This window comes from Bubalus kerabau, chromosome 1, assembly GCF_029407905.1.
Source record: "Bubalus kerabau isolate K-KA32 ecotype Philippines breed swamp buffalo chromosome 1, PCC_UOA_SB_1v2, whole genome shotgun sequence".
NCBI classification, from domain to species: Eukaryota; Metazoa; Chordata; class Mammalia; order Artiodactyla; family Bovidae; genus Bubalus; species Bubalus kerabau.
Window position 1 is genome coordinate 47,719,162 of NC_073624.1, and position 110,896 is coordinate 47,830,057.

The 110,896-nt window shown below is 48.1% G+C and overlaps 3 protein-coding genes and 3 pseudogenes across 4 annotated transcripts; 5 read left to right on the forward strand and 1 right to left on the reverse strand.

Annotated features, from left to right (window-relative positions):
• Positions 1-14,176, forward strand: part of LOC129643558 (apolipoprotein L3-like) — a 14,364-nt pseudogene extending 188 nt beyond the window's left edge.
• Positions 14,177-31,848: 17,672 nt separating this feature from the next.
• On the forward strand, positions 31,849-35,057 carry LOC129643609 (apolipoprotein L3-like). The gene is given in 3 exon segments (XM_055568420.1): positions 31,849-32,072; positions 34,578-34,786; positions 34,789-35,057. Coding segments are annotated over 3 exon segments (702 nt in total).
• A 2,783-nt stretch (positions 35,058-37,840) lies between these two features.
• On the forward strand, positions 37,841-52,577 carry LOC129641475 (apolipoprotein L3-like). Its single transcript, XM_055566192.1, has 4 exons — positions 37,841-37,943; positions 43,187-43,293; positions 48,630-48,750; positions 51,629-52,577. The coding sequence occupies exons 2-4, from the start codon at positions 43,263-43,265 to the stop codon at positions 52,515-52,517; spliced, it is 1,041 nt and encodes a 346-aa protein (XP_055422167.1). The 5' UTR covers positions 37,841-37,943; positions 43,187-43,262; the 3' UTR covers positions 52,518-52,577.
• LOC129641209 (zeta-crystallin-like) lies at positions 47,264-48,210 on the reverse strand (annotated as a pseudogene).
• Positions 52,578-61,232: 8,655 nt separating the features above from the next.
• On the forward strand, positions 61,233-76,593 carry LOC129647228 (apolipoprotein L3-like). 2 transcript variants are annotated; one of them, XM_055574414.1, is made up of 5 exons: positions 61,233-61,342; positions 68,263-68,303; positions 68,485-68,590; positions 70,374-70,494; positions 73,457-76,593. In XM_055574414.1, the coding sequence occupies exons 3-5, from the start codon at positions 68,560-68,562 to the stop codon at positions 74,307-74,309; spliced, it is 1,005 nt and encodes a 334-aa protein (XP_055430389.1). In that variant the 5' UTR covers positions 61,233-61,342; positions 68,263-68,303; positions 68,485-68,559; the 3' UTR covers positions 74,310-76,593. The 2 variants fall into 2 exon arrangements, with proteins under 2 accessions (XP_055430389.1, XP_055430395.1); XM_055574420.1 differs by having other exon boundaries at positions 61,267-61,342; positions 68,219-68,303.
• Positions 76,594-86,576: 9,983 nt separating this feature from the next.
• On the forward strand, positions 86,577-90,906 carry LOC129643653 (apolipoprotein L3-like; annotated as a pseudogene).
• The last annotated feature ends 19,990 nt before the right edge of the window (positions 90,907-110,896 follow it).

Sequence of the window (110,896 nt, forward strand, 5' to 3'; positions counted from 1 at the left end):
GGTGGTGGCTGCAGCGTTCCTTGGCTGTGGATGCACCCCTCCATTCTGCCCCCGTTTCAGCTGGATCTTGTTCACACTCAGCCAGAGGAAGACTCCTGGGTAAGCAGGGTGGGTAGGACCCCCGCCCATCTCCCCATCCACAGGACGACTGTCTGAGAAATCCTTGATTGTCATGAGTTGACAAAAGAAGGGAAATGGAAGCTCAGAGACGTGAGAACATGGCCCGAAAGCCAGAGCCTAGATGTGGAAGCAGGTGTTTCTGACGGCTTCTTCCCACCCCCGGGACCCATAAACAGTGCAGAGGGAGGTAGATGCCTGCTCAGGTGGTCTCAGCTTAGGATGTGGACCCTTGAGACATGAGCAGTGACCCCAGAAGGAAGGTGTATGTTGTGGGTGCTCAGTCCTTTGGGAAATTTCAAGAAAGCTGAGAGGATGGAGGAGGGCAGGGGAGCTAGAGTCCTTCCTCCTTGTGACCTGGCCGCCTTGAGTCTGCCCCTGGGTGCTGTGCAGGGGCTGATGAGGTAAACGGTTTCTTTTGAGATACAAGGAATCAGGTTTCATCACCCACGCTGTCCTGAGTGCCTGCTCAGTGCCAGGTCCTGGGGAAAAATGAAGGCCTGAGAGAGGAAGGACAGGAGACCAAGTGGGGAGATGCAGGCTCTGCTGTGCAACGCCCACATGATGATACAGGGTTTATGATCTTAAGACAAGAAGCCAAACTGTTGCAGGAAGGAGGACCCCTTCCAGGGCCCGAAACTGGGCTCTTTGCTAACACTCGGAAATGAATTGTCTGAGGAGACACGTGTGCTGACAAAGCAAGAGATTTTATTAGGAAAGGGCACCCGGGTTGAGAGCAGTAGGGTAAGGGAACCCAGGAGAACTGCTCTGCCACATGGCTCACAGTCTCAGCTTTTATGGTGATGGGATTAGTTTCTGGGTGGTCTTTGGCCAATCATTCTAATTCAGAATCTTTCCTGGTGGTGCACACGTCGCTCAGCCAAGATGGATGCTAGCGAGAGGGATTCTGGGAAGTGGACGGACATGCGGTGTCTCCTTTAGACCTTTCCCGAGCTCTTCCGGTTGGTGGTGGCTTATTAGTTCCGTATTCCTTATAAGGATCTCCTGTTACAAAACAACTCATGCAAAAAGTTACTATGGTGCCTGACCAGGGTGGGCGGTTTCAATCAGTGTGCTTCCCCTAACAAAACTGTAGATACATCAGTATAACAAGAGGGGCATGAGATTATATCTATGTGTTTATAAAGGTAGAGGCAATCCTAGAAATTCTGGGTTATTAAAATCACATTCCACTCCCCTCCCTTACATACCCATGTCAGAAGGTCTGGACTTGGCCCCACTCTGTCCACGGAGAGCTGTGTGACCCTGGGCAAGTTGCCTCCCCAGGAATTGTTTGTTCACATCTCTTACCCATTTGTGAAAAACGGCATTCAGTCTTTTCAAGTGGATTTTAGGCTCTCTCTGTGTTGGGAATGTTCATCTTTGTCTACTATAAATATTGCAAACAGTATCTTCCAGTCTCTCATTCTTTTCTGACTTCGTTTGTGGCATCCTTTTGAAATATTTAGTTTTCAAGAGGTCAAATAAAATCAGACCTTCCCTATGGCTCTGGCAATTGTGTCTTGTTGAGAATGGTTTCCCCAACTCAAAATTATTTTTAACATTTTTTATAGTATGTTTCTAGTTCTTTTTCTTCTCCATTTTCATTTCGATCCTTTGGAATTGATTGACTGGTTGATTAGAATCTTTTTGTTTCTTCCTCTTTCTCTTTGTCCCCCCTTCCTTTTATTCCTTCTCCTTCTCCTCATTCAAGCAGGACATGTTTAAGTGATACTTTTCTCAGTCAAAGAGTAGCACACCCATTTCTGCGCTTTCAAAAGTGCCTCCACGGCAGTCAGAAAATGACTCCACGCTTTTCCCCTCAAAGTCCCAGGCAGCAGTTTGGGAGCAGAGAGCAAGACGCTAGAGGAAGCTGGGCCCCACACCCAGAACAGACCTAAACTGGACATCCTATGGAAGGGGAGGTTTAGGCATGTCCTGCTCAAGTCTTCAAGTCTCAGGATAGTATATCAGATTTTAGGTAAGCCTCATGTTTTTCCACAGTTCTCTCTTCCTCTTTCTCCTCTTATAAACATATCATGGCTGTGGTAAGGAGACATGAAAAAATGCAGGTGTTTCCTGCTACCTGAGAGTACAGTGTTCATACAAAAGCTTTCTTAAACCAAGATGGTGGACAGCATAGACCATGTAGGTCTCACATCTTCTTTTACTGGCAGAGGGTGATCTTCTGGAAAAGCGTGGGATGCCCATAAATGGAAATGCTCAGAAATCTGATGGCACTCTCTATCAGAAAGAGCTTTTATGAAGACAGACAGGAAAATAAATGGAATTACTAACTGTAGGTAAAAGAGGTGTAGTGCTATGTCTTCGAGAATCTGGTTGATTCATGCCCCAGTAACAGGTCCCACACCTCGTATTTTAGCCAGGCTGTGCCCAGGAGGGTGGAGGGAGCCCCAGAAGCCCTGGAGCAGGAGGATCAACAGAGAAGAGACAGAGCCCCCGCCCGGTGCTGGGAGCTGCAGAAACTCCACACAAACAGACCCACGGGCAGGAAAGTGCAAGATTCCAAGGGAGACTGGAAGGGAATTAGAGGAAAACAGCAGGTGGAGGAAGCTTTTGAGATGGGCCTCCAGGGACAAGTAACATTTCACCTGGTGAGGCAGGTGGGGAAAGTCCTTGGAGGGGTAGCCTGAGCGAAGGCCTGGAGGCTGGGAGGAATCAGAGTCCAGGCAGCTGGGAGTCCTCCAGGCCCCTGGTCCAGGCCCCGTGGAGTCAGGAGGATGTGGAAGACAGGAGTAGGAGCATCAGGAGGGCCTGGCGATGGGCTAAAGAGTTTGAATCTGACACTGCCTTTACCCCTGCTGTCCCTGCCCATAGAATATGAGCTGTACCACGTGGAGGGAGAGGTTTGGTAGAATCTCTGTCTGCCCACATGGAGGGAAGGTCTCTGTGTCTGGTCATGCAGTTGGGCAGGGACAGCTTCTCTAGGGTCCTCCCCTCTCCCACTGGCAGCCTTTCCAGGAAGTGACCCATCAGAGGCTAACAGAGGAGGACATCCAGATATTAATCCAGCAGAAGGGAGAACCGTCCAGCATCCACACCCAGCTAAGGCCCCAGACAAGGGTCAGGACCAGGACAAGAATGGCAGGGAAGGACGGAAGAATAAGTCAAGGGTCATGATGCATTTAGAAGTGTTTGGCATCATCCAGGATCAGCCCTTTCTGCCCAAGCTCTCCTCCTCTCTCTGCCTTGGCTCTTGGTCCTTGTGTTTCCCAATTTCAATTGGCTGCCCTGGCTCCTGGGGTCCTACAGCTTCGAGGCAGAGAAGGAGGCAGGGGACCAGGCAGCTCTCCTCTCCCACGTGCCTGGAGATGGGACTGTCTGTGTAAATTCTCTCCCATCCACACAGTCAGTGCCCACAGCCTCTGTCACCAAGCATACTCCCTGGTAATCAAGCTGATGGTTACTATTCTTGAGCAGAACCCTGGGCATTGCAGAGGGAAGGTGATAGAAAGATTCTAGGATCAGGGCTCAGGTTAGGGGGTTTGGGGGAAACTCTAAGGAAGTTGGGCCACTCTAGACTGGGTGCTGTACAGAATGGCAGGGGCAGTTTTACCAACAATTGCCTCAGTAATTCTATCTACTGAGAGGGGACACCAGAACAAAGATAAAGGTGCAATTGGTAAATAAAAAGCAGTCATAATTTTCAGCCAAGGGAGGGAGCATGAACTCTGGGTTCCTGTCGCCTCCATCCCTGCTTTTCACTTATTATTATTGTTAGCAGCAAAGTGAGAAGAAGCTGGGTATGGGATCTTGAGCCCAGAGAGTGGGGTGGGATCCAGTTCTCCATGAAGAAGTTTTCTGACCTTGGGCAAATCACAGAACATTTATGCTTCAGCTTTTTTAGCTGTAAACGGGGATACAGTGGTACACACCTCCTGGTTATCAGAACAATATGGATTATAATTTATAAAGTCTTAGAGTAACTACCAGTGCAGAGCAAAATCAGAAATACAAGCCACTCTCACGAGTAGCTGTTACTATAACTATAAGGACCTTTACTATCATTTCAGTCAGGTCTCAGCAAGAATACTTAAATAAATAAGTGCTCTTTTTCCTTCTTAAAATACTGCCTAAGTGTAATTAATACGCTTTCTTTTCTCATCTCCCAACACAAGGTAGTCACAACCGGAATCAAAAGAAGTTCTCTCTATATAAAGATCTGCTATTTAAAAAAATAACAGAGAACTGGCAAGACAAAGGATGGACACCATCACATATGATATGTGTGAATGTAAATTTGTACAGTTTCTTTGCATAACAAAGTAGCCTAAGTATGAAAAAATGTTATGTGTTGATACCGTTGGATCCAGTCATTTACTTCTAGAAATAGCTTAATGAAAGAATCTCAAATGGAGGCAAAGTTTTATGCAAGAAGAGTGGTCTTTGCACTACTATTTACATAAAGAATTAAAAACAGCCTGAAGTCCAACAATCAGGAGTGGACAGCAAAGATGACATCATTCGGGTCCTCAGCTGACCAGGGCAGGGCTGCAGGGATTGGAGTGGGGCTGGTGGGACTCCAGAAAAAAGGTTTGTGGGATAAAGGCTATTGCAGAAGCGAGGAAGATGTGGGCCGTGGGAGCTACAGCACCAGGGACTTTATCAAGGCAGAGACTCGAGCACAGGGTGCATGACATCATTTTGCAATAAAAAGTCATTTTCCGATTAACATACATCCAAAAATGGACATTTTTTGTACATTAAAGCAAGTAGAGCATAGTCATCACAAACCTGGAATTTGGATCAGAAAGACTTGGGTTCAAGGCCAGGCTCCACCAGAATGTGAAAACTTGGACTGACCTAACTTTACGTATCAGGAGCCTGCAGGTCATAGACAGTGGATCAATATCACCTATAACCAATTAGTAACACAAGCATTCCAAACCTCATGTAATTTCCAGAGGATTCCCTTCCTACCTGTTCTTCTGTCTCTGCTTTTATTGCTCCTATAACTTCGCAGATGGCTGTCTCCTGTCTGATTGTCCTCTCCTTGTACCCCAACAGGAGAGCAGAACTCTGACTGGGGAGGACGGTGGGAAGATGAGTAACTTTCCTTAACACGTGATCTGCAGAGCCCAGGGGACAGAGAACCACGCTGGGTTAAGTCCCCGGTGGCACTAGGCTGTCCCAGGGGAAACCACCCAAGACCTCACCCCTCACTGCCTCCTCAGCCACTGCTTATGCGCAATCAAGCCCACAATCTCTTTTCTCTTCCCCAAGAGTGAAACGACACCTCCTTCCAGCCTGACACAGACGGGTGAGCTGAAGGGAGATCTCTGAGACCCTACTGCTGCCACCATGAGCTCACAATATCCCTGGTACTTCTCAGGTAGTCAGCCACCTCGGCTCTGGCAGGTTCCTACTTGTGACCCAGAATTGAGGGTGGTGGCTCCAGGCCAAATCAACCTGCCCAGTAATCAAGAACCAAGAAAGGCGTGGATAAGCATCCCCCAGAGAGGCCATGGGGAGTCCCCTAACACTTGGTGGTCTGTCCCCACAGCCTCTTTCCTGGTCCTCTCCTCAGGCAGCCACAGACAAGATGCTAACTTCCTCCCCCAGTCTCCTGACCCCCAGCTAATGATTCAGTGAGGCAGGGCAGCCCATGATGGGGGGCGGGCACAGCAGAGCAAGTCCCCGAGGCCAGGCAGGACAGAGAGAGGAGGTCCCCTGGAGCTTCTCCTGCCCTCTCCCTTGGTCCAAGCCTCCTTCTGCTCCTAGACCCTGGGGTGTCAACACAGAGGCTGTTTCCTCCACCTCTCGCCATGCTGCCCACCCAGCTGCTCTGTGAGGTTAGTGGACTCTAAACTGAACCCCAATATGGCCTTTGCTGCCTCCCACACCTGTGTGACCTGGAGCACCTTAACTGTCCTAACCTGTAAAATGAGGAGAATATTTCCCTATGTTGTGAAGAGGACCAAATATAATGTGTGTCCGTGGCCTGGGCCAGGGCCTGCCACATAGTAGGTCCTGCCTAGTGCCGTGCTGTCCCCTCTACCTGGAATGTGTTAGTTCCAAGTAGAAACCTCTCCCGTTCTCTAGAATCCCCTCTCTCCTGTGCTGTGCTAGGGCACCTGCCCAGTGCTCCCATATATAAACACCTGATTACCAGGTGACTGCCTCAGGCAGGTACGAGTTCTATTGTTCTCAAATGCCCATGCAGACACCCAGTTCAGTTCAGTCGCTCAGTCGTGTCCGACTCTTTAAGACCCCATGAATTGCAGCACGCCATGCCTCCTTGTCCATCACCAACTCCTGGAGTTCACCCAAACTCATGTCCATCGAGTCGGTGATGCCATCCAGCCATCTCATCCTCTGTCATCCCCTTCTCCTTCTGCCCCCAATCCCTCCCAGCATCAAGGTCTTTTCTAATGAGTCAACTCTTCACATGAGGTGGCCAAAGTACTGGAGTTTCAGCTTCAGCATCAGTCCTTCCATGAACACCCAGGACTGATCTCCTTTAGGATGGACTGTTTGGATCTCCCTGCAGTACAAGGGACTCTCAAGAGTCTTCTCCAATACCACAGTTCAAAAGCATCAATTCTTCGGCGCTCAGCTCTCTTCACAGTCCAACCCTCACATCCATACATAACCACTGGAAAAACCATAGTCTTGACTAGACAGACCTTTGTTGGCAAACTAATGTCTCTGCTTTTTAATATGCCGTCTAGGTTGGTCATAACTTTCCTTCCAAGGAGTAAGCGTCTTTTAATTTCATGGCTACCATCACCATCTGCACTGTTTGGAGCCCCAAAAAATAAAGCCTGACACTGTGTCCACTGTTTCCCCATCTAACCCCATGAAGTGATGGGACCAGATACCATGATCTTCATTTTCTGAATGTTGAGCTTTAAGCCAATTTTTCACTCTCCTCTTTCACTTTCATCAAGAGGCTCTTTAGTTCCTCTTCACTTTCTGCCATAAGGGTGGTGTCATCTACATATCTGAGGTTGTCGCTATTTCTCCTGGCAACTTGATTCCAGCTTGTGCTTCTTCCAGCCCCACATTTCTCATGATGTACTCTGCATATAAGTTAAATAAGCAGAGTGACAATATACAGCCTTGACGTACTCCTTTTCCTATTTGGTACCAGTCTGTTGTTCCATGTCCAGTTCTAACTCTTGCTTCCTGACCTGCATATAGGTTTCTCAAGAGGCAGGTCAGGTGGTCTGGTATTCCAATCTCTTTTTTGAATTTTCCACAGTTTCTTGTGATCCACACAGTCAAAGGCTTTGGCATAGTCAATAAAGCAGAAATAGATGCTTTTCTGGACCTCTCTTGCTTTTTCCATGATCCAGTGGATGTTGGCAATTTGATCTCTGGTTCTGCCTTTTGTAAAACCAGCTTGGACATCAGGAAGTTCACGGTTCACCTATTGCTGAAGCCTGGCTTGGAGAATTTTGAGCATTACTTTACTAGCGTGTGAGATGAGTGCAATTGTGCAGTAGTTTGAGTATTCTTTGGCATTGCCTTTCTTTGGAATGGAATGAAAACTGACCTTTCCCAGTCCTGTGGCCACTGCTGAGTTTTCCAAATTTGTTGGCATGTTGAGTGCAGCACTTTCACAGCCTCATCTTTCAGGATTTGAAATAGCTCAACTGGAATTCCATCACCTCCACTTGCTTTGTTCGTAGTGATGCTTTCTAAGGCCCACTTGACTTCACATTCCAGGATGTCTGGCTCTAGGTGAGTGATCACACCATCGTGATTATCTGGGTCGTGAAGATCCTTTTTTTGTACAGTTCTTCTGTGTGTTCCCGCCACCTCTTCCTAATATCTTTTTCTTCTGTTAGGTCCATACCATTTCTGTCCTTTATCGAGCCCATCTTTGCATGAAATATTCCCTTGGTAGCTCTAATTTTCTTGAAGAAATCTCTAGTGTTTCCCATTCTGTTGTTTTCCTCTATTTCTTTGCACTGATCACTGAGAAAGGCTTTCTTATCTCTCCTTTCTATTCTTTGGAACTCTGCATTCAGATGCTTATATCTTTCCTTTTCTCCTTTGCTTTTCACTTCTCTTCTTTTCATAGCTATTTGTAAGGCCTCCTCAGACATCCATTTTGCTTTTTTGCATTTCTTTTCCATGCGGATGATCTTGATCCCTGTCTCCTGCACAATGTCATAAACCTCCACCCATAGTTCATCAGGCACTCTGTCTAAGATCTAGTCCCTTAAATCCCACTATACACTTCCACTGTATAGTCATTAGGGATTTGATTTAGGCCATACCTGATTGGTCTAGTGGTTTTCCTTACTTTCTTCAATTTAAGTCTGAATTTGGCAATAAGGAGTTCATGATCTGAGCCATAGTCAGCTCCCAGGCTTGTTTTTGCTGACTGTACAAAGCTTCTCCATCTTTGGCTACAGAGAATATAATCAATCTGATTTTGGTGTTGACCATCTGGTGATGTCCATGTGTAGAGTTTTCTCTTGTGTTGTTGGAAGAGGGTGTTTGCTATGGCCAGTGTGTTCTCTTAGCAAAACTCTATTAGCTTTTACCCTGCTTCATTCTGTACTTCAACACCAAATTTTCCTGTTACTCCAGGTATTTCTTGACTTCCTAGTTTTGCATTCTAGTCCCGTCTAATGAAAAGGGCATCTCTTTTGGGTGTTAGTTCTAAAAGGTCTTGTAGGTCTTCATAGAACCGTTCAACTTCAGCCTCTTCCAGCTTTACGGGTTGGGGCATAGACTTGGGATTACCGTGATATTGAATGGTTTGCCTTGGAAACCAACAGAGATCATTCTGTCGTTTTTGAGATTGCATCCAAGTACTGCATTTTGGACTCTTTTGTTGACCATGATGGCTACTCCATTTCTGCTCAGGGATTCCTACCCGCAGTAGTAGATATAATGGTCATCTGAGTTAAATTCACCCATTCCAGTCCATCTTAGTTCACTGATTCCTAAAGTCTTGACATTCACTCTGCCATCTCCTGTTTGACCACTTCCAATTTGCCTTGATTCATGGACCTAACATTCCAGGTTCCTATGCAATATTACTCTTTACAGCATCGGACCTCGCGTCTATCACCAGTCACCTCCACAACTGGGTATTGTTTTTGCTTTAGCTCCGTCCCTTCATTCTTTCTTGAGTTATTTCTCCATTGATCTCTAGTAGCATATTGGGTACCTACTGACCTGGGGAGTTCCTCTTTCAGGATCCTATCATTTTGCCTTTTCATACTGTTCATGGGGTTCTCAAGGCAAGAATACTGATGTGGTTTGCCATTCCCTTCTCCAGTGGACCACCACATTCTGTCAGACCTCTTCACTATGACCCATCCGTCTTGAGTGGCCCCACACAGCATGGCTTAGTTTCATTGAGTTAGACAAGGCTGTGGTCCGTGTGATCAGATTGGCTATTTTTCTGTGATTATTGTTTCAGTGTGTCTGCCCTCTGATGCCCTCTCACAATACCTACCGTCTTACTGGCTTTCTCTTACCTTGGACTGGGGGTATCTCTTCACGGCTGCTCCAGCAAAGCGCAGCCGCTGCTCCTTACCTTGGACGAGTTGCCCCTCCTGACCTTGAACATGGAGTAGCTCCTCTTGGCCCTCCTGCCGCGCAGCCGCCACTCCTTGGATGTAGGGTTGCTCCTCTCGGGCCCCTGACCTCGGACATGGGGTAGCTCCTCTCCACCGCTCCTGCAACGTCGCAGCCTGGCATTCTCAATCACCGCCCCTGACCTTGGGCGTGGGGTACCATCTCTCTGCCGCGCTTCCTGCGTGGTCCGTCACAGCAGCCCCACTTCCGGAGTGGGTAGCCTTTCCCTTCTCCAGGGGATCTTCCCAACCCAGGGATTGAACCCAGGTCCCCCACAGTGCTGACAGATTCTTTACAAGCTGAGACACAAGGGAAGCCCTAAGTAAGTGTTAGTTGCTCAGTCGTGTCTGACACTTTGCGACCCCATGGACTGCAGCCCACCAGCCTCCTCTGTCCATGAGATTTTCCAGGCAAGGATACTGGAGTGGGTTGCCAGTTCCTTCTCCAGGGGATCTTGACAACCCAGGGATCGAACCCAGGTCTTCTGCACTGCAGGCAGATTCTTTTCCAACTGAGCTACAAGGGAAGCCCACAGACACCCAGGTGCTCAGTTATTTCCTCCACCCACAACACCCTAATCAGTCAACACGCAGATCTAGTGCTGTGAGTTCCCTCCACGTGAGCCCTGTTCATTTCTCCTTTAGTGATACATGAGAAAAAGAAAATCAAAGGACACTTAATACTTCAGGGAATGATAGAGGAAGAGATCTGACATCTCTTCATTTAATAAGGACACTGATATTACTGAATTAAGGCCCCACACTTAAGGCCTCATTTCACCTAATTACTGCCTTAAAGCCCCCTATTTTCTAATACAGTCATTGCAGAGTGGGAGTGTCTGGGCGTTAACTTATGAATTGGGGCTGGTGCATACAGTCCACCTGAGACCCCAGATAAATCCATCAACAGCATGCCAGATGAATGCTGCTCAGAAAGGTGAACTTTAACCACTTATACTCGATACCGTTTACATCATACCATAGTTTATTCAAATCTTCAATTTTGATTTTTCTGTCTAGGGAGCCAAAGCTTTTATAAGGATGTCACTGAGTATTTCCAGGGGAGTGTGAGATGGGAACAACTGCAATTCCTGCTCAGTGAAGACAAACCCTGGGAGAATTTTGTGACCGAGGCTGATTTGTCCAGGTTACCATGCAGGTACACCAGGAATGTCACCAACATGCCCCAGGAAGATTTTCCCAGGCTACTTTCCTCCAGGAAGATCCTATGGTTGGGGGCGAGGATGTTCCTTCTCAAGATCCTATTTGGAATATTTCCTCCATGTTATTTACTGTCATTGATGACGTTGGGTTGAGAAGAGACAAAACTGGCGAGGAAGGGCAGGTTATATGACCTTGGACAAGTTACTGAACTACTCTCTGCTTCATCATCTGTTCAGTTTTATTGTGAGGACTCTGAGATCATGCATACAAGTTCTTTTCATGATTGCTGACACAGAATAGCTGCTAAATCAATCCTAATTTTAAAATAAGCTTGTTGGGAAGAATCAGGGATCTTCTTCCTGGAGATGAGAACCAAGAAGGACTTCCTTTGGGTCAAGTCAGAAAATCCTGATCCAAACATCATTTTGTGTTCCTGGGATTCTGACTAGAATTCTTTCATTCCCCATCTTAGGAATTATACGAACACTGCAGGTTCCTGCTGTCCAATAAGGCAGAGAGGCTGGAGGGGAACTGGCTGGACCTGGTGGGATCCTGGATCTAGCCCTGCCCAACTCTGGGCCTGTGGGCTTCAGACTTTGAGTCTCAAATTTGTTATGTATTATGTGTCCAGTGGGAATAGCAATTCAATCTGATGGATTGTAGTGATGGCCTCAGAGTGAACTGCAGAGTCAGTGGTGGGGAACCAAGTGTAGTCATCTTGTCCAAAGAACCAGGGAGGCCTGGACCAGGATCAGACCTAGGGGTCAGGGTGGAGCAGAGGGTCCAGGTTGGAGGACTAGTAGGCAGGCTTGGGCAGCAGGCCAGGACTAGAGTAAAGAGAGTGGGCCCCAAGGACACAGAACTGAAGGGGCTATGACCCTAGCAGAGGTCCTGGGAGTAGGAGAGGGAACATTTTTTCCCTTCCTGATGGGATCCTCTCAAGCTGGGCTAGAAGGCCCTGGATGACCCTGCCCTCCATACCCTGCCTGGGACCTGGATTATCACTCCATCTGGGACCCTCTTCTAGTCTACATGGAGCCGCCCTGTCATGGGAAGGCCGTGTGGCTCAATGAGCCCTCCAGGGTCATAGTAAGTGGCTGTGATTGTGTGTCATTTGAGCGATTCTGAGGAGCCTCACTCATCCCCACCAAAGAGGAAAACACTTCCTCCACCAGCTGTGCAACTGCCGGTCTCTTCAGGCTCAGCCGTTCAGATGGGTGTTTCCTCAAGTCTCTTGACTCTTTAGAGGTTCCATAAAGTTGCACACAGCCTTGGGGTGCAGGCTCATGAAGCTGTCACAAATTAACATGTGACCCCTGAGAGGTCAGGGGTGCTCGGCGCTGGGTCAGGAGTCAGTGAGGTGGGCTGGAGGGCCCACAAAGAACAGGGCTCACAGCACATCTCCTGCTTCCCAGTCAATATGGGCAGTGGACAGACCCAGTGTCTTTCTGCTGAGAAGGCCAAGGGTATCAGGCTTGGGTGAGAGCAGAATCCAGGCAAAATGATCGTTAAGGGTCCTTCTAGCTGAGTTTTGATTAAAAAGAAATAAAATTCTAGGCACACAGTTAGCCAATCTGAAAAGTATGAGGGCACAGTCCCAGGACTGTCCTTACATTTCCCATCACGGGCAAATTTGGGGGATCCCACAACCACCCTCAGGTTCTAGAACTCCACTGAATGATGCACAGACTAATTTAAAGCTTCAGGATCCCAGTTATGGTTTATTACAGGGAAGGATGCAGTTCCCCATCAGCCACAGGGCAGATCTGGGCAGATTTCACACACGAAGCTTCCATTGTCCCCAGGATGCATTACTGTCCTGGATCCAGTGTGGCAGGACACATGGAGCACTGCCTGCCAGGGATGCTCACCCTATTTAACAACAAATTACCCTGACCCATTATCCCCAGCCCCTCCAAGAGTTCAGACCAATGCCCTAGAGCCCAGCTCCTCCAGAGGTCAGAACTGATACCATGTGACCCAGAGGCCCATCACATGTCAACACATCAGAATGTCCAGTGGCCAAAGTCCCAGGCAGACGAGGACATTCTTATTAGCCAGAATATTCTTGGGGCCTAGGGACCACATCCTAGCAGCCAAGAGCAAAAAACAAGAGGACTCCTCACTATACACTAAGGTCCTTGAATGAAGGGTTTTCTGCTCTAATCCCAATGAATTCTCTTTGTTTATCTGTGAAGTTCCCATTTTACACACATTCTGGAAGTGATGGTATTGGTCTGCCTTTGAGGTGTCTTTATCAAATATCTCTCTTAAGTTAAAGGTGTCCTAAGATGACTTTTGCTTATTTATTCCATGATTGAATAAGTACATGGAGCACTAACAAGATCCAAATGAGGGTTTGAGGTTGGAAAAATTTTTACATTAGTAAAATTCTTGTGATTTATAATAAAATCTCTGTGGTTTATGCAGGATAGAGCTTGTTGAGCCTGTTTTATAGACCAGCAAACTGTCTTTCTAAGGCTTTAATATTCATTGTTACAGGATAGAGGCTGATGTACTCCGTGAATATCTGACCAAGGTGCAAACAGTCATGGCCAGGAAGGACCAAGACAGACTCCAAAAATACCAGCAGAAAAAGGAGAGGTTTTTGAAGGAGTTTCCTCAGGTAAAACAGGAGCTGAAGGAGAACATAAAAAAGCTCCGTGAGCTCACAGACAATGTTGACAAGGTGCACAGGGACTGCACCATCTCCAATGTGGTAGCTTCCTCCACCAGCATTGTGTCTGGCACCCTGAGCATCCTTGGGCTGGTTCTGGCACCCTTTATGGTAGGCCTCAGTCTGGGACTCTCAGCCACTGGAATAGGGCTGGGAGCAGCATCTGATGTAACAGGTATTTCCACCATGGTGGTGGAAAATGTAAAACTGTCATCAGCAGAAACCCAGGCCAGTCAACTTAACACAGCCGAAATAAAATCCTATGTAAATGATCTCTACCAAGTTAAAGATTTGGGGAAGCATATTCGTGCCATCAGGGTGGCCAGAGGCAACCCTCAAATACTACCCACTGTTCAGCACTGCGTAACCACCGGGCAATTCGTTGTCCAAACTGCCCAGTGAGTGAGTACACGTTTCAAAGGCACAGCTCTGGCAGCAACTAGAGAAGCCCGCATCGGGAATGGAGTTCTGTCAGGTTTATTCATGGGGCTGGACATGTACTCCCTGGTGAAAGACGCACAGGACTTGCAGGAGGGGGCAAAGACAGCATCGGCTGAGAACATGAGGCAGAAAGCCCAGGAGCTGGAGAAGAACTTGGAGAAGCTCACCTGGATCTATGAGAGTCTGCAATAGGGCCCGACTGGGCCACCCCTAGAGCAATGCAGGGACCAGGGACGCGTGCAGGGTCAAGGAGAGAAAGCACTTATTTTGGACTGAAGAAGACACTGAGGGCAGAATAAGGGAGAGACAGGGAGACTAGCAATGAGAGGCCAGGAATAGGGGAGCTTTGAAAATGGGAGAAAGCCAAAGAGTTAGGATTGTAGAGATCCAGTACAAGTAGCAGGGGCTCCTCTATCACCCTCCCCATGGTCCGATATTCCAGCAAGAAGGGTTTCCCCTGGTGATGGTGTCTAGCCCTACTTCTCCAGCATCAACTCACCTTTGAACTCAGCAGGGAGTGACTTGTTTGTTTCCTTGTTTCATTAAAGTTTAGTTGATTTACAATATTGTATTAGCTTCAGGTGTATAGCAAAGTGATTCCATTATAAATGTATCTATGTACATATTTAGAAGAAATGGCAAGAATACACAGAAGAACTTTACAAAAAAGATCTTCACGACCCAGATAATCACGATGGTGTAATCACTCACCTAGAGCCAGACATCCTGGAATGTGAAATCAAGTGGGCCTTAGAAAGCATCACTACGAACAAAGCTAGTGGAGGTGATAGAATTCCAGTTGAGCTATTCCAAATCCTGAAAGATGATGCTGTGAAAGTGCTGCACTCAATATGCCAGCACATTTGGAAAACTCAGCAGTGGCCACAGGACTGGGAAAGGTCAGCTTTCATTCCAATCCCAAAGAAAGGCAACACCAAAGAATGCTCAAACTACCGCACAATTGCACTCATCTCACACACGACTCAAGTAATGCTCAAAATTTTCCAAGCCAGGCTTCAGCAATACATGAACCATGAACTTCCAGATGTTCAAGCTGGTTTTAGAAAAGGCAGAGGAACCAGAGACCAAATTGCCAACATCTGCTGGATCATGGAAAAGGCAAAAGAGTTCCAGAAGAGCATCTATTTCTGCTTTATTGACTATGCCAAAGCCTTTGACTGTGTGGATCACAATAAACTGTGGAAAATTCTTCAAGAGATGAGAATACCAGACCACCTGATCTGCCTCTTGAGAAATTTGTATGCAGGTCAGGAAGCAAGAGTTAGAACTGGACATGGAACAACAGACTGGTTCCAAATAGGAAAAGGAGTACATCAAGGCTGTATATTGTCACCCTGTTTATTTAACTTATATGCAGAGTACATCATGAGAAACGCTGGACTGGAAGAAGCACAAGCTGCAATCAAGATTGCCAGAAGAAATATGAATAACCTCAGATATGCAGATGACACCACCCTTATGGCAGAAAGTGAAGAGGAACTAAAAAGCCTCTTGATGAAAGTGAAAGTGGAGAGTGAAAAAGTTGGCTTAAAGCTCAACATTCAGAAAATGAAGATCATGGCATCTGGTCCCATCACTTCATGGGAAATAGATGGGGAAACAGTGGACACAGTGTCAGACTTTATTTTTCTGGGCTCCAAAATTACTACAGATGGTGACTGCAGCCATGAAATTAAAAGACGCTTACTCCTTGGAAGGAAAGTTATTACCAACCTAGATAGCATATTCAAAAGCAGAGACATTATTTTGCCCACAAAGGTTCATTTAGTCAAGGCTATGGTTTTTCCTGTGGTCATATATGGATGTGAGAGTTGGACTGTGAAGAAGGCTGAGCGCCGAAGAATTGATGCTTTTGAACTGTGGTGTTGGAGAAGACTCTTGAGAGTCCCTTGGTCTGCAAGGAGATCCAACCAGTCCATTCTGAAAGAGATCAGCCCTGGGATTGCTTTGGAAGGAATGATGCTAAAACTGAAACTCCAGTACTTTGGCCACCTCATGTGAAGAGTTGACTCATTGGAAAAGACTCTGATGCTGGGAGGGATTGGGAGCAAGAGGAGAAGGGGAGGACAGAGGATAAGATGGCTGGATGGCATCACTGACTCGATGGATGTGAGTCTGAGTGAACTCCAGGAGTTGGTGATGGACAGGGATGCCTGGCGTGCTGTGATTCATGGGGTCACAAAGAGTCAGACATGACTGAGCGACTTATCTGATCTGATCTGATGTACATATTTATCCTTTTGAAATTTTTTATAAGTTCTTCAGTGCAGTTCAGTTAGTCGTTCAGTCATGTCCGAATCTTTGCAACCCCATGGACTGGACTGCAGCACGCCAGGCCTCCCTGTCCATCACCAACTCCTGGAGTTTACCCAAACTCACGTCCATTGAGCCGGTGATGCCATCCAACCAGTTCATCCTCTGTCGTCCCGTTCTCCTTCCATCTTCAATCTTTCCCAGCATCAGGGTCTTTTCAAATGAGTCAGCTGTTCGCATCAGCTGGCCAAAGTATTGGAGTTTCAGCTTCAGCATCAGTCCTTCCAATGAATATTCACGACTGATTTCCTTTAGGATGGACTGGTTGGATCTCCTTGCTGTCCAAGGGACTCTCAAGAGTCTTCTCTAATACCACAGTTCAAAAGCATCACTTCTTCAGTGCTCAGCCTTCTTTATGGTCCAACTCTCACATCCATACATGACTAATGGGAAAATCATAGCTTTGACTGTAGCGGAATTTGTCAGCAAAGTGATGGCTCTGCTTTTGAATATGCTATCTAGGTTGGTCATAACTTTTCTTCCAAGAAGCAAATGTCTTTTAATTTCATGGCTGCGGTCACCATCTATAGTGATTTTGGAGCCCAAGAAAATGAAGTCTGGCACTGCTTCCGTTTTATCCCCATCAAGGAGATCTGCAGGATGCCAAATTCTCTCCCCACTCACGCAAGACGGACAGATGTGGACACAGCAGAGTGGGTCCCAGAGTCTCTGTGAAGGAAGAGTTCAGGCAGCTTTCCCCCTGAGGTGGGGCTCTTCCAGAAGGGAGTTGACACTTGATGCCAGTTGCAGAGGGTCCCTGTTGGCCCCGCCAGACTCAGCTCCCTGTGGCCCCTAGGGACTTGGGCCTTCAGCTCAGTTCTTTGGACAAGCGGTAATTGATGTTTATGACTCATCTTGAGCTAACAGGGAGCATTTATGGAAGGAAAGTACATTTTTTAGACTACTGGAAGGTTGAAGGATTTCTCTTCCTCTGAGGAAATGGCATAGTCCAGAAAACAGACTGACCTGCCAGTTTCCCCATTTGGGGGCAAGTCTGAACCTTAGTTTTCCCAGGTGCCATTAGGATAGTAAATGCTTCCATTGCAGGGCTGTGGTAGCTTGCACGATGTTGAGTGTGAAAGTGTTTTACAGACTGTAAAGCGTTCAGGTGCTGCTATGTTTTCCCACAAAGGTTCAGATTTTTAACAATTTGTTTCAATTTTTGAAAATTGTCAAATTTACCATTTTACCCACTTCTAAGTGTACAGTTCAGTGGTATTAAGGACACTCACGTCATTGTACAACCAGCATCACCATCCATCCACAGAATGTTTTACATCAAAAATAAAACTCTGTTGCAATTATATACTAATACCTCATTCTCCCTCCTCTCCACCCCTGGCAAGCACCAGTGTACCCCTGATCTTTATGAATTTGCCTCCTCTCAGGACCTCATGTGAATGGAATCATACAATATTGATGTATGTATACAATATTGTAACGGGATTTTTTTCTTTCTTTTTTACTTCCTGTGGTAAAATATACACAGCATACAATTGACCACTTAACCGTTTTCAAGTGTACAGGTGAGTGGTATCGAATACATTCGTCTATTCTGCAGCCATCACCACCGTGCCTCTCCACATTCTTTCTTCCTGAAACCTGAGACTCCGCTGGACCGCAGCTCCCCTCCCCCCCCCCCCCCCACAGCCCCTGACGACCACCACCCTGCTTTCTGTCTTTATCAATTTGCCTATTCTGCAACCTAATAAAAACAGAAAATACAATAAGTTTTTGGTAACTGTTTTATTTCACTGAACACAATGTCTTCAAGGCGCATCCAGGCTGTAGCATGAGTCTGAATTTTCTTCCTTTTAAAATAATTTTTAAAAAAAAGAACTTTCTTCCTCTTTTAAGTGAGTATTAGTCTGTGGTATGTATAGACAGGATTTTTCTTATATTATTTTCCTTTCTTCCACACTGTGGCTATTGTGATGAGAGCAGCCTGGCAGTGAGTGGCCGAGACCAGTTCCCCTGAGGTCACCTGTGCTGTCAGCCTGGAGGGGATCCCTTGTGCTCTGCCCCCTGGTGTCCACATCCAACAGCAACTCTGATGACTTTAAAGCCTTCGGGTCACATGCTCAGTCTGAAGCTCCCTACTCACTCCCACTGATCCTATACAAAGGGAGGAGGACAGGCAGGTGGGTCGCTGCAGCCATCCTGGGGCACTTCTCTTGTGATATTGGGGTCAAGTGGAGCCCAATTTTATCGTCATTGAATCTTTAGGATCTCCAAATGGGGTGGTCTCAGCTCACGTCCCTGGATTTAAGTCTTGCTGAATCCTCACCTTGATTTGAGTCTGCAGTTCCCATGGTGGCTCTCCCGGGAGCTTGTGTTATTGAGTCCATGATGGTCTGGCATCTATTAGGCATTCTCAGCAGAGGACCTTCATGACAACTGGACACAACTCCTCTGGATTAGCTGAGTTCTGCATCTCAGGGTGGTTTTGCTTACATTCCAGTAAACTCATGCTAGTGGAAGAGAGAAGAATCAGGAGGAAGGAGTTTACTGGGGAAAAAATGATTCAAAGAAAAAAAAAATAAGGAACTTTAAACAAGGAGTGGCGTTTACAATAGGCGGTGACAACCTTGGTTTGAATCTTGGCTCCTCCCCTGAGTTGCTGGAAGAAAGCCCCCTCCTTGCCCCTGCCATCAGTTACCTTACTGCAAAAATCAGGTCAGATTCCTGGTCTGCGTTCCAGGGTAATTGTCAGACCAAACTGTAGAGTGTGGTCCTCATGGAGTAACACCCATCACTCCTCTGTCCCTCCCTCTAAGAAGGGGAAGGTGACCATGATGACTGGGGCCATTTTCTGGGATGAAGCACCCCTGATGGAAGGGCAGGTGGGCCTCCGTGGGGAGGTCCAGCCTCACTGCTGCCTCTTGTGGTGGGGGCAAAAAAGAAAAGTCCACCAGGACTCTCAGGATGTAGGACCTTTTCTTCTGTTTCTTCATCTGAAAAATGGAGCCGACACTTCCTAGAGCTGATGTGAGAGTACAACAGGAAAAGTATGGACAGAGCCTGCACAGAGGGTGGCTAATGCTCAGCCCTCCATACACTGTGGCTCTTTGCTCAGGAACCAAACAGAAAAGAAGACTGGTTTTCTGTTGTTGACTTTTGAGTTCCAGATCACCAGCCTTCCTGTAAAGGTCCTCTATTGTGACAAAAGAAACTGTGCAACTAGAAATAATCCAGGGTAGAAAATAGCAGCATGCTCTCAGCCCTTCCCACAAACTTGGCATTCATCCAAATGACCTTGACCACCAAGGCTGGGCCTCCTCAGGCGAGTTGCTGGGACCTGAAGGCACTAGTTCTGTGCCTGTCAGCAGGGCCACGTCCAGAAGGACTTGATCAAAAGGAGTTGGGTGGGGCGTGGACACAGAGGCTGAGGGGTGGCCTTAGGCCCCTCTCCCAAGTACCAAGGGAGCAGAGCAGGGACAGGGGACTCTGCCGGGGAGGTCCTGGAGGGCTTCTCAGAGGAGGTGATGCCAGACTTTGGCTTTACAGGGTGAGTATGATTTCTCCGGGTTCAATGCAGCAGGTGTCCTGGCAGAAGGACCTGCATGAACAAACCCTAGAAGCCACGTGGACGTGACCCTCAGCAGCAGCAGTATGACCAGTGTGTGGTGAGGAGCTGGTGTGTTCTGGAACATACCACGTGCTGGTGGTATGAGGTGAATAATGCAGGCAGGCTGGTGAGTGGGTGGGGGGAGGGGGGCTGAGGGGGTGGAAAGACAGCCAAGGGTGGGGGAGTTGTTGGCCAAGGGACTCACGGTGTGTTGCTGGCAGGTCTCTTTCAAGGAGCCGAGACAGGGTGGGCTGTGTCAGAAGGACGTGAGATGTCAGGGCTGGGGTTGTTTCTCTAAGGGGGCAGCAGAAGGGGGGAAATAGGTCTGGGCGGGGCCTGGTGCGCAGGGTGTTGGTAACTTAAGCCTCTCAGAAGTGAGGGTTTCATTTCCCCTTTTGGTTCTCTGAATATATCTGGGACTAGAAGGTGTGGGTGGTTTATTGCAGAGACACACAAAAGGCGGCTGCATCTGCAGAGCTGAGAACAGCTGGATCTTGTTCACACTCAGTCAGAGGCAGACTCCTGGGTAAGTAGAGGAGGTAGGACCCCTGCCCATCTCCCCATCCTCAGGACCACTGTCTGAGAAAACCTTGATTGTCACTAGTTGACAAAAGAAAGGAAATGGAAGCTCAGAGACGTGAGACCATGGCCCGAAGGACAGAGCCTGGATGTGGAAGCAGATGTTTCTGATGGCTTCCTCCCACCACCGGGACCCCTGAACAGTGAAGAGGGAGGTAGACGCCTGCACAGGTGGTCTCTGCTTGAAATGTGGACCCGTGAGACATGAGCAGCAACCCCAGAAGGAAGGTTTATGTTGTGGGTGCTCAATCCTTTGGGAAATTAATAGAAAGCTGAGGGGATGGAGGAGGGCAGGGGGGCTAGAGTCCTTCCTCCTTGTGGCCTGGCCACCTTGAGTCTGCCCCTGGGTGCTGTGTGGGGGCTAATGGGGACAAACGGTTTCCTTTGAGATACAAGGAATCAGGTTTCATCACCCACCCTGTCCTGAGTGCCTGCTCAGTGCCAGGTCCTGGGGAAAAACGAAGGCCTGAGAGAGGAAGGACAGTAGACCAAGTGAGGAGACACAACCTTGCTGTGCAATGTCCACTTGACGATACAGGTTTTACAATCTTACAACAAGAAGACAAACTGTAGATTCATCCGTATAAAAAGAGGGACATGAGATTAGATCTATGTGTTTATAACAGTAGAGACATTATTAGAAATTTCTGGGTTATTAAAATCACATTCCACTTCCCTCCCTTACATACCCATGTCAGAAGGTCTGGACTTGGCCCAACTCTGTCCATGGAGAGCTGTGTGACCCTGGGCAAGTTGCCTCCCCAGGAATTGTTTGTTCACATCTCTTACCCATTTGTGAAAAACAGCATTCAGTCTTTTCATGTGGATATTAGGCTCTCTCTTTGTTGGGAATGTTCATTTTTGTCTACTATAAATGTTGCAGCGTCTTCCGGTCTCTCATTCTTTTCTGACTTGGTTTATGGCATCCTTTTGAAATATTTAGTTTTCAAGAGGTCAAATAAATCAGACCTTCCTTATGGCTGCAGCGATTGTGTCTTGATGAGAATGGTTGGTCCAACTCAAAATTATTTTTAACATTTTTTTCTAATATGTTTCTAATTCTTTTTCTTCTCCATTTTCATTTAGATCCTTTGGAATTGATTGACTGTTTGATTAGAATCTTTTTGTTTCTTCCTCTTTCTCTTCATCCCCCATTCCTTTTTTTCCTTCTCCTTCTCCTCATTCAAGCAGGACATGTTTAAGTGGTACCTTTCTCAGTCAAAGAGTAGCACACCCATTTCTCGGCTTCCAAAAGTGCCTCCATTGCAGTCAGGAAATGACTCCACGCTTTTCCCCTCAAAGTCCCAGGCAGCAGTTTGGGAGCAGAGAGAGAGAAGCTGGAGGAAGCTGGTCCCCATACCCAGACCAGACCTGAACTGGACATCCTGTGGGAGGGGAGGTTTAGGCATGTCCTGCTCAAGTCTTCAGGTCTCAAGATAGTATATCAGATTTTAGGTAAGCCTCATGTTTTTCCACAGTTCTCTCTTCCTCTTTCTCCTCTTATAAACATATCATGGCTGGAGTAAGGAGACATGAAAAAATGCGGGTGTTTCCTGCTACCTGAGAGTACAGTGTTCATATAGAAACTTTCTTAAACCAAGATGGTGGAGAGCACAGAACATGTAGGTATCACATCCCCTATTACTGGCAGAGGGTCATCTTCTGGTAAAGTGTGGGATGCCCATATATGGAAACTCTCAGAAATCTGATGGCACTCTCTATCAGAAAGAGCTTTTATGAAGACAGACAAGGAAAACAAATGCAATTACTCAACTGTAGGTAAAAAAGGTGTAGTGCTATGTCTTTGAGAATCTGGTTGATTCATGCCCCGGTAACAGGTCCTACACCTCATATTTTAGCCAGGCTGTGCCCAGGAGGGTGGAGGGAGCCTCAGAAGCCCTGGAGCAGGAGGAGCAGCAGAGAAGAGACAGAGCCCCCGCCCGGTGCTGGGAGCTGCAGAAACTCCACACAAACAGACCCACAGGCAGGAAAGTGCAAGATTCCAAGGGAGACTAGAAGGGAATTAGAGGAAGATAGCAAGTGGAGGAAGCTTCTGAGATGGGCCTCCAGGAACAAGTAACATTTCACCTGGTGAGGCAGGTGGGGAAAGGCCTTGGAGGGGCATCCTGAGCAAAGGCCTGGAGGCTGGGAGGGAATCAGAGTCCCCCCAGCTGGGAGTCTTCCAAGCCCCTGGTCCATGCCCTGTGGAGTCAGGAGGGTGAGGAAGACAGGAGTAGGATCATCGGGAGGGCCTGGTGATGGGCTAAGGACTTTGAATTTGACACTGAGAAAGTAGGGAAAACCACTAGACTATTCAGGTATGACCTAAATCAAATCCCTTATGGTTATACAGTTGGAGTGAGAAATAGATTTAAGGGCCTAGATCTGATAGATAGAGTGCCTGATGAACTGTGGAATGAGGTTCATGACATTGTACAGAAGACAGGGATCAAGACCATCCCCATGGAAAAGAAATGTAAAAAAGTGAAATGACTGTCTGGGGAGGCCTTACAAATAGCTGTGAAAAGAAGAGAAGCAAAAAGCAAAGGAGAAAAGGAAAGATATAAGCATCTGAATGCAGAGTTCCAAAGAATAGAAAGGAGAGATAAGAAAGCCTTCTTCACTAATCAATGCAAAGAAATAGAGGAAAACAACAGAATGGGAAAGACTAGAGATCTCTTCAAGAAAATCAGAGATACCAAAGGAACATTTCATGCAAAGATGGGCTTGATAAAGGACAGAAATGGTATGGACCTAACAGAAGCAGAAGATATTAAGAAGAGATGGCAAGAATACACAGAAGAACTGTACAAAACAGATCTTCACGACCCAGATAATCACGATGATGTGATCACTCACCTAGAGCCAGACATCCTGGAATGTGAAGTCAAGTGGGCCTTAGAAAGCATCACTACGAACAAAGCTAGTGGAGGTGATGGAATTCCACTTGAGCTATTTCAAATCCTGAAAGATGATGCTGTGAAAGTGCTGCACTCAATATGCCAGCACATTTGGAAAACTCAGCAGTGGCCACAGGACTGGGAAAGGTCAGTTTTCATTCCAATCTCAAAGAAAGGCAATGCCAAAGAATGCTCAAACTACCGCACAATTGTACTCATCTCACATGTTAGTAAAGTAATGCTCAAAATTCTCCAAGCCAGGCTTCAGCAATAGGTGAACCGTGAACTTCCAGATGTTTAAGCTGGTTTTAGAAAAGGCAGAGGAACCAGAGACCAAATTGCCAACATCTGCTGGATCATGGAAAAGGCAAAAGAGTTCCAGAGAAGCATCTATTTCTGCTTTATTGACTATGCCAAAGCCTTTGACTGCGTGGATCACAAGAAACTGTGGAAAATTCTGAAAGAGATGGGAATACCAGACCACCTGATCTGCCTCTTGAGAAACTTGTATGCAGGTCTGGAAGCAAGAGTTAGAACTGGACATGGAACAACAGACTGGTTCCAAATAGTAAAAAGAGTACGTCGGGTTGTATATTGTCACCCTGCTTATTTAACTTATCTGCAGAGTACATCATGAGAAACTCTGGACTGGAAGAAACACAAGCTGCAATCAAGATTGCCAGGAGAAATATCAATAACCTCAGATATGCAGATGACACCACCCTTATGGCAAAAAGTGAAGAGGAACTAAAAAGCCTCTTGATGAAAGTGAAAGTGGAGAGTGAAAAAGTTGGCTTAAAGCTCAACATTCAGAAAATGAAGATCATGGCATCCGGTCCCATCACTTCATGGGAAATAGATGGGGAAACAGTGGAAACAGTGTCAGACTTTATTTTGGGGGGCTCGCTCCAAAATCACTGCAGATGGTGACTGCAGCCCTGATATTAAAAGACGCTTACTCCTTGGAAGGAAAGTTATGACCATCCTAGATAGCATATTCAAAAGCAGAGACATTTCTTTGCCAACAAAGTTTCGTCTAATCAAGGCTATGGTTTTTCCTGTGGTCATGTATGGATGTGAGAGTTGGACTGTGAAGAAGGCTGAGCGGGGAAGAGTTGATGCTTTTGAACTGTGGTGTTGGAGAAGACTCTTGAGAGTCCCTTGGACTGCAAGGAGATCCAGCCAGTGCATTCTGAAGATCAGCCCTGGGATTTCTTTGGAAGGAATGATGCTAAAGCTGGAACTCCAGTACTTTGGCCACCTCATGGGAAGAGTTGACTCATTGGAAAAGACTCTGATGCTGGGAGGGATTGGGGGCAAGAGGAGAAGGGGACGACAGAGGATGAGATGGCTGGATGGCATCACTGACTCGATGGACGTGAGTCTGAGTGAACTCCGGGAGTTGGTGATGACAGGGAGGCCTGGCATGCTGTGATTCATGGGGTCACAAAGAGTCAGACACGACTTAGTGGCTGAACTGAACTGATCTGATCTTACCCCTCCTGTCTCTGCCCATAGAGTATGAGCTGTACCATGTGGAGGAAGAGGTTTGGTAGTATCTCTGTCTGCCCACATGAAAGGAATGTCTCTGTGTCTGGTCATGCAGTTGGGCAGGGACAGGCTCTAGGGTTCTCCCCTCTCACACTGGCAGCCTTTCCAGAAAGTGACCAATCAGAGGCTAACAGAGGAGGACACCCAGATATTAATCCAGCAGAAGGGAGAACCATCCAGCATCCATACCCAGCTAAGGCCCCAGACAAGGGTCAGGACCAAGACAAGAATTGCAGGCAAGGAAGGAAGGATGAGGTGGAGGGTCCAAATGCATTTTCAAGTGTTTGGAATCATCCAGGATCAGCCCTTTCTGCCCACACCCTCCTCCTGTCTCTGCCTTGGCTCTTGGTCCTTGTGTTTCCCAATTTCAATTGGCTGCCCTGGCTCCTGGGGTCCTGCAGCTTCGAGGCAGAGAAGGAGGCAGGGGACCAGCCAGCTCTCCTCTCCCACATGTCTGGAGACGGGCCTGTCTGTGTAAATTCTCTCCCATCCACACAGTCAGTGCCCACAGCCTTGGTCACCAGGCATACTCCCTGGTAATCAAGCTGATGGCTACTATTCTTGAGGGAACCCTGGGCATTGCAGATGGAAGGTGATAGAAAGATTCTAGGATCGGGGCTCAGGTTAGGGGGTTTGGGGGATACTCTAAGGAAGTTGGGCCACTCTAGACTGGGTGCTGTAGAGAATGGCAGGAGTGGTTTTACCAATGATTGTCTCAGTAACATTATCTACTCAGTAACTCTATCTACTGAGAGGGGAGACCAGAGCAAGGATAAAGGTGCAATTGGTAAATAAAAAGCAGTCATAATTTTCAGCCAAGGGACAGATGTGAAGACTCTGGGTTCCCTTCACCGCCATCCTTGTTTTCTATATATTATTATTATCAGAAAAGTGAGAAGAAGCCTGGTATGGGATCTTGAGTCCAGAGAATGGGCTGGGATCCAGTTCTCCATGAACAAGGTTTCTGACCTTGGGCAAATCACAGAACATCTATGCTTCAGCTTCCTTAGCTGTAAACGGGGATACAGTGGTACAAATCTCCTGGTTATCAGAACAATATGGATTATAATTTATAAAATCTTAGGGTAACTACCAGTGCAGAGCAAAATCAGAAATACAAGCCACACTCACGAGTAGCTGTTACTGTAACTATAAGGACCTTTACTATCACTTCAGTCAGGTCTCAGCAAGAGTACTTAAATAAGTACTCTTTTGCCTTCTTAAAATACTGCCTAAGGGTAATTAACATGCTTTCTTTTCTCATCTCCCAACACAAGACAGTCACATCCAGAACCAAAGGAAGTTCTCTCTATATAAAGATCTGCTATTTAAAAAAATAGCAGAGAACTGGCAAGACAAAGGATGGACACTATCACATATGATATGTGTGAATGTAAATTTGTACAGTTTCTTTGCATAACAAAGTAGCTTAAGTATGACAAAATGTTAGGTGTTGATACCCTTGGATCCAGTCATTCTACTTCTAGAAATAGCTTAATGAAAGAATCTTCAGTTCAGTTCAGTCGCTCAGTCGTGTCCGACTCTTTGCAACCCCATGAATCGCAGCACACCAGGCCTCCAAGTCCATCACCAACTCCCGGAGTTCACTCAGACTCACGTCCATCGAGTCAGTGATGCCATCCAGCCATCTCATCCTCTGTCGTCCCCTTCTTCTCCTACCCCAATCCCTCCCAGCATCAGAGTCTTTTCCAATGAGACAACTCTTCGTGTGACGTGGTCAAAGTACTGGAATTTCAGCTTTAGCATCAGACCTTCCAAAGAAATCCCATGGCTGATCTTCTTCAGAATGGACTGGTTGGATCTCCCTGCAGTCCAAGGGACTCTCAAGAGTCTTCTCCAGCACCACAGTTCAAAAGCATCAATTCTTCCCTGCTCAGCCTTCTTTACAGTCCAACTCTCACATCCATACATGACCATAGGAAAACCATAGCCTTGACTAGATGGACCTTTGTTGGCAAAGTAGTGTCTCTGCTTTTGAATATGCTATCTAGGATGGTCATAACTTTCCTTCCAAGGAGTAAGCGTCTTTTAATATCAGGGCTGCAGTCACCATCTGCAGTGATTTTGGAGTCCCCCAAAATAAAGTCTGACACTGTTTCCACTGTTTCCCCATCTATTTCCCATGAAGTGATGGGACCAGATGCCATGATCTTCGTTTTCTGAATGTTGAGCTTTAAGCCAACTTTTTCACTCTCCACTTTCACTTTCATCAAGAGGCTTTTTAGTTCCTCTTCACTTTCTGCCATAAGGGTGGTGTCATCTACATATCTGAGGTTATTGATATTTCTCCCAGCAATCTTGATTGCAGCTTGTGTTTCTTCCAGCCCAGCATTTCTCATGATGTACTCTGCATATAAGTTAAATAAACAGGGTGACAATATACAGTCTTGACATACTCCTTTTCGTATTTGGAACCAGTCTGTTGTTCCATGTCCAGTTCTAACTCTTGCTTCCTGACCTGAATACAGGTTTCTCAAGAGGCAGATCAGGTGGTCTGGTATTCCCATCTCTTGAAGAATTTTCCACAGTTTATTGTGATCCACACAGTCAAAGGCTTTGGCATAGTCAATAAAGCAGAAATAGATGTTTTTCTGGAACTCTCTTGCTTTTTCCATGATCCAGCGGATGTTGGCATTTTGATCTCTGGTTCCTCTGCCTTTTGTAAAAGCAGCTTGAATATCAGGAAGTTCAAGGTTCACCTACTGTTGAAGCCTGGCTTGGAGAATTTGGAGCATTACTTTACTAGCGTGTGAGATGAGTGCAATTGTGCGGTAGTTTGAGCATTCTTTGGCATTGCCTTTCTTTGGGATTGGAATGAAAACTGACCTTTCCTAGTCCTGTGGCCACTGCTGAGTTTTCCAAATGTGCTGGCATATTGAGTGCAGCACTTTCACAGCATCATCTTTCAGGATTTGGAATAGTTCAGCTGGAATTCCATCTCCTCCACTAGCTTTGTTCGTAGTGATGCTTTCTAAGGCCCACTTGACTTCACATTCCAGGATGTCTGGCTCTAGGTGAGTGATCACATCATCGTGATTATCTGGGTCGTGAAGATCTTTTTTGTACAGTTCATCTGTGTATTCTTGCCATCTCTTCTTAATATCTTCTGCTTCTGTTAGGTCCATACCATTTCTGTCCTTTATCAAGCCCATCTTTGCATGAAATATTTCCTTGGTATCTCTGATTTTCTTGAAGAGATCTCTAGTCTTTCCCATTCTGTTGTTTTCCTCTATTTCTTTGCATTGATTACTGAAGAAGGCTTTCTTATCTCTTCTTGCTATTCTTTGGAACTCTGCATTCAGATGCTTATATCTTTCCTTTTCTCCTTTGCTTTTTGCTTCTCTTCTTTTCACAGCTATTTGTAAGGCCTCCCCAGACAGTCATTTCGCTTTTTTGCATTTCTTTTCCATGGGGATGGTCTTGATCCCTGTCTCCTGTACAGTGTCACGAACTTCAGTCCATAGTTCATCAGGCACTCTATCTATCAGATCTAGGCCCTTAAATCTATTTCTCACTCCAACTGTATAACCATAAGGGATTTGTTTTAGGTCATACCTGAATGGTCTAGTGGTTTTCCCTACTTTCTTCAATTTCAGTCTGAATTTGGCAATAAGGAGTTCATGATCTGAGCCACAGTCAGCCCCTGGTCTTGTTTTTGCTGACTGTATAGAGCTTCTCCAAATTTGGCTGTAGAGAATATAATCAATCTGATTTTGGTGCTGACCATCTGGTCATGTCCATGTGTAGAGTCTCTCTTGTGTTGTTGGAAGAGGGTGTTTGCTATGACCAGTGCATTTTCTTGGCAAAACTCTATTAGTCTTTGCCCTGCTTCATTCTGTATTCCAAGGCTAAATTTATCTGTTACTCCAGGTGTTTCTTGACTTCCTACTGTTGCATTCCAGTCCCCTATAATAAAAAGGACATCTTTTTTGGGTGTTAGTTCTAAAAGGTCTTGTAGGTCTTCATGCTGCTAAGTCACTTCAGTCGTGTCCGACTCTGTGCGACTCCATAGACGGCAGCCCACCAGGCCCCGCCGTCCCTAGGATTCTCCAGGCAAGAACACTGGGGTGGGTTGCCATTTCCTTCTCCAATGCATGAAAGTGAAAAGTGAAAGGGAAGTTGCTCAGTCATGTCCGACTCTTCGCGACCCCATGGACTGCAGTCTTCCCGGCTCCTCCATCCATGGGATTTGCCAGGCAAGAGTACTGGAGTGGGGTGCCATTGCCTTCTTCAGTAGGTCTTCATAGAACCGTTCAACTTCAGCTTCTTCAGCGTTACTGGTTGGGGCATAGACTTGGATTACTGTGATATTGAATGGTTTGCCTTGGAAACGAACAGAGATATTCTGTCGTTTTTGAGATTGCATCCAAGTACTGCATTTCGGACTCTTTTGTTGACCATGATGGCTACTCCATTTCTTCTGAGGGATTCCTGCCCACAGTAGTAAATATAATGGTCATCTGAGTTAAAATTCACCCATTCCAGTCCATTTTAGTTAGCTGATTCCTAGAATGTCAAAATTCACTCTTGCCATCTCTTCTTTGACCACTTCCAATTTGCCTTGATTCATGGACCTGATATTCCAGGTTCCTATGCAATATTGCTCTATCACCAGTCACATCCACAGCCAGGTGTTCTTTTTGCTTTGGCTCCATCCTTTCATTCTTTCTGGAGTTATTTCTCCACTGATCTCCAATAGCATATTGGGCACCTACTGACCTGGGGAGGTCCTCTTTCAGTATCCTAGCATTTTGCCTTTTCATAAAGTTTTATGCAAGAAGAGTGTTCTTTGCACTACTATTTACATAAAGAATTAAAAACAGCCTGAAGTCCAACAATCAGGAGTGGACAGCAAAGATGACACCATTTGGGTCCTCAGCTGACCAGGGCAGGGCTGCAGGGATTGGAGAGGGGCTGGTGGGACTCCAGAAAAAAGGTTTGTGGGATAAAGGCTATTGCAGAAGCGAGGAAGATGTGGGCCGTGGGAGCTACAGCACCGGGGACTTTATCAAGGCAGAGACTCGAGCACAGGGTGCATGACATCATTTTGCAATAAACAGAGAGACATTTTTTGTACGTTAAAGCAAGTAGAGCATAGTCATCACAAACCTGGAATTTGGATCAGAAAGACTTGGGTTCAAGGCTGGGCTCCAGCAGAAATGTGAAAACTTGGACTGACCTAAGTTTAGGTGAGTTTCAGGAGCCTGCACGTCATAGACAGTGGATCAATACCACCTATAACCAATTAGTAACGCAAGCATTCCCAACCTCATGTAATTTCCAAAGGATTCCCTTTCTACCTGTTTTTCTGTCTCTGGTTTTATTGCTCCTATAACTTCACAGATGGCTCTCTCCTGTCTAATTATCCTGTCTTGTACCCCAACAGGAGAGTAGAACTCTGACTGGGGAGGATGGCGGGAAGATGAGTAACTTTTCTTAACAAGTGATCTACAGAGCCCAGGGGACAGAGAACCACGCTGGGTTAAATCCATGGTGGCACTGGTGGCTGTCCAGGGGAAACCACCCAGGACCTCACCCCTCACGGCTCCCTCAGCCACTGCTCACGTGCAATCAAGCCCACAGTCTGTTTTCTCTTCCCCAAGGGTGAAACAACAACTTCTTCCAGCCTGACACAGACGGGTGAGCTGAAGGGAGATCTCTGAGACCCTGCTGCTGCCACCATGAGCTCACAATATCCCTCTTACTTCTCAGGTAGTCAGCCACCTCGGCTCTGGCAGGTTCCTACTTGTGACCCAGAATTGAGGGTGGTGGCTCCAGGCCAAATCAACCTGCCCAGTAATCAAGAACCAAGAAAGGCGTGGATAAGCATCCCCCAGAGAGGCCATAGGGAGTCCCCTAACACTTGGTGGTCTGTCCCCACAGCCTCTTTCCTGGTCCTCTCCTCAGGGAGCCACAGACAAGATGCTAACTTCCTCCCCCTGCCTCCTGACCCCCTGCTGATGACTCAGAAGTGAGGCAGGGCAGCCCATGATGGGGGGCCAGCACAGCAGAGCAAGTCCCCAAGGCCAGGCAGGACAGGGAGAGGAGGTCCCCTGCAGCTTCTCCTGCCCTCTCCCTTGGTCCAAGCCTCCTTCTGCTCCCAGACCCTGGGGTGTCAACACAGAGACTGTTTCCTCCACCTCTCGCTCCATTGCCCACCCAGCTGCTCTGTGAGGGTCAGCGGACTCTAAACTGAACCCCAATCTGGCCTTTGCTGCCTACCACACCTGTGTGACCTGGAGCACCTTACCTGTCCTAACCTGTAAAATGCGAAGAATATTTCCCTATGTTGTGATGAGGACCAAATATAATGTGTGTCTGTGGCCTGGGCCAGGGCCTGCCACATAGTAGGTCCTGCCTAGTGCCGTGCTGTCCCCTCTACCTGGAATGTGTTAGTTCCAAGTAGAAACCTCTCCCATTCTCTAGAATCCCCTCTCTCCTGTGCTGTGCTAGGGCACCTGCCTAGTGCTCCCATATATAAACACCTGATTACCAGGTGACTGCCTCAGGCAGGTACGAGTTCTATTCTTCTCAAACGCCCATGCAGACACCCAGGTGCTCGGTTGTTTCCTCCACCCACAACACCCCGGTCAGACAATACACAGGTCTAGTGCTGTGGGTTCCCTCCATGTGAGCCCTGTTCATTTCTCCCTTAGTGACGCATGAGAAAAAGAAAACCTAAGGACACTTAATACTTCAGGGAAGAGAGAGAGGAAGAGATCTGACGTCTCTTCATTTAATATGGACACTGATATTACTGAATTAAGGCCCCACACTTAAGGCCTCATTTCACCTAATTACTGCCTAAAGCCCCCAATCTTCTAATGCAGTCATTGCAGAGTGGGTGTGTCTGGGCGTTAACTTATGAATTGGGGCTGGTGCATACAGTCCACCTGAGACCCCAGATAAATCCATCAACAGCATGCCAGATGAATGCTGCTCAGAAAGGTAAACTTTAACCACTTATACTCGATACCATTTACATCACACCATAGTTTATTCGAATCTTCAATTTTTATTTTCCTGTCTAGAGAGCCAAAGCTTTATAAGGATGTCTTTGAGTATGTCCAGAAGAGTCTGAGTTTGGAAGAACTGCAATTCCTGCTCACTGAAGACAAACCCTGGGAGAAATTTGTGACCGAGGCCGATTTGTCCAGGTAACCGTGCAGGTACATCAGGAATGTCACCAACATGCCCCTAGGAAGATTTTCCCAGGCTAGTTTCCTCCAGGCAGGATCCAAGGATGTTCCTCCTCAAGGTCCTATGTGGAATGTTTCCTCCGTGTTATTTGTTGGCATTGAATGACGTTGGGTTGAGAAGAGCGGAAACCTACAAGGAAGGGCAGGTTATATGACCTTGGACGAGTTACTGAACTACTCTCTGCTTCATCATCTGTTCAGTTTTACTGTGAGTATTCTGAGATCATGCATGCAAGCGCTTTTCATGATTGCTGACACAGAGTAGGTGCTCAATCAATCTTAATTTTAAAATAAGCTTGTTGGGAAGAATCAGGGACCTTCTTCCTAGAGACGAGAACCAAGAGGACTTCGTTTGGGTCAAGTCAGAAAATCCTGACCCAAACATCATTTTGTGTTTCTGGGGATTCCGACTAGAATTCTTTCATTCTCCATCTTAGGAATTATACGAACACTGCAGGTTCCTGCTGGCCAATAAGGCAGAAAGGCCGGAGGGGAACTGATTGGACCTGGTGGGATCCTGGATCTAGCCCTGTCTAACTCTGAGCCTGTGGGTTTAAGATTCTGGGTCTCAGATTTGTTATTTGTTAAGTGTCCAGTGGGAATAGTAATTCAATCTGATGGATTGTAGTGACGGCCTCAGAATGAACTGCAGAGTCAGTGGTGGGGAACCAAGTGTAGTCATCTTGTCCAAAGAACCAGGGAGGCCTAGACCAGGGTCAGACCTAGGGGTCAGGGTGGAGCAGAGGGTCTAGGTTGGAGGACTAGTAGGCAGGCTTGGGCAGCAGGCAAGGACTAGAGTGAGGAGAGTAGGCCCAAAGGACACAGAACTGAAGGGGCTGTGACCCTAGCAGAGGTCCTGGGAGTGGGAGAGAGAACATTTCTTCCCTTCCTGACAGGATCCCCTCAAGCTGGGCTAGAGGGCCCTCGGTGACCGTGTCCTTCATAACCTGCCTGGGACCTGGAATCTCCCTCCATCTGGGACCCTCTTCTAGTCTACATGGAGCCGCCCTGACAGTGGGAAGGCCATGTGGCTCAGTGAGCCCTCCAGGGTCATAGTAAGTGGCTTGGATTGTGTGTCATTTGAGGGATTCTGAGAAGGCTCATGCATCCCCACCAAAGAGGAAAACACTTCCTCCACCAGCTGTGCAAGCACCGGTCTCTTCAGGCTCAGCCCTTCAGATGGGTGTTTCCTCAAGTCTCTTGACTCTTTAGAGGTTCCATAAAGTTGCACACAGCCTTGGGCTGCAGGCTCATGAAGCTGTCACAAATTAACATGTAACCCTTGAAATGTCAGGGGCCCTGGGTGCTGGGTCAGGAATCAGTGAGGTGGACTGGAAGGCCCACAAGGAACAGGGCTCACAGCACATCTCCTGCTTCCAAGGCAATATGGGCAGTGGACAGACCCAGTGTCCTTCTGCTGAGAAGGCCAAGGGTATCAAGCTTGGGTGAGAGCAGATGCCAGACAAAATGATCATTAAGGATCCCTTTAGCTGAGTTTTGATTTAAAAAAAATAAAATTCTAGGCACACAGTTAGCCAATCTGAAAAGTATGAGGGCACAGTCCCAGGACTGTCCTTACATTTCCCTCAAGGGAAAATTTAGGGGATCCCACAACCACCCTCAGGTTCTAGAAGTCCATAGAAGGATACACAGACTCACTTAAAGCTTCAGGATCCCAGTTATGATTTATTACAGGGAAGGGGGCAGTTTCCCATCAGCCACAGGGCAGATCTGGGCAGGTTTCACACACGAAGCTTCCATTGTCCCCAGGATGCATTACTGTCCTAGATCTAGTGTGGCAGGACACATGGACCACTGTCCACCAGGGTGCTCACCCTATTTAACAACAAATTACCCTGACCCGTCATCTCCAGCCCCTCCCAGAGCTCAGACTATTGTCCTAGAGCCCAGCTCCTCCAGAGGTCAGAACTGATTCCACGTGACCCAGAGGCCCATCACATGTCAACTCATCAGACTGTCCAGTGGCCAAAGTCCCAGGCAGACGAGGACATTCTTATCAGCCAGAATATTCTTGGGGCCTAGTGACCACATCCTAGCAGCCAAGAGCAAAGTACAAGAGGACTCCTCACTATACACTAAGGTCCTTGAATGAAGGGTTTTCTGCTCTAATCCCAATGAATTCTCTTTGTTTATCTGGGAAGTTCCCATTTTACACACATTCTGGAAGTGATTGTATTGGTCTGCCTTAAGAGAGATATCAAATATCTCTCTTAATTTAAAGGTCTCCTAAGATGATCTTTGCTTATTTATTACATGTCTGAATAAGTACATGGAGCACTAGCAATATCCAAATGAGGGTTTAAGTTTGGAAACATTTTTACATTAGTATAAGTCTTGTGATTTACAATAAAATCTCTGTGGTTTACGCAGGATAGAGTTTGTTGAGCCTGTTTCATAGACAAGCAAACTGTCTTTCTAAGGCTTTAATGTTCATTGTTACAGGGAAGAGGCAGATGTACTCCATGAATATCTGATCAAGCTGCAAACAGACTTGTCCAGGGACGACCAAGACAGGGTCCAAAAATACCAGCAGGAAAAGGAGAGGTTTTTGAAGGAGTTTCCTCAGGTAAAACAGGAGCTGAAGGAGAACATCAAAAAGCTCCGTGAGCTCGCCGACAATGTTGACAAGGTTCACAGGGACTACACCATCTCCAGGCATCTGGTGCCCTGAGCATCCTTGGCGTGGTTCTGGCACCCTTTACAGTAGGCCTCAGTCTGGGACTCTCAGCCACTGGAATAGGGCTGGGAGCAGCAGCTGCTGTAACAGGTAATTCCACCATGGTGGTAGAAGGTGTAAACCTGTACTCCCTGGTGAAAAATGCACAGGACGTGCAGGAGAGGGCAAAGACAGCATCGGCTGAGAACATGAGGCAGAAAGCCCGGGAGCTGGAGAAGGAGTTGGAGAAGCTCACCTGGATCTAGGAGAGTCTGCAATAGGGCCCGACTGGGCCACCCCTAGAGCAGTGCAGGGACCAGGGACGCGTGCAGGGTCAAGGGGAGAAAGCACTTATTTTGGACTGAAGAAGACACTGAGGGCAGAATAAGGGAGAGACAGGGAGACTAGCAATGAGAGGCCAGGAATAGGGGAGCTTTGAAAATGGGAGAAAGCCAAAGAGTTAGGGTTGTAGAGATCCAGCACAAGTAGCAGGGGCTCCTCTATCACCCTCCCCAGGGTCTGATACTCCAGCAAGAAGGGTTTCCCCTGGTGATGGTGTCTAGCCCTACTTCTCCAGCATCAACTCACCTTTGAACTCAGTAGGGAATGACTTGTTTGTTTCCAAGTTTTATTAAAGTATAGTTGATTTGCAATATTGTATTAGCTTCAGGTGTATGGCAAAGTGATTCCATTAAACATGTATCTATGTACATATTTATCCTTTTGAAATTTTTTATAAGTTCTTCAGTGCAGTTCAGTTAATCGTTCAGTCATGTCTGAATCTTTGCGACCCCATGAACTGCAGCACGCCAGGCCTCCCTGTCCATCACCAACTCCCGGAGTTTACCCAAACTCATGTCCATTGAGCCAGTGATGCCATCCAACCAGTTCATCCTCTGTCGTCCCCTTCTCCTTCCATCTTCAATTTTTCCCAGCATCAGGGTCTTTTCAAATGAGTCAGCTCTTCACATCAGGTGGCCAAAATATTGGAGTTTCAGCTTCAGCATCAGTCCTTCCAATGAATATTCACAACTGATTTCCTTTAGGATGGACTGGTTGGATCTCCTTGCTGTCCAAGGGACTCTCAAGATTCTTCTCAAATACCACAGTTCAAAAGCATCAATTCTTCAGCACTCAGCTTTCTTCACAGTCCAACTCTCACATCCATACATGACTACTGGAAAAACCATAGCCTTAACTAGATGGATCTTTGTTGGCAAAGTAATATCTCCGCTTTTGAATATGATATCTAGATTGGTGAATCTTTAGGATCTCCAAATGGGGTGGTCTCAGCTCACGTCCCTGGATTTAAGTCTTGCTGAATCCTCACCTTGATTTGAGTCTGCAGTTCCCATGGTGGCTTTCTCATGAGCTTGTGTTTATTGAGTCCATGATGGTCTGGCGTCAATTAGGTATTCTCAGCAGAGGACCTTCATGAGAACTGGACACAGTTCCTCTGGATTAGCTGAGTTCTGTATCTCACCGTGGTTTTGCTTTATGTCCAGATAAACTCATGATAGTGGAAAAGAGAAGAATCAGGAGGAGGTAGTTTACTGGGGAAAAAATGATTTAAAGAAAAAAAAAAAAAGGAACTTTAAACAAGGAGTAGCGTTTACAATAGGCAGTGACAACCTTGGTTTGAATCTTGGCTCCTCCCCTGAGTTGCTGGAAGAAAGCCCCCTCCTCGCCCCTGCCGTCAGCTACCTTACTGCAAAAATCAGGTCAGATTCCTGGTCTGCCTTCCAGGGTAATTGTCAGACCAAACTGTAGAGTGTGGTCCTCATGGAGTAACACCCATCACTCCTCTGTCCCTCCCTCTAAGAAGGGGAAGGTGACCATGATGACTGGGGCCATTTTCTGGGATGAAGCACCCCTGATGGAAGGGCAGGTGGGCCTCCATGGGGGGATCCAGCCCCACTGCTGCCCCTTGTGGTGGGAGAAAAAAGAAAAGTCCACCAGGACTCTCAGGCTGTAGGACCTTTTCTTCTGTTTCTTCATCTGAAAAATGGAGCCGACACTTCCTAGAGCTGATGTGAGAGAAAAACAGGAAAGGTATGGACAGAGCCTGCACAGAGGGTGGCTAATGCTCAGCCCTCCATACACTGTGGCTCTTTGCTCAGGAACCAAACAGAAAAGAAGACTGGTTTTCTGTTGTTGATTTTTGAGTCACCAGATCACCAGCCTTCCTGTAAAGGTCCTCCATTGTGACAAAAGAAACTGTGCAACTAGAAATAATCCAGGGTAGAAAATAGCAGCATGCTCTCAGCCCTTCCCACAGACTTGGCCTCCATCCAAATGACCTTGACCACCAAGGCTGGGCCTCCTCAGGTGAGTTGCTGGGACCTGAAGGCACTAGTTCTGTGCCTGTCAGCAGGGCCAAGTCTAGAAGGACTTGATCAAAAGGAGTTGGGTGGGGCGTGGACAGAGAGGCTGAGGGGTGGCCTTAGGCCCCTCTCCCAGGTACCAAGGGAGCAGAGCAGGGACAGGGGTCTCTGCAGGGGAGGTCCTGGAGGGCTTCTCAGAAGAGGTGATGCCAGACTTTGGCTTTACAGGGTGAGTATGATTTCTCCGGGTTCAATGCAGCAGGTGTCCCTGGCAGAAGGACCTGCATGAACAAACCCTAGAAGCCCCGTGGATGTGACCCTAGGCAGCAGCAATATGACCAGTGTGTGGTGGGGAGTTGGTGTGTTCTAGAACATGCCACGTGCTGGTGGCATAAGGTGAATAAAGCAGGCAGGCTGGTGAGTGGGTTGCGGAGGGGGCGGGGAGGGGAGGGCCGAGGGTTGGAAAGTCAGCCATGGGGTGGGGGAGTGTTTGGCCAAGGGACTCACGGTGTGTTGGTGGCAGGTCTCCTTCAAGGAGCCGAGGCAGGGTGGGCTGTGTCAGAAGGACTTGGGATGTCAGGGCTGGGGTTGTTTCTCTAAGAGGGCAGCAGGAGGGGGGAAATAGGTCTGGGCCGGGCCCGGTGCGCAGGATGTTGGTAACTTGAGCCACTCAGAAGTGAGGGTTTCACTTCCTCTTTTGCTTCTCCGAATATATCTGGGACCAGAAGGTGTGGAAGGTTTATTGCAGAGACACACAAAAGGCGGCTGCATCTGCAGAGCTGAGAACAGCTGGATCTTGTTCACACTCAGTCAGAGGCAGACTCCTGGGTAAGTAGAGGAGGTAGGACCCCCGCCCATCTCCCCATCCTCAGGACCACTGTCTGAGAAAACCTTGATTGTCACTAGTTGACAAAAGAAAGGAAATGGAAGCTCAGAGAAGTGAGACCATGGCCCGAAGGACAGAGCCTGGATGTGGAAGCAGATGTTTCTGATGGCTTCCTCCCACCGCCGGGACCCCTGAACAGTGAAGAGGGAGGTAGACGCCTGCACAGGTGGTCTCTGCTTGGAATGTGGACCCGTGAGACATGAGCAGCAACCCCAGAAGGAAGGTTTATGTTGTGGGTGCTCAATCCTTTGGGAAATTAATAGAAAGCTGAGGGGATGGAGGAGGGCAGGGGGGCTAGAGTCCTTCCTCCTTGTGGCCTGGCCACCTTGAGTCTGCCCCTGGGTGCCGTGCGGGGGCTGATGGGGGCAAACGGTTTCTTTTGGGATACAAGGAATCAGGTTTCATCACCCACACCGTCCTGAGTGCCTGCTCAGTGCCAGGTCCTGGGAAAAATGAAGACCTGAGAGAGGAAGGACAGGAGACCAAGTGGGGAGACGCAGGCCCTGCTGTGCAATGCCCACATGATGATACAGGGTTTATGATCTTAAGACAAGAAGCCAAACTGTTGCAGGAAGGAGGACCCCTACAAGGGCCCGAAACTGGACTCTTATCTAATACTCACAAATGAATTGTCCAAGGAGACACATGTGCTGACAAAGTAAGAGATTTTATTGGGAAAAGGAACCCAGGTGGAGAGCAGTACGATAAGGGAACCCAGGAGAACTGCTCTGCCACGTGGCTCACAGTCTCGGCTTTTATGGTGATGGGATTAGTTTCCAGGTTGTCTTGGCCAATCATTCTAATTCAGAGTCTTTCCTGGTGGCGCACGCATCACTCAGCCAAAATGGATGCTAGCGAGAGGGATTCTGGGAAGTGGATGGACACACGGCGTCGGCTTTAGACCTTTCCCGAGCTCTTCCAGTTGGTGGTGGCTTATTAGTTCCGTATTCCTTTAAGGATCTCCTCTCATGAAACAACTCATGCAAATGGTTACTATGGTGCCTGGCCAGAGTGGGCGGTTTCAATCAGTGTGCTTCCCCTAACAAAACTGTAGATACATAAGTATAACAAGAGGGGCATGAGATTAGATCTATATGTTTATAAAGGTAGAGATATTCCTAGAAATTTCTGGATTATTAAAATAACATTCCACTCTCCTCCCTTACATACCCATGTCAGAAGGTCTGGACTTGGCCCCACTCTGTCCACGGAGAGGCAACCCTGGGCAAGTTGCCTCCCCAGGAATTGTTTGTTCACATCTCTTACCCATTTGTGAAAAACGGCATTCAGTCTTTTCATGTGGATTTTAGGCTCTCTCTGTGTTGGGAATGTTCATCTTTGTCTACTATAAATATTGCAAACAGTGTCTTCCGGTCTCTCATTCTTTTCTGACTTGGTTTGTAGCATCCTTTTGAAGTATTTAATTTTCAAGAGGTCAAATAAATCAGACCTTCCTTATGACTCGGGCAATTGTGTCTTGATGAGAATGGTTGGTCCAACTCAAAATTATTTTTAACATTTTTTTCTAATATGTTTCTAGTTCTTTTTCTTCTCCATTTTCATTTAGATCCTTTGGAATTGATTGATTGATTGATTAGAATCTTTTTGTTTCTTCCTCTTTCTCTTTGTCCCCCCTTCCTTTTTTTCCTTCTCCTTCTCCTCATTCAAGCAGGACATGTTTAAGTGGTACTTTTCTCAGTCAAAGAGTAGCACACCCATTTCTGTGCTTTCAAAAGTGCCTCCATTGCAGTCAGGAAATGACTCTACGCTTTTTCCCCTCAAAGACCCAGGGAGCAGTTTGGGAGCAGAGAGCAAGAGGCTGCGGGAAGCTGGGCCCCACACCCAGACCAGACCTGAACTGGACATCCTGTGGGAGGGGAGGTGTAGGAATGTCCTGCTCAAGTCTTCAGGTCTCAGGACAGTATATCAGATTTTAGGTAAGCCTCATGTTTTTCCACAGTTCTCTCTTCCTCTTTCTCTTTTTATAAAAATATCAGGGCTGGAGTAAGGAGACATGAAAAAATGCGGGTGTTTCCTGCTCCCTGAGAGTACAGTGTTCATACAGAAACTTTCTTAAACTAAGATGGTGGAGAGCATAGAACATGTAGGTATCACATCCTCTTTTACTGGCAGAGGGTGATCTTCTGGTAAAGCGTGGGATGCCCATATATGGAAACTCTCAGAAATCTGATGGCACTCTCTATCAGAAAGAGCTTTTATGAAGACAGACAAGGAAAACAAATGCAATTACTCAACTGTAAGTAAAAGAGGTGTAGTACTATGTCTTTGAGAATCTAGTTGATTCATGCCCCAGTAACAGGTCCCACACCTCATGTTTTAGCCAGGCTGTGCCCAGGAGGGTGGAGGGAGCCCCAGAAGCCCTGGAGCAGGAGGAGCAGCAGAGAAAAGACAGAGCCCCCGCCCGGTGCTGGGAGCTGCATAAACTCCACACAAACAGACCCACGGGCAGGAAAGTGCAAGATTCCAAGGGAGACTGGAAAGGAATTAGAGGAAAACAGCAGGCGGAGGAAGCTTTTGAGATGGGCCTCCAGGAACAAGTAACATTTCACCTGGTGAGGCAGGTAGGGAAACGCCTTGGAGGGGCAGCCTGAGCAAAGGCCTGGAGGCTGGGAGGGAATCAGAGTCCCCCCAGCTGGGAGTCCTCCAAGCCCCTGGTCCGGCCCTGTGGAGTCAGTAGGGTGTGGAAGACAGGAGTAGGATCATCGGGAGGGCCTGGTGATGGGCTAAGGACTTTGAATTTGAAACTGCCTTTACCCCTCCTGTCTCTGCCCATAGAGTATGAGCTGTACCACGTGGAGGAAGAGGTTTGGTAGAATCTCTGTGCCCACGTGGAGGGAAGGTCTCTGTGTCTGGCCATGCAGTTGGGCAGGGACAGGCTTCTCTAGGGTCCTCCCCTCTCCCACTGGCAGCCTTTCCAGGAAGTGACCAAACAGAGGCTAACAGAGGAGGACACCCAGATATTAATCCAGCAGAAGGGAGATCCATCCAGCATCCACACCCAGCTGAGGCCCCAGACAAGGGTCAGGACCAGGACAAGAATGGCAGGGAAGGATGGAAGGATGAGGTGGAGGGTCCAAATGCATTTTCAAGTGTTTGGCATCATCCAGGATCAGCCCTTTCTGCCCACACCCTCCTCCTGTCTCTGCCTTGGCTCTTGGTCCTTGTGTTTCCCAATTTCAATTGGCTGCCCTGGCTGCTGGGGTCCTACAGCTTCGAGGCAGAGAAGGAGGCAGGGGATCAGCCAGCTCTCCTCTCCCACATGCCTGGAGACGGGCCTGTCTGTGTAAATTCTCTCCCATCTGTCACCAGGCATACTCCCTAGTAATCAAGCTGATGGTTACTATTCTTGAGGGGAACCCTGGGCATTGCAGAGGGAAGGTGATAGAAAGATTCTAGGATCAGGGCTCAGGTTAGGGGGTTTGGGGGATAGTCTAAGGAAGTTGGGCACCCTAGACTGGGTGCTGTACAGAATGGCAGCAGCGGTTTTACCAGTGATTGTCTCAGTAACTCTATCTACTGAGAGGGGAGACCAGAGCAAGGAAAAAGTTGCAATTGGTAAAAAAAAAAAAAAAAAAAAAAACAGTCATAATTTTCAGCCAAGGGAGGGAGTGTGAAGATTCTGGGTTCCTGTCACCGCCATCCTTGCTTTCTATGTATTATTATTATCAGAAAAGTGAGAAGAAGCCTGGTATGGGATCTTGAGCTCAGAGAAGGGGTGGATCCAGTTCTCCAGGAAGAAGGTTTCTGACCTTGGGCAAATCACAGAACATCTAGGCTTCAACTTCCTTAGCTGTAAACGGGGATACAGTAGTACACACCTCCTGGTTATCAGAACAATATGGATTATAATTTATAAAGTCTTAGAGTAACTACCAGTGCAGAGCAAAATCAGAAATACAAGCCACTCTCACGAGTAGCTGTTACTGTAACTATAAGGACCTTTACTATCACTTCAGTCAGGTCTCAGCAAGAATACTTAAATAAGTACTCTTTTGCCTTCTTAAAGTACTGCCTAAGTGTAATTAACATGCTTTCTTTCTCATCTCCCAACATAAGATAGTCATAACCGGAACCAAAAGAAGTTCTCTCTATATAAAGATCTGCTATTTAAAAAAATAACAGAGAACTGGCAAGACAGAGGATGGACACCATCACATATGATATGTGTGAATGTAAATTTGTAAAGTTTCTTTGCATAACAAAGTAGCCTAAGTATGACAAAATGTTAGGTGTTGATACCCTTGGATCCAGTCATTCTACTTCTAGAAATAGCTTAATGAAAGAATCTTAAAATAGAGGCAAAGTTTTATGCAAGAAGAGTGTTCTTTGCACTACTATTTACATAAAGAATTAAAAACAGCCTGAAGTCCAACAATCAGGAGTGGACAGCAAAGATGACACCATTCGGGTCCTCAGCTGACCAGGGCAGGGCTGCAGGGATTGGAGAGGGGCTGGTGGGACTCCAGAAAAAAGGTTTGTGGGATAAAGGCTATTGCAGAAGCGAGGAAGATGTGGGCCGTGGGAGCTACAGCACCGGGGACTTTATCAAGGCAGAGACTCGAGCACAGGGTGCATGACATCATTTTGCAATAAACAGAGTCATTTTCCAATTAACATACATTCACAAAGAGACATTTTGTACATTAAAGCAAGTAGAGCATAGTCATCACAAACCTGGAATTTGGATCAGAAAGACTTGGGTTCAAGGCCGGGCTCCAGCAGAAATGGGAAAACTTGGACTGACTTAAGTTTACGTTTCAGGAACCTGCACATCATAGACAGTGGGTCAATATCACCTATAACCAATTAGTAACACAAGCAGTCCAAACCTCATGTAATTTCCGAAGGATTCCCTTCCTACCTGTTCTTCTATCTCTGGTTTTATTGCTCCTATAACTTCGCAGATGGCTGTCCCCTGTCTGATTGTCCTCTCTTGTACCCCAACAGGAGAGCAGAACTCTGACTGGGGAGGACGGTGGGAGGACGAGTAACTTTCCTTAACACGTGATCTGCAGAGCCCAAGGGACAGAGAACCACGCTGGGTTAAGGCCCAGGTGGCACTGGTGTCTGTCCCAGGGGAACCCACCCGAGGCCTTAACCCTCGCTGCTCCCTCAGCCACTGCTTACTCGTGATTGAGCCCACGTTCTGTTTTCTCTCCCCAAGGAGAGGTCACACCTCCTTCCAGCCTGACAGGAACAAGGAGCTGAAGGGAGATCTCTGAGACCCCGCTGCTGCCACCATGAGCTCAGAAAACCTGGGAGACCGCTCAGGTAGGCAGCTGCCTCTTTTCTGGCCAGTTCCTACATGTGACCCAGAATTGAGGGTGGTTCCTCCAGGCAGAGTTAACCTACAGAGGAATCAAGAACCAAGAAGAGGATGGATAGGCATCCTGGAGCCCCTCAGGGGGGCCACGTGGAGTACCCCCAACGGGAGTGTGTCCACAGAGCCTCTTTCCCAGCCCTCTCCTTGTGGAGCCACTTGCTAGGTGCTCACTTCCTCTCCCACTGCCCTCTAGCAAGTGACTCAGAAGTGAGGCCAGGATAACCTATGGGGAGGGGGACAGCAGAGAGAGTCTGCAAAGCCATATGGGGCAGCAAGAGGAGGTCCCCCAGCATCCCTGGAACTCCTCCTGCCCTCTCCCTTGGCCTGAGCCGCCTCCTGCTTTCAGACCCTGGGGCATCACCACAAACACCATTCCTTCAGCTCTCACCCTGCCGCTTCCCCAGCCGCTCTGCAAGAGTCAGCGGACAGTGAACTGAACCCCAGTCTCCCTTTGCCACCTCCCACCTGGAGGGGAAGGGTGATGGGGTTGTTCACAGGGTCACACCTGGCTCCACCCCTCCTCGAGCTGGTTGATCCCCTCCCCTGCCCATTCTGAGTGTCTCTGATTAGGATCCTCTCACATAGTAGTTACTCAATGGTAGATGGTCCTGAACCCTTTTTAAATCAGGTAACACATAAGTTCCATGTGAACAACGCTGTGCTTCTACTTCTGCACATGCTGCAGTGTGCTGCTGTGGTCTGCGCTTAGTTGCTCAATCATTGTCGACTCTTGGCGACCCCCATGGACTGCAGCCCACCAGGCCCCTCTGTCCATGGGATTCTCCTGGGAAGAATATTGGAGTGGGTTGCCATGCTCTCCTCCAGCTGCAGCGTACTCACTACCAAAATTTAGTTGGAAAAATCCCTGTGTGGCGGAATGAAGAATCACAGGAGTTTAAATTAAGGAGGATTCAAAGTCATGTCCAAGAAGTGTCTGACACTTGACCTTGGGTTCCACCTCTGAGCTTTCTGCTCACTGGCCTCGGGTTGTCCCTTCTCCTGTCTGAGTCTCACTTTCTTCTTCTGTGAAATAAGAATAATGCCTCCGTGTGTTCATGTACCAGGAAACACATCTTACCTCGTGTCCAGCCCCTCCCATATATATATCCTAATTGCCTGTGTCTTACCTGCAGTTCCGTAACCTCTAGATCCCTGAAATCACACAGGGATCTTGGTCACTCATTTGAGCAGTGATCTTGCCCTGTACTGATCTGAGGTTAATTATTTTCACTACATTCTCTATCCCATTTAATGTGAATATTCTTTTGTTTCACTGATAAAACATGGAAGCATTCATTTACTGGGTGCTCCAGTCTCTGCTAGAAGTAGTAACTCACAAAACACACGTGCCCTGTACTCTTTCTCTCTGTGTGAGTGCATGTGCTCATTTGTTCAGTCGTGTTCAATTCTTTGCAACCTCATGGACTGTAGCCCACCAGGCTCCTCTGTCCTTGAGATTTTCCAGGCAAGAATACTGGGAGTGGGTTGCCATCTCCTATTCCAGGTGATCTTCCCAACCCAGGGATCGAACCCATGACTCCTGTGTCGCCTGCATTGGCAGGCGAATTCTTTACCACTGTACCACCTTGGAAACCCTTGTTCTCTTTCTAAAAATTAAAATTGTAGATTCCTGAAGACATCTAAATCCCAGGATTAGATAATGACTCTGGAGGGTTGGAAGTCCAAGATCATCAAGGTAGAGGTGGTTTCTGGTGAGGCCTCTCCGCCTGCTTGCATCCTAGCTGCCCTCTAACTATGTCTTCACATGGCCACTCCTCCGGAGGAGGGGGCAGGAAGAGAGAGAATCTGGTGTCTTCTTTTCTAATAAAGACACAATCTTATTGGATTAGGGCCTCACATGACTTCATTTTACCTCAATTGCCTCTTTAAAGGCCCAGTCTTCAAATACAGCCACTGGGGGTTAAAGCTTCAGCATGTGAACTGGAGGGTGAGGGTGGGAAAAGCAGTTCCGTCCATAACCCCCGGTGGCTCTACCAACAGTGCCCAGGTGATCACTACTCAGGAAGATGAATTTTAACAATTTATACTAAAGAGCATTTTTAAAAATTTTGATCTAGAATTTGTTGCAGTTATCATATTATGATAAAAAAGCAGATCATTCTTAAGGCATAAACTTTCTTAATTTAAATAAAAATATATGATCCCTGTCACACATAGATACAATTCTGAAAGATTACTTCCATGAGCTGTGAGCAAATCTGGTATCCTTGGCCTCAAAGAAGACTTCAATCTGGAGCCAGAGACAAGGCTGGATCACTCAGAGCTATTTTTGTAGTAGAGTTTTATTAAAGTGTAAATGGGGTAGAGAAAGCTTCTAACATAGACTTCAGAAGGGGACAGAAAGAGTGCCCCCTTGCTAGTTTTTAGCAAGGCATTATATACCTGATAGCAAGCTGCTAATCAGATAAAAGAATGCCTCAGACAGAGAGTGTTGTACCAGGCTCATCTCCCACAACATGCATTTTGAGATAGAATGGCACAAGGGGACTCACCTCTGGCCATAAAACAATTGACATGAATCTTGAAGAAAGGCAGATTTCCAAGCAAATGAATAGTTTCATTAACACAGCTTAAGAACAACATTTCCATGAGAAATACACATTGGTTAGCTCAAGGTTTGAGAAAAAGTTAAGTTCAGGGGGCACCAGGTGTCGTCATGGCAACACAGGATTACAAGGAGCATTTTAATCTCATGTAGATAAGGGGGAAAAAATGTCTGCCACTAGCAGTTTATTTGCTTCTGCCACTTGGGGACCCCTGTCCTTCCTCCCTGACTGTAATCCTTTATTTCTCCCCTTTTCATTTAGGAGAATATGGCAACTAGGGAAAAGGGCTGGCAATTCTGTTCAGACTGCTTCGAGCTGGCCAGGGACACAGACCCTAAATTGTTGAGGCAGCATGTTCTGCTTACCCGCATATGGACGATCTTTGATCCAGGAGGCCCCAAGTAATAGTTGGAGAAGGCTGTGGCACTTGGAGGAGCTTGAACAACCATTTGTAACTTAAAAGCCTTCACGCAGCTAGTTGAACAAGTTGAACCAATCAATGCATATATATTTGGAAACCATGCACCTGATGTGCTAAGTCACTTCATCATATGCGACTCTTTGCAGCCCTGTGTACTGTATGTAGCCCGCCAGGCCCCTCTGTCCATGGGATTCTCCAGGCATGAATACTGCAGTGGGTTGCCATGCCCTTCTCCAGGGGATCTTCCTGACCCAGGGATCAAACCCACATCTCCTGCACTGGCAGGCAGATTCTGTACCACCAGCGCCTCCTGGGAAGCCCAACTCTGCACCTGGTATCATATTATCCCAGAGATAAGGCTCATGTCCTCAGAGAGCACATGGATCATTGGTAGTCAATGATTAACCCAGCGAAAAGCATAAAATACTGGGAAATATTGGGAAATTAACAGATTTCTCTGGACATGGTTTATCTTGCCCTTCTGAGAGACCTGTAGATCTAGATGAGATTAGTTTAGAAAGGGGTCTCATTGAGTTCAGAGAATCGTCAGAGTCCAGTACAGTTCTGGGCTAATCAGAGACTCAAGAACCTTTGTAAAGAGAACTAGGCTTGGGAATTAAGCAGTCCTATTTTGAATTAGCATGTTTTAGTCAAAGGTATGGAATTAATGATAAGCATCTGTTAGGGATTTCTATAATGTCCTCCAATGCCAAGTGACCACTAACATCCTATTTCCCACTATTCCTTGATGAGAGGTAGAAGGCATAAAGAATATTCCCAGCTGTAAAATAAACTGCACTCCAATGCCTATGAATCCTAAGATAAATATTTTTTTAAATAGAAGAAACTCACTGAATCAAACGATTGCTAAGCAGAGCAAATGCAGTGTACATAAAACTAAGGTAGGAAACCTTTTAATTACACAGGAAATCAATGGAAGGATGAATGATTTAAGAGAAGAATCATTTTTCCTGTGGCCCCACTGCTGTGAATGATATCTTCATGAGCCTGGGCCACCTTCTGTAGTGAATACTGGGGACATATTACTGGTCTCAACTAACCAATTCATTCCGGCTTGAAGAGCTGCTGCAAACTGCTGGAATTCCTCCTTGGAGGATGAAGCGAGAGCTACTCCTCTTATGCTATATTCCTTTGTCACGGATCCTGTGGGTTTATTTCAATAGGACCTCTGTGGCCAACAAGTATTACTCGTCCTCCATGTGACAAAAAATTTAAATCTTCACTAAGTTTGACATTAGCAAACATTTCAATAATCATATCAACTCTTTTTTCACCAACAGATTTCTTAGTTTTATCAATATTATTAGCTTCTTTTTGATTAAACACTTCGTGGGCTTCATTTTGCAAAGCAATCTTTTGTCCTTCCTCAGTAGTAGCTGTGCCCAAAATCTTTAAGCCAGAAGCTCTAACCATTTGGCATGCTGCTCTTCCAGCTCCTCCACCTGCCCCAGAACACTTTCTCCAGCTTTCACACGGACACTGGGGAGCAGACTTGATAAGCATTAAAACATGAGATGCTGATGGCAGCTTCTTGTTTAAAGTCCAGTTTTTTGGGGAAGTGTGTAAACAATGTGATGGGCTTCCAGAGCAAACTCGGTGTAGCCCCCCGAGACCGTCCTGGTAGTGAATATCACCTTTCTTGAAAGCAGATACAGTCTCTCCAGCAGCTTCTACTATCCCAGCCACATCTCAGCTAGGAGTATAAGGTAGAAGTGGTTTTATACTGTGAGTGCCAGAGCAGATGTATGTGTCCACTGGGTTTACACCACATGCTTGGACTTTGTTGGAACCTGGTGGTCTTTCAGAATTGGTACAGCAACATCCAACTGGAGTATCCACACTTTGGGTCCACCAAATTAAAAAACTCAAATAGTTCTCTTCAACTTCTGTCGCCATGGTGATCTAGATACCTGTTCTAGAGTGGATTGTCAAAATCTGTGAGCCCTCCCCCAGGTTACACAGGGTTAAAAAAAAAAAATCTACCCAGTACCATTTATGATCCACCACAAAATCTGCACTTTCCCAGTGACTCAGACAGTAAAGAATCTGCCAGCAATGTGGGAGATCTGGATTTTATCCCTAGGTTGGGAAAATCCCCTGGAGGAGGGAATGGCTGCTCATTCTGATATTCTTGCTTGAAGAACCCCATGAACAGAGGAGCCTGGTGGGCTACAGCCCATGGGGTCACAAAGAGTCAAATAGGACTGAGCAACTAACACTTTCCCTTTTTCTCTTCACAAATTCTTCTAACCTCATTCTCTTTCCTTTCATCTAGATATTGAGATCTTTTTTGAGGATGTTGCTGAGTGTCTCTGGGACATACTGAGCAGAGAGGAACTGCTTCTCCTGCTGACTGAATTCCTGAAGAAAATTGAGGCTAATGCTGGTTTGTCCAGGTAACCTGTACAGGTGTATTGGTGTGTCAGGAAGGTCACCCATACCCCGCAGCACCAGACTAGATTTTTGCTAGCAGGCACACCTCCTCCAAGCAGGACCCTATGGTGGGGGTTGAGGATGTTCCTTCTCAATATCTCATGAGGAATGTTTCCTCCATGTCATTTGCTGGCAGTGAACAACCTCAGGTTGAGAAAAGATGAAACCTGCAAGGAAGGGGCAGGTTATGTGACCTTGGACAAATCACTGAGCTATTCTCTGCCTTAGCTTCATCATCTGTTCAGTTTTATTGTGAGGATACTGAGATCATGCATGCAACGATCTTCCCGTAATGACTGATACAGAGTAGGTTCTCAATCAATATTAACATTTAAAAAGCTTGTTGGGAAGAATTTTCTTTCTGGTGATGAGAACCAAGCAGAATTTCCTTTGGGGCAAGTCAGAAAATCCTGAAGCCTTCATTTGTATTACTCGGGCTTCTACCTAGATAAAGCCTTTCTAGTCCCCATCTTAGGAACTGTACCAACCCTGCAGGATCCTGTTGGCCCATAAAGCAGAGAGGCTGGAGAGGAACTGGGTGGAGCTGATGGGATCCTGGATCTAGCTCTGCCCAGCTCCTGGGTTCTGGGCTTATGTGTCAGAGTTTCAGATTTGCATGTGTCCAGTGGGAATAGTAATTCAATCTGATAGACTATGGTGATGGTCTCAGAGTGAACTACAGGGTCAGAGGTGGGGAACCAAGTGCAATCATCTCATCCAAAAGCCCAGGGAGGCCTGGACCAGGGTCAGACCCCAGGTCAGGGTGGAGCAGAAGGTCCAGGTTGGAGGACTAGTAGGCAGGCTTGGGCAGCAGGACCAGGACTAGAGTGAGGAGAGTGGGCCCTGAGGACACAGAACTGAAGGGGCTGTGACCCTGGCAGAGGTCCCATGAGTGGGAGGGGGGACATTTCTTCCCTCCCTGACGGGATCCCCTCATGCTGGGCTAGAGGGCCCTGGGTGACCGTGTCTGTACACCTTGCCTGGGACCTGGGTTCTCACTGCATCTGGGACACTCTTCTAATTTACGTGGAGCCACACTGACAGTGGAAGGCTGCGTGGCTCAGTGAGCCCTCCAGGGTCACAGTGAGTGGCTGCAATTGTGTGTCATTTGGGGAATTCTGAGGAGCCTCGCGCATCCCCACCGAAGAGGAAAACACTTCCTCCACCAGCTGTGCAAGTGCTGGTCTCTTCCAGCTCAGCCATTCAGATGGGTGTTTGTTTCCTCAAGTCTCTTGAACCTTTAGAGGATCCACAAAGTTCCACATGACCTTGGGGAGCAGGATCATGAAGCTGTCACAAACTAACGTGTGACACCCGAGAGGTCAGGGGTGCTAAGTGCTGGGTCAGGAGTCAGTGAGGTGGGCTGGAGAGTCCAAGAGGAACCAGCAACACATCTCCTGATCTCCAGGCAGCTGGGGAAGTGGATGGACTTAGGGACCTGCTTCTGGGAAGGCCAAGGACACAAACCTTAGAAGACAGCAGATAGCAGACTAAAGGACTGTTAAGGTGCCTTCTAGTTCTGACTTTGGTTTTTTTTTTCTTTCTACAAATTCTAAGTCACAGAGACAGCCAATCTGCAAAGGATGAGGGCACATGCTCAGGACTATGCTTTCATTTGAACAAATGGCAAATTTAGGGGATCCCCCAAACCACCCTCAGGTTTGAGAATTCCCTATAGTAGCAGACAGGACTCACTGAGAGCCATCCTGATCCCAGTGTATTACTGGAAGCCTGTGGGTTTCCATCAGTCACAGGGCAGAGTCTGGGCGGATTTCATACCTGAAGCTTCGATTGTCCCCATGATGCGTTACTGTTCTGAAACTTGGTGTGTGGCAGGGCACACGGAACACTGCCTGCCAGGGACACTCACCCATTAAAAAAAAATTATCCTGACTTGTGGTCTCCAGCCCCTCCCTGAGGTCAGATTAATGTCCTAGAGTCCAGCTCCTCCAGAGGCCCCATCACATGTCTCCTTGTCAGACTGAACAGTGGCCAAAAGGCCCAGGCAGACAAGGACACTCGTATCAGCCAGAATATTCTAGGGGCTTAGGGACCACTTCCTAGTAGCCAAGGGCAAAGATCAGGTTGACCCCTCACTACACACCGAGGCCCTTGAATGCAGGCTTTCTGCTCTAATCCCACTTCTCTTTGTTTCTCTGTGGAGTTCCCACTCACCAACTCTTTCGAAGTGCTGGTGTTGCCCTGCCTCCGAGACATCTCTACCAAATGCGGTTTTGTTTTTTTTTTTTTTTTGGCTGAGCCGCATGGCTTGTGGGATCCTTGGCCCCTGACCAGGGACTGAGTCATGCCCGAGGCAGTGGGAGTGCAGAGTCATAACCTCTGGACCACCAGGGAATTCCATCCAATATCTCTCTTAGTTATGAGTATCCTAAGGTGACTTTTTTTTTATCTGTTAGAGGATTGAAGAAGTATATGGAGCATCTACAAGGTATAAAACCTGTGTATAGGGTGATGGTGGCCTCATAGAATGAGTTTGGAAGTTTACCATCCTCTGGAGGAGGGAGGAGGGTTCAGGATGGGGAACACATGTAAACCTGTGGCGGATTCATTTTGATATTTGGCAAATCTAATACAGTTATGTAAAGTTTAAAAATAAAATAAAATTAAAAAAAAATAAATAAATAAATAAAAGTCAATTAAATTAAAACATAAAAAAAAAAAACCTGTGTATAATGTTGAAAGAGGAAATTTTACTTTTGTAAATTTCTTTTCTAATTGATTTATAGTACTATCTGTGTATTTATGCAGAATAGACATTTTTGAACCTATTTTACAGACAAGCGAACTGCCTTTCTAACCACTTGACCTTCATTGTTACAGGGAAGACATGAATGCACTATATGAATATCTGAATGAACTGAAAAGAGACTTGGCTGGGAAGGAGCAAGAAACGCTTCCAAAAGAGCAGCTGGATAGGAAGAGGTTTCTGAAGAAGTTTCCTCGGGTGACACAGCAGCTGGTGGAGCTCAAAAGCAAGCTCCAGGAGCTTGCAGACAATGTCGAAAAAGTCCACAGGGACTGTACCATCTCCAATGTGGTGACCCACAGCACTGGCACTTTATCTGGCGCCCTGACCATCCTTGGCCTGGTTCTGGCACCCGTGACAGCGGGGGCCAGTGTGGCACTCTCAGCCACTGGGATAGGGCTGGGAGCAGCGGCTGCTGTGACCGCTGTGTCCACCAGCATCGTGGAACATGTAAGTAGGTCATCAGCAGAAAACAAAGCCAGTCAATTGATGTCAATTGGCATCAAGAAATGGAAGGTGCTCCTAGAGGTACTCAAGAGTAACCCCCAAATTGTTGACACAACAGAGAAATTGGCAAAAGCCAAGAAACACCTTGAAATAAATATACATGCCATGGAGACAGGTGAAGCCAACCCTGACTCTGCAGTCAATTCAAACATCTACCTGAGCCCTGGGAGAATAGCAGCCCCAGCCATCCAGCAGGTAGAGGCAGGTTTCAAAGGCACAGCTGTGGCAGTTACCAAAGGAGCCCGAATCGCGGGGGCGGCCACTGCAGGGCTCTTCCTCCTGATGGATGTGGGCTTCCTGGTGAAGGAGTCAATGCACCTGCACGATGGTGCAAAGGCAGCATCAGCTGAAAACCTGCGGCAGCGGGCCAGGGAGCTGGAGAAGAAGCTGGAGGAGCTCACCCGGATCTATGAGAGTCTGCAGGGGGACCCAACTCCACCACCCCCAGAGCAGTGAGGGTCCAGGGACACATACAGGGTCAAGGTGCAAAGGCCCATTGTGAGGGAAAAAAGGAGACTGAGACAAAATTCTTGGAGCTGAGGGTTAGGAAACTGGCGTTTCTGCAGCTGAGCACAGGAGGGGAGGGGTGAATGCAGGTGATAGATGGGGGAGAGAGGAGGAGCCTGGATTAAGGGAGGAAGGGGGACTAGAGAATGGGTGGGGGCCGAGGGAGAAACCTCGTATTTTTTTCACCCTATGAACTTTCTATTTGTATTGAGGAATAGTCGATTAACAGTGCTGTGATAGTTTCAGGTGAACAGTGAAGGGACTCAGCCATACACATACATGTATCCATTCTCCCCCTAACTCCCTTCCCATCAGAAACCACTTACTTTGAACTAAAGACGACACTGGGTGCAGAATACAGGGAGAGGCAGGGAAACTAGCAACGAGACACAGAAAGACAAAAGGGCTGAAAATGGGGGATAGTCAGAGAGGCAGGATCACTGGGATCCAGGGGAAGTAGCAGGGGCTGCTCTATCGCCCTTCCCGGGGTCTGTTGCCCCAGCAAGAAGAGTCTCCCCCTGGTGGTGGCCTCTAGCCCGACTTCTCCAACAACTCATCTTTGATCCCAGCATTTTATCTTAATTAGGCTGTGACTTCTTTTGTCTGCTTGTTTCTTTAATTGAAGTATAGTTGATTCACAATATTCTGTTAGTTCAGGTGAACATCGAAGTGATTCAATTATACATAATCTATGTATATATCTGTATTCTTTTAAATTTTTTTCATTACAGATTATGATAAGATACTGACTATTATTCCCTGTGTTATACATAAAGTCCTTGTTTTTTAAATCTATTTTATGTATGGTAGTGTGCATCTGTTAATCCCACACTCCTAGTTTACCCCTGTCTCTCTTTAGTAACAACAAGTTATGTTTTCTATGACTATGAGTCTGTTTTGGTTTGTTCATAAGTTCATTTGGACTCTTTTCTTTTGGCCATGCCAAGCAGTTTGTGGGATCTCAGATGCCCGATGTGGGATAAACGTGGCCATAGCAGCAAAACCACCAAATGCTAACCACTAGAGCACCAGGGAACCACATAGACTATTTCTTAGATTCTCCATATAAGTGATATTATGTATCTGTCTTTTCTGCCAGACTTACTTCACTTAGTATGATCGCCTCTAGATCCATATATGTTACTACAAAAGGCATTTTTACATTCTTTTTATGGCTGAGTCATATTCCATTGTTTGTATGTACCACATTGTCTTTATCCCTTCATCTGTTGATGGACATTTAGGTTGCTTGCATGTCTTGCCTATTGTAAATAGTGCTGCTATGAACATGGGGCGCATGTATCTTTTTGAACTGGAACTTTTTCTTTTCCAAATATATGCCCTGAAGTGGGGTCATTGGATCACATGATAGCTCTATTTTTAGTTTTTAAGGAACTTCTTTACTGTTTTCCATAATGGCCACACCAATTTATATTCCCAGCAACAGTGTAGGAGGCTTGCCTTTTCTCCACATCGTCTCCAATATTGATTGTCTGTCGATTTTTACTTGATGGCCCTTGTGATTGGTAGGGGGTGATCTCTTATTGTAGTTTTGATTAGCATACACAGAGGATGAGATGGCTGGATGGCATCACTGACTCAATGGAGATGAGTTTGAGTGGACTCGGGAGTTGGTGATGGACAGGGAGGCCTGGTGTGCTGTGGTCCATGGGATCGTGAAGAGTCAGACACGACTGAGCGCCTGAACTGAACTGAATGAATAATTAGCAGTGTTCAGCCTCTTTGCATGTGCTGGCTAGCCAGCTGTGTATCTTCCCTGAAGGATGGTCTGTGTGGAACTTCAGGCAGCGGCTTCTTGACGACAGTGGTGGTGGTGGTGGCGGCAGCGGTGACGACGACTCAGGGGACGGAGCATCTGACACGTATCCAGGCGCCCTTTGAGTTCAGGCTGCACCGAGACCAGCGACGTTCCCATGAAATTCCCAGTGTTGTGTAGGAACAGAGATTGATTTGGGAAAAAGAGAAAGAAAGATGAAGCAGAAGGCATCAACAGGTCAAGGAACTATGCGGTGTGTCAAGGAGATCAACCAGCCTGGGGTCAACAGACAAGGCCTCTCTGACCCTCAGTTTCCTCCTCAGTTGGGGATGAAGCAGAACAAGATATTCTAGGACCATCTGCCTCTTTCCACATTGTGTTCTACAGACTTTAGTTCAATAAATATGAACTGATTGACTGAGGCTTCCTTTCACTTATTGATGAGCTCAGCTGGGCTCCGAATGCCTGACCTCCTTCCCTATGAGCCCGTCTCCCAGGGTCTCAAGAAGCATGTCCTCCATGGCTCCTCCTGCCTACCCACTGGGCTCCCATAAAGTTGTTTCCCTCAGACCCTGGAGCCCCGCGGGCCCCATGGGACACCAGAGGGAGCCCATGTCGTCTGACTTGGGCTGAGCACGGGGATGTTCCTCCTCCAGCCCCAGGGACAAGGATGGACATGGGGCACCCGAGGGTGATTGAGAGCAGAGGGCTTGTGTGCAGGTGTGAGGAGGGGGGTCAGCCATAAACAGAGGGGCAGAGAGAGAGCACATGCCTCACCCAGGCTGCCTTCACGTTTCACCAGGACTTCTGTAGGAACCTCCAGAACGGTCTTCCTGTGTTTACCTTGGGGCACTGCCCTGCCTCACCTATCTATTCCCCACATGGGGCTAGAATGACTCTTAAGAATATTGATCTTAGCTCTACCTGTTTCCCCTCCTCCACAGCTGCCTATGACTCTGAGCACAGATGCTCAAAGCCTCCCTACAGCCTAGCCTGCTGGAGCCTGTGGTCCCCCCTAGGGCAGAGCTGGATGCCAGGCTCACTCCACCCCCAGGAGCAGGACTGAATGGCTTGGGGAAATGGGCAGGAAGCAGGGAAAGTCCATCCAAGGCCATGTTCTGACCTGGCCACCCATCTGGGATTGCACCTGCCTGGACCTTCTGAGGAGCCTTCATGGGATGCCTCAGGCTCCTCCTCTCCAGGGAGGAGAGGGGAGCATGGGTGTGGCTCTCACCCCACGGGCCTGCTCCATGGGGCACAAACTCTCTGACTTTCCATGTGTGGAGCATGTGAGCACCTAACAGGCTACCACACCTGGAGCCCAGGGCAGGAAGCAGAGACCTGGAACCTGGATATGATCCCAGAACATCTCCGAAGTCCCTCCCCACGTGCTGCAGAGCCTTCTCCACACTTTTGTTCATACCTCCCTCAGAAGACTTTCCTCACTGCCTCGGACTCCCTCTCAGCCTGTGTTTTTCTGAGGCTTCAACCAGTCCTCTCATTCCTTCTTGAAGATGTCAGCAGTCATGGCCATCGCCTGCCTGACCTTCAGAAATGTGAGTTCATTCCTTCAGCAGTTCTTCATCAGTTCCTGGAGAATTCCCATCCTACACAGACTTCTCTGAGCAGGCTTTCAGGCACTGGGTACAGAACCATTCTGTGTCCACCCCCATCTCCCCCCGAACCCTTAGAGCTGGACTCTATTGAGCTCAATGTGCGGCTGATGCCACTCCACGGTGACCCATGTCAGGTGAGATCCTTGTAGTTCTGAGCAACAGAAACTGCATCTGGCTAAGTGAGCACAGAAGAGCGTGCACTGAGAGGGAAGAAGTCCAGGTCAGAGCATAGAGAGAAGTCCCAAATGTGCACAGCTCAGGGCGGACAGGAAGCAGGACATGTCCCGCTCCAGGATCCCACAGTCTGTCCCCTGAGGTCCTGTAAGCAGGGGGCTTAGGTCCAAACACCTGGAATCTCAGTGTCAATTCCCAAGAGACAGAGTAACTTGGGCCTGGGGACAGTATCCTTGGACTAATAGTTCAGGCTGAAGGATGGGGAAGATGAATGGTTAACAGGGACCTGAACCCTGGGGGAAAGTCTCAGGTAGAGAGGCTCCAGATTGAGTGCTTCCTGGATGCACACGTGCCCTCTTCCCAGACCAACAGACATGACTCTCCTCACGCTGTTCTGGGTCCAATCACCCCACACACGACAGTAAGTGCACCGCTCACTTCCCCAGCTGGAGACAAACATGAATCCCCTCCACCTGCTGCATCTTGCAGTGATGTCAAGGGTGAAGGGCCCCAGCGCGATGCCAGAGCATCTCCTGGTCCTTCGGGCTCCTTTCTCAGTCTTCTGCATGTATATCATATATGTGCGGGCAACAGGGAGGTGCAGTGAGACCCCGACCCCCAGGAACATTGCTCTCCTGATACCAGTCTTCACTGGGATCCCACTCCCTGTTCCTCTCTCCTGCGGGAAATTCTCCCCTGTGCAGCCCGGGCTGGGCCATCGCTGTGTCAGCACTGTCACCTGGGTCCTAATCAGGACCTCACTGCACCTCTGAGAGCAGGTGCTTGTCACCCCAATGGAGAGCAGGAGGAAGCAGGTCCCAGGGACCAGGAGAGTGGCTGAGGCCCCTACCTGGGGAGGGCCATCCTGGGTGGGCCTTCTTGGTGTGTTGAGCCTTCTCCCTGATCCATGTTGAGCTGATTGGTTGGGAGAACGCAGGGTGTTCTGTTCCAGGAGGAAGTGAAGCAAGCATGTGGTATTTCTGTAACACAGCTCATCCTGAGTCCAGCGCAGAATACCCATCCCCCTAGGAGCCCAGAGCATGCAGCTGTCTGTCCCCACCTGCTGTCCTGTCCCCCGTGGGGAGAGGTGGGCAGGGATGTGTGCGGCACACATGTGTCCGCCACCCAGGACTTGAGTGCCTCTGGGCAGAGCCTCTGTGGACAATTTCATGTTTCTCTCATGCCTTGGGGCCGGGCATCTTTAAGATCCTGCTCCCATCTCTCAAAAATGCCTGGAAGGTCATATTAAGTTGTTCTTTTTCAAAGGGTGCTGTCCTGGACCTCATACCGGTGATGACCGCTGAGTCTGGGCAGAGCCCTCCCTCCAAAGATAGGGACATTGTTTTTGAAAGACAGCAGACGTGTTATGCCCAACCATTCTTTAACCTGATAATTAAAGAAGCTGTATATTTCATTATGAAAACACTACAACTAACGGTTCAGATTCAGAAAATAGGGTAAAACATAGAGAAGTGAAATAATTCCCCCAGTAAGATTATTGGCCAACTCCCTACAGTGCAGCTATGTTTTTAGAAGCAAACCTCAAAAATCTTGTCATTTCTTCTGTACATACTTCAGTTCATCCCTATATTTTAAAAAGGTCTTTGCCTGGTGGCCAGACCCTGAAGAATCTGCCCGCAATGCGGGAGACCCGAGTTCATATCCCTGGGTCGGGAAGACTTCCTGGAGAAGCGAATGGCAACCCACTCCAGGATTCTTGCCTGGAGAATTTCATGGACAGAGGAGTCTGGCGAGCTATAGTCCATGGCTCCACAAAGACTTGAACACAACTGAATAACTAACACTTCGAAAATGTCTAAGTTTGCTCTGCCCATATTGTTGGAATTTAGGCTCTTGCAACTTCCTTCCTTTAAATAACACTGCAGTGAACATATTTGTGTATGAAGTTTCCCCCTCATCTTTGAGGCTGTTTTTCTGGGGGTAGGCCCTGCAGATGACATTGTTGGGATAAAGGGAATGAGTGCTTAAAGGCTCCCTGTGTCTGACCCATCCCCCAACGCCGCCCCTGGCCCCGGGTGTCTCTGCAGGCTGACTTCGCCATCGAGGTGTGGTCAAGGCTACCTATGAGCGCATGTTCACACCACCTGGCGCACAGCCTCCAGTGGCTGGATCCCAGGGTGTGGACCTAACTGAACAGGGGTGTCCTCAGTCTCGGAGAAGGCAATGGCACCTCACTCGAGTACTCTTGCCTGGAAAATCCCACGGACAGAGGAGCCTGGTGGGCTGCAGTCCATGGGGTCGCTAGGAGTCGGACACGACTGAGCGACTTCACTTTCACTTTTCACTTTCATGCATTGGAGAAGGAAATGGCAACCCACTCCAGTGTTCTTGCCTGGAGAATACCAAGGATGACGGAGCCTGGTGGGCTGCCGTCTATGGGGTCGCACAGAGTCCGACACGACTGAAGTGACTTAGCAGCAGCAGCAGTCCTCAGTCTGTGGAGGTCCTGGCTTAGACGAAAGCTGGTTCTTCTCAGCAAATTGTGTTGCTTGCACAGAGTGTCTAACAATTGGTTTCACTCGGATGCTGGGTTACACCCAGTCTGGGCCCAGCCTCCTCGTCAATGACAGTTGTTGATGAGAGACTTGCCCTGTCACAGCGCTGCTCCCAAGCCTCTTGTGGCCCTTGCACGCCATCCTGCACCTGGCCCCACTTTCTTGGCTTCCCCTGCTTCACTCCTTAGGTTCCTAAGTATGTCAAAGCCTCTCTTGACTTTAAACTACCTGTTTGAAGAAACACTCTTTCTCTAATTACCTAGGGTAATGTACCAGAGCCCCGATATCCACTGCCACCTTTGTTAGAAATGCATGGGGACAGAGATGCCAGCAGGTAAAATCCCTTCAGGGCCCAGGTTCTGTGTTTCTCTGCAAGTCTGACTCCTTACCTGTCCCATGCTGGCCCCCACGTGCCCCCTTCCTGGCATCCCTCCACCCCGCGTTCCCTGCACCAGGAGAAGTGTGTGAGCAGAGCGTTAAGACCAATCCAGGGCCTTGGTCTTTCTCTAGGACTCCGTGGTGGATGGGGCGGCATGTGGTCAGCGGCCAGCTCTCCTCTTCTACATCAAGGTCCTGGAGATCGAGAGCAATGTGTACCACATGGCCAGAGCAAGGTTTTCTTTGGGCTACTGTGCTAGCCCACCTGGAGGAGGAGCGGGACCTGAAGATCACTGATGTCATCATTGGCTTCCAGGCCTGATGCAGGGGCTACCTGGCCGGGAAGTGAGTCCCGGGACGCCCACCACCAGCTCAGGGCCCCCAGCTGTCCTGTGTGGAGGCACTGAGGAAGCAGGGCCTGGCCGCCCTCACCCAGGCAGGTGTCCCCCAGGGAGGCCCACTTGGCTTTCCCGCCCCCTGCTTCCTGGATTTCTGCCTGAGGTTTAAAGTGAGCAGGTGGGAGGGGTGACTGTGCTCCGATTTTCCCTGCAGAAAAACACCTGCCTCCCACTGTTCTTCCCGTGTCCCTTCTGTAGGTGTGACATCTAGATCTGGCTGTCCCCAGAGGATCCCAAACTCTGGGGAAGAGGCATTCTTGAACTCCAGCAGCTCTCGTGGGGTCAGAGGCAGACTTGTGCAGGTCAGTGGGCAGGGCAGCTGCCCGTTTGCCCCTTGACTCCTCTGTGTCTGGGCTCTGGGGCTTGTGTCCTGGCCTGAGCCCTGAGCTCTGGGAACAGGGTGTCAAATGAATGTTTGCAGGATGCGAGCTGCTGACATTCTCCCACCAAACACAAGTCCCTGAGTTGTTGGAACAAAGTGCCCACGTCTCCCCTCCTCTCAGCTCCCTTATCTGCAAAACACATCAGATACATAACAGTTGGCTTTAAGAACAAACTATGGTTGGCTATCCTCATGGAATAATCTCCTGTCCCTCCCTCAAAACCCGAGGGGTGGGGACCATAATGGCCCAGGGACATTTCCAGGGGTGAAGCAGCCCTGAGGGAAGGGCAGGCGGGCCTCCATGGGGCATCCAGGTCCATTGCAGTCACTTCTGCTTGAGGCAAACCGAGAAGTTCACCAACAGTCCAGCTACAGGACTCTCAGACTGTGGGAACTTGACATGCATTTCTTCATCTGTGAAACGGAGCCAGCACTCCTAGAGCTGAGTGAGATTCAACAGGAAAGGCCTGGACGGTGCGAGCACAGTCCCTGCCACACACTCAGCCCCGTCCACAGAGGCTTTTTGCTCAGGAACCAAACGAAGACAAGGCTAGCTCTCCATTGCAGACTTCTCTGAGTCGCCAGGACACTGGTTTTCTGATAAAAGTTCTCCATTTGGAGAGAAAAAAATCTGTTGTCAGGTGGAGATAAGCCGAGATAGAAAAAGGCAGCGTGCTCTCAGCCCTTCCCACGAACTTCTGCATCCACCTTATGGCAGTGACCACCAAGGCTGGGCCTCCTCATGTGGACTAAATGCACTAGTTCCGTCTCTGCCAGCAGGGCTAAGTCTAGAGGGATCTGATCAAAAGGGATGGGGGGAAGCGCATGGACAGAGTGTCTGAGGGGTGGCCTTAGGGCCCTCTTCTAGGTGCCATGGGAGGAAAACAGGAAACAGTGGACTCTAAGGCGAGGTCACGGAGGGCTTCTCAGTGGAGGTGGTGCCAGATTTGGGCTTTGCAGAAAGCATTTCTCCCAGTTGGATGCAGCAGGTTTCCCTGGCAGAAGAACCTAGAAGTGTGCGTGATTCCTAGAAGCCACCTGGACCTGGCCCTCAGCAGCAGAGTGTGAGCAGTATGCACTGAGCAGCTGAGCTGTCCCAGGACTGTACCTCATGCTGGTGGCATGAAGGTGAACAAGGCAGGCAGGCTGGTGAGTGTGGGGTTGGAGGGGTGAGAAGATGGAATCGGGGGGTGGGGAGTGATTTGCCAAGGGACTCACGGTGTATTGGTGGCAGGTCTTCCTTCATGGAGCCTGAGACGGAGTGGACTGTGTCAAGAAGGATGTGGAATGTCAGGACTGGGCTTCTTTCTCTAAGGAGGTGGAAATAGTCCCAGGGCGGGGCCTGGTGGGCAGGGTGTTTGTTTGACTTGAACCACTAACAAGTGAGGGTTTTGCTTTCACTTTTGCTTCCCAGAGTATATCTAGGCACAGAGGGTGTGTGTGGTCATTGCAGAGATGCACAGCTAGCTGCTGCATCTGCACAGCTGAGAACGTCTGGATCTTGTTCACACTCAGCCAGAGGAAAACCCCTGGGTAAGCAGAGGGGAGGGACCCTGCCCATCTCCCCATCCTCAGGATGAATGTCTGAGAAACGATGATGTCACTAGTTGACAGAAGAAGGGAACTGGAAGCGCAGAGAGAGGTGAGGTCATGGCCGAGGCAGCAGGTTAAGCAGGGGCAGAGCCTGGATGTGGAGGCAGGTGTGTCTGAGGGCTTCCTCCCAGCCGAGGGCCCCTAAACAGAGCAGAGGGAGGGCCACAGCTGCTCAGGTGGGCTCAGCTCAGGGTGTGGACTCCTGAGACATGAGCGGCGACCCCCGAAGGAAGGTGGGTGTTGGGTGTGCTTAGTACTTTGGGAAATTGGAGGAAGCAGAGAGGCTAGAGGAGGACAGGGGAGTCAGAGCCTCCCCTCCTATGGCCTGGCCACCTTAAAGCTGTCCCCAGGGTGCTAGGCTGGGGCTGATGGGGGAAAGGGGATTTTTTTCAGTTACAAGGAATCAAGGTTTGTTGAAAAACCTTGCCTCTGAGAGCCAGGCCCTGGGGGACATTGCGGCCTGGAAATAGACAGGAAACCAAGTGGGGAGTCGAAGGGCGATGGCTTCCTGTGTTTGCCAGGACCTCTGCTCAGGATGTGAGTGATAGGAGGTCCTGTGTGGGGAAGGTGGCGCCGCTGGAAGAAGTGAGAAGGGCTCACTGCACAAGGTCCACATACATCCCGGTGTTGCAATGTTAAGATAAAAGGCCGAACTCTACAGACATCAGTATAACAGGAGGGGCATGAGCTTAGATCTATGTTTTTTACCGGCAGAGACAACCCTAGAAACGTTGGGGAATTAAAACCACATTCCCACCCTGCCCTTGTACCCATGTCCAAAGTCCTGGACTTGGCCTCCTCTCTGCCCACAGAGAGCTATGTGACCCTGGGCAAGCTACCTCCTATGGAATTGTTTGTTCTATTCTCTTACTAAGTTTTTTAAAGCTGATTTCCATTTTCTCTGTGGGTGCAGATGTTTTTTCTGACCTGGTTTATGGGATCCTTGGCAATTTTAATTTCCAAGAGTTCAGTAGGTCAGAATTTCCATTATATCTTGTGGCATGTGTGTATTTAGAAAGGCTTTCTCAAATCAATGTTATTTTTAATGCTTCCTTCAGTCCCTTCAGTTTTTTCTCTCTGGTGCACGTTGGATCCTTTTGAAAGATTGATTGATTAGTCCATTCTCTTCCTCTTTCTCCCCTTCTCCCCTCGCTCCCTTTCTAATTTTAACAGGGGAACTGGGGTTGTGCTGTGTCACCAAGAAGCTGCTTGTTTCATGTCCCCATAAGGGGTCCCACCCCTCATATTGTGGCCAGGCTGTGCCCAGGAGGGAGGAGGGTGTCCAGAGGCCCTGGACAAGAGGAGCAGCAGAGAAGACACAGGGCCCCTGATGATGTGGGAGGGTTCTCAGACCTGGAGAAACTGAGCAAAAAGGGACCACGACCAGGAAAGTGCCGCCTCCAAGAGGAGCTGGAGAGCAACTGGGGAAAGGTGGCAGAGGGAGGCTTGGAGCTGGGCCGCCAGGGACAAGTACCCCGTCATGCGGTGAGGCCAGTGGGGAAGCACATGTCGTGGGGTGGGGAAGCACATGTCGTGGGGAAGGGCAGCCTGTGCCAAGTGAGGTGTCAGTCTCGTGCAGCAGGCCCTGTGGAGACAGAGAGTGTGAGGAAGACAGGAGCTGGGGCAGTCGGGAGGGTCCGGGTGCTCAGCCAGGGACTTTCTTAACGCCCGTTTCCCTTCCCAGGGAAGGTGACTGCAGGCACATGAGGGAGATGGTTGGGGAGAATCTGTCTGCCCACGAGGAGGGAAGGGATGCATGACTGGCCATGCAGCTGGGCAGGGTCCTCCCCTCTCCACCAACAGCCTTTCCAGAAAGGGACCAATCAGAGGCTCACAGAGGAGGAAGCCCTGGATAGGAATCCAGCAGAGGAAGCACTATCAGCATCCACACCCATCTGAGGCCCCAGACAAGGGTCAGGACCAGGCCAAGAATGGGAGGGAAGGATGGAAGGATGAGGTCGAGGGTTCAGATGCATTTACAAAGTTTTGGCATCACCCAGGATCCAGCCCTTTCTGCCCAAGCCCTCCTCTTCTCTCTGCCTTGGCTCTTGGTCCTCGTGTTTCATGATGTCATTTGGCTTTCTGGCTCCTGGGTCATGCAGCTTCCAGGCAGAGAGGGTGGCACAGGACCAGCCAGCTCTCTTCTCCCACCTGCTTCAAGGTAGACCTGCCTGTGCGAATTCTCTCCCATCCACATAATCAGTGCCTCCAGCCTCCACCACCAGGCACACTCCCTAGTGAACAAGTTACTCTTCCTGACGGACAACCCCAGGCATCACAGAGAGAAGATGATAGAAAGATTCTAGGATGGGAGCTCAGGTGAGGGGATTTGGGGGAGGCTGTAAGGAAATGGGGGCTTCCCTGATAGATCAGTTGGTAAAGAATCTGCCTGCAATGCAGGAGACCCCAGTTTGATTCCTGGGTTGGAAAGATCCCCTGGAGAAGGGAAAGGCTACCCACTGCAATACTCTGGCCTAGAGAATGCCATGGATTCTATAGTCCATGGGGTTTCAGAGTGTTGGACATGACTGAGAGACTTTCTCTCACTCACTAAGGAAATGGGTCCACTCTAGATTAGGCGACACAGAAAATGAGGGACACTTCTATCAGTGGGGGTCTCGGTAACTCATCTTTGGAGAGGGGAGACCAGAGTGAGCATAAAGGTGTGACTGGTAAAGAAGGAGAAGTCATGCTTTTCAGCCAAGGGAGGGAGTGTGGTGTTGGTGGGGGCGCAGTGATGGGTGTTTGCTGTCTCGTTTGCTCCTGCTCTCAGGGTGACCCTGTGTGAGGCTGGAGTTCTGTGAAGCCTTTACATCCAGCGGGAGAAGAGCATCACCCTGTTGTGATACCAGGCCAGCCTTGGGATATCATGGGTATTCTTTCCTTCTCAGTCCTTTATAATGGTCACATAAATAGACAGAAGGGAATATATCCATCAATTTTAAGACTCCTCTTATTATTCAATTCAATTAACAGTGAAATATTTCCCACTACACTTACTCCTTTTTGCAGCATAGCTACCTTTTGTAAGCTTTATGTCTCCCTTCTTAGCCACACTTGATATAAACTCTTCTCATTGAATTGTTATGAACTCATGGCCTTTCTCAGACTCTACTTGGCCCAATGAAACATGATCATAGTATTCACTTTCCATCGTCAGCAGCATTATTATATGTGAGTTACATTAAAGTTGCTCAGTCGGGTCTGACTCTTTGTGATCCCATGGCCTGTCAGAGGAGCCTGACTCCTCTGTCCATGGAATTCTCTAGACCGGAATACTGGAGTGGGTAGCCATTCCTTCTCCAGGGGATCTTCCCAGGGCTCGAACCCAGGTCTCTCACATTGCAAGCAGATTCTTTACCATCTGAGCCACCAGGGAAGTTCATTTTATGTGGGTGCCGCTTCTAAATGCTGCTCTGAACATTTCCGAGAGAATCTTTGCCTTTGGGGGTGTATAGTTGCCAACCTGTGGATATAGATGCCGACCTGTGGAACTGACCTCCCCTTCAAGGAGTCTCGCTTCCTTTGAGTGGGCAGAAGCCCATGGGTGCACGTGTTTGTGGGCAAGGTGCTGCTAGATGATGGATCTGTTTAAGGCCACAGGGCACTGTGATTGTCCTGGTTTACATGTATGGTCATCCCTCTTTTCCTGAGAGCTTGGCTTCATCATCACACACATGTCTGCCGCCCTGACAGTTGTCACATCGGGTGTCGGCTTACTTCTTATTGTCTCTCAATCCAATTGCTTCCACCAGCTTATGTGGTGGCGCCAGAAATCAACCCATTCTCATGGGTTACTAACTACTATGAAGTGACTTCTGCTTTTATAAAATTAAAAAAATCCAAAATGCTAAATGCATATGTTTAAAACAAATCTGTTTATACAGAGGGTTCTGCACACCGTTCATAGTAAAAAGCACTTTCAATTGTTTGCTTTAGCAATATCCTTAGATAATTTCCTTACTTACAGGGTCATTCAGAGAAATAAATATAAGTGAATGCTTGAGAAGCACTTAGAATGCTGCCTGGCGCAAAGTGGGAAGCCGTCAACCAGGATAGCTAATAAACATTAAGTATCATATTTTTCTTTTCCTAATTTAGAAAGTTTGATAGTATTAACTTACTTCTTACCAGGGAAGATAATGTTTTCAGTTATTCTTATACTTTTTCTTATATCCATCTCTTACTTCTCCTAATATCATTATATCACTAATCTTACATCTTCTATTAGAAAACTTTGTGGTTATATGCACTTTATTTGTGCCATTGTTTCTTAGGCCCTCAGGTTCAACTGGTGTTTCTGATTCCCCACTGTGTAAAATGAGACTTTCTCTTTCTCCCTTCAGTGCTTCAGCTCCCAACTTCTAGAAGTGTGATTTAATGTTTATATTGATTGACAGCAAATAAATTTAGTTCTCAATTTAAATGCTTTGTTCTAAAAGTTAAAAGTCAAAGAAGAGAATTTACATTTTTGTGATGTTTTAAATATTTTCTCTTGAGTAACTTGTATTAATACTATGTATTTGCACATACATTTTGGCATAGCTTCAGTTTTTCCTGATGTTTGGAATTGCCTTTGTTTTCACCCCTTGCACTGTCTATCTTCAAATTTCCTCCATTTCTTTGCACCTGTGCCTCATATGATACCGAGTCCCCTGTCCCCACAGACTCTGGACTTTTTACCCCATTCTGAACTGGTTTCTCTCTAGATCTGCCGTGTGCCCAGCTGTGATCCTTGGATTCCCTTCTCTCTGGGTTGATGTTCCTGATTCCTGGATCACATTCAGGAATCTTTCTTTCTCTTGGTTATCCTTTGCATCATCACACACACACACACACATTTCTTTCCTTTGCACCTCACTCTCAAGTAACTTGCTAAGGAACAATTGTGAATAGCAACATTTCTATTTGCCATTTAGCTCCATTTCTTCTGTCATTTAAAAAAAATTTCTAGAAGCTTTTTTTGACCTTCTTTTCCAATCTTTCTTTAGACTTATTTGGTAAACACTTATTAATTTCCAAGATTTTTTTTTGTCTGTTTCAATTTTTCCCACTTCTCAGTGCATCTCATTTTATGAATAAAAATCCTTTCTAATTGACTTAACGACCTGGGTTCAAGTTTTAAAAATTATTTTCTTCTTTCAGAATTGTCCATCCATCTCTTCTGGTGTCATTTCTCATCTGTTTGTCTAAGTCATCTTTTCCACATTATCATCGTTTCCATGTATCTAATCCTGGATGACCCATTCATATTTAAGAGGGAGTAGAGTTGACTGGTAAGCTGCCCTGTAGAGTGCTTGCCTGAGGACCCCTAAATTCCAGAATACAGAAATATTTTTTCTGGAGTCTCTGAATTAAGATTTTCCTCCATCTGGTGTGGATTTGGGTGAATATGTAATGGGATGTGGGTTGCTGGGACTAACCCCTGCTTTCTCCTCTGTGTCACTCTCATTTTGCTCTAAGCAAGCATTCCTCTAGCCTGTACACCTTCTCTCCATTTCTTTCCTCCACTCCTCTTTATTCAGCAGTCACTTCTTCATCCACTCAGTCTTCAAACTATTGCTGAAGACTCTGGGCTCCTGTTGCCCACATTCCTGGCTTTATATTAGCAGCAGAGCACCGAGAGGCGAGGTATGGGCTCTTGAGCCCAGTAAGTGGGTTGAAACCTAGTCTGTCATGGACAAGATTTCTGACCTTGGGCAAGTCACATAACATCTATGCAAAAAGGAGGGGAGTTGGTGTACATATCTCAAGGGTTACTGGAATGATCCAAATTATATTCGGTAAAGTCTTAGATCAACTATCCGTACAGAACGAAGACCACAAGCACAGAGACGCCTCCTATCAGTAGCCATTATTACAACTGTAAGCATGTTTCCTATCATTTCGGTCAGGTCTCAGGAGGAGGAGCTGGTAAATGCACTTTTGTCTTCTTACAATACTGCTGAATGTAATCAACATTTGCTTTCTTCCATCATCTACCAAGACAATGTAATCCCAAACAGAATTAAAAAATTGTCTCTCAATTTTGAAGTAGAGACTTCTGAGAATTGGCAAGATTAAAAGAATTGACACCGTCATATATGAATATAACTGTAATCAATTGGTGCAATATTTTGGCACAACAGAGTGACTCTAGGTATGAAAATATTTAAAATGTTTAGAGCCCTGACCAAATCATTCTACTTCCAGAAACAGCTTAAGGACACAGTCTCAAGTACAGGCAAAGTTTCATACAAGAAGAGTGTTCTTTACACTATTATTTACACAGACAATTAGAAACACCCCAAAGTGCAACAGTCAGGGGAGGACCGCAGAGAGGACTGGGCACCATCCAGGTCCTCAGCTGCCCAGGGCAGGGCTGCAGGGAGGGGGCTTGTGGGAGAAAGGCTCCTGCAGAAGGAAGGAGGATGTGGGCTGTGGGAGCTGCAGCACCAGAAACTTTATCAAGGCAGATATTCAGGCACAGGGAGCAAGACATCATTTTGGAATAAAAAGAGTCATTTACCAATTAACATATATCCCCAGGTTAGTATATTTGTATATTGTTGAGAGTACAGCATAGTTATCATTAACCTGTTATTTGAATCAGAAAGACTTGGGTTCAAGTCCAGACTCTGCACCAGCATGAAGTCTTGGGCTGACCCATGTTTAGGTGAGTTTCAGGAGCCTGCACATCACAGACACTGAATCAATAGTAGTTATTACCAATTAGTGACACAGGTGTCCCAACCTCACATAATTCCCAGAGTATTCCTTTCTATGCTCCTTTCTATGTGTTCTGTCTCTGGTTTTACTGCTCCTATAACTTCACAGATGGCTGTCTCCTGTCTGATTACCTTCTCCCTGTGCCCCAACAGGAGAGCAGGACTCTGACTCAGCTTGGAAGGAGCTGTAGGAGGTGAGTGACTTTTCTTAACTAACAGCCAGCAGAGCCCAGGGGACAGGGAAACGCAGAGGGTTAAGCCCTGGTGGCACTGGTGGCCGTCCCAGGGGAACCCACCAGAGGGCTCCCCCTCGCTGCTCCCTGCAGCCGCTGCTCACTCGTGATGTAGCCCACAGTCTGTTTTCTCTTCCCCAAGGGTGAGGCCACACCTCCTTCCAGCCTGACACAAACAAGGAGTGAAGGGAGATCTCTGGAAACCCCTGCTGCCACCATGAGCTCAGAAAACTTTGGACACTGCTCAGGTAGTCAGCTCTCTCTTCTCTGGAAGGTTCCTGCTTGTGACCCAGAATTGAAGGTGGTATTTCCAGGCTAGTTAAACTACAGAGGAATCAAGAACCATGAAAGGATGGATAAACATCCTTGAGCTTCCAAGAGAGACCAGGAGATTCCCCTCACCCTGGGGTCTGCCCACAGCCTCCTTCCTGGCCCTCTCCTCAGGGAGCCATGACCAAGGTGCTGACTTCCTGCCTCTCCCACCACCCAGCAAGTGACTCAGTACAGTGGCCAGGAGAGCACACGCTGAGCATGGACCGCAGATGGCAGTCCCCAAGGCCAGGCAGGCCTGGGAGAGGAGGTCCTCCAGCATCATTGGACTTCTCCTGCTCTCTCCCTTGGCCCAAGCCTCCTCCTGCTCCCAGACCCTGGGGCATCACCACAGAAGCTGTTTCCTCCGGCTCTTCCCAGCCACCAGCCCAGCCTCTCTGCAAGGGTCAGTGGACCCTGCACTGAACCCCAGTCTGGCCTTTGCCACCTCCCACCTGGAGGGGAGGGGTGATAAGGATCACATCTGGCTCCACCCCTGCTCCACCTGGTGGATCCCCTCCCTTGCCCCTCCTAGAGTCTGTGGTCAGAAGCAGGAATCCTCTCACATGGTAGTTTTGCTCAATGGCATGTGGTCCTAGAGTCTTTTTTAAAATTAGGTAACATGGGTTTCTAATGTTTTCTAAGTTTCGTGTGTACAACATTATATTTCTACTTCTATATACACTACTGCATGCTCACCACCAAAAATGAGTTGCAATGAATTCCCCTTGTGTGCTATAGAGTAGAATGAACAAATCACAGGAGTTTTAAATGGAAGGAGGATTCAAAGTCTTGTCCAAGAAATGTCTGACACTTGACCTTGGATTCAACCTCAGAGGTTTCAGCTCTGTGGCCTTGGGCTGTCCATTGTGCTGTCTGAGTTTCTCTTCTGTGAAATAAGGATAATGCTTCTTTGTGCAGATTTATCAAGAAACACATTTGATATCAAGTCCCAGCCCACACAAACATATATAACCTGGCCAGCAATCTTACCTACAATTCCATAACCTCCAGATCTCTGAAATCACTCAGGGATTTTGATAACTCATTGAGGACTAATCTGTAGTGATCTGAGGCTATTTGTAGTCATTACATTATTTATCCCATTTAACGTGAGTATTCAATTGTTTCCCTGCCCAAACATGAAAGCATTCATTTATAGAGTGCTGCCCATCTATTCTGGAAAGGGTAACTAACAAATCACACTTGGTGTTTCTTCTCTTTGTCTGTGTGTGTTCAGTTGCTCAGTCATGTCCAACTCTTTGCAACCGCATGGACTGCAGCCTGCCAGACTCTTCTATCCGTGGGATTCTCCAAACAAGAATATTGGAGTGGCTTGCCATGCCCTCCTTCAAGGGATCTTCCTGACTCAGGGATCAAAACCGCCTCTCTTACATCTCCCGCATTGGTGGGCAGGTTCTTTACCACTAGAACTCCCTGGGAATCCCACTATGACCTCAATTTACCTGGGAATCCCACGTAGGATGTCATTTCACCTAACCTCCTTACAATCCCTATCTTCAGAAAGGTCACCAGGGGGTTAACTCTTCAACACAAATTGGGGGGGGAGGGGGGACAGTCCATCCATAACCCTAGGTGACCTCACCAAGAGTTCCTCATGTGATTGCTGCTCAGCAAGATCAATTTTAACTATTTTATACTCAATAACATTTATGTCCCACCACACATTCTTCTAAACTTATTCCCTTTTCTTTCACCTAGATATTGAGAACTTTTTTGAGGAGGTCGTTCAGTGTCTCTGGGACATACTGAGCAGAGAGGAACTGCTACTCCTGCTGAATGAATTCCTGGAGAGAATTAAGGCTGAGGCCAGTTTGTCCAGGTAACCTGCACAGGTGCACCAGGAAGGTCACCCACGTCCCCCAGCACCAGGCTAGCTTCCTCCTGGAGTAACGCCTCCTCCAGGCAGGACCCTACTGTTGGAGACAGGGATGTTCCTTCTCAAGATCCCATCAGGAATGTTTCCTCCATGTCATTTGCTGACAGTGAATGATCGTGGGTTGAGAAGAGACGAAACCTGCAAGGAAGGGGCAGGTTATGTGACCTTGGACAAGTTACTGAACTACTCTCTGGTTTGGTTTCTCCATCTTTTCATTTTTACTGTGAGGACACTGAGATCATGCATGTAAAGTGCTTCCCATAATGACTGACACAGAGTAAGTACTCAGTCAATAGTAACATTTTAAAAACTTGTTGGGAAGAGACAGGGTCAAGGGTCTTCTTTCTGGTGAGGAGAACCAAGCAGAATTTCCTCTGGGACAAGTGGGGAAACCCTGACACCACCATTTGTGTCCTGGGCTTCTGCCTACAGTCTTTCTATTCCCCATGTTAGGAGCTGTACCAACCCTGCATGCTCCTGCTGGCCCATAAGTGAGAGAGGCTAGAGAGGAACTGGAGGAGCTGGTGGGATCCTGGATCTAGCCGTGCCCAACTCCTGGGCCTGTGGCTTAAGACTTTGAATCTCAGATCTGTCCTGTGTCCAATGGGAATAGCAATTCAGTCTCATGGATTATGGTGATGGCCTCAGAGTGAACTGCAGGGTCAGAGGTGGGGAACCAAGTGCAATCATCTTGTCCAAAGGACCAGGAAGGCCTGCACCAGGGTCAGACCCAGGGGTCAGGGTGGAGCAAAGGGTCCAGGTTGGAGGGCTAGGAGGCAGGCTTGGGCAGCAGGACCAGGACTAGAGTGAAGACAGTGGGCCCTAAGGACACAGAACTGAAGGGACTGTGACCCTTGCAGAGGTCCCCTGAGTGGGAGAGGGGGACATTTCTTCCCTCCCTGTTGGAATCCCCTCATGCTGGACTAGAGGGCCCTGGGTGACTGTGTCTGCACACCCTGCCTGGGACCTGGCTTCTCACTCCACTGGGGACCCTCTTCTAATCTACGTGGAGTCCCCCTGACAGTGGGGTGGCCATGTGGCTCAGGGAGCCCTCCAGGGTCACAGTAGGTGGCTGTGATTGTGTGACATTTGAGGGATTCTGAGGAGCCTCACACATCCCCACCCAAGAGGAAAACGCTTCCTCCACCAGCCTTGCAAGTGCTGGTCTCCTCAGGCTCAGCCATTCAGATGGATATTTCCTCAAGTCCCTTGAATCTTCAGAGGTTCCACAAAGTTCCACATGGCCTTGGGGTGCAGGCAGGTGAAGCTGTCACCAGGTAAATTGTGAGTTAGATTGGTGACCCCTGAGCGGTTGAGGGTGCTGGGTGATTGGTCAGAAGTCAGTGAGGTGAGCTGGAGAGTCCTAGGGAAACCAGTGCTCATAGCACAACACCTGCTCCCCTGTCCACTGGGGAGTAGGTGGACAAAGTGACCTTCTGCTGAGAAGGTCAAGGGCACAATGCTTAGCAGACAGCAGATGGCAGACCAAATGTTTATAAGGTGTCTTCTAGCTCTGACTTTTGGGGTTTAAAAAATTCTAAGTCATAGAGACAGCCAATCTGCAAAATATAAGGGCACAGTGCCCAGGACTGCCCTTACTTTGACTTCAATGGCAAATTTAGGGGATCCCCAAAACAACTCTTAGGTTCAAGAATTCCCTATAGAATGGACAGGACTCACTGAAAACTTCAGGATCCCAGGTACTGTTTACTACTGCTGCTGCTGCTGCTAAGTCACTTCAGTCATGTCCAACTCTGTGTGACCTCATAGACAGCAGCCCACCAGGCTCTGCCGTACCTGGGATTCTCCAGGCAAGAACACAGGAGTGGGTTGCCATTTCCTTCTCCAATGCATGAAAGTGAAAAGTGAAAGGGAAGTCGCTCAGTCGTGTCTGACTCTTCGCAACCCAATGGACTGCAGCCTACCAGGCTCCTCCATCCATATGATTTTCCAGGCAAGAGTACTGGAGTGGGGTGCCATCACCTTCTCCTACAGTTTACTACAGGGAAGGATAAAAGTTCCCACCAGCCACAGGGCAGAGTCTGGGCAGGTTTCATATACGAAGCTTCCATAGTCCTCAGGACACGTTACTGACCTGGATTCGGTGTGTGATAAGATGCACAGAGTACTGCCTATCAGAAACACTTACTTGCTTACAAGCCAAATTACCCTGACCTGTCATCTCCAGCCCCTCCTGGAAGTCAGACTTGTGCCCTAGTGTCCAGCTCTACCAGATGGCAGAATTGATACCATGGGACCCAGTGAACCTAGGTCACTTGTCACCTTCTCAGACTGACCAGTGGCCAAAGGCCCAGGCAGGCAAGGACACTCCTATCAGCCAGAATTCTAGGGGCTTAGGGACCACTTCCCAGTAGCCAAGGGCAAAGGGCAGGGAGACTTCTCACTACACACTAAGGCCCTTGAATGAAGGTTTTGTCCTCCAGTCCTACTTGTCTTTGTTTATCTGTGGAGTTCCCACTCCAAAAACTCTTTCAAAGTGGTGGTGTTGACCCCCTGTGAGACGTCTTTACCACACACCTTTTCTGTGGCTGAGCCATATAGCCTGTGGGATCCTCATTCCCCAACCAGGGATTGAGTTAAGGCCGACAGCAGGAATGCAGAGTTGAAACCTCTGAACCACCTGGGAATTCTCTCAAATACCTCTCTTAAGTTGCCAGTATCCACTGGTGACCTCATTTACCTATTCCAAGTTTAGCTATTTCAAGATGGAGCATCTATAAAATATCAAACATGTTTAAGGTTGAAAGAGAAAAGTTTACATTTATAAAATTCTTTTCTAATGATTTATAGTAACATATCTGTATTTATGCAGAATAGATATTATGGAGTCAATTTTACAGACAAGCAAACTGCCTTTCTAATCCCTTGACCTTCGTCGTTACAGGGAAGATGTGGATGAACTACACAATTATCTGAACGAATTGAAAAGAGCCTTGGTTGAGGACGACAAAGAAAGACTCTCCAAAGCGCAGCTGGACAGGAGGAGGTTTCTGAATCAGTTTCCTCAGGTGAAACGGCAGCTGGAGGAGTGCATAAGCAAGTTCCACGAGCTCGCAGACAAGGCTGAGAAGGTCCATAAGGGATGTACCATCTCCAACATGATGGCCCACAGCACCGGTGCTGTGTCTGGTATTCTGACTATCGTTGGCCTGGCTCTGGCACTCGTGACAATGGGGTCCAGTGTGGTGTTCTTGGCCACTGTGACAGGTCTGGGAGCAGTAGGTACTGTGACCAGTGTGTCCACCAGTATCCTGGAACATATAAAGAGGTCTTCAGTAGAAACCATAGCCAGTCGCATGATGTCAACTCTCATCAAGAAATGGAAGGTTCTCCTAGAGATACTCAAGAGCAACCCCACAACAGAGAAAGTCACAAAAGCTGTACAATGCATCGAAATGCACGTCCATGACATGCAGACAGGCAAAGCCTTTTCTGACTCTGCAGCAAACGTCTGCATGAGCTTTCTGATATTATCATCTTCATCCATCCAAAAGAAAGAGGCAGGTTTCAAAGCCCCGGCTTTAACAATTACCAAAGGAGGCCAGATCGTGGGTTTGGCCACTTCAGGGGTTTTCCTTCTGGTGGATGTGGGCTGCTTGGTGAAGGAGTCAATGCACCTGCACAGTGGTGCAAAGGCAGCATCAGCTGAAAACCTGCAGCAGCGGGCCCGGGAGCTGGAGAGGAAGCTGGAGGAGGTCACCCAGATCTACAAGCGTCTGCAAGAGGACCTGATTTAGCCACCCCCAGAGCAGTGCGGGGTCCAGGGACATGTGAGGGGCTAAAGTGCAGAGGTACCTAGTTAGAGGGAAGAGAGGGAGACCACATTAATGAAGCTGGGTGTTAGGAATTTGGCATTAGTTGAGCACAGCAGGGAAGGGATGGATGTAGGTGATAGATGAGGAGAGAGAAGGAAGGGGCCTGGAGCCTGGATTAAGGGAGGAGGGGGGACCAGAGAATGAGAGGTGGGGAGAAACCACTTTTTTCATACCAAGAATGTTTTATTTTGTATTGGAGTATAGCTGATTAACAATGTTGTGATAGTTTCAGGTGAACAGCAATGGGACTCAGCTATTCATATACACGTACGCATTCTCCCCCAAACTCCACTCCCATCAGAAACCACTTACTTTGGACTAAAGATGACACTGGAGGCAGAATAAAGGGAGAGGCAGGCGAACTAGCAATGAGAGGCCAGGTATACGAACTCGTTGAAAATGGGAGAACGTCAGTCAGGATTGTTGGGATCCAGAAGTAGCAGGGGCTCCTCTATCGCCCTCCACAGGCTGTGATGTCCCAGCAAGAAGAGTCTTCCCCTGGTGGTGGTCTCTAGACCTCTCCTCCAACATCAACTCACCTTTGGCCCTAGCTGATGTATGTTTCTTAGGCCGTGACTTCTTTCGTTTGTTTGTTTTATTGAAGGATAATTGATTTACAATATCCTGTTAATTTCAGGTATACAGCAAAGTGCTTCCATTATACAGATATCTACGTATTTATGTGGGCTTTCCAGGTGGCGCTAGTGGTAAAGAATGTGTCTGCTAAGCAAGAGACACAGGTTTGATTCCTGGGTAGGGATTCTCTGGAGGTTGAAATGACACCCCACTCCAATATTCTTGTCTGGGAAATCCCATAGACAGTGGAGCCTGGCATGTTACAGTCCATGGGGTTGCAAAGAGTCAGACAGAACAGAACATCTGAGCATGTGTATATCTATATTCTTTTTTATTCCATTACGTCATAGTTTATTACAAGATATTGAATACTGTTCCTTTGCTACTACAGTAGGTAGTCCCTAGTTTATTGGTGTGTATCTGTTAATCCCATCTCCTAATTTTTCTATCCCCCCAAAACTTTGGTAAAAAGTTTGTTTTCTATGTCTATGAGTCTGTTTCTATTCATTTGGTCATTTGTATTATTTTCTGGATTCTACATATAAGTTAGTATCACATATTTGTCTGACTTACTTCACTCAGTATGATACTCTCTAGATCCATACATATTGTTAAAGATACTATTACTTCATTCTTCTTTATGGCTGAGTAGGATTCATGGAGTGTATACATGTACCACATTTGCTTTACTCATTAATCTGTCAACAGACTTTTAGGTTAATATTGTGTCTTGGCCGTTAAGTACTGCTATGAACATCAGGGTATGTGTATCTTTTCAAATTAGAGCTTTAATTTTTTTGTAGAAATATGTCCAGAAGTGGGATTGCTAAATCATATGGTAGCTCTATTGTTAGTTGTTTAAGAAAACTCCACATGGCCTTCCATAGTGGCTGCACCAATTTACATTCCCGCCAACAGTGTAGGAGGGTTCCCTTTTCTCCACAGCCTCCGAGCATTGTAGATGTAGGGGATGGCCCTGTGATCGCTGTAGGGGAGATAACTTATTGTAGTTTGATTGCATTTCTCTAATAACTAGTGACGCTGAGTGTGTTTCCACGTACCCGCTGGCCGTCTGGACGTCTGCATGGAGAATGGTCTGTGTAGACCTTCAGGCAGTGGCTTCTTGACGACAGTGGTGGTGAGGCTGTGGCAGCAGCGGTGTGACAGCACAGTGGATGGAACACCTGACACGCTGCCAGGAGCTCTTTAGGGCCAGAGTGCACCGAGACACCAGTGACGTTTCCATGAAAATCCAAATGCGGAGGAGGAACAGAGGTTGATTAAAAAAGAGAGAAAGAAGGATGAAACAAGGAGGCAGAAACAGGTCAAGGAACTTTCGGTGTGTCAGGAGATGAAACAGCCTGGGGCCAACAGCCACGACTCTCTGACCCTCGGTTTCTTCTTCAGCTGGGGGTGAGGCTGGATACGATATTTCAGGTTGCTCTGGTTCTCTCCACCTTGTGTTTTCTAGACTCTGGTTCAATAAATACGAGCTGATTCACTGAGGCTTCCTTGCATTGACTGAGGGGCTAAGCTGGGCTCCAGATGGCTGACCTCCTTCCCCGGGAGCCTGTCTCCCAGGGTCTCAGGGAGCCCGTCCTCCATGGCTCCTCCTGTCTGCCTGCTGGGCTCCCATCCAATCGTTTCCCTCAGACCCTGGATGCCACAGGCCCTGTGGGATGCCTGGGGATACCCGTATCATCTGACTTGAGCTGAGCTCGGGCATGCTCCTCCTCCAGCCCTGGGACCAGGATGGACACGGGGCACCCAAGCGTGATTGAGAGCAGAGGGCTTGTGTGCAGGTGTGAGAGAGGGTCAGCCATAAGCAGAGGTGAGAGAGAGACAACACACATCTCACCCAGGTGCCTTCATGTTTTACCACGGCTCCTGCAGGAGCTTCCAGAACCACCTTCCTGTGTTTACCTTGGGGCACTGCCCTGCCCCACTCATCTATTTCCCACACAGGGCTAGAATGACCCTTAAGTATATTGACCTTTGCAGTACCTGCCTCCAGCTTTTCTCTCGCTGCACATGACTCTGAGCACAGATGCCAAACCTTAACTGCAGACCAAAGCAGTGTGCAAGAGCCTGGGGGCCCCTGAGGGCAGAGCTGGAAGCCAGGCTCACTCCATCCCTAGGGGTAAGACTGAGGGGCTGGTGGATGGGAGCAGGGATGGAGGGAAAGTCCATCCAAGGCCATGTCCTGACCTGGTCACCCATCTGGGATTGCACCTGCCAGGACCTTCTGAGGAGCCTTCATAAGATGCCTCAGTCTCCTCCTCTCCGGGGAGGAAAGGGCAGCATCTGGGTGTGGCTCTCACCCCATGGGCCTGCTCCACAGGGCACCAACTCTCTGTGTTTCCATGTGGGGAGCATGTGAGCACCTAACTGGCTCCAATGCCTGGAGCCCAGGGCAGGAAGCCAGAGACCCGGGACCTGGAAATGATCACAGGACGTCTCCTAAGACCCTCCCCACGTGCTGCAGAGCCCTCTCCCCACTTTTGTCCAAACCTCCCTTGGAAGACTTTCTTCAGTGCCTCTGACTCTGACTCCCTCTCATCCAGTGTTACCATGAGGCTTCAACTGGACCTCCCATTCCTTCCTGAAGATGTCAGCAAGAAAAAAAGCAAAGTGAAGTCGCTCAGTCATGTCTGATTCTTCGTGACCCTATGGAGCGTAGCCTGCAGCCTCTCCCATCCATGGGACTTTCCAGGAAATAATACTGGAGTGGGTTGCCATTTCTTTCTCCAGGGCATCTGAGCAAGGATCAACTCAGGGATCGAACCATCAGCAGTCATGGCCATCGCCTGCCTGACCTTCAGAAATAGGAGTTCATTTCTTCATCAGTTCCTGGAGAATTCCCATCCTGCACAGACTTCTGGGCAGGTTTCAGGCACTGGATACAGATCCATTCAGTGTCCACCCCCATGTCTCCCTGAACCCTTAGAGCTGGACTCCACTGAGCTCAATGTGTGGTGGATGCAATTCCACAGTGACCCTTGTGTCAGGTGAGATCCCTGTGGTTCTGAGCAACAGAAAGTGAGTCTGACTAAGTGAGCACAGAAAAGGGTGCTGGGGGAAGCAGGGCAGGTCAGAGAAAGGAAAGAAACCCCCAAACTCGCACAGTTCAGGAAGTACAGGAAGCAGGACAGGTCTCCCTGCAGGAGCTCACGGTCTGTCCCCTGAGGCCCCTGCCAGCAGGGGCCTTAGGTCCAGGCACCAGGAATCCCAGTGTCAAATTCTCAGAACGCAGAATAGCCTGGGTCTAGGGACTATGTTTCTGGACCAGTAGGTCAGGCTGAAGGAGGAGGAAGATGAATAGGTAACAGGGACCCTGAACCCTGGGGATAAAGTCTTAGGTCAACAGGCTCCAGATAGAGTGCTTCCTAGATGCATGTGTGCCCTCTTCTCAGACCAACAGAAAGGACTCTCCTCACCCTGTTCTGGGTCCAAGCACCCCTCACACGACAGTAAGTGCACCGCTCACTTCCCCAGCTGGAGACAAACACGAATCCCCTCCACCTGGTGCAACTCACAGGGATGTCAGTGGTGAAGGGCCCCAGCGCGATGCCAGTGCTTCTCCTGCTTTGTTCAGCCCCTTTCTCAGTACTCTGCATGTGTGTTATATATGTGCAGGCAACAGGGAAGTTCAGTAGGGACCCGACCTCCAGGAATATTGCTCCCCTGATACCAGTCTTCACTGGGATCCCACTCCCTGTTCCTCTTTCCTGCGGGGAAATTCACTCCTGTGGAGCCTGGGCTGGGCCATCGCTGTGACGGCACTGTCACCTGGATCCTCATCGGATCCTCACTGCACCTCTGAGAGCAGGTGGTATCACCCCCACCGAGAACAGGAGGAAGCTGGGCCCAGGGTCCAGGAACATGGCCACGTCCCCTGCCTGGGCAGGACTGTCCGGGGAGGGGCCTCTGTGTGCTTCCAGCCTCTTTCCTGCATCCAGGTTGAGCTGATTGGTCGGGAGGACACAAGGTGTCCTGTCCCAGGAGGAAGTGAAGCAAGCACGTGGTGTTTCTGTAGCACAGCTGTCCTGGGTCCGGGCCAGTGTGCCTGCCTTCCTGGAGCCCAGGTCATGCGGCTCTCTGTTGCCACCTGCTGTCCTGTCCCACGTTGGGAGAGACGGGCAGGGGTCTGTGCTGCACGCACGTGCCCACCACCCAGGACCTGAGTCCCTCCCAGCAGGGCCTCTGGTGTGGTTTCTAGTTTCTCTGCAGGCCCTGGCACTGGGTGGTTTTAAGCTGCTGCTCCCATGTTTCAAAGGTACCTTGCAATTCACAGAGCCGCCTTCACACCAGCTGCACACAACCTCCTGTTGGCTTGTTCCTGGGGCTTAAACCTAGCTAAGCAGTGTTGTGCTAAGTTGCAGGGGTCAGTATTTACACTAAAGCTGCTTCTTTTCAGCAAGTTGTGTTGCTTGCACAGAATATCTACCAAGTGTTTACACTCAAATGAGTGATGAGCTGGGCTGGGCCCCGTCTCCCTGTCAGTGACAATCGGTGATAAGAGACTTGTTCTGTCACAGCCCTGCTTCCAAACCACGTGTAGTCCCAGCCGGCCCTCCTGCCTGTGGCTGCACCATGCTCAGCCTCTGCTGCTTAGCTCCTCTGTCTCCTAAGACTGCTAAACCCACTCTTGACTTACATTACCTGTTAAACATAAAAAATTAGAAAAGCTTTTCTCTATTTACCTAAGGTAAAGCTGCCTGAACTCTGATGTCCACTGTGACCTTTGATAGAAGTGCACGTGGGCAGAGACACCAGATGTAAGATTCTTTCAGGGCTGAGGTTCTGAGTTTGTCTGCAAGTCTAACTCATTACTTCCCCTTTGCTGACTGCAACTTGTTCCCTTCCCAAACCCTTCTCCACTATACCCCCAGGTCCTGCTTTCCCTGTATCTGGAAAAGCCTGCTCATAGTGAAGCAGGACTGACCCTGACTCCAGGCTCCTCGCCCAGCCTTGGCCTTGCTCCAGAGCTCAGTGGTGGGTACTGGTGTGGGGAGTGGTGTGAGCTATGGGGTAAGCATCCAGCTCTCCTCTTCTAGATCAAAGACCTGGACAGCAACCTTTACCCCACTGGCCACAGCAACATCAGCAAGTCAGGCAGATATCACATGGGAAAGGGGGAGAGAGGGAGGGGCTGGGAAGAAGCCCACGGGGTGGGAGAGTGATTTGCCAAGGGCCTCACACTGTTGGTGGCAGGTCTTCCTTCACAGATCCAGGGTAGGATGTGCTGAGCCAAGAAGGACCTGGCTTGTCAGAGCTGAGCTTGTTTTTTCAAGGGGTCAACAGGGAGGGGGCAATAGCCCAGGGTGGGGCCCTGTAGGTGGGCAGGGCCTGAGTGACTCAGACATGAGGGCTTTCACTTTCCCTTTTGCTTCCTGGTGTATATCTGGGCCCAGAGGGTGTGTGCGGTTTATTGAAGAGATGCACAGCTGGTGGCTGCATCTGCAGAGCTGAGAACAACTGGATCTTGTTCACACTCAGGCAGAGGAAGACTCCTGGGTAAGCAGGGGGTTAAGACTCCGCCTAACTCCCCATCCTCAGGATGAATGTCTGAGAAAAGGATGATTGCCACTAATTGACAGAAGAAGGGAAATGGAAGCTCAGAGAGGTGAGGTCAGGGTCTGAGGCAGCAGGTTAAGCAGGGGCAGAGCCTGGATGTGGAGGCAGGTGTGTCTGAAGGCTTCCTCCCGTCCCCCAGGGCCCCTAAACAGAGCAGAGGGAGGGTGACACCTGCTCAGGTGGGCTCAGCTCAGGATGTGGGCTCCTGAGATGTGACTGGATAACCGAGAAGGAAGGGGATTTTGGGGGTGCTCTAGTCCTTTGGCCTAGAACACACAGAAGAACTATACAAAAAAGTTCTTAATGACCCAGATGTCCATAATGGTGTGGTCACTCACCTAGAGCCAGACATCTTGGAATGTGAAGTCAAGTGGGCCTTAGGAAGCATCACTAGAAACAAAGCTAGTGGAGGTGATGGAATTCCAGCTGAGCTATTTCAAATCCTAAAAGATGATGCTGTCAAAGTGCTGCAGTTAGTATGCCAGCAAATTTGGAAAGTTCAGCAGTGGCTACAGGATTGGAAAAGGTCAGTTTTCATTCCAATCAGAAAGAAAGGCAATGTCAAAGACTGTTCAAACTACCACACAATTACACTCATCTCACACACTAGCAAGGTAATGCTCAAAATTCTCCAAGCTAGGCCTCAACAGTATGTGAACAGAGAAAATTCGGATGTCCAAGCTGGATTTAGAAAACGCAGAGGAACCAGAGATCAAACTGACAACATTCATTGGATCATAGAAAAAGCAAGAGAATTCCAGAAAACATCTACTTCTGCTTCATTGACTACACTAAAGCCTTTGACTGTGTGGATCACAACAAACTGGAAAATTCTTCAAGAGATGGGAATACCAAACCACCTGACCTGCCTCCTGAGAAATCTGTATGCAGGTCAGGAAGCAACAGCTAGATCTGGACATGGAACAACAGACTGGTTCCAAACTGGGAAAGGAGTACATCAAGGCTGTATATTGTCACCCTGCTTATTTAACTTATATGGAGAGTACATCATGAGAAATGCCAGGCTGGATGAAGTACAAGATGGAATCAAGATTACCGGGAGAAATATCAATAACCTTAAATATGCAGAAAACACCACCCTTATGGCTGAAAGCAAAGAAGAACTAAAGAACCTCTTGATGAGAGTCAAAGAGGAGAGTGAAAAAGCTGGCTTAAAACTCAATGTTCAAAAAACTAAGATCGTGGCATCCGGCCTCATCACTTCATGGCAAATAGATGGGGAAACAATGGAAACGGTGACAGACTTTATTTTCCTGGGCTCCAAAATCACTGCAGATGGTGACTGCACCCATGAAATTAAAAGACGTTTGCTTCTTGGAAGAAAAGCTATGACCAACATAGACAGCATATTGAAAGGCAGAGACATTACTTTGCCAACAAAGGTCCGTTGAGTCAAAGCTATGGTTTTTCCAGTAGTCATGTATGGCTGTGAGCATTGGACAATAAAGAAGGCTGAGTGCTGAAGAATTGATTCTTTCAAGCGATGGTGCTGGAGAAGACTCTTGAAAGTCCCTTGGACTGCAAGGGACATCAGTCAATCCTAAAGGAAATCAGTCCTGAATATTTATTGGAAGAACTTAGGCTGAAGCTGAAGCTCTAATACTTTGACTACCTGATGCAAAGAACTGACTCATTGGAAAAGACCCTGATGCTAGGAAAGATTGAAGGAGGGAGGAGAAGGGGACAACAGAGGATGAGATGGTTGGATGGTATCACCGACTTGATGGACATGAGTTTGAGCAAGCTCTGGAAGTTAGTGATGAACATGGAAGCCTGGAATGCTGCAGTCCATGGGGTTGCAAAGAGTCAGACAGGACTTAAGGACTGAACTGAACTGAGGAGAGGCCAGGTATGGCATCTTGAGCCCATAGAGTGAATCGGAACCCAGTCTACCATGAACAAGATTTCTGACCTTGGGCAAAACACATAAAATCTATGCTTCAGTTTCCTTATCTTCAAACAGAGATACAATAGTACACACCTCAGGGTTATTGGAATAATATACATTATAATTTATAAAATCTTAGAGCAACTGAAGTGTAGAGCAAAATCAGAAACACTTGAGGCTCTCATCAATAGCTGTTGCTATATCAATAAGGATCTTTACTATCATTTCAGTCAGGTCTCAGGAGGGGTAGTTGATAAATGCTCTTTTGCCTTCTAAAAAGGGATTAAACATAATCAACATTTGCTTTCTTTCTTTACCTCCCAGCACATGATATTTACAACCAGAAGCAAAAGAAAACCTCTCAATATAAAGATCTGCTTAAAAAAAAAAAAAAAAGACAACTGAGAACTGACAAGATTGAAGGGATGGCACTCTCCTATATCATGAGTCTAAATATAAATTGGTAGTTTCTTTGCATAACAGCTATTTGTAAGGCCTCCTCAGACAGCCATTTTGCTTTTTTGCATTTCTTTTCTATGGGAATGGTCTTGATCCCTGTCTCCTGTACAATGTCACGAACCTCATCCCATAGTTCATCAGGCACTCTATCTATCAGATCTAGGCCCTTAAATCTATTTCTCACTTCCACTGTATAATCATAAGGGATTTGATTTAGGTCATGCCTGAATGGTCTAGTGGTTTTCCCTACTTTCTTCAATTTCAGTCTGAATTTGGCAATAAGGAGTTCATGGTCTGAGCCACAGTCAGCCCCTGGTCTTGTTTTTGCTGACTGTATAGAGCTTCTCCATCTTTGGCTGCAAAGAATATAATCAATCTGATTTCGGTGTTGACCATCTGGTGATTTCCATGTATAGAGTCTTCTCTTGTGTTGTTGGAAAAGGGTGTTTGTTATGACCAGTGCATTCTCTTGGCAAAACTCTATTAGTCTTTGCCCTGCTTCATTCTGTATTCCAAGGCCAAATTTGCCTGTTACTTCAGGTGTTTCTTGACTTCCTACTTTTGCATTCCAGTCCCCTATAATGAAAAGGACATCTTTTTTGGGTGTTAGTTCTAAAAGGTCTTGTAGGTCTTCATAGAACCATTCAACTTCAGCTTCTTCAGCGTTACTGGTTGGGGCATAGACTTGGATTACTGTGATATTGAATGGTTTGCCTTGGAAATGAACAGAGATCATTCTGTCGTTTTTGAGATTGCATCCAAGTACTGCATTTCAGACTCTTTTGTTGACCATGATGGCTACTCCATTTCTTCTGAGGGATTCCTGCCCGCAGTAGTAGATACAATGGTCATCTGAGTTAAATTCACCCATTTCAGTCCATTTCAGTTCGCTGATTCCTAGAATGTCGACGTTCACTCTTGCCATCTCTTGTTTGGCCACTTCCAATTTGCCTTGATTCATGGACCTGACATTCCAGGTTCCTATGCAATATTGCTCTTTACAGCATGGGACCTTGCTTCTATCACCAGTCACATCCACAGCTGGGTATTGTTTTTGCTTTGGCTCCATCCCTTCATTCTTTCTGGAGTTATTTCTCCACTGATCTCCAGTAGCATATTTGGCACCTACTGACCTGGGGAGTTTCTCTTTCAGTATCCTATCATTTTGCCTTTTCATACTGTTCATGGGGTTCTCAAGGCAAGAATACTGAAGTGGTTTGCCATTCCCTTCTCCAGTGGACCACATTCTGTCAAATCTCTCCACCATGACCCACCCATCTTGGGTTGCCCCACAGGCATGGCTTAGTTTCCTTGAATTAGACAAGACTGTGGTCCTAGTGTGATTAGATTGACTAGTTTTCTGTGAGTATGGTTTCAGTGTGTTTGCCCTCTAATGCCCTCTTGCAACACCTACCGTCTTACTTGGGTTTCTCTTACCTTGGACATGGGGTGTCTCTTCACGGCTGCTCCAGCACAGCGCAGCCATTGCTCCTTACCTTGGACGAGGGTTTTCTCCTCACCGCCGCCCTTCCTGACCTTCAATGTGGGATAGTCCTCTAGGCCTTCCTGCACCCGCGCAGCCACGGCTCCTTGGACATGGGGTTGGTCCTCCTGGCCACCGCCCCTGGCCTCAGTCGTGCGGTTGCTCCTCCCCATCGCCGCTCTTGGCCTCGGGCTTAGGGGCGTGGGGTAGCTCCTCCCGGCCGCCGCCCCTGACCTCAGACGTGGGGTAACTCCTCTCGTCGTCGCCCCTGGCCTCAGGCGTGGGGGCGTGTGGTAGCTCCTCCCGGCCGCCACCCCTGACCTCGAACGCTGGGTATCTCCTCTCAGCCGCCCCTGATGACCTCGGACGCGGGGTAGCTCCTCTGGGCAGTTCCTGCACCGTCCCAGTCTGGTACTCTCGGCCGCTGCCCCTGACCTCAGACGTGGGGTAACTCCTCTTGGCCACCGCCCTTTGGGCATGGGGTCCTCCCGGCTTCTGCCCCTGACCTCGGATGTGGGGTGGCTCCTCTCGGCCGCACTATGGCGCGCCCGTCGCAGCCGCCTGCACTATGGCGTGCAGTATATGGACTGCAAGGAGATCCAACCAGTCCATTCTGAAGGAGATCAGCCCTGGGATTTCTTTGGAAGGAATGATGCTAAAGCTGAAACTCCAGTACTTTGGCCACCTCATGCGAAGAGTTGACTCATTGGAAAAGACTCTGATGCTGGGAGGGATTGGGGGCAGGAGGAGAAGGGGACGACAGAGGATGAGATGGCTGGATGGCATCGCTGAGTCGATGGACGTAAGTCTCAGTGAACTCCGGGAGTTGGTGATGGACAGGGAGGCCTGGCATGCTGCGATTCATGGGGTTGCAAAGAGTCGGACACAACTGAGCGACTGATCTGATCTGATCTTGCATAACAGTGTGGCTCTAGGTATGAAAATTTTTTACGTGTTGATACCCTCAGACTCAGTCATTCTACTTCCAGAAATAGCTTAAAGAAATATTATCAAATGAAGGCAAACTTTTCTGCAAGAAAGGTGTTCTTTGCACTATTATTTACATAAATAATTAGAAACAGCCTAAAAGTTCAACAGTCAGGGGATGACAGCAGAGAGGACTGGGCACCATCAGGGGTCCTCAGCCACCCAGGGCAGAACTTCAGGGATTGGGTGGGGTCGGAGGGACTTCAGGCCCTTGTGGGATAAAGGCTGTTGCAGAAGCTAGGAGGGCTTGGGCTGTGGGAGCTGCAGCATCAGGAAATTTATCAAAGCAGAGACTGGAGCACAGGGAGCAAGACATCATTTTAGAATGAAAACACTCATTTGTTAATAAACATACCTACGAATAAATATTTTTATATTAAAAAAGGCATAGGGCATAGTCATCACAAATGTGGGATGTAGATCGGAAAGACCAGGCTCTGGCACCAGCACGAAAACTTGGGCTGACCTAATTTTAGGTGAGTCTCAGGAGCCTGCATGTCATAAGCAATGAATCAATATTAGTTATTACCAATTAGTACACACAAGTGGTCCCTCACGTAATTTCCAGAGTATCCCCTCCTATCTGTTCTTCTGTGTCTGGTTTTATTGCCCCTATAACTTCGCAGATGGCTGTCTCCTGTCTGATTACCTTCTCCTTATGCCCCAACAGGAGAGCAGGACTCTAACTCAGGGTGGAGAGAGCAGTGAGAGGATGAGAACTTTCCTTAATTAGTGGCCAGCAGAGCCCAGGGGACAGAGAAGCACGCTGGGCTAAGTCCACGGTGGCACTGGTGGCCGTCCTAGTGGAAGCCGCTGGAGACCAAACCCCTCGCTGCTCCCTGCAGTCACTGCTCTCTCATGACAGAGCCTGCAGTCTGTTTTTCCTTCCCAAGGGTGAAGCCACACCTCCTTCCAGCCTGACGCAGACAAGGAGCTGAAAGGAGATCTCTGAGATCCTGCTACTGCCACGAACCCAGAAGACCTCCGGGACTGCTCAGGTAGTCAGCTGTCACTTGTTTGGATGGTTCCTACTTACGACCCAGAACTGAGATGCTGCCAACTATCTGAATTAACCTAGAGAAGAATCAAGATCAGAAGGGAATAGATAAGCATCCTCGCATCCCATGGAGGCCAAGGGGACTTCCCCAACCCTGGGGTCTGTCCCTAGCGTCCTTTCTGGCCCTCTTCTCTGGGAGCCATGGCCAAGGTGCTCAGTTTCTCCCTCCCAGTCCCCCAGATGCCAGCTCATGACTCAGAAGTGAGGCCAGAACAGCCCACGGCCAGAGGGGACAGCAGAGGAGAGGGAGTCCCCAAGACCAGACAGGGCAGGGAGTGGAGGTCCCACAGCATCCCTGAAGCTTCTCCGGCCCTCTCTCTTGGTCCGAGCCTCCTCATGCTCCCAAACCCTGGGGCATCACCACAGAGGCTGTTTCCTCCAACTCTCGCTCTGCCGCCTGCCTAGCTGCTCTGCAAGGATCAGTGGACCCTGAACTGAACCCCAGTCTGGCCTTTGTCACCTCCCCCTTGTGTGACCTGCAGCACAGTTATCTGACCTCACCTGTAAAATGAGAAGAATATTTCCCTATATTGTTATGAGGATGAAATGTAATGTGCTCTGTGGCCTGGGCCACACAGTAGGTCCTGCCGAGTGTGGAACTGTCCCCTCTACCTAGACTGTGTTAGATGCAGGTGGAAAACTCCCCCTCCCCCAGAATCACCCCTCCCTCCATGCTGTGTCACCACACCCGCCCCGGGATCTCATATATAAGCATGTGCTTACCAGGTCTGTGAAGAAAGCTGAGCGCTGAAGAATTGGTGCTTTTGAAGTATGGAATTGGAGAAGACTCTGGAGAGTCCCTTGGACTGCAAGGAGGTCCAACTAGTCCATCCTAAAGGAGATCAGTCCTGGGTGTTCACTGGAAGGACTGATGTTAAAGCTGAAACTCCATTACTTTGGCCACCTCATACGAAGAGTTGACTCATTGTAAAAGACCCTGATGCTGGGAAGGACTGGGGGCAAGAGGAGAAGGGGATGACAGAGGATGAGATGGCTGGATGGCATCACTGACTCGATGGACGAGAGTCTCAGTGAACTCCGGGAGTTGGTTTTGGACAGGGAGGCCTGGCGGGCTGTGATTCACGGGATCGCAAAGTGTCAGACATGCCTGAGGAACTGACCTGAACTGAACTGAACTGAACTGAACCAGGTATGATACCTCAGGCAGGTACTGGCTCTACTGATCTCAAACACCTCTGCAGATAACTAAGTTCTCTGTCATTTCCCGCACCCACCCACACCCCAATCAACAAATACACAGATTTAGTGCTCTGGGTTCCCTCCATATGATACCTGGGTTCTTTTCACTCTTACTAAATCAGGAAAAAGGAAAAAAAAAAAAATAACAACGCTTCATGCTGCAGGATAGACAGAGAGAGTGAGCTGGTATCTCTTCCTCTTCAAATAAGGACACAAATCTTCTTGGATTTGGGCCCCACACTTATTACCTCATTTCACTGTAATTTCCACCTTAAAGGCCCTATCTTCAAATAGACTCATTGAGGTGGGGGTGAGGCTATGGCTTCAACATATGATTGGGGCAGTTGGACACAGTCCACCCATAACCCCAGGTGAATCCATCAAGAGTACCCCCAGGTGACTGCTGCTCAGGAAGATTAACTTTAACCATTTTATGCTCAGTACCATTTACATTACACCATAATTTCTTCTCATCTTAGTCTTTTATCCAGCTAGGGTAAAAGCTTTTTTGAGGATACCACTGAGTATATCCAGAAGAGAGTAAGCAACGAAAAGCTGCAAGACCTGCTCACTAAGGCAAAACCTAGGAGAATTTTGTGACTGAGGCTCGTTTGTCCAGGTAACCTACACAGGTGCATCAGAAATGTTTCCCACATCCCCCCACCTCAGGCTAGCTTCCTCCTGGTAGGCCTCCTCCAGGGGTCAGAGTGGAGCAGAGGGTCCAGGCTGGAGGACTAGTAGGCAGGCTTGGGCAGCAGGACCGGGACTAGAGTGAGGAGAGTGGGCTCCGTGGACACAGAACTGAAGGGGCTGTGACCCTGGCAGAAGTCCCCTGAGTGGGAGGGGGACATTTCTTCCCTCCTGACGGGATCCCCTCAAGCTGGGCTAGAGGGCCCTGGGTGACTGTGTCTGCACACCCTGCCTGGGACCTGGCTTCTCCCTCCATCTGGGACCCTCTTCTAGTCTACAAGGAGCCGCCCTGACAGTGGAAGGCCGTGTGGCTCAGAGAGCCCTCCAGGGTCACAGTGAGTGGCTGCAATTGTGTGTCATTTGAGGGATTCTGAGGAGCCTCACGCATCCCCACCAAAGAGGAAAACACTTCCTCCACCAGCTGTGCAAGTGCTGGTCTCTTCAGGCTCAGCCGTTCAGATGGGTGTTTCCTCAAGTCTCTTGAGTCTTTAGAGTTTCCACAAAGTTGCACACGGCCTTAGGGTGCAGGTATGTGATGCTGTCGCCAGGTCAGGTGTGAGTTAGGCTGGTGACCCCCGAGAGGTCAGGGTGCTGGGCACTGAAGGATGTCAGGATTCCAGTTACGGTTTATTGCAGAGCAGAATTCAGGTGCCATCAGCTCCCAGACAGCGTCTGGGTGGGTTTCACATATGAAGCTTCCATTGTCCTCAGGACGAGTAACTGCTCTGGATTCAGTGTGCGGCAGGGCACACAGAGCACTGCCCCCAGGGGTGCTCACCCTGCTCAAAAACAAATTGTGACATTTTAAAATGTTCATTTTGCCTGAAATATAACATCAAGTAAGTTGGGGAGCTGTCATAGGATGTGATTTCTAGAAAGCTCTGGGTATGTGTACTCTGTATTTTGCTTATCCGTGCAAGGTCTGCAGTGCTTAATTTGTGCCTCTCTTCATATTGTCATAGTCTTTCTTTTCTGTTAGTTGCCAGTAAGTTAATTCGGAGTTAAAGAATTTTAAATGCATGACAACAAAAACCCTTTTGTGATGTTGAATTAAATAGGTCCAGGCCTCTGTCTTTTATTTATTATCGTGATGCTTTATTTGTCTGTTACTGTGATTTCCAAGCTAAAGAATTAAAAACAAACTACTAATACCCTGGCCTGTTGTCTCTGAGTACTCCCAGAGGTCAGACTAATGCCCTAGTGTCCAGCTCCTCTGGAGGGCAGTGCAGATATTACAAGACCTGAAGCCACCATCGTATGTCACTTTGTCAGACTGTCCAGTGGCCAAAGGCCCAGGCAGACAAGCGCACTTCTATCAGCCAGAATATTCCAGGAGCTTAGGGGCCACTTCCCAGCTGCCAACAGCAAAGAGCAGGTTGACTGCTTGTTGAAGGTTTTCTCCCCCAATCCCACTTGTGTTAGTTTCTCTGTGGACTTTCCACCCACAAGTCCTTTGGAAGTGACGCTGTTGACCTGCCTCTGAGGCATCTTTATCAAATACCTCTCAAGACTATCTTAAAATGGCTTTTGCTTGTTTATTTCATGATTGAGTAATGGAGTATCTATGAGGTACAAACATGTGTTTAATGTTGAAAATAATTTACATTTGTAAAATTCTTCCCTTGTGATTTATAATAAAATCTCTGGTTTATGCAGAATAGATCCATTGAGCTTATTTTACAGACAAGCAAAGTGTCTTTCTTAATCCCTTGATGTTCCTTGTTACAGGGAAGAAGTGGAGGCATTGCATCAATTTCTGAATGAGTTGAAGACAGACTTGGCTATGGAAGACCAAGAGAGATTCCAACAGGACCTGCTAGACAGGGAGAGGTTTTTAAAGGAGTTTCCTCGGTGAAAAAGGAACTGGAAGAGAGCATAAGAAAGCTCTATGCACCTGCAGACAGGGTTGACAAGTCGCACAGGGACTGTACCATCTTCAAGGTAGTAGCCAGCTCTACCGGCACTGTGTCTGGTGCTCTGAACACCCTTGGCCTGGCTCTGGCACCCCTGAGAGCAGGGGCCAGGTGGCGCTCTCAAACGCTGGCTTAGGGCTGGGAGCAGCAGCTGCTGTGACCACTGTGTCCACCAGCATCGTGGAACACTTTAGCAGCTCATCAGCAGAAATGGAAGCCAGTGGGCTGTTGTCAACTAGCATCAAAGAAAAGGTATCTGTGGGAGCTTGATGTCTGTGTGCACTAGGGATCGCTTTTTCTATGGCAAAAGTCTACAAATCCATGAAAGGGGTTAGGAAAAATGTCCATGCTGCAAAGCTGGTGAAAGACAACTCTCAGCAGCCCATGCTAAAAGCTTCACGAGCACTGGGCAAGTCTCTGTCCAAACCAGCAAGGAGGTGAGCGAAGCTTTCAAAGGCATGGCTCTGGCAATGACCAAAAAGGCCCGGATCATTGCTGGAGGCTTTGCAGGAACCTCCCTTCTAGTGGATGTGGGCTTCCTGGTAACAGAGTCAGTGCACTTGCATGAGGGGGTAAAGACAGAGCTGGCTGAGAAGCTGAGGCAGCCGGCCAGGGAGCTGGAGAAGAAGCTGAAGAGGGTCATACAGACGTATGAGAGGCTGAAGTAAGGCCCGACTCCCCCACCCCCAGAGCAGTGCAGGAACCAGGGACACACGTGAGACCAAGGTTGAGAGCACCTTGTTAGAGGGGAAAGGAGGGGAGACAACACTGATGGAGCTGGTGTTAGGAATCTGGCATTTCTGCAGCTGAGCACAGCAGGGGAGGAATGCATACAGGTGGAAGAGGGGAGAGAGAAGGAAGGAGCCTGGGGCCTAGACTAAGGGAGGAGGGGGACTAGTGAGTGATTGGAGGAGAGAACCACTTATTTTGGACTAAAGAACACATTGGGGGCAGAGTAGAGAGGCATGGGAACTAGCAACGAGAGGCCAGGAATATGAAAGGCTTTAAAATGGGAGAAAGTCAAAGAGGAACCATAGCCGGGATCCAGGAGAAGTAGCCTGGGCTCCTCTATCACCCTCCCCAGGGTTTGCTGTCCCAGCAAGAAGAGTCTCCCCCTGGTGGTGGTCTCTAGCCCTCCTTCTCCAGCATCAGTGCACCTTTGATCCCAGCAGGAGTATCTTAGTTAGGCAGTGACTTCTTGATGAAGATGGTGGTGGTGGTGGTGGTGGCAGCGATGACTACTCAGTGGGTGGAACATTTGTCGAGATGCAGGTGATATTTGGGACCAGGATACACTGAGTGACTAATGAAGTTCCTATGAAATTCCAAATGCTTGTGAAACAGAGGTTGATTAAAAAAAAAAAAAAAAAATTACAAAAGAAAGAAACAATGACACCAGAAGGCAACAACAGAGCGCTGTGGTGTGTCAAGGTGATCAACCAGCCTGGGGTGGAGAGAGGCAGCCTCTCAGACCCTCGGTTTCTTCTTCAGCTGTGGGTGGGGCTGGGCAAGACATTTCAGGTTCCTTTGACTCTCCCCACTTTTGTTCTCCAGACTCTGGTTCAGTAAATAGGAGCTGATTCACTGAGGCTTTCTTGCATTGACTGAGGGGCTCAGCTGGGCTCCAGATGCCTGACCTCCTTCCCCAGGAGCCTGTCTCCCAGGATCTCAGGGCGCACATCCTCCATGGCTCCTCCTGCCTGCCCGCTGGGCTCCCATCCAGTCGTTTCCCTCAGACCCTGGAGCCCCCAGGCCCCATGGGATGCCCGGGGGAGCCCGTGTCATCTGACTTGGGCTGAGTATGGGGATACTCCTCCTCCAGCCCCGGGGACCAGGATGGACATGGGGCACCCAAGGATGATTGAGAGCAGAGGGCTTGTGTGCAGGTGTAAGAGAGGGTCACCCATAAACAGAGGGGCAGAGAGAGAGCACACGCCTCACCCAAGCTGCCTTCATGTTTCACCAGTATTCCTGCAGGAGCTTCCCCTCTCCTCTTGGCCAGAGCCTGGATCTCAGAGGGTGAAGGTTGAGCTTTGGGACCTTGCTCTTTCTTATCATAAAAGAGAATAATTTGTTTTGCTGGAGGTTCACAGGAATATCATGACCTGACATCAAGAAAAAAGGCTCTGACACCAAGAAGGTTGCAACAACTAACCAGGCCCCTCACTTACCTTTCTCATAAAAGGCCTTTGCTGAGAGCTTCGGGGAGTTTGGGATTTTTAAGGCATGAGCCACCCGTCTCTTTGCATGGCCCTGCAATGAACCTTCTTCGGTTCCAAACTCCAACATTTTGGTATTGTTTGGCCTCACTGTGTGTTGGGAATATGAACTTGCATTCAATAAAACAGGCAGCCCAAAGCATTCTGTTGGAGCTTCAGGTCCCTTGAAGGCAGAGGTGGACACCAGGCTCACTCCATCCCCAGAGGCAGGACTGAGGGGCTAGGGAGAGTGGGCAGGAAGGAGGGAAGGCCCATACAAGGCCATGCTCTGACCTGGTCACCCATCTGGGCTTGCACCTGCCACGACCTTCTGAGGAGCCTTCATGGAATGGCCTCAGGCTCCTCCAGGCCAGGGAGGAAAGGGGAACATCTGGGTGTTGCTCTCACCTCCATGGGCCTGCTCCATGGGGCACCAACTCTCTGTCTCCATGTGGAGCATGTGAGCACCTAACAGGCTCCCATCCCATGGTGACCCCTGTCTCAGGCGTCACCTGTGGTTCTGAGCAACAGAAACTGTGTCTGGCTAAGTGAGCACAGAAGAGGGCCCACTGGAGGGAACCGGGGCAGGTCAGAGAAAGGAAAGAAGCCCCCAAATCTGCACAGTTCAGAAAGGACAGGAAGCAGGTCTGGGCCCCCTCCAGGAGCTCACGTTCTGTCCCCTGAGGCCCCTGCCAGCAGCGGGGCTTAGGTCCTGGCACCTAGAATCTCAGAGTCAAAATCCCAGGACACAGGAGAGCTTGGCTTGGGAGACTGTATTCTTGGACCAATAGGTCAGGCTGAAGGATGAGAAGCATGAATGGGTAATAAGGACCTGGACCCTGGGGGGAAAGTCTTAGGTCAAGAGGCTCCAGATTGAGTGCTTCATGGATGCACACGTGCCTTCTTCTACGACCAACAAAATGACTCTCCTCACCCTGTTCTGGGTCCAAGCATCCCACACAGGACAGTAAGTGCACCACCTTTTCATACGGTTCGGACTGTTCATGTTCGTGGGGTTCTTGCGGGATGAATGTTTTGACCACCTGATGTGAAGAGGCGAGTCACTGGAAAAGAGCCTGATGCTGGGGAAGGCTGAGGATTGCTGGCAATTCTGGGCTCTGTCCTTGGGGTTTTTCAAGCCAGAAGAGAAGCAGACTTATCAGAATTTCAGTCACAGCTGCCTTCAAGGGAAATCCACAAAAAATGACTATCTCATCCTTTGCCCATCATTCAATCTGTGTTTGACTCTCCTCAAAGTCTTCCTGTTCTGCTTCTCCTGAGCCCTCACATGGCGGTGCTGCACTCTGTACTTTTGTGTTTTGTACTTTGTACCAGGTCTAGAGTGTGTGATTGTTGCCTGCAGGAGAGTCTGCTTGTCAGGAGCTTGTCTGAAATGATTTTTGAGCCTTACTTCTTTCGCTGACTTGTTGTGTGATCTGGAAGAAGTCGCATCCCTGCCTTTGCCTGTTTCCCTATCTACATAATAAAATAATAACTCTGCCCCTCTTCAGAAGAATCACATGATAAAAAAGTAAATGAATTGCAAATGGCCAAGTTCTCTTCTGATAGAATCATACCCTTCACTCCTCCTGTCCTTCCACAGGCTCTCCCGGGTCCAGGGTGCCCCATGACCTCTATCCTAGGGAAGCAGGCCCTACAGGAAGGGAGAACTTGGACCTTGGTGTTTCAGCCCCCCTCCCACCCCCTTCCCCTTGGACATAAATCAGGATGGTGAAGATCCCAACTTTAGAGTCAGACCTGGGCTTCTACTTTTCTTTATATCTCTGAGATCTCGGATAAGCTGTTTCCCTTTCCTTGATAAGCAAGGCTGCCCTTTGCCTCCCCATTGATGGGGAGACCCTTCTGCTGACACAGTGCTGTTCACAAGCCTTGTGTGGCTCTCTCCCTCTACTTCCACATCTGGCCTGGCAACGCTTGTGCTTCTGCACTTGCTCCTCTGGCTCCTAAGTATGTTAGGTCTCTCCTGACTTTGAACCGCCTTAAAAAAAAAAAAAAAAAACTGTTTTTCTAGTTACCTAAAGGAATGTTACCTGAGCCCCCATGTCCACTGACATCTTTGTGAGAAATGCACATGGGCAGAGACGTCCACAGGTGAGGTCCTATCTTAGGTGAACTCCCCAGGTCGGTAGGTGCCCAATATGCTACTGGAGATCAGTGGAGAAATAACTCCAGAAAGAATGAAGAAATGGAGCCAAAGAAAAAACAGTACCCAGTTGTAGATGTAACTGGTGATGGAAGTAAAGTCCAATGCTGTAAAGAGCAATATTGCATAGGAGCCTAGAATGTTAGGTCCATGAATCAAGGCAAATTGAAAGTGGCCAAACAAGAGGTGGAAAGAGTGAAAATAGACATTTTAGGAATCAGCGAACTAAAATGGACAGGAATGGGTGAATTTAACTCAGATGACCTAGATGTCCATCAGCAGACAAATGGATAAGAAAGCTGTGGTACATATACACGATGAAGTACTACTCAGCCATTAAAAAGAATACATTTGAATCAGTTCTAGTGAGGTGGATGAAACTGGAGCCTATTATACAGAGTGAAGTAATCCAGAAAGAAAAACACCAATACAGTATACTAACACACATATATGGAATTTAGAAAGATGGTAACGATAACTCTGTATGCGAGACAGCAAAAGAGACACAGATGTATAGAACAGTCTCTTGGACTCTGTGGGAGAGGGCAAGGGTGGGATGATTTGGGAGAATGGCATTGAAACATGTATAATATCATATGTGAAACAAATTGCCAGACCAGGTTCCATGCATGATACAGGATGTTCCGGGCTGGTGCACTGGGATGACCCAGAGGGATGGTATGGGGAGGGAGGTGGGAGGGGGGTTCAGGATGGGGAACACGAGTACACCGTGGCAGATTCATGTCAATGTATGGCAAAACCAATATAATACTGTAAAGTAATTAGCCTCCAATTAAAATAAATAAATTTATATTAAAAATAATAATAAAATAAAATTCTGAATCAGTAACTATTAAGGATATAAAATAAAAGGTGCTTAAATGAGTAAATAAAAATAAAAATAGGTACCTTTTACAGTGTTCTGCAAATAGTACTATATCTCCAGGGTTTTGCTTGTATCAGTCAGGATAGTCAAGGTTATGCTGTAGTAACAAACAACCCATGAATCTCAGTGGTTTACAACAACAACATTTATTTCTTGCTCACACTACATATCCACCGTGGGTCAGGTGCAATTCTGCTCCTGTAGTCTTCTCTCCTGGACCCAGGATAAGGGAGCAGCCAGTTGCTGGCACATCACTGGTGGTCATAGTAGAGGAAAAGGGTCTTCTAACCAAGATTAAATGCTATGTGGCTTAGAAATGACACATACCATTTGCATTCAAAACTCATAGGTCAGGGACTTCCCTGGCAGTTCAGTGGTTAAGACTTTACCTTCCAATGCAGGGGGTGTGGGTTTCATCCCTGATTCAGGGAACTAAGATGGCATATGCCTGGGGGCCCAAAAAACCAAAACATAAAGCAGAAGCAATACTGTAACAAATTCAATAAGACTTTAAAATATGGCCCACATTAAAAAAAAAAATCTCAAAAAAAAACTCATTGGTTAGAACTGGTGATACATTCTCACCGCATCGTAAGTAAGACAGAAAGTAGAATCCTGTCTTGTATCTGAAAGGCAGGGGAGTAATCACAAGAATGTAGCCAACAGCTCTGCTGACAACCACAAAGATTTTGAGAACCACCACCCTGCCCAGAGGGACAGCTGGACATTGGGAAGGAGGCAGGAACCCCGGGGAGAAGGTGGAAATACACAGAGGGGTCCTACTCAGCAGGGGGTGGGGGTGGGGCTGGCGACCTCAAGTCAGTGGGCAGATCTGAGGCCAGAGGAGCTCTGGGTGCCTTTCTCATCTGGACCCGACCCAAACGGAACGTGGCCTGTTGTCATCTCTGGGCAAACCAGCCCACCCTGCTGGGAGGTACGAGTCCCACATGCCCAACATGGATGGTAAATCTGCATGTAACCTACTTCTCTGGCCCTCCAGGACTTCCCTGTGGCTCAGATAGTAGAATCTGCCTGCAACGCAGGAAGCCAGAATTTGATCCCTGGATCGGGAAGATCCCCTGGAGCGGGGCATGGCAACCCCCTCCTGGGAAATCCCATGGACAGAGGAGCCTGGTGGGCTACAGTCCATGGGGTCACAAAGAGTCAGACACGACTGCGCAACTAACACTTCACACCTCACTTTCAGTTGTGGGCAGGACAGTCACAAAGCAGTATTTCTCTGGCTCCACTTCTCCTGTTTTGCTGGGTCCCAGGACCTATCAGATTCTTCTAAGAGTTTAGGGGAGCCCCCAGACAGGGTCTCTTGTGTGCCCGCATCCTGCCTCTGGGGCTCCTTCCCGGTGCCACCCTGGGTCTTTCCCTGCCCTACCTCTCCTGTAACAGCTAATGTCAGAAGCAGCCACTCAGCAGGCTTTGTCCTCCTGGTCCCCTGGGGCTGCAGACAAGCGGCTCCAACAGCAACCATGTTTGTGCCGACAGTGCCACCTCCCGTCCCTTCAGAGGCTGCTGGCAAAGTCTGGTGCTCACAAGGCAGCCCCTGCAGAGGATTCAGCACGAGTCCTGGTGTAGGGAAGCTGGGGTGGCCTGTGGCAGTCCCATCCATTCCCTTTCCAGCCCCCACGAACTGTCTCCCAGATTCCTGATCTCGGGGCTTCTGATCTTAACAGGTGCCAGGCCTCTGCCTTGAAACCTCTAACCACCACTTTCTTCTTCAACCTCCTCCACCCTCGCTCAGTCTTCAAATGTGAGCCCAAATGCCATTTCTTCAGGGAAGACTTCCTTGATTTCTCAAACTAAATGGAGTCCCCCAACATGAGATCTTTCCCCTACATGTTGGATTGGCAGGTAATAATGGAGGAACCAAAAGAAAAGACACCCACCCACCCAAAAGTATTTCCAGACAGCAAATTCTCCATATTGCTTGTGAGACTTGACACCTTGCTGGTGACAGGCTGCTCACACATCCTTTGCAATCTTCAGGGGAGAGGTGTAGACCTGTCAGACGCATTGGCCTTGGTGAGAAGCCTCTGTGGGTTTCTAGTTTGCCCCCATACCCTAATGCAGTTACATGCACCTGTTGACCTGACCAGCTAGGAAAGGAATCTTCTGTGTTCTCTGTTTACCATGGATGACTCACAGCTTCCCTGGATCAGGGACAGCATCTATTTTCTTGCCAATGGGGAATCTGGTGGAGGCCAGGACAGGCAAACCCAGTGCTCTGGGGCATGGCAATTTCCCAAGAGGCCCATGGTCTCCCAAAGCTGATTGTCATCCCAGCATTGTTCTTACTATATTTTTAAAAATTTAGGAAACTCAGTAACAATACACACATTCAGGCAACAGTTCAGTTCAGTTCAGTCGCTCAGTCCTGTCCGACTCTTTGTGACCCCATGAATCGCAGCACGTCAGGCCTCCCTGTCCATCACCAACTCCCGGAGTTCACTCAAACTCATGTCCATCAAGTTGGTGATGCCATCCAGCCATCTCATACTCTGTCGTCCCCTTCTCCTCCTGCCCCCAATCCCTCCCAGCATCAGGGTCTTTTCCAATGAGTCAACTCTTCGCATGAGGTGGCCAAAGTACTGGAGTTTCAGCTTTAGCATCATTCCTTCCAAAGAACACCCAGGGCTGATCTCCTTTAGTATAGACTGGTTGGATCTCCTTGCAGTCCAAGGGACTCTCAAGAGTCTTCTCCAACACCACAGCTCAAAAGCATCAATTCTTCAGTGCTCAGCTTTCTTCACAGTCCAACTCTCACATCCATACATGACCACTGGAAAAACCATAGCCTTGACTAGACGCACCTTTGTTGGCAAAGTAATGTCTCTGCTTTTGAATATGCTATCAAGGTTGGCCATAACTTTCCTTCCAAGGAGTAAGCGTCTTTCAATTTCATGTCTGTAATCACCATCTGCAGTGATTTTGGAGCCCCCAAAAATAGTTTGACACTGTTTCCCCATCTATTTGCCATGAAGTGATGGGACCGGATGCCATGATCTTCGTTTTCTGAATGTTGAGCTTTAAGCCAACTTTTTCACTCTCCTCTTTCACTTTCATCAAGAAGCTTTTTAGTTCCTCTTCACTTTCTGCCGTAAGGGTGGTATCATCTGCATATCTGAGGTTATTGGTATTTCTCCCAGCAATCTTGATTCCAGCTTGTGCTTCTTTCAGCCCAGCGTTTCTCATGATGTACTCTGCATAGAAGTTAAATAAGCAGAGTGACAAATATACAGCCTTGACGTACTCCTTTTCGCATTTGGAACCACTCTGTAGTTCCATGTCCAGGCATAGGTAGGTAAATTAGGTGTGGGCTTCCCTGGTGGCTCAGCGGTAAAGAATCCCCTTGCCAATGCAAGAGATGCAAGTTCGACCCCTGGGTTGGGAAGGTTCCCTGAAGAAGGAAATGGCAACCCACTCCAGTATTCTTGCCTGGGAAATCCCATGGACAGAGGAGCCTGGCGGGCTACAGTCTATGGGGTCACAAAGAGTCAGACACTACTGAGTGACTAAACAGCAACAGGTAAATTAGGGTTCATCCTTACTAAGGAATACTGGTGCCTGGAGGAGAGCATGCATCCCATGGTTGCTGTCTCCTGGGGTCACCTGTCCATGCCCTAGGTGGTCTGGGAACCCATGAGGAGCCTGGGCATCTCTTAGTCACCTCCACCCCTTTACTCTTCAGAGGAATGTTCTTGTGCTTAGTGGCTCAGTCATGTCTGACTCTGCAACCCCATGGACTATAGCCCACCAGGCTCCTCCATCCCTGGGATTTTTTCAGGCAAGTATACTGGAGTGGGTTTTCATGCCCTCCTCCAGGGATCTTCCAGACCCAGAGATCAAACCCATGTCCCCTGTGTCTCCTACATTGCAGGTGGATTCTTTTACCTGCTGAGCCATCGGGGACATGGAAAGAGTAGTTCTGAACCCAGGCTCAGCTATCTTGGATCTGTTACCCAATCTTTCTGTGCCTGTTTCTCCATTTGTCAAATGGGGACAATAATCCTGCTTTCACAGGCCATGTTCCTCCTCCCCCTGTCCCCATGTCCCCAGGATCACTGATCAGTGAGGCCTGGCTGTTATCACCTCTGTAGATCCCAGTCCTCAGTCTGAGATCGTGGGTCACTGAGTTATAACCCCACTGTCTCTCCAGTATCCAAGATACGCCCGAAAGGAAAACTGAGCTCACACAGAGTAAGTCCCTGGGCACCAGGCTCAATGTCAGCCCACCCCTAGGCTGGCCAACACAGAGGACAGTCCAGGTTTAGAACCACTGTTCAGACCCAGTTTCAGTGGGTTCAGATCAGCTGGGGTTGCACAGGCCCTGGCACTTCGTGACTGTGTGACCTTAGTTACTTGTCCACTCTGGGCTCGTTTCCTGCTGCCCCTTTTCCAACCCCAAACCCACTTCATCCCTGGCTCTTGGCTTGCAGCCTGGGATGTAAGAAGTCCTCAGTGACACCATACATGATCTTTGTTGTTTGGGCTTTTTGTTTATTTTTTGCGGTTTTATACTCAAGTAACTCTAGTAGAATGATGTTGGTATAAAGTGGGTTTCCCAGTGCTCAGTGACAACCTAGAGAGGTGGGATTGTATTTAGGTTGGGGTGGGAGGAAGGTTCATGAGGGAGAGGACATGCGTATACCTATGGCTGATTCATGTTGATGTATGGCAGAAACCAACAAAACATTGTAAAGCTATCTTCTTCTAATTAAACATACTTTTTTTTTTTTTTAAGAAAAAGGAATAACGTTTATTTTATACCCAGGGAAAACAATAAAGTGGGTTTACCCAGAACATTCAAGTTTTGAAAGCAATCTGGGGCAAGTTTTCACACGATCAAACAGAAAGACTTGGCAAAAGCTAACGATATGCGGGACATGCCAGACCATCTTTTCCTGTCAACCTGCAGACCTGAGTCGTTCCTGGCTGCTCTTTTCTGTACAAGTTGTGGCTGGTCGAGTGGCTGCAGACACTCTGAGGTTTCTACGACTTAAACTCTTCGGTGAAGCTGTGAGTACAGATTCAGAGGCTGAGTAGTCATTTCCCACTGCATTAAAATGATGGGTTAATCCAGAAGGCTACACCCAGAATCTGATTTTTTTAATTTAAATTTATTTATTTTAATTAGAGGCTAATTACATTACAATATTGTATTGGTTTTGCCATACATCAACATGAATCCGCCACGGGTGTACATGTGTTCCCAATTCTGAACCCCAGCTCCCACCTCCCTCCCCATACCATCCCTCTGATCTGATTTTTATTTTGGAAGAAATAGTCTCCATGAGAAGCAAAACTCACCAGTACTTACATCCAGAAGAAAATAATCAGGAGCCCCAGGACTTAAGGCTGCAAAGCGTTGCTGGGCGGTGATACTAGATACATGTTTTGGTGGAGGTTTAACCAGGGAGGAATATTTATCAGGATTGTTATGATTCTGGTTAGTGTGTGTCTTGCTGTTTCTCACGGTTCCCTTGACCCAGGGTAGGCAAGGCGCGAGCAGGGAAGCTGGAGGAAGACAGGAGCGGTAGGAATGGCAGACATATTTGTTTGAAGCAGCAAGGTAGCTATGCTTTGCTCTAACGGCTGAGAGTAGCAATGACAATGACAACAACTCCACAGAACTCAAGGTGCCTCGACCCGCCTCTCCTCAACTACAAGAGCGTTTCAGGGGGTGCTTACAAGGACCACACCGTGATGTGTGTGCGCAGTGCCACAAGTGATCCCAGCTGCAGGACAAGAGTGGAGTGGGGCGAGAGAGCCTGACTGCCGCCGCCTGGCCAATTGCTCTCTCCCTACAGTGTGCTGCCATGAAATTTCATAGGTTTGGAGGCATCCTTCCCAACCCCTCTTTTGGGAGTTGGTGATGGACAGGGAGGCCTGGCGTGCTGCAATTCATGGGGTCGCAAAGAGTCGGACACAACTGAGCGACTGATCTGATCTGATCTGATTAGCTATGGTGTAGGAATACATGTGGGTGTCAGACCAGAAACAGCTGAACTGATGGTTGTGTCGGATACTGTTTACTGACTGAGTGCATCCAGGTGTTTTCTCATGCCATTTCCTCCACTGGAAACACGTCTGTAACCTGGAAAGATCTAGGTCCTCCTCCAAAGCCCAAAGCAGACAAAACCTACTTAAAGAAACCTTCCAGAGTCCTCCCCAGAGGGTTCTTCCTGGCCTGTATCCTTCTACCAGATTCTGATGACTAGACTGTGGCTTTCCCAAGTACATCCACGTATCCTCAGTGTCCTGAGCGAGACCTAGGCTTGAGTGGGCAGAGGTGAATTGCGTTCTGAATGAAAGTAGAAATTAAAAAGCAGGGGTTGTCTTTTGGACTCTGTGCAAGAGGGAAAGGGTGGGATGATTTGGGAGAATGGCACTGAAACATGTATAATATCATATGTGAAACGAAACGCCAGTCCAGGTTCAATGCATGATACAGGATGCTCGGGGCTGGTGCACTGGGATGACCCAGAGGGATGGTATGGGGAGGGAGGTGGGAGGGGGGTTCAGGATGGGGAACATCAGTATACCCGTGGCAGATGCATGTTGATGTATGGCAAAACCAATACAATATTGTAAAGTAATTAGCCTCCAATTAAAATAAATAAATTTTAAAAAATAAATAAAGGCAGGATTTGAAAAAAAAAAAGCAGGGGTTGGTGGAGAACGGTGCTCAAATGCACATCGAGGCTCCTGGGAGCCTGTTTATAGGAAACTTGGATTTTTCTGCAGTGGCTTATCCCTGCTTGACCGCACATCCTTTTCTCAACAAACAGAGGAAGCTGAGGGAATGGCAAGGATTCAACTCAGAAGGGACCGGAGGAAGGAAAGCAAATCCTGTTTCCTGGCTGGTGATCGTGGAGAGCAGTGATTCACTGTGGAGAGCTTGTGATGCTAAGGTTTTGTTTTTGTTTTTTTTTGGTCACTCTTTGTAGCGTGTAGGATCTTAGTTCCCCGACCGATGATCGAACTCATGCTCCTTGTGCTGGAAGTGCAGACACTTAACCACTGGGTCACCAGAGAAGTTCACTGAGGTCTTTATAAACAGTTACAAATTTAAATTTAAATTTAATTTTACATCCACTCCAGGAGGGAGGTACCCATTTTAGAAATGAAGACATCAAGGCTAAGGGACTTCACTGGACGAGCCACAGGTGGTCCAGTGGCTAAGACTCTGCGCTAGCAATGCTGGGGGGTCAGGGTTCAATTTTTGGTCAGGGAGCTAGAACCCACACACTGCAACTAAGAGTTCACAGGCCATGGCTAAAAATCCCCCATGCCATAGCAACTAAGACCTAGAGCAGCCAAGTAAATATATAAAAAAAGAAAGAAATCAAGGCTCAGAAGAGAAACAACTTATCTAAGATCTCAGAGATATAAAGAAAAATAGAAGCCCAGGTCTGACTCTAAAGTCCTTTCTTCATCATTCTGATACATGTCCAAGGGGAAGGCAGTGGGAGGGGGGCTGGAACACCAAGGTCCAAGTTCTCCCTCCCTGTAAGGGCCTGCTTCCCTAGGATAGAGGTCATGGGGTACCCTGGACCCTGGAGAGCCTGTGGAAGGACAGGAGGAGCAAAGGGTATGATTCTATCAGAAGAGAACTTGGCCATTTGCAATTCATTTACTTTTTTATCATGTGATTCTTCTGAAAAGGGGCAGAGTTATTATTTTATTGTGTAGATAGGGAAACAGGCAAAGGCAGGGATGCGACTTCTTCCAGATCACACAACAAGTCAGCGAAAGAAGTAAGGCTCAAAAATCATTTCAGACAAGCTCCTGACAAGCAGACTCTCCTGCAGGCAACAACCACACACTCTAGACCTGGTACAAAGTACAAAACACAAAAGTGCAGAGTGCAGAACTGCCACGTGAGGGCTCAGGAGAAGCAGAACAGAAAGACTTTGAGGAGAGTCAATAACCCTGAATATTCATTGGAGGAACTGGTACTGAAGCTGAAGCTCCAATACTTGGTTACCTGTTGCGAAGAACGGACTCACTGGAAAAGACTCTGATGCTGGGAAAGAGTGAAGGCAAGAGGAGAAGGGGGCAACAGAGGATGAGCTGGTTGGATGGCATCATTGACTCAATGGGCTTGAGTTTGAGCAAACTCTGGGAGATAGTGAAGGACAGGGAAACCTGGTGTGCTGCAGTTCACAGGGTCGCAAATAGTTGAACATGACTTAGAGATTGAACAATGAACAACAACAAAACATGGATTGAACGATGGGCAGAAGACAAGTTTGTCATTTTTTTTGTGGCTTTCCCTTGAAGGAAGCTGCAGTTCTGGGACAGATAAAAGGGACTGAAACTATGATAGAAAGCCTGCTATTTTTCTGGCCCAAAAGCAACCCCAGAGGACAGAACCCAGAGCAACCAGGACTGTGGGAGGAGAAATGGTGAAAGGAGAGAAAGAAAGGCAAGGCCAAATTCTGTGCACAATTTCTACACCAGTGTCTGATGGATCCTTACCACATAGCATTGTAAGGACTAAAAGAAGTCTGAGCTAAGATGGTAGTTGCCTCTCATCGCAGACAAGACAGACTTGCAATTTCAGTCTAACCAAGTGAATTGCCTGCTAAAGGGGGAAAATTATTATTGGAGGAATATAATTGGGTTGGCCAAAAAGTTTGTTCAGGTTTTTCCATACCATCCAGGGGAAAAACCCAAGCTAACATTTTAGCCAACCCAATAAAAGAATAGGGCTACCCAGGTGATTCAGTGGTAAAGAATCTTCCTGCCAATGTGGGAGTCGCAGGAGACACAGATTCCATCCCTGGGTCGGGAAGATCCCCTGGAGAAGGAAATGGCAACCCACTCCAGTATTCTTGCCTGGGGAATCCCATGGACAAGAGGAGCTGGTGGGCTACAGTCCATGGGGTTTCCAAGAGTAAGACACGACTAAGCAACTGAGCACACACACGCACACACACACTAAAAGAATCCATAGCCTCTTCAAGATAATATTCATAACGTCCAGGATATTTTTAAAAATTACTTGACCCAAAGGAAGGAAAATGTAATCCATTCTCAAAAGAAAAGACTATCAACAGAGGTCAACACTGAATGATCCAGATGTGGGAATTAATAAACAAAAATTTAAAGGCAGTTATTATAACTATGCTTGATGAGATAAAGGAAACTACATGTGTATGAAAAGATAGAAATCTCAACAGAGGAATTGAAAATACCAAAGGACAAAAAAGGAGCAAGAGAAAATTTTAGAACTGAAGTATATGGTATCTGAAATTCTAAAATGAAATGTTTGCACTTAATAACAGAATGGAGATGGCAGAGAAAGAGTGAGTTTAAACATAGATTTTAAAAGAAATTATCCAATCTGAGGAAACAAAAGAAAAAAGTTTAAAAAAAAAGCCTCATGGACTTGTAGGAAAACATTGAAAGATATAAAGTTAATAGGTAATTGAGGAATTGGGTTCCCAGCTGGAGAGAAGAATGAAAGGAGTGAGGAAAAATATTTGAAGAAATAATGGCTGAAAACGTTTCAAGTTTAGTGAAAGAGCTAAATTTACACATTCAAGAATGGACTTGTGGACACAACTGAGAAAGGAGAGGGTGGGATGGATGAAGAAAGTAGCAGCGACATATTTACACTCTCGTGTGTAAAACTGAAGGAGGAAATGTCAACTCACTCCAGTATTCTTACCTGGAGAATCCCACGGACAGAGGAGCCTGATGGACTACAGGCCATGGGGTTGCACAGAGTCAGACATGACTGAGTGTGCACACACGTGTGTAAAATGTATAACGGGCGGGAAGTTGCTGTATAGCACAGGGAGCCCTGCCTGGGCCTCTGTGAGGACCCTAGAGGAATGCAATAGGAGCAGGGAAATTTGCTCACAAGGGACGGGATATATATATACAGTTAGTGCTGATTCTGGCTGTTGTAAGGCAGAAACCAACAGAACATTGTAAAGCAATTATCCTCCAACTAAAAAAAAAAAATAAATGGAACCATTGGAGATACATTTTACAGAAAAAAACAGAAGAATTTCTGTGAGGGACTTCCCTGGTGGACCGTGGTTAGGGCTGTCTGCTTTTACTGCTGAGGGTGCAGGGTCAATCCCTCATCGGGAACTAAGATCCCAAAAGCGGTGTGGTATGGCTAAAAAAACAGTTGTGTGAACCCCAAAGAATATAAGACAGTCTATATTCCCCAGACAGCCTAACACTTTCAAAATGGGCTCTGTAACAAAGCGGCTGGCAGGCAGACGACGTCTAACCATACATCATGGACTGCCCTTCATCAAAGTTGACTTGGAGCCTAATGAATTTAGCCCTCAGAAGCAATGGCCTGAGATATCACTGAACTGTCCTGAAGGGGACTCAGTGCCATGTCTCCTGGAGAAATATCTTGAACGCTTGAGTTGTGGTCTCATGGAATGTGTCATGCTCTGAATCCACACCCAGTATTTAGTGCATTTGCTCCCATACCCATGTTTTATGGATCTAGGAATTAAGAAGCTAAGACAAGGCAGTACATTTCATGACTACCCATTATAAGCCCATCTCAAAGTTTTTGTTTTCAATGCCCATGACTCTGGAACGTTCTGGACTAGAGGTTTTAGTACTAAAGAGGGTACTACCTCTGTGAAGGCAGAACAGAAAGTTTCGTTGAAATGCCATATCTGATTCCTCATGCTCCTTGATTTGTGGATAACAATGAGGTTATGGGTTGGATGTGGTAATGACCTTGGTTATCAAGAGAGATTTATACGGTTGCTACACAGGAGAGCAGTAGAAACATGAGTAGAACTTCACGGATTCCTTCTACTCATGGGCCTCTTCTAGGAATCCTTCTTGGAAGACCGTGACAGATGATACAGGTTAACAGAAAACTCCACAGTCTTACTGAACTGGAACCAACAAAGGGCTCAGGCTCCATAGGAGTGAATTTTCCTACAGGAAAGAGGAACACTGAGTGGAATCACCCTTAAGAACTGGTATCAAGGGAGCAGCGCTCCTGGAGGCTGGTGTCTACTGCACCTCCCTGTTGCCTGCGCATACATAATATACATGCAGAGTACTGAGAAAGGAGCCCAATGGAGCAGGAGATGCACTGGCATTGCCCTTCACCCCTGACATCCCTGCAAGATGCAGCAGGGGGAGGTGATTCATGTTTATCTCCAGCTGGGGAAGTGAGCGGTGCACTTACTGTTGTGTGTGGGGTGCTTGGACCCAGAACAGGGTGAGGAAAGTCATGTCTGTTGATCCAAGAGGGCACGTGTACATCCAGGAAGCACTACATCTGGAACCTCTTGACCTGAGACTTTCTCTCAAGGGTTCAGGTCCCTATTACACATTCTTCTTCCTCATCCTTCAGCCTGACCTATTGGTCCAAGAATACAGTCCTCTGACCCAAGTTATTCTGTGTCGTGGGAACTTGACACTGGGATTCCAGGTGCTTGGACCTAAGATCCTGCTGGCAGGGGCCTCTGGGGACAGACTGTGAGCTCGTGCAGGGGGACCTGTCCTGCTCCCTCTCCTTCATGAACTGTGTGTGTTTGGGGGCTTCTTTCCATTCTCTGACCTGGCCTACTTCCCTCCAGTGCACCCTCTTCTGTGCTCACTTAGCCAGACTCAGTTTCTCTTGCTCAGACACAGGGATCTAACCTGACACGGGGGTCACTGTGGAATTGCATCAACCACACAATGAGCTCAATGGGATCCAGCTCTAAGGATTCAGAGGATGTGGGGGTGGACACTGAATGGTTGTATCACTCAGTGCCTGAAACCCTGCCCAGGAGAAGTCTGTGCAGGATGGGAATTCTCCAGGAACTGATGAAGAACTGACAAGGAATGAACTCATATTTCTGAAGGTCAGACAGATGCTGGCCATGACTGCTGACATCTTCAGGAAGGAATGGAAGGGCCGATTGAAGCCTCAGGGAAACACGGGCTGAGAGGGAGTCAGAGTCAGAGGCACTGAGGACAGTCTTCCGAGGGAGGTTTGGACAAAAGGGTGGAGAAGGCTCTGCAGCACATAGGGAGGGACTTAGGAGACACCCCGGGATCATTTCCAGGTCCCGGGTCTCTGGTTTCCTTCCCTGGGCTCCAGGCATGGGAGCCTGTTAGGCACTCACATGCTCCACATGTGGAAACCCAGAGAGTCGGTGCCCTGTGGAGCAGGCCCGTGGGGTGAGAGCCACACCCAGATGCTCCCCTCTCCTCCCTGGAGAGGAGGAGCCTGAGGCATCCCATGAAGGCTCCTCAGAAGGTCCAGGCAGGTGCAATCCCAGATGGGTGGCCAGGTCAGAGCATGCCTTGGATGGACTTTCCCTCCTCCCCTGACCACCTGCCCCAGCCCTCAGTCTTGTTCTGGGGGTGGAGTGAGCCTGGCCTCCAGCTCTGCCTTCAGGGGACCCCAGGCCCCAGCAGAATAGTTTGAGCTGCATGTTTTATTGAAAGTATGTCCATTTGCCTGACACACAGTGCAGTCAAGCAATACAAGAATGTCAGAGTTTGGAGCAGTAGAGTTTTATTGCAGGGCCATGCAAGCAGACAGGCGGCGCATGTGTTAAAAACCCCAAACTCCCCAAAAGCTCTCAACAAAGCCCTTTTATACAAAAGTGAGGGGGGAGGGCCAGGTTAGTGGCAAACTTCCCAGTGTCAGATTAATGCTCTTGATAGTAGGTCATGATGTTCCTATAAACCTCCAGCAAAGCAAATTCTCTGTTCTGACAAGAAAGGGCAAGGTCCCAAGGCTCAACTTTCACCCTGAGGTTCAGGTCCTAGCTAAGAGGAGGGTTTCCCTGTGAGGGCTGGTTACCCTGCCAGGGACCCTTCCTCTAGCACTTAGTCTAAGCCCTCTCGCCAGTACCCAAGCCCTGCTGAAAAGGCAGATCTCAGCCGCTGGTGCCCTTCAGTCCCCAAGCCTGCTCAGCTGTTAACACTGAGGGAGCCAGGCACCCAGCACCGAGCCAGCACTCAGGCTTCTCATTTAACCTGGAGAGATCATTGTATAGGAGCCATAGGAACACGTGTTGCAAATGCCCTTCAGGTTAATCCCTAGCTCCCAACTGTTGCCCTTTAGAGAACAGCCCCCACCATAGAATGGACTTGAAGCCATGCTGTGCAATGTCCTTGCCACTTAACCCTGACCTCTGGCACCTGCTTGGGGTCGACAACTGACCTCAGCTGGCCCAGTTCTTGGAACTTGAATGGAGTGACTGAAGCTGGTTAAAGCTGTCACCTTAATGACAGTGTCCAGTTACTCCAGTTGCTGAGGCCTCTGTGGACTGGGACCCATGGAGACCTCCACCACCTCAGGTCTCAGAGGTGGGGATGGATGAGAGGTTCACTGTCTTCCCAAGGATGGGCCCGGCCAGTGGGCGGCCAAGCGAGGGCTCTGGAGCCCTGCCGGTCACCATCCCCAACCTGTCCCCCACCCTTCAGCTCACCTTCAGGCCTGAGGCTGGAAGGCCTGGAGGGCTGGGGAGAAGGCGGCCATCCCCCTCTTATAACACTCTACTCTGTGAGGACACCGCTGCCAGGCTGACTGTGGGAGGGAGGGCTCTGCGACCACCCACTCCTGGTCTCCTGCCGACAGTCTCCTCCTAACTGTCTCAAGCTAAAGGCTGTGCATCCCCCGGCCCTTTTATGTGGAGGCTTTGGGCGTCTGTGCTCAGAGTCATGGCTGCCAGGGAAGAGCTGGAGGCGGGTGCTGCTAAGGTCGATATTCTTAAGGGTCATTTTAGTCCCCTGTGGGAAATAGATGGGTGGAGGTAGGGCAGTGCCCCAAGGTAAACACAGGAAGATGGTTCTGGAAGTTCCTGCAGGAGTCCTGGTGAAACGTGAAGGCAGCCTGGGTGAGGCGTGTGCTGTCTCTTTCTCCCTTCTGTTTACAGCTGACCCTCTCTCACACCTGCACACAAGCCCTCTGTCCTCAATCACCCTTGGGTGCCCTGTGTCCATCCTTGTCCCCGGGGCTGTAGGAGGAGTATCCCCATGCTCAGCCCAAGTCAGATGACACGGGCTCCCCCCGGTGTCCCATGGGGCTTGGTGGCTCCAGGGTCTGAAGGAAACGACTGGCTGGCAGGCAGGAGGAGCCATGGAGGACGTGCTCCCTGAGACCCTGGGAGACAGGCTCACGGGGAAGGAGCTCAGGCATCCGGAGCCCAGCTGAGCCCGTCGGTCAACACAAGGAAGCCTCAGTGAATCAGCTCATATTTATTGAGCCAGAGTCTAGAGAACACTAGGTGGGGAGAGTCAGACAGACCTGGAATATCTCATCAAGCACCAACCCCATCTGAGGAAGAAATGGATGCTCCAAGAGGCTGTGTCCGTTGGCCCCAGGCTGGTTGACTTCCTTGACTCACTGCAAAGTTCGTGACCTGTTGCTGTCTACTGCTTTCATTTTTCTTCCTTTTTTTCTAAACAACCTCAGTTCCCACGCAACATTTGGAATTTTGTGGGAACTTCACTGGTCTGTTGCTTCTCCCTGGACCCAAAGAGCCCCTAGCAACTTGTCAAATGTCTTATCTACTGTGTTGCCATCATCATCATAGCTGCTGCTTCCATCATTACCACCATCATTATTTAGGAGTCACTGCCTGAAGACCTACATAGATGTTTCTTCAAAGAAGACATACAGGTAACCAACAGGCACATGAACAGATGCTCAACCTCGTTAGATATTAGGGAAGTGCAAATCAAAACTACAATAAGGTATCAGCTCACACCAATCAGAGGGACCATTATCTAAATGTCTACAAATAACCAATGCTGGACAAGATGTATAGAAAAGGGAACCCCCCTACACTGTTGGTGGGAATGTAAATTGGTACAGTCACTATAGAGGACAGTATGGAGGTTTCTTGAAAAACTAAAAATAGAGTTATCATATAATCCAGCAATCCCACTTCAGGGTAAATATCTGGAAAGAGGAAAGCTCAAATTTGAAAAGATATATGCACCCCAATGTCCATAGGACACTATTGACAATAGCCTAGACATGATAGTAACCTAAGTGTTCATCAGCAGAAGAATGGGTAAAGGCAGTGTGGTACCTATGTGCAATAGAATAGTACTCAGCCATAAAAAAGAAGGAAATAATGCCCTTTGTAGCAACACGTATGGATTCAGAGCTGATGATACTAAGGGAAGTAAGTCAGACAAAGACAAATACATGAAATCACTTAGTGGAAAGTTAAAAATACTAAGGGAATTCCCTGGCGGTCTTTTGGTTAGGATTCAGTGTTTTCACAACTGTAGCCCAGGTTTATCCCTGGTTGGGAAAACTGAGAGCTCACCAACGGCTTAACATGGCCAAAAGGAAAAAAAAAAAAAAAAAAAAAACACGAAAGAGTTCAAGTGAACTTACTTACAAAACAGAAATACCTACAGAAAATAACCTTATTGTTACC

Coding starts and splice junctions, on each gene's coding strand:
- LOC129641475 (XM_055566192.1), top strand. CDS start 43,263: ATGAGCTCAGAAAACCTGGGAGACCGCTCAG. Junction 43,294..48,629: donor AAACCTGGGAGACCGCTCAG/GTAGGCAGCTGC, acceptor CCTTTCATCTAG/ATATTGAGATCTTTTTTGAG. Junction 48,751..51,628: donor GCTAATGCTGGTTTGTCCAG/GTAACCTGTACA, acceptor TCATTGTTACAG/GGAAGACATGAATGCACTAT.
- LOC129647228 (XM_055574414.1), top strand. CDS start 68,560: ATGAGCTCAGAAAACTTTGGACACTGCTCAG. Junction 68,591..70,373: donor AAACTTTGGACACTGCTCAG/GTAGTCAGCTCT, acceptor TCTTTCACCTAG/ATATTGAGAACTTTTTTGAG. Junction 70,495..73,456: donor GCTGAGGCCAGTTTGTCCAG/GTAACCTGCACA, acceptor TCGTCGTTACAG/GGAAGATGTGGATGAACTAC.